This window comes from Indicator indicator, chromosome 23 (genome assembly GCF_027791375.1).
Source record: "Indicator indicator isolate 239-I01 chromosome 23, UM_Iind_1.1, whole genome shotgun sequence".
Classification (NCBI taxonomy): Eukaryota; Metazoa; Chordata; class Aves; order Piciformes; family Indicatoridae; genus Indicator; species Indicator indicator.
In genome coordinates this window covers 12,149,428-12,290,364 of record NC_072032.1, presented here as the reverse complement: position 1 = coordinate 12,290,364, position 140,937 = coordinate 12,149,428, and the positions used below count along the sequence as shown (strand labels likewise).

At 47.8% G+C, this 140,937-nt stretch overlaps 2 protein-coding genes across 2 annotated transcripts in view; both read left to right on the top strand.

The window, feature by feature from the left end:
• Positions 1-38,571: 38,571 nt before the first annotated feature.
• Positions 38,572-122,394, top strand: SLC4A11 (solute carrier family 4 member 11). Its single transcript, XM_054391680.1, has 21 exons — positions 38,572-38,838; positions 52,183-52,233; positions 63,324-63,476; positions 71,840-71,886; positions 76,334-76,565; positions 77,200-77,262; positions 77,807-77,888; positions 86,532-86,655; positions 89,890-90,096; positions 94,536-94,620; positions 101,645-101,770; positions 102,982-103,095; positions 103,916-104,048; positions 104,364-104,437; positions 105,836-106,085; positions 106,816-106,922; positions 108,022-108,190; positions 111,780-111,953; positions 116,871-117,066; positions 119,336-119,505; positions 122,121-122,394. The coding sequence occupies exons 1-21, from the start codon at positions 38,613-38,615 to the stop codon at positions 122,182-122,184; spliced, it is 2,847 nt and encodes a 948-aa protein (XP_054247655.1). The 5' UTR covers positions 38,572-38,612; the 3' UTR covers positions 122,185-122,394.
• Positions 122,395-139,383: 16,989 nt separating this feature from the next.
• LOC128974869 (5-hydroxytryptamine receptor 7-like) overlaps positions 139,384-140,937 on the top strand; it is a 5,861-nt gene continuing 4,307 nt past the window's right edge. Inside the window, exon 1 of the mRNA XM_054391616.1 lies at positions 139,384-139,892. Within this exon, the coding sequence (XP_054247591.1) occupies positions 139,384-139,892 (509 nt within the window). The remainder of the gene's footprint in view (positions 139,893-140,937) is intronic.

The window sequence follows — 140,937 nt, the reverse complement described above, 5'->3', positions numbered from 1 at the left end:
TTCTTTCTGCATTGCCCTGGGAGAAAATATGAAACTGAACTCCAACCCCCCCCCCCCGGTTTAATCCTCAAAGCATCAAGCTAATTTGCTCAACAGCTGTGAGATAGGACCTGACCCAAATGTTAAATTGTCTCCATGCCCTGCAGTGCAGAGGAGCTGCAGTTCAAAAGCCAAAGGCCTCTGTTATCTCCTGTGCTGGCTTCCCCTTCCCAGTGAATATCTCCTGTGATGACACGTGCTGTCCCAGTAGATCAAGCTGAGGGGGTGGCAGTCATGTGGGATTCCCAAGGGGGGCTTTGGGGAGCAGAGGAGACATTTCCCTTTCATAACTCAATTGGTCGTGACAGGGGAGCTCCCTTTGGGGATGTAATGGTTGGGAACCTCCTAATTAAGTGAGCCTAGCTGGGCTCCCCTTCCTGGAAAAGCCTTGTTTCAAAGAGTGGCTTGCAAATCTGAACATCACAGCTGCCTGGCATTTGGTTGTTTGGTGTTTGAGAGTAGTTTTAGAGAGAACTCTGGGTTCCTGCAAGATTTTTAAAATCAATTTTAACTATTAAGAGAGAAAAATAAAAAGGCCAGAATTAAACCCCAGCTCCTGAAGTCATCCTTGCCTTTTAACAGGCTGAGGTCTGTGTATCATCTGCTCTGTCTGCAGGTTCCACTCCCATTCTCCTTGTTGTCCTCTCACCTGCCCTTAAAAAACTAAGCCCCAGATCCTCCTTATTTAATCCACTGACCCATTTTAACTACACTTGATGGCAGTAGATTGTTTGAAGGCATTTGGGTTCCATGACATCCAGTGCCAACGTATTCCAATCACTCCTGTAGTTACTGTTCCTGCTAAAGTGGGAATCTTTAAAACCCAAGACCCATCAGCAAAGAGGGGAAAGTGGAGCTGGCCTCTGGATTGCAACCCCAGGGAAGGATTTTCCCTAGCAGAATCAAGGCTGGGTGCTGCAGACCACCTATGTACATTGCCATGCAACTGGGCTTTGGATCCTTCACCCTGGAGACCAACTTGCTTTAAGACAGTGCCTTGGGGGTTTTAGCAGCTACAGTCACCTGTCAAAAGCTTCTACTTCACACAGGTGCAAGCACAGACAACTTGGCTAAAGCCTTGCCTAGAGAGAGCTGGAGTGAACTGCCCCTTGCCAAGCCCTTCTTCAGCCCCATAATTTACTGGTGTTGATGTAGAAGTGACTGTTCAACTGTTGCTCAGGGTCAAGAGCATAATGTCATTGTCCCAGCTGCATGCTCATGGCAGGGATGGGGCTAAGGGACAGGCTGATATCCTCAGCCATGCAATAGATACACTAATAACGGGGGGATGAGGGGTGGGATGAACTCCTGCTCAGCTAAAAGCTTCTCCTGCTCTGGGCTGAGGACAGAATTGCATAATACAGAGGGCAGGAGGGGCTCCCATCAAGTGAAAACAGTGCCTGGGTCTACTCTTCTGTATTTCCTCATATCCGCCTGCTGCCTCCGGTGTTATCCCTTGGACTGGTGTCTGCTATCTTGACAGCAGCTTGGGGGAAGCTTGGACAGGATGTTTTGCCTTATGAGATAAGAGTGAGAAGCACTTAGTAGCCTGCAGTCTGGGATATTAGTGGCATGTCTGGGTGTGGAGGATGGTGTTCTCGTGACATGTCAGATAGGTGCTTCTTGGGAAAACCAAGCCCCATCCTACTGCTTATCCCTGAGGAGTGAGTTCAAAGATCTGTTGTCTTCTTTTTTTCCTCCTTTTTAATTTGTTTGGAAGTGGGGTGCTCTCCAGGAGGGAGCTATTCTTTCATTGAAGGGAGGTTGCTGTGGTGTAGGTTGTTGCAAGTGGCACCTGCTGGTTTCACCAATTTACTGAGCAGGGTTGGGAGCACTTGGCATGGTGGCTCAACAGCAACTGTGCTGTGTGGGCTGCTCCTCAGGGAGAGAGCCTCCAGCCACACACCTGGTGTGAAGGCAAGATGATGTGGTGCTGCTGGGAGCTGAATCTGCTGTGTAAACACTGTAGTAGAGCAGCTTGAAAGCTCTGCTGAGGCTTGGAGGCAGCCCTTCACACATCTTTCCCCTGCCGAGCCCTGGCTGAGTCATTCTGCTGTTTGGGGTTTTCTGATCTCTGTGTGGCTCTTTCTAAGAGTTCTGTGCAGTTGGAACTAATGGATGTATGTTCCCAGAACAACAAAAAAATGACATCAGCCGTTCCCATCCGTGGAGTGAAGGCCAAAGCCTCCAGATGTCACGCACTGGGGTTTCTGTAATCTCTGTTTGACTATAGGACCTCTTCCTTCACAATTCTCAGCTAATGAATAGAACAAAATGCAGAAATCTGCACTGGGTTAGAAAGAAATGAATGTGTTTTTAAAGACCTAATGCATGTTGACATGGGTGTGTCAGGGCTTGTGGCTGCATCCATCTAGGCAAGGGGGATATTAGTAACACATGGTGGCTACGAGTGGTGCCTGTAAGACCACTCTGGAATAGCCTGCAGGTACTCAGCCTTAAACATCCTCTCCCAGCATGTGCAGAACATCTTTGCTGATGGTAACTCCTCCTGGGGGTGGTACTTGTGTTGTCATCCTCTTGTTCCTGTGATGGCAATGTGATGTGTGTCTAAGCCTGGGAGCTGAGGGACTGGTCAGGACCCACTGCTCCTGCTGTGAGAGCATCTTGATTGCTGCTTTCCTCCTGCTAATCGAATCAAGCTCGTTGCTTTAATTGAAACAAAGAAGGATCTGATATGTGGCATCTGTCAGCAACCTCAGAAGGAGGTAGGGATGTGATTTGTGTGGTAGGCAAGAGCATTTGAAGTATTTCCTTGAATGTTGTATTTCATGGGAAGTGCCTTTAATTAGGTTTGAACATTTCCACCCTTCATCACCAGGCTGGGAGTGGGTCACTCATCTTGAATATCTCCTTTGTCAAGTTAATAAAGAAAGGGAAAAAAAAAATACCTGGCCAGACCTTCAATATTCCTAGTTGGCTCCATGGTATCTTCTTTAAAGCCCCATACTACATCTGTAACTGGTAACAAAAACCTCCCCAAAGCTTGTAATGCAGAGGCTTTTTGAGGAGGAGAGGATGAGGAGTTATTTTCCTACCCAGTGTCGCCTTCCTGGGTTTGTTGTGGGCCAGAAGAAGGACTGAGGCTTTAGCTTCCCTCAAAAGCCATAGCAAAGCTTCAGGGAAATGGGTAGCTCTGTCCCTGCAAGAGCAATGCTGCTCATGTGCTGAGGTAACCTCTTGTTGTGAAGTGGATGGATGGATGAGTGACTCTAGAGCTGAGCCACTTGCATCTCTTTGGCTTGGTCAATGTGTTACTGAGGGATCTGTCCCACTAGCCTGAGCCTGTGCCAGCTGTGATGTGCATCAACCTTCCAGAGCCACTCACATGAACTGAAACTGAACTTTCATGAACCTGCTTTGAACAGAGAAGTCTGTGCAGTCACACATGTGAATGCTTCACTGGATGTGGATTCTTCATAAAACTGTTCTGAGTGCTGCTTCCCTAACACTTCTGTGCTTGAAGGCTCCTGATGTGGGGCTGGGAGACACTGGTCCTCTGCTGAGGATGGTAGAGCAAATACTTGCAGCAAATACCCAGCTTGACTGTCCAGCACACAGCTGCAAGTTGCAGGGCTCTGCTGGCTGCAGGACCCCTAAATGATGCAGAGGTGTGAAGCTGCTGTGATCAGAGCTTGGGGGGTTGCAAAGGGCTGCAAATGGGCAGACTTGCAAGGGGCTGCCTTGCTGCTTCTTGGTTCACCTGCACCAGCAACTTCTCCTCTTTCTTTCATGCAATCCTTTTGAGCCAGCCTTCATGCCCTCCTGGCCAGAAATGCTCAGTGACATCTTGGGGGGCACTGAGAAGAGGGGCTAGCAGGCTGTGGGATGTTCTCTTCACTCTATGCTCTGCCCAAGTGAGGCCACACCTGGGGTATTGTCCCCATTCAAGAGAGATAAGGAACTACTGGAGAGAGCCCAGCAGAGGCTGCAAAGATGCTGAGGGGCCTGGAGCCTCTCTGTGAGGAGGAAAGGCTGAGAGCCTGGAGAAGGGCAGCCTGAGAGGGGATCTGAGCAATGCTCAGTAAGAGCTTACAGGGTAAGGGGCAAGAGGACAGGGCCAGACTCTTATCAATGATGCCCAGTGACAGGACATCTAAACAGGAGGAAGAACTTTGTTGTGAGGGTGCTGGAGCCTTGGAGCAGGCTGCCCAGAGAGGTTGTAGAGCCTCTCTCTCTGGAGAGATTCTAAACCCATCTGGACATAGTGATCCTGGGCAAGCTGCTGTGGATGCCCTGCTTCAGCAGTGGGGTTGGGCTGGGTGCTCTCCAGAGGTCCCTTTGCCGCTCTGTGAGTTTTGTAATATTTGCATACCACTCTAGTGCTGTGAAAATGGCACATGCTGATGGAAGTCATTGATGGGATAGTGAGAGATGACCACACTTTAGTGGCTCAGCAGTTAGAAGCCCTGACTGGGATGACTCCATTTGTCTTTTTTTTTTTTTTTTTTCTTAATTTTTTCTTAGGAGCATTTTGCAGCTCTAAAGCTTGGGCTGCCAAGTGTTTGAGGTCACTTGTGTGCTGCAACAATGCCTGAACTCATCTTTGTTTTAAGTGAAGTCCAGGCTGGGTTGTTGGGAGCTCCTGTCTCTCTCCTTAGCCATGTCAATGTTTTATGAAGTGAGTATAAAGTCAATAAACACTTCCTGTGTAATGTCTGCCTCACTGCCTTCTCAAAGATGCTTTATAAAAACCTCAGCTCTCTCACCTGGCACACAGCTTATCTCTGGCTCCCTGCTAAGCATGATATCAAAACTCATCTAGTAGGGGGAAAAAAAATATCCCAACTTCAAGAGAAAATAAACTTGCCTCTTCCTCTTAATGATGCTGCACAGATTATGCAGTAATGCGGGGTATTGAAATTGCTCTGAAATTGGATTCTGGAGCCAGCTGAGCTTCACATCATGATGGGAAGGCTGCTGGAAAAGCTGGTCTGCACTTGGTGTGGGGAGTGAGCACCCGGCTTGTTTCTTTCTTGCTGCTCTTCAGCGTGACAAATGGAATTTGAATAATTGCTGTGTAAACTGAGAGCAGTTGTTGAAACCAGGAGGGCTGAAGATGTGCTGCTCAGCTTTGTTTGCTCTGCTGCTGATGTTGGTTCAGGCTGATCGTGGCTGGAATCTCAAAGGCTTGCTGTATTCCATCCTATTCTGTTCTAAAATATAAGGTAGGCAGAGTCCTGCTCTGCATGACTCTGCAGTCAGGGCAAGACCTGCTTCTCCCATCCTCTCTCATTTACTGCTTGTTTTCTGACTGCTGCTCCTGTGGACAGCTGCATTGGACCTGCTTTCTCTCTTGCAGGGGTGCCCCTGGTCTTCAGTTACAGTGAAGACAGCTAGTTGAGTATCAGCCAGAAGTGTGCTCAGGTGGCCAAAAAAGCCAGGAGCATCTTGGTCTGTATCAGGAACAGTGTGACCAGCAGGATCAGGGAAGGGATTTTTCCCCTGTACTCAACACTGGTGAGGCTCCACCTTGAGTACAATGCTCAGTTTTGGGGCTTCCACTTTAAGAAGTCCATTGAGGTGCTGGAGCACATTCAGAGAAGGGCAACAAAGCTGGGGAAGGGTCTGGAAGACAGGTTCTTAGAGGAGTCACTGAGGGACCTGGAGTTATCTGGGGAAAAGGAGGCTGAAGGGAGACCTTCTGTCTCTCCACAACTCCCTGAAAGGAAGTTGGAGCAAGGTAGGGATCAGCCTCTCCTCCCAGGGAACAAGCAACAGGACATGAGGAAATAGCTTCAAGTTGCACCAGGAGAGGTTTAGAAGACATTTATTGACTGAAAAGGTTCTCAAACACTGGAACAGGCTCCCCAGGGAGGTTGTTGAATAGCCATCCCTGGAGGTGCTGAAAAAAGGCAAAGATGTGGTGCTGAGGGCCATGGTTTAGAACCAGCCTTGGTAGAGTTAGAGAATGGTTGGACTTGATCTCAAAGGGCTTTTCCAACTGCAACAATTCCATGACTGATCTGATGGGACCTTACAGGTAATGACCTCTGTCTTCCCCATGTAGGAGAGACTGAGTTGAGATGACTTTGACAAGCAGCCCCTGGCACAGACACTGCTGTATTGTGCTGGAGCTCTTTTATGCTGTTGTAGTTAAAACTGAAGGACAGAATTAAGATAATGCCTTCCAGTCTGCATGTGGCATCTTAGAGAGGTGTAGAAGCTGTGAGCAGACAGGGCAGCAAAGCTATTATTGCTGTGTACATGTGAGTGCTTACTAGCTCACATGCAGACCTGAACCTGGGCTCTCTCTGCTCCTGTGCTCCACAGCCTCTCACATCAGCTGGAGGTGGCTCCCCGGCTCTGAAGTGCCCATAAGGAAGGCTGGAGGTAGGAGGTGCTGACAGCATCACTTCCTTTGCCAGGGTAGTTATGTGCAGCCATGGCAAGCCTGAAAAGGTAGGATCTGATACCTGTGTGGCTGTGGTGAGGTCACATTGCCAACAGCCACACCACATTTCACAACTCCTCTCTGCAGCTCCTCTGGAGGATGTGGGATTTGTGATAGCTGGAGCCCAGAGAGCTCTTGCTTGCTTTTGAATGGCTCTCAGCTGATACAATCTGCTGTTGCTCTTTGAAATGGCTTGCGTGACAGTGGAGAAACATTTTGGTCTCCTTCCCACCTGGAGGAGGGACTGAGGCTTGTGTGCTTAGTGCTTCATCTGGCTGGGGAGCCTGTCTCTCCTGACGCCTGGAGATGATAAGATCTGGTAGGTAGGTTCCAGACACTCTACAGCAAGTCCTAGCTAGCTGTTCCTGCTGGCATCCAGTTTGCTAACTGCAGTGCTACAAAATAATGCCCAAGAGACTTAGCTGAGTGTGAGTCCAGGACAGAAAGCAAGCCACAGTCTAGCCTTGGTTAACACTTTTCTGTTTCATGTCTGCAGTCACACCAGCCTTCAATTGGGCTGCTGGTGGTGATCTTTGATCTGCAGCTGTGATGCTCCCAGCGTGACCATGCATGTCTTCAGAGGGCAGCTCTCCTCTTGGCTGAGAGGGCTGCTCAGCTGAAGCTCTCCTTTGGTTTTGGGGAGGGGAAAGGGGGGGTTACTGTTACCTTGTCAAAAGTCCCTCCCCAGCTTTTCTGCAGCCCCCTTCAGGGATTAGAAAGCGGAAATGTTCATCCTGATGAGTGGTGCTCATCTGTCCCTGAAGTTTCCCAGCCTTAGCAGACTAACCAGTGCTGCTTGTTGGAGACTTGGCTTGTACTGCATCCTGTAAAGAGAGAATTTACATCCGGGAATTAAATAAATAATAATAAAAAAGCAGCCCAACAAAGCAAACAAAACCCTCCAAAACTAACAAACCACCCCACAGCTTTGCTATCTTCTCTGCAAATGGGCTCTGTTCTTCCTCTTGCTCCTGTCTTGTCAGTCTCTGATTGCTATTTTCCTGACAGGCAAGTCAGAATTTTTCCTTTTGATTTGACTGTTTTAGAAACTGCATTTCTAGGTAGGCTTCTGATCTGCAGCTGTCAGAATTGCCTCTGTCTCTTCTGAGGCAGAGAAGCCAGTATGGGAAGGTGTGTATGCACTGCTCTGGCTGTCAGGCCTCCCAAGAAAGATTTGGAGGGACATGAGTAGGACAAAACAAAGTGTTTGGGAAGGCTTTGGTATAACCTCTCCAGGCTCCCTTTCAGCCATGCACATAACTGCTTTCTCTGTGGGACCAGCTATTGTTACCAGGCTGGAGGTGGGATGCTCATGCAGGCAGTAGGAGATGAAATGTGAAGGTTGTGAACAGCTTAGGGCAGCTCCTGCTGGTCCAGGCTGACAATCTAATGGTGGTGCTGTGCTATGAGTCTTTGTTCCCCCTTCCATGCATGCTGACACCTCCAGCAACATGTTACTGAGGTGGTGAGCTGACCAACAATGAGTCAGTAGAGGCCCTGGTGGGATCTAAACCCTTGGAATTGTGCTGTTCTTTGCATCTCCATAGCTGAGACTGTTCAGAGCACGTGCAAGCAACGTGGCGTTCTGTGGGACAGAAGAGCTGTTAAGAAGGCTGCCAGGAGGTTCTGTACACAAGCAGTCCTCTGTTCCAGCAATGCTTCACCTCATGAACCTTTCTGGTGCTGAGACTTGGCTGTGGTGCTTGAATGGTCTTAGAGGAGCAAGCATATGTGGTGCTTTCTTATTTCAGTCTCACTTTGAGCTACCCATCTCAGGTTGCTTTCCTGCAGGACCAGCACCAAGGGAGCAAGGATGTGAGATCTTTGCTTTGGCCATCTTGCAACTGAAAACCAGATTCCCAACAACAGCATCCCTGTAGACCTCTTCTGCATAAAATGTACCTGGAAGTCACTCCAGATAAACTTTCAGGCCTGTTTTTAAGTTTTCCTCGGGGACAGGAGCTGTTTGGTCTCACTCTGAGCCATGACTCACCAGTGCTTTCAGCAGCAACAATGGCACAGATGGGCAGCATTTCTTGCAACGTGATTTCTCTTCATTTGTGCAGGGTAGAGAGCTCTGAAGTGGAGTTGTACTTCTGCTGTGTGTGCTGAAGGGAAAGTGCTTTCAATATCTGGAGTGCAAAAGCTTGGCAGCCTCACATCAGTAAAAAAATTATACTGCAGAATAAATGAGGTTGGAAGGAAGGTCTGGGAGTCTCAAGTCCAACCTGTTTGGGGTAGTTTGCTCCAAGATCAGTGGCCTTTAAAGCTAGATCAGCTTTTGAAATCAAGCTGGGAGTATTTTCAGGGGTGGGAGACTCCCATTTCCCTGAGCTCCTGATCCAGTGCATAGTCATTAAAGAAAAAAATACCTCAGCCCCCCCAGTCCTGAATGGGCATTTCCATTCTCACAGTTAGCATTTGTCATTGAACCTCTGAAGCCTGTCTTCTCCACTGCCTTATGCTAGGTAACAATGAGATACCTCCATAGCTGTTTCTCCAAGCTGAGCAGATCCATTTCACCCACTCCTCTCACTCACCTGTATGCTCCAGCCCCTGGCTGTCCTGGTATTTCTCTGCTGGTTTCACTTCAATTTGCCTGTGGTGCTGGTGAGCCCAGGATCAGATGCAGCACTCTTGATGTCAACTCAGCGTTGAACAGGGGAGAAATTGTCATGGTTGAAGATGCAAGGGAGAAGTCCACTGCTTTCTGAGATCAGAATTCTCCTGTAGTAGGAACAGTGTGGCCAGCAGGACAAGGGTAGTGATGCTACTTTACCTTGGCCCAGAGACAAACACCATGGGCTCTTGGTTGAGTGCTTCCACTGCAACCTGGTTCACAAGTCTCCCTTAAAAGGAGAGGTCCCACTGAGAGACACTGTGTCCAGGCTGAGCTAACCCATAACTTCAGTTATTTCTCTGGATCTTGCTAGGCCAAGCAAGTGGCTGATAGCATCCTCCAAGACATTTCAAGGCTAACAATAAGCAGCCCCATCTCTGGTGTCAGCAGCTTTAAACAGTGGCATTTCCCCAAATAACTCTCTTCTTCCTCTGCTGCTCTAGGAGTGATGACGCACTTGTGCATCACGCTTGTGAAGGAGTGAAAATGATGCTCAGGCTCATTCTTGTCTTGCATGAAGGTGATAAACAAAAGGTTTAAGTCTACATCAAACATGCTGCAGCTTGGTATCAGCTCTTGGATTAGTCATAATTGAAAGGCGTAAAACTTTATGCACCAGCTGCTGCTTTAGCATGGGAACAATTGGCTTCTCCAGGCAATTAGCTGGGTGACTTCTGAACTGAAGGCTCTCACCTGCACAGACAGTGAGACCAGAGGACTCCCAAGGTGATTTCCTGAATTCTTTTTTTATGTGGCCAAGCTTGTTTTTGTGGCAACTCTGCCTTGGCCCTGCCTTGTTTCCTAATCTGGTGGTAACTTTGGCATGACAGACTCTTCTTTCAAGTATAAGTGTCTGCATCTGACATCTCATTAGGATTTCAACAGAGTTATGCAAATGTCTGTTATTGTCCTGGTGGTGTCTGAACCCATGGCTATTAAAGCTTGCCTCTGCTTCCTCCTTGTTAGGAAGTCAGGCTGGTATCATTCTTGCTGCAGGTCCAGCTCTGCTCTGGCAGCAGCCTCGGGCATTGATCTGCTCGCCTGTGTTCAGCGGTGGTTTGAAGTGGCTCTGTCTGGGGTGGCTGCTTTCTTGCATGCTGAGGAACATGCCCTGGATCACAACAGTTGGATGAGGCTGTGTGCCTGCTGCAGCTGTCCCCAGGACTGCTTTTAAAAAGCTAGATAGCAAAGTCACCTGCCAAATCAGCAGCCAAAGGCAAAAGGAGTGAGTGCTGGGGTTCTCTCTGCACACAGGGGTTTCTCTCAGTGTGCCAGGGGAGGTCTGGCCAGAGCAGAGCAGTTGACTTTTGCTGTGTTTCTCAAGGAAACTCTTGTTTATCCAGCACTAGTCTGCAATACTAGAGTGCTGTCCAATGTTGGTTTTGTAACCCACTTCTAACTCCTCCCTAGTTTCCTGATATAGAGGAGAGTTGGAGGTCGCTTTTGAAGTGTTCAGGGCACTACAGTCTCGTTGGGTAGTGCTTGTTGGAAGGAGCATGGTTGTGTTAAGTTCCACTCTGACAAACTCCTGACTTCTGTGTGGTTGATCCCTTTTCCATGGGCTGGCAGATTTCATGGTCTCAAGCACAGGTCTTGTGAGGAACAGCTGAAGGAACTGGGGGTTTTTAGCCTGGAGAAAAGGAGGCTGAGGGGAGACCTCCTGGCTCCCCACAACTGCCTGAAAGGAGGTAAGAGGTGGTCTCTTGCAAGTAACAAGTGAGAGAATAAGAGGAAATGGCCTCAAGTTGTGCCAGGCAGGTTTATGTGGGACGTTTGGAGAAAATGTCTTCTCACAAAGGATTGTCAAGACCTGGACCAGGCTGCCCAGGGCAGTGGTGGAGTCCCCATCCCTGGAGGGATTGAAAAGTTGTGTTAGATGTGGTGCTGAGGGGCAGGGCTTAGTGGTGAGCTGGCTGTGCTGGCTTAATGGTTGGACTGGATGATCTGAAAGGTCTCTCAACCAGAGCCATGCTATGTTGTCAAACAGAGGTTGTCTGAGATGACAAAGAGCAAATCTGAATTTGGCTCTGTGTTAACTTCATAGAATTGCCAGTGAGGACTCTGCTGAGGTTGGAGATCCAAAAAACCTCTTTTATGAAAGCAATCCTATTGTAAACAAGTGGATTAGTCTCAGGAAAGAGACATTAAGTGCTGCAAAATTGCAAATGGTGAAACTGAACTGCAAGGGGTAACATTTAGGGGTAGACCTCTGTTCTGGACAGGATTCATTACCTGTCTGCAAGGCATTTATTCAATAAAGCAGTGTAACAGATCCATTTCTGCCCCATTTTCAGATGCTATCATATGCTTTTATTGCACCCTGAATAAGGCACGATCAACTTTGTGGCTGGAAATATCGCAAGGGCTAGAAAAATCAAGATGGTATCCCATCAAATTGACCTTCTGAAGAGTGTGGACTGACTGAAGGGGAAGAAATTGCTCTTGGGGTCAGAGCTGAGGTTAAGCTCACATAATGTGCACCTCTACTTGCTTATGCTTCTACTATAAACCTCAAAACACTTGATAAAATTATTTCTCTTCAGCTCAAAAGTGAGAGTGAATAAACTGAGGAAAGGCTGGTGTGTTACTCTGGTCACAGGAAGGTTTTCTGCTTTAGAGATCTGCATGTGATGGATTAGAAGCAGCCAGACTTGGCTTTCACCAGCAGTGGGGACATTCTCACACACTGCAATTAAGCCTTTGCAGTCACATTAGCAGAGTTTCATGGTATGCATGAAGTGTCATAGGTGTTACTGGACTTCGTTTGAGGCTTCTTTGAAGGAAAAGATCAGAGTGGTGTGTGTGGTGACCACAAAAGTGATAGTAGATGGCTTGAAACTTGCACGTATGTCAGAGAAGTTGATGTAAGCTCAGGACTGGACAGCATCCTTCATCTGAATGTCCCAGACATCAGATGGCCATGCATTTGTAGTGGTATTTAAAAGCTTTGCACCCTGCATGCCTAGTGTACAGGTGATGGACATCATTTGGTGCTGTGGAGGCCCTGGAAATCTGGAGCAGTCTATATCTATGACGGCAGAACTGTCTATTGGTGACTCCATGCACTCATAAAGTGTTGTGGGTTGGATGGGAACTTTAAAGGTCCCTTTCTCCTGTCAACCTTTCTCCTGCAGTCAGCAGGTACACCTGCAGCTAGATCAGGTTGCTCAGAGTCTCTGTCTAACCTGGCCTGGAATGTTTCCAGAGAGGGAGCATCTACTATTTCTCTGGGCAACCTGGACCAGTGTTTTACCACCCTCAGTGTAAAAGTCTCCTTTTATCTATGTCCCCTCTCTTAGTTTAAAATCATCATCCATTGTCCTGTTGCAATTGGCTTTGCTAAAAGCTCTTTCCCCATCTTTCTTAACAGCCCCTTTTAAGTACTGAAAGGCCACAAGAAGGTCTCCCAAGGCCACAATAAGTTCTTGCTATGTCTTGATGCAGGAAGACACAACCATAGCTCATGCTTTTCCACCTCTGTTCAAAACCAAAGACAAATTGGATCATAATCAGATCTAAGGTTCTAAAATGTTGAATGAGGCTTAGCAGAGGCTTCTGTCTGGGCTCTGTTCCCCTGCAGCATAATGCCCAACACCCAGCCCCATGCCAAGCTGTTCAAAACACCGAGGCCACAAAGGCATGGCTGGGGAGCCCAGAGTAATGGAACGAATGCTGTATGCTTTATGGCTGAGCAGTTAGAGTGATTTATACTCTCTCACTCACAGAATGGGAAAAACTTGCAGAGGCTAAGTCCTGCCTGCTACTGAGAAAGTGTTTCTCAGGGTGCCTCTGGTGTCAGTGCTGTCCATTAGCAGGTTTGTGTTTCCAGAGCTGCTGGGAAGGTTGCTCCTTAGGATGATGACCTCCAGCAGCAAAGGACTTTGCCGCTTGAGTAGTGCCAGAGGCACAAAATACACTTCAGCTAACTGAGCTCTCCTGATAAGGAGAATTGGGTTGAAATGAGGATCTCTGCCATGATACAGAATCATGGCATGGTAGGGGTTGGAAGGGACCTCTGGAGATCATCCAGTCCAACTTCGCTGCTAAAGCAGGGCCACCCACAGCAGCTTGCCCAGGATCACAACATCCAGGGGAGTTTGGAATCTCTCCAAAGAAGGAGACTCCCCAACTTCTCTGGGCAGCCAGCTCCAGTACCCTCACAGGACAGAAGTTTCTTTTCATGTTCAGATGGAACCTCCTGGTTTCCAGTTTGTGCCTATTGCCACTTGTCCTGTCACTGGGCACCAGTGAAACAAGCCTGGCCACATCTTCTTGACCCTGCCCTTTAGCTCTTGCTGAGCATTGATCAGATCCCCTCTCAGGCTGCCCTTCTCCAGGATAAACAGCCCCAGGGCTTTCAGCCTCTCCTCATCAGAAAGATGCTCCAGGCCCCTCAGCATCTTTTTAATCTCTGCTGGATTCTCTCCAGCAGTTCCCTATGTCTACTGAACTGGGGAGCCTGGAACTGGACGCAGTACTCCAGATCTGGTCCCACAAGGGTAGAGTAGAGAAGAAGGAGAAACTACTTTGACCTGCTGGCCACACTCTTCTTCAAGCACCCCAGAATACCACTGGCCTTCTCAGCACATTGCTGGCTCATCCTGAACCTGCCCACTAGAGATGCATGTTCTGTTGTGGAGCCAGAAGAGGACTTTTTGCTGCATGTGTCTTGACGTTGTCCCTTGAAACAACAATTTTGGTCTTCCCAAACTGCTAGCCTGGCCTTTTGGCTCCAAGCCTGGGTTCTGAATGCCCTTCAGCCCCCAGTTCTCTTGGATATCTCCTGCTGCTTCACATTATCTCTTCTTTCTCACTGGCTGCTATTCCTCATTACCTTCTCCTTGCCTCATACCTGCTTCCAATTTTACTCAGCAAAGCCAAAACCCTCGAGTCTTAAATTGTGAAGTCTCAGGCTTGTTGAGCATATGTAATTTAGTTGCTACTTCTCCTCCCCTCCAAAGGCTTATAATTTGCCTAGATTTTTGGCGATGACAAAAATTAAATTTGACACAAAAAGCTATCCCCTGCTCGTTAAAGTCCCAGCTCTAAATCATGGGTCCAAAGCTTTTCAAAAAGCAGTCACCAGAAATTGAACAAAACAATGTGTTTATTCCCATGCTGCTTTCTGAGAAGCAGTTGAATTCACATGTTCCAAAACAACTCTGCCCCAGGCAGCCCCAGCTAGCATGCGAACTCCTATCTCGAACAGCCAGGACTTGGGTGAATTTCTAAGCAACTGAAAACAGGGCTGGGAAGGGTTAGGCAGCCTGAACGTTGCCTAAAGGTGTAGTCTTGGAAGGAAGATTATCTCTGTAAGAAGTCTCCTCTAACAATAATAAGAAAGGTCCAGTCCTGCTGGATTCCCATAAGAAGAGGAAGGGTTGAGTTCAGGGCTGACCACAGGCTCGCACAGCCCTCTGCAGACCCCACACCGCTCCTGCTCCAGCAGCTCCGTCCCCTCTTCCATCCACCACAATACCACAGAGGACAACAAATGGAAGTGATTGTGTGCTTGTCAGTCTCTCTGTCTTCAGTGGATGCGTTTCAGGGGTCAGGGGGCCATTTGGCCCTCCCTTAGATACACAATCAGACCCTGAAAGAACATTGTCTGCTGGAGAACTTCCTCTGCCCCACCACCCTGCTGAAGCAGCAGGACAACAGCCGTGTTTCATTTGTCAAAGGGCTGCATGCAGCCAACTTTGTAATGAGGACAATGAGGAGTAGTATCTCTGAAGCAGTGTCTTTTAATGGTTGATTTATTTTTTAAGAATGGGTGTGATTCAACAACTTTTTAACAACTTCATCTCCTGCTGTCCATCTCTTAAGGAATGAGCCTGGTGTTGATCTGGTTGAGCCTTTAAATGGAGGGCTGGAGTTGGCTGGCTTGGCTTTTTTGACTGTGTTTTTATCAATGTTATACCAGTGTCTGGGTTCTGGAGGCTTGCTCCTTGGCCTCTCTGTTACCAGCACTCTCCCAGTGTGCTCATCTTGACCTGTTTGAGCAAGAGCCTTGCGATGGAGATGTCTCCTGTGAGAGGTTAGTGCAGTTTGTCTGGCCTGACGTTGGCACTGGAGCTCTGCATAGATGTGTGGCTGTGTGCTAGCTCTGCTGCAAGGGGCTTGTGCTCCCCCAAATCTGGGGAACAAGGAGGGGAGATGCAGAGGGCTCTGGGGCTTTTGCCACCTGGGTAGGAGAGGGTTATGGTGTATTGCTTGGTGCTTCAGGGGGCTTTGAGAGAAAGCTTTTGAGGTATTTTGTCCCCTTGGCTTGGCCATCATTTGTGTAAGGGTTGTAGCCCTTTTCTGAAGCCCAAATTCCCCACAGGCACTAGGAGGATCCCTGCTGTACCTCAGCCTGGATGGGAAAAGGGGGAAAATGAAGAAGTGGTAGTTGTGATGCTCAGACAAGGGCTCCACTTCAGCCCTTGCTGCCTTTAATGACCCTTCCATAGTACTGGAACATCTGGGACCTCTGCCCAGATTCTCTTCAATGCTAGGGCTTTCTGCCCTCCCATTTCCTTACTAGGAGATGCTGACATGGGAGTCATCTTTCATGTGCAACATCTCTAAACTCCTGTTCTGAGGCCTGGACTGTGCTAGAATGAGACATCTGGCCTGGCTGATGCTAGAATTAGGGTATGGTGCTGCCAACCAGCCTGGGTTTTGGAACAGAGAAGATGAGCTGTGGAGGCTGATCCACAATGGTCTTGCTTTCTGTCAATTCAGCTGCTTCCATCCCCATTACAGGAACTGTCCCTCAGTGCTGCCTCATGCTTGGGTTGCTTGTGTTCTGTGGTCAGGCTGCCGGTGTCTACAGCTACTCTTTAAAACTGGATTTCTATACGTCCTCTCAAGTGTGTCAGTGCATCTTTTGTCTTCCTCAGTACTTTCCAAAGTTCTTGTGTTGTTTGAGCCTTAACAGCAGTTGAGTGCTTAATCTGAAACCTGAGCTGAACATGAATGCCAAGCTTTGAGATCAATCAAGCTGGCCACCAGCTTTCCCCCCTCCACCACACTACGCGGTCACTTCAAATGCAAGCTACGCCTGTCGATGGAAACTCAAAGTGCTCTTGGCATCTTGGGAGGGATGAGTATCTCCCTTTTATAAGTCCTTGAAGGGTCTTGCTCTTGCAATAATGTTCCTCAGCACTTGGCGTGGGTGAACAGCACTGAACTCTCAGCTGAGCTCCATGGTAACGAGCAGTGGGATTAACAAGAAAAATAGCCAGTCCTGCTCACTGCCTCTTATAAAATAGCCCTGCAGCTGGAGCAGCACATGCCTGCAGCAGATGTGACCTGGGTTCAAAGTGAAGGAGCCTCTACCACTGCTCTGTGGACTTGTGGCCCAAGTTTTATTCTCCTATTATGTCCTCAGGCATAAGTTCAGAAAGGAGTAAGTTCAGAAAAGGGACCAAGAAAGAGCAGGCTGTGAGCACAGTGATCGGCATCGATTTCATGTCCACTCCAGGGAGTGCTGACACCTTCAGCACCAGAAAAGATTGTCTTTTCTGATCTGGGTTTCATCATGCCAATAAAGATGAGAGACATGAAGCAGTCAAGTCTAGAGCAGAGAGGAGGGAGAGGATCTTATCAATGCTGATCAAGGGCAAGAGGATGGGGCCAGACTTATTTCAGTGGTGCTCAGTGACTGGACAAGGGGCTATAGGCACGAACTGGAACCTAGGAAGTTCCATCTGATCGTAAGGAAAACCTTTCCTCTGAGGATGCTGGAGCCCTGGAGCAGGCTGCCTAGAGAGGCTGTGGAGTCTCCTTCTGTGGAGAGATTCCAAATCCTCCTGGACACTGTGATTCTGGGCAACCTGCTGTGGATGCTCCGGCTTTAGCATGGAAGTTGGACTAGGTGATTTCCAGAGGTCCCTTTCAGCCCCCACCACTCTGATTGCATGGTTCCATGATCTTAAAGCGTTTACTACTAATCTGGAATGGGGAACAAGCAGGACAAAAGAGAAGGAAGCTGCATTTTCTCCAAGACAGTATTTCCATTTCTCATTAGAGGGTGGTGATAGCTGGCAAGTTAGTGAGTTGTTTGGTCTTTTAAATCTCCTCTGACTCTCACATGCTCGAAGAGTACATCTTGTACTCTGGAAGCTGGCTGCTTTCTCAGTGGTCCAAGCTTGTGTGTGTTAGCGCCACTGGGTTGCCCACCAAGAAATACTTCCATTTCTGTGCAGAAAGAGTTGAGAATTTCCCTTGTGTGTAGGCAGACCTCCACCTGAAGGTGAACGTCACCAAGTTGGAGGAGAGCAGTTCTTGCCTATTGAAAACAGACAAGGCCAAGGCTGCTCAGTGCCTAGAAAGTGGCCAGGACTACAGCTGGCCAGATGGTCCTGAAAGAGGCATCTCCTGCAGAGGTCCTGAGCAATGTTCTAGCTCAACTCTGACAGCATGTCCCAGACGTAGGTGCTTGGATGCTGGTGCCATGGGAAACTGGTGAGAGTCATCACCCCCTTGGTGGGCCTGAGCTGTCCAGTCTGGCTGGCCATGTCTCCATGTTTTATGGAAGTATGGGGATAAGGAGCTCAAGTGTAAGTGTGAGCAGGGAAAGGACCATTGAAGTGGGAGAATCATCTTGAATGATGGATTTTTACCAGCAGCAACAGAATTTAATTGCTTATTTATTTACTTGTTTTAATGTTCACTTGATTTTGTTCATGGAAAATAGAAAAACAGTTAACCTGGATGGTAGGAACTGCTGCTGAAGCATTAAATGCTCCTTTCTGACAAGTTAAGAGGTTGGGTGTGTTTTCTTGCTGTTCCCTGCAATGAAGATCATCTAGGCTGGCTGAAGAGCTATGAGAAGCCATAGTACTGGTGCCCCACTGCATTCTGTCATCTTGATGATTAGGGGATGAAAACTGTAGGTACCTCTGCTGGAAAGGCACTTGGAAGGCCTTGAAAGGCACTTTCTTCATGAGAAACTGAAATTATTTTTTTTCTTTTTTTTTTTTTTGGTGATGTTTTGTTGGTTTAGTTTTGAGTACTTCATGGTGGCACTTAAACAGCACTTGGTATCTCAAAAGTACTGAGTGTACTAAATTCTGCTGTAACTATTAGGAAATAAAGCTCCTGGCTATTGGCAGAAAATGAATGTGATGCTTCTGCATTTGAGCCATTTATTATGTAAAACAGTAAAAGATGAGGGTCTGGCAGACAGTTATGTAGCCCAAGTGTGACACATACCTAGTAAGGAGACCAATGCAGGAAGGTTAAAATGATGAGCACTAATTCTCTGAGGCAAGTTTCTATTAAGATGTGTATTTCTTGAGTAATTTTCAGCTGTAGCTCTTATCTTAGACTCAGTGTGGATATATTAACTGGTACATGGGGTACCAGAGACTGGCAAATGTACTAGAGGGGACATATCCATGCTGGTGATGTGGATTCTTCCCTCTACAGACAAGGGTTTGTAAACAAAACACAAAGGTGTTTTAAAAACAACCAGGAGACAAATATACAAAGATTTATTGCAAGGGTTTATGACCAAAACACAAAGAGATTTGAAAAATCCCAAGATACAAACATACAAAGATGTATCAAAAGGCTTTATAACCAAAGACATCCATGGGAGGCTGTAACCTGTTTTGCTGAAGTTGCTTTTAAATAAACAAATTCCCTTTTCTTAAGCAAACCCCCTTTGAGAGGGGAAGAGTAGATTATTTTTTTTTAATACCAAGTTTTTTTTAGCTGAACTGGCATCATCAGTTCCTCAGCACTGTGTGTTTGTGGGTGACAGCTCCTTTCTCCTCAGGATGGGAGGAATGGGTAGTGATTACACATCTTGTTCTTGTTTTTTTCCTCATCACCATGACTTTAGCCTCTTTGTCAGTTGATGCTGGTCTCCTGTTAGCTTACTTTATCTCTCTCCCCTTTTGAAAATAGTGTTTTCCACCTCTTCCAGCAGGCTGAAAACCATTCATCACTCATTCTTTTTGTATGTTTGTGTTGATACTCGCTCATCTCAAGAGTTTCTCATTCCTATTGCTGATCTCTGTGGAGGCACCAGAAACCCTTCTGCTTTTCCTTTGGCTGCTGTAAGCTGAAAGTAGAAATTCAGCTCTTGTCATGCTGGCAGTCAGTTGTCACATCCCTGCAGAACTCCAAATATGACTCTGTGTGAAGCTAACTATCAACATGAGTTCAGTGTACCTTAATCCCTCTGTGGCAGTCTTTGTCACTGTGCTCCCAACCTTCCTGTTCAACTCTTCCCACAGTTTGCCGTGTGATGTCTCATCTTAGAATGACAGAGTGCATCAGGTTGTAAGGGACCCTCAAAGATCATCTTGTCCAACCCTCCTGCAGTGAACAGGGACATCTTTAACTAGATCAGGGTGCTCAAGGCCCCATCAAGTCTGACCCACAGCAGCCTGCCTAGGGTTTCAGTGCCCAGGGAGGTTTGGAATCTCTCCAGTGAAGGAGACTCCACAACCTCTCTGGGCAGCCTGCTGCATGGCTCCAGCACCCTCAGAGTAAGGAATTTTTCCCTCCAGTTTGAGTGAGTCTTTGCACAGAGCATCAGGAAACAAATGTTTCCATCCTGCAGTGCCTAGACTGGCTGCTCTTGACTCTGTGCACTTGATATCACTGCTGTCTTGTAACTCAGGAGAAACCCTTTAGAGGATTAGGGTCTGTGCAACAGCTCTTTTTTTTCCCTGTGAGGCTGAGGAAGTGGTGTGCTTCAGCAAAATGTTTGCAAAACTTCTCCTGGAGATGCTAAGGCTTGGTTTGGAAGATGAGTGACTTCACCTCTGATCACATTCCAGCTGAGTCCTGCCTGCTGGTAAGCAGTGGGGGCTCTGCAGCACCCAATGTCGTTCTATGCAACAGGAGCAGTCAGGTGGGTCCTGATGTGCTGATGCTGGGACTGCCACCTTCTGTCAGAAGTGGTGGAAGGTGTGATGTAGGTACTGCCTGCAGCAGTGCAGACATCCCTGGAGCAGAGGCCTGTGCATGGGACTGACCCTGCCTCAGAGTTCTTGTGCAGATAAAAACTAGCTGGAGAGGACTCAACTGTCATGAGAGCACCAGGGCCACTTGGTCTCTCCAGCTCTGCAGATGCCAGAATGTGAGAATGATGTTTCTGGAGTTGTCTGAAAGGACAGACTGCCTTGGTGTTTAAATATGCATCTGGGGAGGTAGGGAGCTGTGTGTCTTGGAGAAGAATGAAGTTTATTTGCTTGCTTGGATGAGTGCTTGACCACCACTAGTAGTGTGAAATATGAATTTGGAGAGCAAGTGATAGAATGGCTCCAGGGAGTGCAGGCAGATGTGGGGTGGGGTATGCTGTCTCTGATGCCTACTTGAGGAGCTCTGCTTTAAAGGCTGCACATAGAAACTCTGCTCTGTCTGCACACCTCCTGTAACCCTTACAAGGCCTGTGACTGCTGCATGCTTAATTAATTACAACTTTTAGTTGCATTGAGAAGATCTGTGTGAAAGAACTGAGGGGAGCCACTTGGAGCTCTGTGTTTGGTGAATAATGCCCAGGATTTGCTGGTCACTCATCTCAGCAGTGTGCTCAGGTGACCAAGAAAGACAGCAGCCTCCTGGCTTGGATTTGCAGTACTGTGACAAGCAGTGATTGCTCCCTGTCTCCCCACTGATGAAGCCACATTTTCTGCTGGGTTAAGTTTTGGGTCCCTCAATCCAAGAAGGACATTGAGGTGCTGGAATGAGTCCAAAGAACAACAATAAAGCTGGTGAAGAGTCTAGAGCCCAAGTCTTGTGAGGAGCAACTGAGAGAACAGAGGCTGTTTAGCCTGGAGAAAAGGAGGCTTAGGGGAGACCACCTGGTGCTCTACAACTCCCTGAAAGGAGGCTGGGGTAAGGTGGGGGGCAGTTTCTTTTCCCAAGGAACAAAAGACAGGAAAAGACTGAACTGTCTCAAGTTGCTCCAGGGGAGGTTTAGGTTGGATATTAGGAAAAATATTTTCCTTGAAAGGGTTGTCAAGTCCTGGACCAGGCTGCCCAGGGTAATGGTAGAGTTTCCGTCCCTGGAAGGGTTTCAAAGCTGTGTAGATGTGATGCAGAGGGATGTGGTTTAGTGGTGAGCTGGCAGTGCTGGGTTAATGGTTGGACTCAATCTTAAAGGTTTATCCCAACTTAAATGACTCTCAGATCCTCTGGGAAAGCTGGGGTAGAAGGGATCAGCACTGTGGCTTGTGTACCATAGTAGCTGTAGCATTGCAGACCAGAGGTGCTCCCTGTTTTCCTCTCCTTCACCAGTGTTGCTGTGGCTTTGGGATGCTCAGATGTGGCTTTGGGATGCTCTGATCTGCCTGTGAGCACTCCTTACTTGCAGACTGAGGGAGGATGACTGTGGTAAGGAAGATTCTTCTGTAACAGGACATCCTCTTTGCAGAGTACAGAAATGATGAGCTGCCTGTGGCTGCACATCTCATCTGAGCCCACAGTTAGCTCATGTACCAGGAGGTGTTAGCCTAAAGCATTCCTTCCATTTTCTCTGGTGGTGGTGTTCCTTTCAATCCACATGAACTTGGAGATGAAATGCAGAACAACTCACAGACATTAAAGCTTCTTAAGCTCGAAGGACTGCAAAAGCCATGCTGGATTGCAAGGTCTGTGAACCCTCCTGAGTAATTCATGCCTATTAAAGGTCTAAAATTAACCCTTGGGATAAGACCCCATCTTACCACTGGAGAACAAGTAGATCTCTTTCTGAGGCACCAAGTGTTTAACCCTACAGACTCTCTCCCCTGAGAACTGCCAATCCCTTGGCAACTTATAGCAGATCTGACAATCTCTTGAACTTGGGCTCCATCGATTCTCTTGGCTAAATGTCCAATTTCTCTTTGAACTTGGAGTGTCTGAAAACAAATACAGAACTTAGCCATCCACAATCCAAAAGGGCAGGAGTTCAGGCCCACTTCAGAGGGCTCCTTGTCAAGCAGTTCTGCTTATGGGTTTGGTGGCCAAATGGTACTGCAAGCCTGTAGGCTAAGGTGGTGGCGCAGAGGCGGCATGAGAAGTGGTTGTAATAATGATGTGTGAGGTTGGCAAGGTTGCAAGGGCTAAACTGTGTGTGTAATCTCACAGGAGACTGCTATGAAACAACAGATGTCCTAGCAAGGCCAAGAGGAGTGCTAGCCAGAACTCAGCAGAGCAGACCATACCTACCTATTCTGGACTTCATTTGGCTGGCTCACAAAAGCATGGTCGCTGCATGCTGGTCAGGCTTCCTCCTCACGCTCTCCTTGGTTCCTCTGCAAACATGACATCCCCAGAGCAGCCTCTGACACTCAAAGGCACTCATGCTGGGGGATGTCAGCCCTCCAAAACATTCCTTTAGGGGGAAAAAAAGAAATCAGAACTCTGCAATTAAATTCAGTCCAGCTAAAGATGTGCAGAACAGGAATCCTACAGTGTGGGACAAAGCAGGACGTGCTGTGTGTTCTGCTGGGGCTTCCTCTCTTATTAAGTGACTCAACAGAAGGAAGCCATGACCTGCTCAGTGCTTCTTTTGTCTGGAAGAGGTAACTTTGCAGCACAAAACCAATCCAGTGTGGCAGGAGGACTGCATTGAGTGCAATGTACAAACCCATTTGTTAAGTGGTGGCTTTCTTAGTGGTCTTGCAGGGTACCTCTCTCTAAAGAGAAATTCATGCTACTGTAGGGGATCTTTTAGATGTAGCAAAGTCCATTTTGACAAATTGAAGATGTGTGTAGCATGTGGCCCTGCTACAGACTGCACTAAAGGGCAGCTTTCTGCTGAAATGGTCTAGGTCACCAGCTTGGCTTTGGCTGCCCCAGGAGCAGGGATGGAGTGGGCAGAAGAGAGCAGGATGTGAAACACTTACAAAGTGAGGGAGCAAAACAAAGTGCACATTGATTCCAGTTCCTGTAAAAAAACATTCTCACCTTGTCCAAGAGCATCCTGTCTTCTCTTAGAGACCTTACCCAAAGGAAAATAACCAAATAACCAGACAGCTTGTCTGGCTCCAGAGGGAGAAGTGAAGCCCTGGTGGATGTGGATGAGCACCCATCCAGAGGCAAGGATATAACCAGAAGTCAGGATAAGTGCTGGTAGTCCTGGTGTCTCTTGAGATGAGAAGTCCAAATGACTTCTCCATGGTCAGCTAGTGCTGTGATGCTGGGTTAAAAGCCACACATTTCCTGAACACCTCCAGGGATGGTGACTCCACCACCTCCCTGGGCAGCCTGTTCCAATGCCTGACCACTCTTGCAGGGAAGAATTTTTCTCCTAGCATCCAATCTAATCTTTGTGTACCTCTAACTTCTGGATAGCTGCAAATGTGGAAAGCAGTCTTTAGAGACCTGCTGCCTGCTCCACACCTGCTACTTCAATACTGAAGAATTCAATGTTGTGAGCAGAGTGCTTGTGCTGGGATCACTGTGACATCTTTAACTGGGATCTGCCTTAGACAGCTTGGGTGGCCAAGAAGGCCAACAGCATCTTGGCCTGCATCAGGAATAGTGTGATGGAGATGTCATAGAAAATGAGATGTGGAGTGATGAGTGCATCATTGGTCAGTGGTGGGGCATGCAGTTGGGGATGAGGTCTCTGTGCCCTGTAGAGCTGCAGGGTGCATAGGGGAGGAGGTGGAGGGTTTTGGGGATACCTTGAATGATAGCTTCAGCTACTTCTACAGCTTTCTTTGTGCTCCTAGTGCAGGTACATAGGCAGCAGCCCAAGTTGGCCATGACTGGGGTTCCCAGCCCTTGCCAAATCTCAGGAGTTTGAGTTGGCCAGGAATTGTTCATGAAAAGTGCTTGGAACCCACTCAAAAATTGCTGGTCTTAAACTTATGGAGAGCTTCCAGCTCAGAGGAGCTGGCTCTGAAGAATGCAGGTAGAAAATGGTTGCTTTCCATTTTCTCTGTGCCAGTGAACCATGTTCCAAGAGTATAATGGTGTTGAAAGGAGGTTTTGGCATCCTTGGAGTCCCTTGGATATTAAGGGTTATCTGGTCACTTGTAGATAGATGTGGTGTCCTCAGCTGCCTGCCAAGATTCCAGTGCCCATCTCGCATCAGCAGAACAGTTTGGCCATGAGAACACCACCCTAAGGGCTCAGACTGTAGGAAAGTTCCAGCTGTAAAGCACACAGGTTGGGGACTCTTTGCATGTCTCTGCTTGCTTTGAGGGGTTGGACTAGATGACCTCTTGAGGTCCTTTCTAACCCACTGCATTCTGTGATTCTTCTTTCCTGACCCGGATCAGCCTGGTGAATTGAAAGCATGTCTGTGTATCTCTCCCTCTCCTAGGAAAGACTTTACCTGCAGAAAGCCTGCTTCATAGCATCTCAGCTACTTCCCCCAGAGCTCCTCATTCTGTTCTTCTGTTCCAAAAAACCTCTTCAGCTGGCTGAAATGGCTGTGCAAATCACCTCACTGTGGAGCAGAAGTACTGTTGCTTAACCAGGCACCAGACCTTTGGAAATCTTTTTGTTAGCAGCAAGTCTTCTGTTGGGATAATAACAGGACAATTATTTAACTCCCAGCCTTGGTTCCATGGTGCTCTCTTGCACTGTTAATCAAATCTATCTTCATCAAACTGTGCTCCAGTGTCATTATTGGGGCATGATTTAGTGGGCAGTGGAACATAAACCTGTGTTGTTGAGCCAAATTTGCTTAACCTACCTAAAACAGTCTGTCAAAGTTGTATTCCTCCAGGCCATCACTAATTCTGTTTGTGCTGCTAAAGATCTGAATGACTCTGATCTGTTCTTCCCTTGATTTAGGGTCTCTTGGTTACTGGAACTGCAGTGAGAAGTTGTCTGGCTTCCCCAGACAATAATGGAGGCAGAGCACTGTAACCTCTGGTAGGCAAGGAGAGATGTCCTCATGTGTCTCCCTGGAGCCTTCTCTTCTCCAGGCTAAACAACCCCAACTCCCTCAGCCTGGCCTCACAGTACAGGGGTTCCAGCCACCAGGCTATATTTTGTGTTCCACCTCGGCAGCCACTCCAAGTCTAATAGGTATGTCTTGTCTTTGGTCCAGGCCTGGAGGAGGTTTCCCTGTGTGCTGGACTGACGCTGAAGCTCTCTTCTAGGCTTTTTTTTTTTTGGTAGTTATCTAGTCCAGGATACTGGTCTGGATGCAGGTTTTGTTGATCAGTGGAAGGTGATGTTCTTAAGCTCTCGAGATGCTCTTGCTTTCTACCATGCTTGTTGCCAGCAATTCCCATTATGCTCTGAGGCATTATCCTGATGGCAATGGTGCTCCAGGCCTTAGCTTTCTCTGCAGAAGCAAAACTTTAATGGGATATTTGTGTGGGAAGCATGTTCATAAACTCCTCCTGATGTCAGGCATCTTTGCACCCTGTTCTCCTCCCCACTTCTTACTCTGCTGTTCCTTGTGTTATTCACAGGACTTGCTCAGCTCTTTCCTCATAGTTTCTATTGCTTGTTGATGATCATAACCCTTCTGACAGGAAATGTACTAGGTGAACCTCTTTAGTCTTTCAGAAGGTCAGATAATAACCTTGACTCTGGCTAAGATGATGCTCTCAGCACTGCAGTATGCTTTGTGGGATCAGGACACTGCTATTGAGCGATTTCAGCTTCTGTAATGAGGGAGATTGAAAGCAGCCTGTCTGGTGGCTCAGCCCACACCACCAGATCTAAGCAACGATAACTTGGAAACAGACTGAAATCAGCTGCAAATTGTGCTGAACTCTTCTGAGCTGGAGCATGTACCTTGGGCAATAAGGGCTAAGGCTTTGAACTCCTCAAGAGCTGTTAGATCTCATTTGCCTTGCTGAGGGTAGAGTTTGAAAGCTGAATTGGTTTTGGTATTGAGACAGAAGAAGCATGTCTGGAGAGGACACGAATCCCTCCTCCAGTCTGCTGCTGAGGGACACAAACCAGGGACGTGATGTCTAGGCTAGCTGCCTGGGGAGAACTGCTTGTGGTGAAGATACACAAAGCTGGGTGGCAAGCTCAGGTCAAATCTTCAGTGAGGATTTCTTGTTAAGACTTACATGAGCACTTAATTTATCAGTGTGGACCACGATGGCATATCGTCATCCCAATCTGTTGGGCATTGAAAGCCTATATCCCAAGGAGATGAGAAAAGGCCTGGGGAGATTGTCTTGCTCAACAAACATGACCACAGCTGGCTCTCAGTCCTCAGCACTCCCTGTAGCATTGCTTCAGAGCACAATGAAATATTTTGACTGTGACCATTCAGGTAGCAATTATCAAAATAGCCTAAACTAGGGGGGAGTCCTGGAGCACTTTGACAGAAGATGGCTGCCAGCTAACTGCTTTGGTGTTCTCAGTGTATATAGTCAATAAAATACTTGTTAATGGCATGCAAGCCCTCTATTCACACACACAATGAGTATCTGCTTTGTATCTCCAGTCTGAGAACAGAATTGTGCTAGAGCAGCAGCCTGCCTGAGTTGTGTCTCTGAAACATTGCCTTAATTTGCTCCCCTTTGTTTTTGCCAGCTGACAGCAGTACAGCCCAGTAGGAGCTTAGGTTGACAGTGAGAGAAAGCTTTGAAGGAATAAAGGTAGTGTCAACTATGACTTGGGTGGGGGGAGATGGGAAACGATCTCAACCCTACTTCATGTCCTTGGCCACTCAGCTTTTGTGATGAAGCTTCAATGCCCAAATGGTTTTGTGCTGCGGTGGGGAAGAGGCACTGCTGGCTCCTTTGTTCCAAGCTGAGTGCTTGTGCATAAAGGCAGCAGATACAGCTGTGGGATTTTTGACAAGGTGTCTTTTGTGGAGCAGAATTCTGGGGACCTAGAAGAGAATGAAAGGTCAACCTCTTGCTGCTCTGCAGGAGGGATGCTCTGGGAAAGGCACAACTGGAGCTCTCCTCAGGACAGCCTGGAGTTACAGAGGACTTGATTGCTTAACGCCGTCCCCTGCTCAGCAGCACTCTGCATTCATTGGCTTAATAATGTCAACCTTGACCCCAATTTTAGTCACTTATCTGGTTCCCAGCATGTCTCAAGGTCAAGGTTTCAGAGACAAAATGATCCAAAGCTGGCACTGTCTTGGGGAAATAAAATGCTGTGAATAGGGAAGCTGTTTCCAGTCCTGAATTAAAACGTTCCCAGATTCAAGCTGTTGTCTGCCTTACCAAGGTGTGAAAATACTCTCTTGTGGGAATAACATTTGCAGGCCAGTTTGCTGAGCTGAATCTAGCTGTCTGTCTTTGTATCAGCCTGTTGGATTTTCTCAGACACCAGAGGTTTTGATTTTTCTCAGATTATCCTTTTTCCTCAGCAGGGGAGCAAGACTCTTGGTAGTCTAAGAGCATTTGGCACCATTCAGAAGCCAAAAAGTTGATCTGTAGTGGGTGTTAAAGCAGTGCAAAGGAATACTCCCTCTCAAAGGAAAACCCTGGTTTTGGTGGTTCTGGTGCTGTGATGTCAGAAATGACATCTAGGCTGTTTCACAATCTCATCTTTGTGGATACTTCCATCTAGTTGAACTCTTATGGAGACTAACCACCCCCAAAAATAAAAAGGAAGGGCAGTGTTGTGATGATGTGCTCTTAATGTGCTTTACTTAGACTTGCTTTCATCTCTGCTGCTTCCTGTGTGTTTCTGCTTGGTATGAAGCTGCAGCGCTGCCTGATGCCTTCCTCTGCTTGGTCATGAAGGTTTCATGTAAATACTGACACCTGTGGATGTCCTGTGATCTAACTGGATCAGGCAAGGGGCTGTTCAAGTGTGCACAGCTAAGATTTAAGGTGATTCCATAATTACATCTTGATGTTGCTGAGTGTTCCTGTTTTCTGTCTGCTGCCTCCAATTGTGTAATTCTTTATTGCTCTATTACATGACATCATCTGGATCTGCTGCTCCAGTCATATTCTTTTGAGCTTCATAACATGTTGGGCTGAGTCTTGAGTAAGAACCATCACTGATTTCTAAATCCATTTGAGCTCTGCACATCAGTAAACACCATGCTCAGCTCCTGATGGCTGGCACGCTGCCCCTCAGCCACACTGAAGACATCCACATGGCCTGAGTCCCTGCAGGCTGCAGGAGAGAGGCTGGGTGGTTGTCAGTGCCGGGACTGGTTACTGGGGGGTTCTCTTTAGATTGTGCTCTTGCACAAAGAAGGTTGTCAAGTGTGTTCTCTGCTGGAATTGACTATCTCCTGATGCTCTCAGGCTAAACAAGGCTGAAGTCAGCTATTCAGCTGCAGCTCTCTGCAAATCTGTTGTGTTTATCTCTACCTGAGCCCTGCTCATTAGCCTAGCAGGACTTGCTGCAAGGACCCTCGTTAAAATAAGGACATTGAGGTGCTGGAACATGTCCACAGAAGGGCCACAAAGCTGCTGAAGGGTCTAGAGCACAAATCTTGTGAGGAGTGGCTGAGGGAACTGGGGGTGTTCAGCCTGGAGAAAAGGAGGCTGAGGGGAAACCTTCTGGCTCTCTACCGCTCCCTGAGAGAAGGTTGGGGCCAGGTGAGGGGCTGTCTCTTCTCCCAAGGAATAAGCAATATGACAAGAGGAAATGCTCTCCACTTGTTCCAGGGAAGTTTTAGGTTGGACATTAGGAACACTTTTTTTCCCCCCTGAGGATTGTCAAGCCCTATCCCAGGCTGCCTAGGCCAGTGGTGGAGTCCCCATCCCTGGAGGGGTTTCAAGGCTGTGGAGATGTGCTGCAGAGGGGCATGGCTTGGTAGTGACCTAATGGTACAGGGTTAATGGTTTGAATCAATGATCCTAAAGGTCTTTTCCAACCAAAGTAATTCTGTGGCTCTTTGCATAGTTGTGACACTGTTTGAGAGTAGGCTTTCCTCAGAACCTTATCCATGCAGAAAACAGAGTTGAAAAACCATTTTTTGCTGAACATCACCACTTAGGTGACTTTAGTGGCATCACTGGGTCTCACCAGTCTGGTACTGGTGAGATGTGTTGGTTCTCAGGCATGTTGTTGGCAGGAGAGAGATGGAGCCAGGGCTCTCTGGTCTTCCATTGACTGCTCGTACGAGGTCCAGGGAGCAGTGATGCAGATGGAGACACTGTGTCCTGTTGTTAATGAGCCATGAAATGGAGAGGTGCTTTGACAAGCTCCATGGAGATGTCCCCTGCTTAATAGTAACAGAAAGGTAAACTGACACTCAGGTGTTTGAAGTGGCAGGATAGAGCTTAAGCTACTTCTTGGGAGGTGGATCTCAATACTACACTGCCTTAGAAGGGATATTTTTTTTCTTCTTTACACCACAATAACCATGACCAAATGTTCCTTCACACTCTGGTTCAAATCCTGCTTTTCAGTGGAACATGCTCAGGAGCCCAAAGGTAGACTACAGCTGTAAGAGCAATGAAGTCCATGTGCTCCTGCTCCTTTTGAGAGGCTCTCTACATCATCACCCTTAACTCTTTCACTCTCTTGCCTTATTCAGGTGTGATTCACCTCTCCTTCCCTACAAGAGGTGGAAAGACTTGAGACAGCATTTGGTGAGTTTCAGGACTCCAAGGTCTGGATTAGGTTTAGGCTAGGTTTTGTGTTGGCACTTCTCTTGGGATCTATTTCTCTCCTGTTTCCCACATGGATCTTGCAGAGCAATTTGAAGTGCATGTCCTGGAAAGGGATCCTTAGTACTGTGGTTGTGACCTGTAGGATTCAGCTCCAGGAGCCAGGCCAAAGAGCACTGCAGGTTTTTCCCACCCATTTGGTGGTGAGACAAACCCTTAAACCCCTTCCAAATGACAAGGCCACAGGAAGGGGCTGTTATCTGGTGGTTCCCCCCCCATCCTGGGAGGGAGGTTCCCAGCAGGACTCTGTGCTCCCTCTGCTGTGCTGCAGCATCTATTGCATTGTCCTGCAAGCACAGCTGGCCTCCTGCAGCAGAGGGCACGAAGCAGGCTGTGCAACAGAGGAGCTGGACTTGTGAAGCAAACTTGAGTTGCAGTTGGAGAAGCAGGAGGTGGATGGGATTTAGGGAGTTCAGGGCATGGTTAAAACAGAACAAAGCAGCTCTGGCTGCAGGTATGGTAGTAGTTAGATCCTTTCTTTTTTGATCCTGTGAGCAACTTCCTTGCTTTTAAGGGCTTAGCTGTGTCACAGGCATGGGAACCCCAGCAGTACCTCATGTATGAGTGTTGGAGAAGCATCTCACTACGTTGCTTGGGTCTACCTTGTGTTGCTTTCTGGGTTCCCCACTGTTGCAGTATCCAGTGCCAGCCCACCAGAAAAATCACAGCCTTGGCAAAAGCATCCTGCTAGGAAGGAAATAAGCCTGGTAGCTGTCCCTGGCTTGGAGGAAACCCAAGTGTCTTCTCAAACACATGGCTGATCCTGCTGGACCAGGCAGTCAGGTCCTGTGTGAGCTGGTGGTGAAGGCAAGGAAAAAATCCACTTCCTGCTGGTCTCCAGCCACAAAGCAGCCTACAAAGAGCTCCTTCATGCCAATCAGTCAGTCAATAAGCAACAACTTGCTGAGAGAGGATCATGAATATCTGCCTAGAAGGGAGGTTGGCTTTGTGCATAAAGTTAACTATTCAGATAAGGCTCCTCACAAGGTGAAGGGCTCAGGGTAGGGTGTAGCTCCTGCTCCTTGGATCCAGCTCCCTCTGGGTGACTGTGTTTAGCTGGGGCATTGGAGACAGCTTGCAGAGAGCAGGTCTGGAGACACTGGTAGCGCCAGACAGAAGGTGCCTGATACCTTCTCTGGGGCCTGGTATCACATCAGATAAATTATACCTTCCAGAAAACTCTGCAGGTTCTGGGGATAGTATTGCTATCCAGGGACACCTACTGCTATAGTAATGCTTCATCATAGGGAAATATAGTTTGGTATATAAAAGAAAATCAATATGGGACTCAGTTCTTCACTGTTAGCTGTGTGCCCAGAGGATGTAGGTCCTGAAGGAATCCTACAAACCCATGAAGGAGACTTGTGTGAAACAGCCCTATAAAGCTGTCCCTGTGTGATTTTGTATCTAGTTGTACACTCCTGCTGTTCCTCCTCTTCCAGGAGGAACTGGCAAAGACACCAGTTGGGAGGCTGGCCTCCCAGTCACCTGATGTAACCAGACACCATGGGTTCAGCTCTGCAAGGAGTTAAATGTTGCATTAATCTGTGCCGTTTAAACCTTTAAAACGACTGTTAACTTCTGCAACCTAAGCAGAACCTCACCAAAACCACAAATTGGTACTTTAAAATACATCCATCTTCCAAACCAACATAATGGGATTAGAATTACATCCTCACTTTTCTTTTGATGAGGATTTTTAGGTGGGAATGGTTTTTTTCTTGTGAGCTGAAAAAGAAGATGGTACTTTTAGCATTTGGAAATGAGTTGATTCCTTGATATTAACCTAGGTGCTAAAGAAGCATGAATGCTCTTTTCTCCAGTATTTGCTGGATCTACATAGCTGCTGAAGCCATCAGAACTTGGCAGGGGGTCCCACCTCTAGCTGAAATGCTGACAAATGTCTTTCTAGGTATTTTTTTTCTGGATGTGGTTTGGTGATCTAGAAGATGAGGAGGGTTCACCTATGGATGTGCTGCTTTGAGACCAAGCTCTCAGAGATCTGTAGCAATCAAAAGCTGTGATGTCTTTAAAAGAGGTTTAAAGAACTTTTATGCCTAATTTCCAGCTTTCCCCAGTTGCTTGTTGCAACTGGATTAGCTCAGAGCCTTCTGGAGGAAAGCAAGATTGGGAAATGGAGAAACAAACCATTCCAAATCCAGCCTTTGTGGATGTTGAGCTGTTAATATGATGTGGTGCACACACTGAAGGTGATGCAAACTTCCTCTTGCCAGTCTCTAATTTCTGCCTTGTTTTTATTTGAGCACAGGAGTGTTCACATTCATTGTCCTCTTGCCCAACTGCTCCATGGTCAGTGTTCTTGGTGTTGAGACCTACCTTCTTCTGGGGAGGGTGCTTAGAGCAGGCATGCAAAAACCCACTAAGGCTTGCTCAGGTTGTGAGCAAATAAGGGAGCAGCACCTGGGGAAAACTCACCTAAAGAGTGTTAGAACTTCAATGTGCCTGGTTTTCACTTGAAGCAGAGGCTGCACCTTGAGGAACATCACTCTGAGTCTGTTCTTTAGAAATGTGTGTTGTTGCTTCTTAGTTTTACAAAGAAACTCAAGGTACATCTCCCTGCTGTGTGCCAGGGGTTTATCTGGAATCCCAGTCGGTTGCTTAGGACTCAAAAGTACCTGTGCCAGGTTACTTGAGAGGAAGTTTCCAAAGGCAGAGAAGACCAAGTCTAGATGTTAGGACCCCATGGTGTGTACATCATGGAGCAGTTTGGGTTGGAAGTGACCTTGAAAGGTCATCTAATCCAGCCATCTGCAGTCAGCAGGGACATCTGAAAATAGAGCAGGCTGCTTAGGTCCCCAAACAATCTTGAATGTTTCCAGGGATGAGGCTTCTACCACCTTTCTGGACAGCCCAGGCCAGTGTCTCACCACGCTCACTAAAACATTTCTTCCCTCACTCTAGTTTAAATTTCTCTTTTTAAATCTCACCCCTTGTCCTGCCATAACAGGCCTGGCTAAAAAGTCTGTCCCCAGCTTTCTGATCAGCCTCTTTAAGTCCTGAAAGGCCACAAGGATGTATCCCCAGAGCCTTCTCCTCTCAATGCTGAGCAGCCCCAACTCTCTCAGCCTTCCGTCTGTCATGAGAGAGACAAGATTTGTTGGTTTGGGTTTTTTTTTCCCTGTCTCTGAAGTTATCAGCAACACCTCACCTGTATCTCAGCTTCTTGGGGTCCCTGGAAAAGTGAAAATGGGTTATTGTTAATTACTTATTTTTTTAATTTTAATATTTTATTCAGTTTTTTAATTTTAATTGTTTAGCACTGTTAAAATTTATATATATTTATATAATAATTTTTACTTTTTTTTTTTTAATTTTTATTGAAGCCAAGTTCAGAGCCTGAGTCTGGTGCGGGGCGCTGCAAGAACCGACTCTTAACTCTCCCCGCAGGTCTCAACAGGGGCAGCGCTGTGGGGCGGGCGCTAGGACCCGGCCCGGGTGGTGGCACGGCCCCGTCCCTCCCCGCCGCTCCGCCGCCGCCACTCTTGGTGCTGGTTTGGGCTGAACCGCTTGGGTTGTGGTTTTGTTTTGGGTTTGTTTTTTTTTCAGTGTTGGTGGGGAAATTAATCAATAAAACGGCCTCCCGCTCCTGTCCCGAGCCCCCAGAGCAGCTTGGAAGCGCGGAGATGCGGACGGGATGAGGAGAGCCCGCGGCAGGCATGGCAGCGAGACGCGTGTTCCACCTCCAGCCCTGCGGTGAGACCGGGCTGGCAGCCCCCCGGGGGGCACGAGTGGCAGCAGTTATGGCAGCAGCTTGTTCCTCCTACACACACACCCCTTTGACCCCAGCATTGTCTTTTGCAGCGGCGGTGGAACGGGCCTTGGAGCTGGGATGGGTTGGGGAGGGTGGGCTGGGGTATACTCTGCTGTTCCTGCTGGGAATGTTGCTCTGGCAGAGGGTAGGGGTCTGGAATATCTTCTGTTGGCATCGCTGCTCGAGGTGGCTTTTTTTTTTTTTTTTTTTTTTGCTGTCTGCGGGGAGGTGGTGCCACCAAACTCTGGGTTCCATGTGGAATGTCCCGGAGAGTCCCAGAGTCTTTGGTTGAAAAAGACAGTTAGGATCATCAGGTCCAACCCCATTAGATGTGGAACTCAAGGAGTGACCAAGGGATAAGGAGCGATAGAAAGCAGGTGGCTTGTTCTGGCGGTGTTCTTTCCCCCCTTTCTCGGTACTTGTTTATTCCTCTGAGGGAGGAGGCACGGTGTGGTGCTTGGTGTTGGGCTCCGGGGCTTCGCTCGCTGATGCGGTTGCCTCACTTCTTGTTGGTAATGGTGTTAAAACCACGATAAATAGGGGGGGGAAAGTGAAACTGCAGCTCGAGCTGAACTGCTGTGAAGGGTTTGGGCAGTTGTGTGCATTAGTAAAAACTCCAGGGATGTGTTTTGGAGAAGGCAGGGAGAGGGTAGTTGCTGAGGCAGTTTGAAACGCACTTTGCGGTTTATGCTCAACTTAAAGTAATTTTCTGAAGTGCCTCCCCCCTGCCTGCCCCCAGAGGAAACACTACAGCAGCATGGCTGCATGAGCACTGTGACACTAAATTAAGTGACAGGGACTTGGGTTCGCTGGAGGGGAAGTTTGTTCTGGAGTTGAAGCAACTGTAGGTGGCACAACAGCTTTGGCTCCTGCAAAGCAGTGAACCAGAGGCTGCTCCTCGAACTCCTCTGGAGGATCTCTTCTCAGGGAGGATTGTACCCTTGTGGGGTTTTTTCCCCTTTCATCTCAGTACAAGGAAAAATGTTTTCTTCAGGCCTGATACTCTTTCTCAAAGCTCTCTTCTGTGCTGCTGTTTTTCATGTCCAAGACTCATTCTTCCTCTTAGAATCACAGAATGGTTTGGGTGTGAAGGAACCTCTAAAGCTCATCTACCCTCACCCCACTGCAGTCAGCAGGGACATCTGTACCTAGAGCAGGTTGCTCAGAGCCCCAGACAGCCTGACCTGGAATGGTTCCAGGAAGGGGGCAACCACCACCTCTGAGAAACCTGGGGCAGGCTCTCACCACCCTCAGTATGAAACATCTCTTCCTTCTCTTCAGTCTAAATCTCCTCTTTAGCTTCAAACTATCACTCTTTGTCCTGTCACAACAGGCCCTGCTAAGAAGTCTGTCCCTGGCTTTCCTGTAGGCCCCCTTTAAGCACTGAAAGGCTACCCAGAAGATCTCCCTGGAGCCTTTTCTCCAGGCTAAACAACCCCAACTCTCAGCCTGGCTTCATAGCAGAGGGCTTCCAGCATTGCCTTGTTCCAACATGTCCCCCTCTGTGCTGTGCTGAGGACTCCAGAGCTGGCCCCAGCACTGCAGGTGGCATCTCAGCAGAGTGGAGCAGAGGGGCAAGAATCCCCTCCCTGTTGGTCACACCAATGTTCTTTCTCAAAGCTTTCTTCTGTGTTGCTGTTTTTCATGTTGGGGCTCTTGAGCCCTGATGGTGCAGACTGGCTGTCCATCAGCAGCATGCATCTGAACAACCCACTGGGAACGCAGAAATTTTTTCCCCGAGTCGTTGCAGTGTGCAGTGCTTGCAGGACTTCTCCCATGGGTTTCTTGACCTGTGACTGTAGCCTTGTCTCCTTTGCGGTGTTACTGCCCTTCAGACTCTGCAACTGGAATGTAGGATAAACTGCTTGACCCCCTGGGCTGGGTAAAGTCAGAGGTGTTTCACCCTTCTCACCTGGGTTGCTGCTGAAGCTGGTTTTTGTGGTTAGTTTTTGTGGAGGCTAGAAGGAAGCAGTGGTGCAACACTTCCAGCCCTGTCTATGCTGTGACCTCAGGCAGTGCTGCAACCCTGGCGAGTTGCGTGTCGCCTCTGCTCTGACAGAGGCACATTGGCTGATCCTGCTCAGCCACAGCCCTCTAGCTCTGACATCTCTATGGCTTTTACACAGCTGCTGCTCTGTGAGAAGGATGCACTGCACAGGGAACTCCTTGCAGCTCTCCTGTTGTTCCTTGGCAGTTGGAGTGCTTCAGCTTAAGGAAGGCAGCTAGAAACACGAGTTGGGCTTCTCGATGGAGCGCTGGCGTGACTCCCGCAGCGGTGTAAGAGAGCTGCGTGTGAACCTGAAGTGCTTTGACTTGAGCAATGCTCTAGTAAATCATTTAAGGCTGTAAGCAGTTGTTAAAGCAAGCTTTAGTTTTGTGTTGAGTCAATGTGAAAACAAAGATCTCTTGGTCTGAGAAGAAAAAGGATCTGAAATGAAAGCTTTCTGTGTTTGTAGAATCCTCAGATGGGTTGGAAGGGATTTTTGAAGTTAATCCAGTCCAACCCCCTGCAGTCAGCAGGGGCATCTGCAATGAGAGCAGGTTGCTCAGAACCCGTAACAACCTGACCTGGAATGGTTCCAGGAAGGGGGCATCTACCACCTCTCAGCCTGTGGCCTCGCAGCAGAGGGCTTCCAGCTCTCTGAGCATTGCTGTGGCCTCCTCTGTCCCTGCTCCAACAGGTCTCTGTCTGTGCTGTGGACTCTAGAGCTGCCAGAGGGGCAGAATCCCCTCCCTGCCCCTGCTGCCCATGCTGCTGGGGATCAGCCCAGGACAGGCTGGCTCTGGGCTGTGGGTGCACAGTGCTGTCTCACGTCCAAGTGTCAGTGAAAAGTTTGACATTTCTTGCAGAAAGGAGCTTGAGATTGGCTGCAAAGCTGGATTTTAGTCCAGATTTCCCTGATTTAGCTTGGTGCTGGTTTGCTTGCCTGTAAAAGTCTGACACCACAATCCTTGTCCTTGCAGAGCTGGGGTGATGCTCCACCCAAACACTTCAATCCTGCAGACAGGTGCTAAACGACCTGGGGGAAAAGCTGTTGGCTTTGAGTGTTTTTCAGTGGGTAGTTCCTTCTGATATTGTGCTGTGATACAGATTGCTGTCCTAAAGCTTTCTACTGTGGTGTTTTGGATGTCACTTGAGTTACCTCTTCTAATGTAAGAGCATTTCTAGAAGTGTCCTGTTTCCTTATGTAAAACTTCTCTGGGAGTAAACAACTCTCTGGGACACTTTAACGACTCATCATCATCATGAAACTGTCATCTGCCCTCTGAATATGCAAATCACCACCCAAAACACCAGCAGATATCCAGCATGTGTTGAATTCCAAGGTACCTTTGCTGCTAACAGCAGCTGAGGCATGGTGTGGCACAATTGCTGCTGAAGAGGATGAGGAGTCCACTGTGAAGGGTGCAATGCAGTAAGGTTAAAACCTGAGAATGCTGAAGCAATTTCTTGAAGTTCATCCTAATTTGGGTCTGAGCAAGGATTGTGAAGTTTGCAAAGCAGCTCCATTAGTTTGTGCTGGGACTGTGTGAAACTGAGACACTCTTGTGTTCGCTGTGGCTTTTTTGTTTGGCTTTGTTTTGGTGTTTGTTTGTTTTTAAGTGTAATATAACTTTCTAAATTTGATCTAGGATAAGCTCTTGATAAAGCCTTTTTGCAGAGCATGGTGACATGCTGGCCCAGAGCAGAGCACTGCAGGCTTCTGCATCTGTCAGTGCTGGCTTTGATATCAAAGCACTTGAGCTGTCACAACTCCACGTGTTTTTTTCTATTCCCCCTTTCTAAATCCATCTCTGGCTCTGACTTGCAATTAAAAAAAGAAGCTGTATGAAGGGCTTCAGTCTCACTCTGTTATTGAAGAAGGGTCTGCCAGCTCTGGAGCAGTGGGAGCTGTGACTTGGGTAGGACACAAAGGGAATGGAGTCCAATTTCATCCCTCATAAATACCCTGCTGAGAAACTGCAAGAAGATAGGGAGAAAAGCCTGAAAACCTCATCTGAGCCACTCAGTGGGTAACACTTACTCTATACTTGTGTTAGGATGAGCTTTCTTTTTCTCTCAGGTGCTTTTTAGTTCTCTGTTTGAAGGACCTGATGCAAATGGCAGTAGAAGGGCTTGTAGGGCTGTGGCTACCCCAGGGACATCCCTGCAGCCATAGCACGGTGGGATGGATGGAGACTAATGATAATGTGGGCTCTGACAGCAGGGAAGACACCTCAGATTTGAAGTTGGTGGAGAGAGCATCTCAGTGGATTGGTGCTTGGAGCTGGGCAACCTTTGTCTTGAGATGCTCTGGGTGGGTTTTGAAGAGTGAAGGTGATGAATTGCTGCTTAGGGACATGGTTTAGTTGTAGTGGCTTAGCAGTCGTAATTGGGAGCCCTAGGCAGGTGGTGGGCCTTGATTTCAAAGGTCTCTTCCAACCTCACCAGTTCCCTGGTTTTACTGCTGGGTGCTACCCACTCATGAGGGCAGGTGAGTGGAAAATGAGTAGGATAGGGCCATCTGGGGGCTGAGGATGAGGTGGTCTTCCCCTTTTGGCGCTGGGGCAGGTGTTGGCACCCTGCAATGGTGGGAGCTGCCACTGGGGCTTCACACCCTGGGGGGAAAAAGCAGCTTGTGGAGCAGGGTGTTGGGCATCAGGTTTATTTTCCTTTTCCTCTTGCCTGCTGCCACCTTCTTCTCCAGGAATTAAACATCTCTTCCTCTTGCTCTGAGCCTAATTACATCCCCAGGGCTTACCAGGCGTGTGTTTGTTTTATTCACCGTGCTGGCTGTTCCCACCGGAACAGGCTGATTTTTGTAGCAATTGGGCTGGGGGTGGGTGTTTTGTGGTGGTTGTTTTTTTTTTTTTTTTTTTTTTTTTTTTTTTTTTTTTTATTGTGCACAACAGGCTACCGCACAAGAGATTCGCTGAGGGGAGGAGGTTGTGGGGGGGAAGGAATTGTAGTAATGCCAATACTTCTTGAATATTATAAACCTGGCTTATCAGCCCGACGCAGAGCTGGAATTTGTCTCTTCCTGTGCTGCATCTCTGCTTTCTGAGAGGGGCGTTTAAATACAGGCTGGAGACGCAGCCCTGCCAGTGTGTGCTGGCTGGGCTGTGACAGCAGCAGCCGGGCTGCTCCAGCAGCTTTTTGTTGTTGTTGTTGTTTAGGTTTTGGTTTGTTTTTTTTTTTTTTTTGGCGTGTGGGTTTTGTTTTTAATACTAACTCCTTTGCAAAAAGGAACTTCACGGGGAAGGAGGCTCTAAGACTGCATGTCCCAAGAGTACCCGCTGAAGGAGGTGAAGGGAGACGTGGTTTGCTTCGTACCTGGCTCTCCTCTCTTCTCTGTCCTCATGGAGCCAGCTTCTTTTTGTTACCCCCGGCTCACCTTCCTCCGCTCGCCCTATGGCCAGTTTGGGGCGAGTGCTGGCTCTTCCCAGGATTTGGCCCCGTGGCCACAACGTTTGGTGACGCAGAGGTGGACCAGGCCAGTGGATGGTGGGTGACCAGGCAGGGATGGAAGGGTTGGGGACCTGAGAGGGGTGCGATGGGATAGCAAAGAAGCCCAGTGAGGTTTGAAGGAGTGTTGGAGATGGTGGGTGAGGAGGGAGGCAGCAAAGGTAGGACTTGTTAGATGCATTAGTGTGGTTGTGTTGATGCATTCTTCTCTCAGACCTCTTGTGGTGATGCTTGCTTGGCTGCTGTCATCTTTACTAAGGAGCACCTCTGGTCCTTGCTACATCCTTGCACCCAGGCAGAAGCTGGTCAGGGAGAGCTGATAAACAACCTCAGCATGGGAAAAAAAAATAAAAATAGAAACTGATATTAGCCAGCCTTTTGTTTCATAAGCTTCTTCACTTGCTGAAATGAATCCAGCAGTGTTTGGAACCTGAAATACCTGCTGGAGACTAGGTGGGCTCGCTCCTTCAGCTTAGGATGCTGGCAGCTCTGTCCTTTAAACTGTTAGTAAAGGTGTCAAGTATGGGTGTAGAGGAGGGTATTGAGATCCTCTATTGCAGATTTTTCTGACTCAAAATACCTTAGAAGTCCCAGCTTGGTTAAAATTTTACACATTGCTTTACAGCCAAAAAATCTCTGAGGGTAAATCCTCTGAGTGTAGGAGCTGAGTTCTGTGCTGATCTGGAGGGCCAGAGTCTTGACTGGCTGTGAAACTTTTTTGGGGTGAAGATATCAGGCTTGATGAGATTCTGAGAACCCTGATTAAGGTGGTCCTGCCTGGAACAAGGAGTGAGGCTGGAAACCTCTTCAAGGGTCTCCTCCACCCTTAGCTAACTGTAAAGCGTGGTGGACTTGCTTTGCGTCTCATCAACAGCCTGACTGTGGCGCGCCGGACCTGGAGGAGCTCGTCAGGTGGCATGCAGAAAAATAACCTAATGGAGGAGCCTGAGTGAGCAGTCTGGGCAGAGAAAAGGCGTAGGAGGTGTTTCAAAACATGCATTGCTTGTGGTTCCGTGCAGCGGAAGCTAGCCTGTAGCAGAGGCTGAGGACGGGGGTCTGAGGCTCTTGAGCGGAGCCCTCTGCCCGAGCTGCGCCCTGCCGCGCCTCGCTGTGTGCTGGGAAACGCTCGCTGCCTCCTGGGGATTTTGTACCGAAGTCATTGTCAGTTACTGGAGGGAGTCAGCCAGCCCGGCCAGCCTTTGGATAATTCACTCTCTAGCTTGGTTTGGTTTTAGGGTTCTACCTTTTCTAAGGCTGAATCAATGCTGGTTTGGGGAGTTAATGTTTGTTGTTTGGTTTTGGGGGTGTTTTTCTTCCTTTTTTGTTTTGGCCAGCATAGACCATTCCTCTGGGCTTTTAAATACCCAGCTGGGGAAGTCTTGGCTTATTGTTATGAAAATCGTGAGCTGTAAGGAAAGTGAGGCAGTAAAATAGGCTGGAAGGAGGAGGGGGGGAGGATGTGGCATTTTCCCTCCAAAGCCTTTTAGGCACTGCACGGTCAAGCGCTGGGAGGCAGGCTGGGATGTGAGGCTCTTCGGATGAGGTGAGGTCTGTTTTAGGGGTCTAATTTCTGCAGCTTGCTATCAGAGCACAGACTTCTTGCCCTGTTTCTCATTCCCTTCTGCAGGCTCCTCACTGAATGCATTAACCCTTGCGCTGCTGCTGCCCGTGCTGGGTAGCGTGGTACAAACATTCAAGCCCAGCCCTGCAGCCGTGCTCACAGAGTTACAGCAGCTATGTCTTTAAGCAATGTGATTTATCTTCTTCTCGGCAGCAGGTTTGTCTTTTGTTTCCCCTCCCTCTCTTCTTTCTGCACCTTCACATCCTCTTGTTTTCTCGGTACTTCTGTCTGTAAGGTACAGTACAGTATCTTCTCACTTCAGTTGAGCCTGGCTGCCACAAAGCTGCCTTTTTTTTAAGGAGGCACGGGGGCTTTCTCCGTTCGGAGCCGGCGGGGTTTGCTGGATGCTGAAGTGCAGGGTCGCTTTAATGATTCTATTTTTCTTCCTTGCTATTAAGTAGCTCCGGGAGGCTTTGGGATCTGGTGGCTGGAGGAGCCGAGCCCAAGGCCAGCGGCGGCCGGGGCTGCAGCGGCATGCGGAGCGGTGCTTCGCAGGCGTGAAGTTAGCGGGGCAGGCTGGCAGCGCCGGCTGGGAGAGCTGGGGTGGAGGTACCCATCTGGGAGCTAATGGGTCAGGCTCTCACTCCACCCATCCGCTGCTCGCCAATTGGAAGTGAGGGAGAAAGATGCTGTGGATGGATTAATATTGAAGCCATCGAAACAGCACGAGCCATTGCCAGCTCGGCCACCTGAGCGAGTGCTGTTTGGGAACAAGTGTGGTGGCTCGGGGGAAGCAGCCAGGAGGGCAGTGGAGGCTGTTGGAACAGCATCTCCGTTAAAGAAGTAGTGCAGGTAAGTTGTGCTCTTGGAAAAAAAAAAAAAAAAACCCAACCCTCAAACTGAAGTGCTACTGTTGCTGGGTGATGCATTTGGACAGGAAATCTAGAACATCAGCTCTGCCAGCTCTTTAATTATTTAATTCACTAAAGTAAGGCAGCAGTTGATGTATTTTCAATGGGCTTTGCTGCTTAGTGATGATATCTGTTGCCTGTGCCGGATGTCTCCATGCTGTTCTGTTTAAGGATGGAGAATACCTTTTGAATTCATTTACATTAACCAGAGTGCTCTCTTCCAGGGTTTGAATGTAGTTTTCAGGATATGCATGGGGAGATGAGCACAAGAGATATTACCTGTTCTGGTTTTCCTTTTAATTAATGCTAAAACATCCTAACAGCCTGTCTGTGAGGCTTTACATACTGATGTTTCAGAAGGGGAAAGTGCAGTGCTGAATAAAAACAGAATGCATGGCTGTAAGCTGTCTGAAATGCTGGTGCTGTAGCCATGGAAGCCATGTAGGTGAACCCTAAACAGTGTCCTAACGAATAACACTCTTGCAGAGACTGTCAGTCTGTAGTTATTTCACCACCAGAGCAGGGCATTTTGATTTTTGGGTGGATGATGGACAGCAAAATCAGATCTGGTGCTGCTGGGTCTTCTCTTGCCTGTGGTGGTGTGACTGCTGCTGTTTTGTGACTCCTAGACACAGAAATTCTGTGGGGTGCTTTCTGTTATCCTGCAAGCCTGTTGTGATTTGAAGCCTTAGCTTTTAGGGAGTGGTTGGGGCTGCAGAGGGCAGCTGGGCTGCCATTTAGGTGTCCTTTGGATTATTTTCACTTCTGATGACAAGAGGTTTCCTTTCTGTGTTGGTTGGAACCACAACTGGGGACATCTTTGCTCAGGTGGTTGGATTCACTGCTCTGCTTCAGTATCTTCCTGTGCTTCCAATATTGATCTGCCCAGGGAAGTGCTGGAATTGCTCCCTGGAGGGATTTAAAACCCCTGTGGATAGGGTACTGATAGACATGGCTTAGTGGTGACCTGGCAGTATTGGGTTAACAGTTGGACTTGGTGATCTTAAAGGTTTATTCCAACCAAAATAATTCTATGATCTTGCTTTTGACCTAACTTACAATTTTTGTGAAGAATGAAAGGCAGCCATTGGGATAATCTCCCTGGGGCAGTGGTGGAGTCCTCTATGCTGGACATTTTTAAGATGCAGCTGGCCAAGGGTGCTGGGCCATCTTTATCTAGACTGTGCATTTCTTAAGAAAGATTGGAGCAGGTGATGCTTGAGGTCCCTTCAACCTGCTATTCTATTGTTCTGGGTTTGTGTGAAGTAAACCTGATCTCATGTTCCATCCAGATGCCTTTTGGGGGAGGGCTGGGGAGGTGGTAAGGAATGCAGGAGTAACTTTGCATAAGCTTGGTCCAGCTGCTGTTGCCTCTTTAGTAGCTGTTCTTGATGCTGGTGGCAATAAGATGGGGATAAAAACTTCTTATAAACACACTTGGCTCCAAAACATCATCCTGGTACCCTGCAGGTGATGCTAGAATGTGAAACTGGTGGTGCTGGAGCATCCCTTCCACCTTAATCCCAAGGAGGTCTTGTAGCTGCTAGTTTATATTTTGCTGCTGCTTAATTTTTTACAGTACTTAACCCAGCTGAACCACTGCAGGGAGCAGTTCCCTTCCTGGGAAACAGCCCCAAGTGAAATGTTGATAGACTGTCTCCTAACCATTCTGGCATGTTTTACACAGCACCACTACAGATAAGTGGCAGGTGGTGGCCTCTGGAAGACCTTCAGTACAAGGAAAGCATTTCAGCTTTCAGAAAAATCTCAGGCACATCTTTAAATCCACATTCAACCCTGACCAAGATTTGGGGCCCTTGCAGTATCTTCTTTAATTAAGAGTGATGAGGTTTTTGATAGGCCCCTGCAAGAGAAAGAGCTGTCTGGAAAGCTGTCAGTAAGAGTTAATGCTTTCTAAATTATTTAAGTGTTTCTGGAGAAGTCTACTGTAAAGCCTCAACTGGTCTGTTCTTGGCTCTTTGCCAGCTTGTGGGATCTCTGGAGGTATTTGCTTTTGTTCTTCTCCATGTAGCACTTATGCAAGATATCTTTGCAAGTCTTAAATCATATTTTCAGAGGGCCCAACAAAATGAAACTTTCCCCTTCAACCTGGGGAGAATTAAACAAGAATGGGCAAAGAGCCCAAATCCTCCAGCCAGATCCCAAAGTGTCATCGCTTCCCTGCTTCTCAGCTTGTCCTGCTCACCTACAGAATGCAGGGCAAGACACCTGGAAGAGGAGGAGAAGACACCTTGTTACCAAAGCAGCTGGAAGAGAAGCAGAAGACACCCTGTTAGCAAAGCAGCTGGAAGAGGAGAAGACACCTTTTTAGCAAAGCAGCTGCACAGAGCTGGATTTCCAGGGTCTCTTCCTCTTGCAGCTCACCTCTGGGAGGCAGCTGTGGATGTTAATTGCTTGGGTTGGCTAAATTGTGATGAGTCAACCTGGACAGCCTGGTGCTGCTGGTAGAGCCAACTGTCACCAATCTCTAGTGTCCACGGGGACATCTGTGGTAGCTGGCACCACTGCAGCCAGTGATCTTTTATTAGATGGTTTTATGGTGATGGGGATTGTGGAGGCAGCTGGGGAGGGGCTTGTGAGGGGAGTTGCTCAGTGCAGGGAGGAAAAGACTTTGGAAGCAGACATGTCTGATCCCTGAGCTCGTGTGTGGGTGTGTGTTTGCCTGGGAGCGAGCAGGCAGGAGGATGCTTCCTGCTTTTTATCCTTTCAATATGATGCTTTCTATTTTCACAGCCAGCGAGTCTGAACATTTACTTCTGGGGTTTCATTTACCAGGGTGAGCATGGCATGATTTAAGACCTCCTCCACAATTTCCCTTCATCAGAAGAATGTCCAGCTCCTTGCATACCATCCCTGATTCGATGCTTTTAGTGCCTGCTGAACCATGGAGTTGTTTTTTTTCCTACCTGGATCAGGACTGGCATGCCAGGGTGGTCACAGTGATGGAAACACTGTTTAGAGAGATCCATACCCCTAGAGCAGATGGGAAGTGTCAGAGGGCTGGTGTCATGTCCCCCAAAACATCAGAGAAGGGGGGCATTTCCTAGCTGTGTTAGAGATGTTTAGTCTTGGTAATCCAGACCTTTTTGTCCTAAAAATAAGAATTTTGGTGAAATTAATTCCTTGTGGAAGCAAAAAGGTGGTGAAAATCCTTTAGGGACACTACCACTGGTAACGGTGCTTGTCTCCCCTATCCCTCTGGGTAGTTCTGTGGCAAGAAGAGTACATGAAACATCACTCCTTAAAGTGCTCTTGACTAACAGGAGAATCCTCTCTTGTAAGGACTGCTGGAGGGCTTGGCTGTGTCTGCACTTGAGGACAAAACTTTGTCCCTGCAGGTCTGAGTCTGGAGGCTGAAGCAGCAGTGTGCTCTTAGCTTGGGCTGTGTAAAAGCACCTCCCATCTCAGTATCTGCTCTGGCCATCACTCTTTTTCCAGAAGTTTACCAAGGTGAAGGATGTTGGAGTCCATTTAAATCTTGCTGGGTCCTGGCTGTTCTAGTCTGTTTTGAAGACCTCCAGAGTAGTTTTTGTGCAGGTGTTTGCACATGGACAATGGTTTAATAAACCCATTTGGGTAAATGCCTCCAGCAAAACTCCTGCTTTCTGGCCAAGTGATGCTAGTGCCTGCTGGTAGATGGTACTGCTGCCTGCTTTAAACCTCTGGGCATGCCATGTGGGGATTAGGGCCTCACCCATCCTGCAGTGTCTTCATGAGGAGGAAGAGAACCTGAGAAGTGAGTGGGCTACAGTGCAGAAGGGGAATGTAGATCTGCCCTTGCCTTTAGATGGGCTGGAGCATGCCCTTAAGCTCTCACTGGCATGACAAGGAGGTTGCCTACTCTGTACTCCTCAAGCAGTGCTGCAGAAAGTGTTAGGAACACCTTCAGATGTGTGATGGGCTTGTGGATGTAACCAGGGGGAGCAGGAATGCAGCTTGGCCCTTTGGGGAGCTGCTTGTGGGGCTGTGCTTCATCCTTCCCAGCAGCTATGCCACTGAGATGAGCAAAGGATAAGCTGAGGAGGGATGGGGCTCTGGTGTGCCTTGTGGAAGAAGGATTTATCCCTCTCAGCCTCTGCTGGGGATGACGTGGATGGATGGTGTCTGCACTGAGAAAGCACTTGTGGTGCTTGCAGGGGGAGCGAGGCTGTACAGCTGCACTGAGGGAGAGTCCTTTAGTTGATCTTGGTTCTTATCCTTCAGAATAAACCATGGAGTCATACAACAGTTTGGGTCATCTTTTTTTTAATCCCCCTGTTGTGGGTGGGGACACCTTCCACCAGATCAATAGCTTCCTGGAATGTAGCAATGCTGATACTTCCCATTTAATGACTTACAAAAGGTCTTTTTACCACTCTCAAGGGTTTTTTTATGTTTTCTTTTGCCTTTGTTGATACAAAGTGGTGCTTTCTGGGGAAAGGCCTACATCTGGGCTTGCCATGGGCAGCACAGTGCTCATTCCCTGTATTTATTGGGCATTTTCCTGCCCAAGCACTAACAAGTGTGCCTACTCATCTTACACCTCCTTGAATTTGTGATCTGTTTTGAAACCCTAACTCCTGTGGTTTGGTTTCCCCCCACCTTTTGTTTTTTTTTCTGTCACACCTCTGTAGGCACAGAGGAAAACAAATAAAATCTCAGCCCCTTCTTCTGGATGCCAGTTGTTATTGCCCAGAGCAGTGGCATAGGGGCATCCTTCTCGTGTCAGACTGTGCCAGTGCGAGCTGTGCTTTTGCCAGCATTTTCCAGCTGAAGTGTGCAGGTCTGGGGGAAGGGATCATCTGCTGCAGGTGCAGGTAGAAAGGAGCAGTGGTAAGTCAGGGCAGACTGGCTGTCTGCATGCTGCTGTCCATCTGCTCTCCCTGACTTGGACGGCTTCAAAAGAGTTTGCAGTAAATGTCTCCACCAGGAGACCTCACTGCTCGGCTTTTCCCTGAGAGCTGACACCATCTCATGCTTTAAGAGCCTGAGTGAGAGGGAATCCTGCAGCACTGATGCATTTGGACCTGATCAGCTTGTCAGTGTGATCAGATTTGCTGCCTGGAGATCTCTTTTCTGCAGTGGTACAGTTGTGTTGTGAAAGGAGTTTGAAGCTTCCTCACTCTCCTGATGTTGCATGTAGAGATTTTCCAACTCTTGATTACCAGCTTCTTTCAGTCAATGTTCCACATAATTAAAAGGAGAAAAAAACAAAACAAACAAAAACCTCTTATCCTGCAGGTTTCCCTTGGGACAGTATTTCTTGTGTGTTTTTTTTCCTCTTGAGTGTCTCTGGTTTTCTGCTGACTTGAAGTGGAGGAGGTGAGCAGCATCGTTGGGTTATTGGGTATGTGAAGCACATAAACTGTGGCTTTCCCTCTGCACCACGCTGCACAAACCTGGGTGCAGCTCCTTGGGCACTTGTGCAGCTGTGGACTCCTTTGTCCTGTGATGTTAATTCATTGTGGGGTGGAGAGATTAAAGCATAAGAGGTGAGCTTGGTTGGAGTTTAATATTGAACAGCAGCTCTGGTGGAGCCTTGGATAGGCATAGCTTTGTCACCTTACCTCAGATCTAAGCCTTGGATGAGACAATACATTTGTTCAAGCTGGACTTGGCCCTGGATCTGGTTGAGATAATGCAACTAACTGCAACATTCCCCATCATGCAGAGAAGGTGGTGTCCCACTCTTTAATGGTAGCGATGGACACTTTTAGTATTGACTGATAAAGTCCTGGAAGCTAGCTTGAAGCAGCCAAAACCTTGCTTCAGAGCTCCAACCCTGCATGTCTTCTGGCCAGTAGGTATTTTATGTGATGTTTCTTTTCACCCAGATAACTGCAGTTCAGTTTGTCACACAGAGTTGGTCATTCCTCCTGGGAGGAAATGGGGAAAGTCTAAATGCTTTTCAAACTGAACTTCTTGCTTCAGAGGCTTAAATGTTTTGCCCTACTGACTTTTATGATGACACATTGCATGTGCTGATGAGCCTCAGAAACGCTCTCAGAGCTTCAGCAAAACAATGTGGAAGAAGGTGGTGGGAACTGGGGTGTAGGACACACTGAGTAAAAGATGATGCAGGTACCTTGTGTTTTCTGAGGAGTACTTGTGCAGTAACTAAATGCAGGCTGCCGGTGTTCATGGACACCCCAAGAGCAGCTTGTAAATTAAAAAGTACCTGTCCAGTAACTCCTTCAAAATTACTGTCTGAGTAAACTGTATTAAATACCAAGACACTAGACCTCAGAGGGATTTATGGGAGGGAAGTTGTAAAAGCTGAAGCCTGTAGTACCACGTGTGGAAAGCTCATTAAGAGCTGTTTTGCTTCAGTCTAAGGCTTGTGCTGCAGAGGGCTGCTTGTTTGGAAGATGCCAGCAGCAGAACATTGTAATTGAGTTACCAAAGTATCCAGAGAATGTGTTTTTATTTGTAATCCACTAATATTGCAAGGCTCAAGTGAACTTTCCACTACCCTTACAACCAGAGAGCTCCGATGGGTTATGAGCTCCGAGAGACGGTTCCTACAGGAATTTAATAACGGAGGATGGCACTGCAGGGCTCGGCCTGGTGGGGTTGGTAAATGGAAATGGAAAAATGGGAAGAATGTAAGAAATCAGGAAGTATATGGCCTCTTGTCTGCTGCTTCCCACTGCTCATCACCTGATTCGTCCAAGCCCTCATACCAAGCACCTCAGACTACAGCAAACTCAACTGTCCTAGCAGTTAAGAAGGAAAATTCTTGTACCTCCTCCTTGGTGGCTCTTGGAGTCGCTGCAGTTGCTTCAAGTCAAAAGGCAATGACTTGCCCCTGAAATCTTAAGCTGTATGCCTCAGTCTAGAGAAATAGGCTTTTGCAGCACTTCAGTGCTTCAGCTCTTTTTTACCTTTTAATTCAGTGCTCATAAAGGGACAAGAAACTAGTCAGCAGCTTTCCTTTGAAAAAGCAACTTAGTGGTGGCACTTTTAATGCCAGTGCAATTTAGTCTCATCTAATAGATAGCCCTGTAGGGAATAAAGGTGGGGTGGCAGCAGAAACTTATTTGCTGGAGAAAATGAACTCTGAAAAATGAAGTGCATTGCTTAAATTGTCAAAAGAACTACACTGTGTGCTTTTTGGCAGGTAAGGGAAGGTGGCATCTTGTGCTGCCTTTGCATGGGGGGAGAGTAAGGGGAGGGTCTGGTTGCTCCTGTAGATGTTGGATGAGAAAGCTGAGTCTGGAGAATGTTGGCATGGACCTCCTGTGAGAGATGCTAGAGGCATAAGAGTATGAACTGCCCTGTTGAGTATCTTAGCTCCTTAGGGAGAGGCTTTCCAGCTTTGTCCCTAGAAGCCTGACCTTATGTCATGCTGAAATTGCTTGGATTTTTTTTTTTTCTGAATTGCTGAAGTGTCAGGAGTGCCTGGGGGAAAGGAACTGGAGACGTGGGTTTGGTGGATCCAAGGGAAGTGGCATGCTGGTGTGGAGAGGGGAAATTCCCACCTTATGGTGATGAAGTATTCCCCAGGCTTCTTCCAGCCTGCAAATGTTGCTGCAGGTGCTGATTTATTCTTCCTGGAAACACTTCTGCAATTTCAGGCAAAGCCTGGAGCACTGTCATGCTGATTTCTAATGTATTGAGGCTTGTTTTCCTGCCCAGGCTTCCCTGAGCTGAAGACTTGTGGTGATTACCACAGTGGTCTGTAACTGTTCCTTGGTTGAGCTCTTCTAATTTCAAGAGTGGAGGTGAGATGAGGAGAGGCAGTGCAGGCTGGTGTGTGTGTGTCAGGCTGTGGTACCTAGGGAGAAGAGGACTCTGCCCCGTTGTCAGTTCTGCACATCTCAGACCTATTGTTCCCGTTTCCAGCAAAACTTGAAAAGGAGCTGAGACCTTGGATGTTAAAGCCCCTGTGAAGGGAGAGGTATATGGAGCCTGCTGATACATTTGCCTTGCTCACTTCAGCACAGTCTGGCTGGCCTCATCCTTACCTAGCATCCCATCAAGCTAAACTGTGCTCACTGCTGAAACTGATGGGGGAAACACAAGGAGAAGGAGGCTGATGCCTAGAGAGGGAAGATATTAACTGTACTCTTCCCTGAATCTGTCTCCTTTGTTGTGCTCAGTGAAGAAGTGGGGTGGGTGCTGCTTTCTCCAGATGCTCAGAGATGCAGACGATGCAACCTTCAATTTACTCTTCCTACCTCCACTTCTGCTCACACTTTGACCTTTAAGCCAGTCCCATGGCTCTGTGTGGCCTGGGCTTGTGTAAACACCCCATGACCTCTCACCTCCTGGGCATGTTGCACACCATTCCTGGTGCTCGTGTGCGTAGCACCTTCCGTGAGGTTCTAACAACTTTTCCAAAGGCTCCAGCGAGACTGTTTTGAAGTCTGAGTACCCTTGGTGCCATGGGACAGCATTATGTGGGGAGAAGACAAATGACCAGGGCTGGACAGTAGCCAGGACATAGTAGGGTGAAGGCCTGGTGCTTTTCCTCCACCCCAAACGTGCCATTGCATCTTTAATTACAAGGTTAAGACCTCTGGTTTATGACTCATCTGAAAAAACAGCACCTCCAACATAGCTGCCTGAGCGTGTTGCCTAGGGGACTATCCCTCATTAGTGACTCAGAGGAATGAGTGCCCTAATGAAATGGTACTGCCTGCTGTAATACCCCAGCCTTGCCCTTTTCCAAGCAGCAACCAAACCAGGGTCTCCTGTAAACCCAGGCAATGCTGCAGCTGGAAGGTACAGTGAAGAAGCCACCCAACTCTGAACCCCTGTTCCTTGAGTGTTGTCAGCCCATAGAATCACAGAATGGTTTGGGTTGGAAGGGACCTTCAAGGTCACCAAATAGGGTTCAGGGAAAGACAAGGCAAACCCAGTGAGGGATGAACATGTTGCTTCAGGCTTCCTCAGAAGCCATAACAGAAATGATAAATTGATAGAATCATGGAATTGTTTTGATTGGAAAAGACCTTTAAGGTTGACTCCAACCATGCTCTAGCTCTACCTCTGGTGCTAAACCATGTCCCTCAGCACCATGTTTCTGCCTCTTTGAAACACCTCCAGGGGTGGGGATTCAGCTGCCTGCTTCCAGTGTTTGGTAGTGTATCAATGTGTTTGATATCCCCTCCTGGTGGCAATGCCAGGTCCGTGGGTAATCCATCACACTCTGTTTCCCTGAAACAACGTAAGTGCAATCATGGCACAATAAGTCTCCTTGAAAGACTCCTTTGATCGCTAGCATTCTAATCAGTCTGGATGGATCTTCTCCTTCCCTTCCAAGTGGAGGCAAACAATTGACTCCTGTAATGGGTGCCCCTTGGCCACAGTCTCTTTGTTCTTCCAACCCATTGTTCTGGGATGAACTTGGAACATTATGTTTCGCTCTTGGACCAGACACTTGAACTGCCCTCAGGCTTATGTGGCTAATTTTTTTAATGGTCAGCAGGGTGTCCCTCCAGGAACCTGTGCAACTAATTGCCTGCACTGGAAGGTCTGAGCCACAGTGGGCTGTGACAAGCACTAGAGCTGGAAGGTGCTGCCGTCAGTGGTGACTTGTATCCGTCTGGAGCACAAAGGCTCCTGGTGGGCCAGGATGAATTAATGGTGCTTGAAAACGTGGCATACTGTAAAAAGGGGGAGGGAAAGTAATAAAAGCACTTTACCCCATAACTGTTGGCTTACAGGTTGAGAAAGGGTCTTTGGGAAACTGTCTCATACCTCAGACGAAAAGCAGGAAGCCTAATCTGTAGAACAATAACGCAGGCAAAACCTCTTTCCTTGTTGGACCAAATTCATCCCAGGCTTGCGTAGGTAACCTGTGATTAGTCTGATGAAGTGGGGAGAGGCAGCAAGTCTATTCCTCTTCCTGATTGCATTTTGGCTGGGAAGAAGTAGTATAAAGAGGCAGCACCTAGCAGCAGCTTTCTGAGGGGCTGTTTGAAGAGCTCTGTTAGCATCCTGTGAGGTTGGGACATGCACCTGTGTGGAAAAGCTGATGTGGACAGCCCAGCCTGAACTGCAAAATACTGCTGGCATTAGAAACAGCCAGGCTGGGCCTGGGTGCCAGACTTGGAGCACACCTGACAGCAGATGCTCCTCTGCTGTTTGAACATCTCTTTGCATGTTAAATAAGCCGCCTGCCAGCCCTTAACCGCAGCACTGGCTTGCTAACAAATAAAGGATGTTCCATAGGGAATAGCGGGGACTCACTTTGGGGGCTGCTGTGTTTGTGGGGTCACTCTTGGTCAGTGTTGCTTCTCCCTGAGACTCTGTTGGTGCAGATAGTGTTTGCTGCAGGACCCCAGTTCAGGAAGCAGGCCAAGGAAGGCTACAGTGTTCTGGTGCTTATCTGCTTTAGGTGATCCTGGTCTGGCAGGAGGATTGGACTCAGTCTTTGGAGGTCCCTTCCAAGCCCTACCATTCTGTGGTTCAAGTGCTAAGCACTGTTTTGGGATATCCTAATGATTAGGAGCAGCAGAACAGGATGTGAAATCCTCTTCTCATCTAAAATCAGATGTTTTCTTCTGGAATAAACTAATAATTTTAATCTGAGCTGTATTAGGTACAACCTGAACTTCCTATGGTTTGTGTTTTGTTATTACTGCTTTTGGGTACACTTGTTCAGATTTGATAGGTCACTGAAATTTTCAGGCTGGTCCTGACTGTTAGTCTTGCTGTTCTGTGGTCCCAGCCCAAAATGTTTGAGATGTGCTTAACCTTTTTCAAGCTGTGACTGTTTCAGGTGTTCAGGTAAATGCTAGAGCAAACAAAAGGTGAAAATTGCTGTGTTCAGGAAAAATCTGATGCCTGCAGTGTTTTGGGGCTGGCTTTCTGCTGTCATCCAGGCTTACAATGAGTTGAGTAGCAAGGTGGAGATATTCAGCATCTTGATTCTTAAGTTTCCTTTTCTTTTTCTCCTTTCAGAGTCTCCACCAGCAGCGATGTCAAGAAATGGATACTTCTTTGAAGAGAGTGGCAAGTATTGTTTGACTTCTTTGTGCCTACTGCCTGCTCCTTGTGGAGCTGCAGAACAGGGCAAACTGAGAGCTGGGAGCAGGGGACAGAAAAGCCATTTAGCCTAAGCAGGAGGAGAAGACTGTCATGCTTGGGAGGGTTGTAAGAAGCAGACTCTGCCTTTTTTAAATCCTGTAGATTTTCTAGCTGTTCAAAGCAGTAAATAATCATCCCATTGTCACCAGTGACTGTTCTGGGTGGCTCCTTGTTTTTCAGGTTCTTTCATGATGTTTTCCTGTAATACAGGCTGGCAGGTGTATTTGCTTGTCATCTGGAGTGGAGATCATGTGTAGGTGTCAGATCCCTTTGGAGAGCATCAGGCAATTGTTGGCTGGCTCTGGGAAATGTATCTTGCAGTGCACAGTGCCTGGGGCTTCCCTCCCTTGACAAGGTGCTTTGAGTATCCAGGACTTCAGGTGAGAGCAGAAGGCTCTGGTTACTTAGGCTTGTAGATGCAGCTGTCATAAGGCTCATCTTTTCTGTTTTAGGGGACCAAGTCTTAGGTGAACATCTGGGAAGGGGAAGCTAAGTATCTGTCAGCTGCAGTAGATCCAGCACTGCTCTTGACAGCAGTTCCTTTGGCACTGGCTTGCTTCCCTTCTCTGAAAGTGTTAGATAGAGCTAACTTCTAGGAGTGGAAGGATGGAACTAGAAGCCAGTGCTAACATATCTAGTAAGATGTCTTCTCTAAGGTCTGGGTTGAGTTGCAGAAGGGCAGAAATTAATGCATGACCTTAGGGAGTTCTGAAGACATGTGAGGCATCAGGTCTTAGGTACCCTTGCTTCTATCTTCCCTGGCTTGCTTATGGCCCCTTGGGATGTGGTTGGTGCTTTCTTGAGGACTGGGTGTATCAGAAGGTGATGCAGGCTGGGACCTGGAGAGATATCTAGGCCTCTAAGCTCTGGCTATGAGGACCTGGGGAGAAATGCTGCTGTGTGACAAAGGCAGCTGTCTTCTGAAGCTACCTCCCAAGCCCACCTGCCATAGCACAGCTGTGTGTCCTAGGTCTTAGATGGAATGGTTTTTCATGTCCTCTTCTAGGGCTTGGTGTCTTAGTTTCCTTGAGCTGTCCAAAGAGCAGCAGCACCACCAGCAACAAAAAAACAGACAAAACCAAAACCCCAACAACCCAGAACCAAAACAAACACACAAACAAAAAAAGCCCAATGAACAAAAAAGCCCAAACCAATCTGGATGTTTCAGAGCACATGGTTGTGGTGTTTTGTGCAAAAGCTCTGCTGGGAGACATGCAGCTTGGTGCCATGGCAGTGAGCATTTATTTCTGCCCTGTTTGTGTTGTTACTCAGCTTCCTCCTTTGTCTTAAGGAGATAGCACCTTTAAGGACATCACAAAACTGCCTGGTTTGGGGGAAGGATGGAAGGTGGCTTGCAAGTTCTTCAGCCTGTATGCAGCCCTGAGTGCTGTATTAATGGTGGCTGAAAATACAGTGGATTTCTTGGTTAGTTCATGCTCAAATCTGTCATTCTGGTTCCTCATTACAAACTGACTTTTTCTTTTTTCCCAAGTTCAGTTGCTGCTGAGTCACCTTCTCCTGCCTGGTTTAACTGAAGGCTTGTTATCCATATGATATATGGACAGAGCACCTTGGGAGGTTGCCAGTGTGAATGTTGACATCCCTCTGTGAGGCAGTGCTTTGGTCTCTGCACAGAAGTTTCATGCACTTAGGTTCTTGAAGACTTACCCAAAACCTTAAACTGGGCTAGAGGAAACCACAGAGAAAGAAGTTAACTTTTCAGGTGGTTTTAAAACGGTTTGTTTGAAGTGGAGCTCTGTAATCATTAAGCTCTTTCTTGGCTCTGCTTGTTTAGGTCTCCCAGGTCATTAGGGAAGACCAAGAGATACTCTTGCCCTACCTTTAAGAGAAAGTTCAATCTCCTAAGATGTATTGAGGAGGGAAAATACAAAAAATATAACCTTTTCCTTTAGTTCCCTTAGCACTTTCTTCCTTTCCCAGTACTTTTCCTTGTTTCAGTGGGGCAACATTTTGTGGTGCTCTCTCTTTGCACATTCAAGCTTTCTTCCTTACCTCCTCCTGAGATCTTGCATATACAAATGGCTTTCTGGGATCTCAGCAATCAGGATAGTTTTGCTTCTGGCCCTGGCTGAGGCTCTGTTCAGAGGCCATCTCTCTCTCTGCCAGCTTTTCTTCTTGACTTCGGTGTTCTCAATAGCAGCTGCAGCAACCTCACGACTAAAGGCTGAGCCTTCAGTTGGAGTTTGAACTGTTGTAGTGAGGGAGATCTTGGCTGTAGCACCAAAGCAGTGCTCTGTGAGAATCTCCTGGATATTTACTGTTCCTGAAAACTTACTGATCTATCTAGGAATTTAATGCTCTCTTAATTACTGAGAAGCTGAGGGAAGCCCAGGAAAGATTTTTCTAGTGAAGGGATGTTAATATATGATCGCTCTGGAAGCTCTGGGGGTTATTGTGGTCCTGACTATGTACTATTTGTTAACTTCTAACTGGCTAAAAAGATGGAAAGGTCATCCAAGGAGCCCAAGTTCTATTGCAGGTTGCTTAGGTACTAGTATGAGAAGCTTTGGAGACAAACATACCTGAATAAGTTACGAACAGAAAGCCTCAGAGGAATTGGGGAAGACCTTGTAGTGTCCTCCCAATACTTAAAGTCCCTCCCCATCTTTACTGTAGGTCCTCTATCAGCCTAGTGATAGGACAAGGGCTGATGGCTTTCAGCTGGAAGAGGGGAAATTTTTAGATTAGATGTTGGGAAGGATCTCTTCATTGTGAGGGTGATGAGTCACTGGAACCCAGAAGCTGTGGATTCCCCTCCTCCCTGGAAGTGTTCAAGGCCAGGCTGGACGGGGTTTTGAGCATCCTGGTCTAGCAGAAGGTGTCTTTGCTTATGTCAGGGGGGTTGAACTAGATGTTGTTTAAGGTCTTTCCCATCTCAAACCATTCTGTGATGCTGTCTCTCTACCTGCAAGTTCCAGTTTCCAGCACACTCTGTTTTTTCCCTATTGCTGGAAGAACTTGACTGAAAGCTGCTCTTGTGACCTTTAGTGCACTGCAGAAGCTAAATGACTGGGAGGGGGGGTGGGAGAATCTGTTTAGTAGCTTCAGTAGAGACAACATTAAGAAAGAAAATAAGGAAATAAGTTTGTGCCTGCACAGGTGGAAGTTTCTGATGGAGAGTGTGGTGGCAGGAGGTGCAATGGCAGCTGTTGGCTGTGTTTTAATAGTTCTCCTCTGACATCTAGCAGATGAAGTCCATGTTTTCAGTCCTTTTGAGTCTGTGGAGCAAGCCTCTTGCATGTGCAAATGAACAAAATCTGGCAGGGCCCAGTACCATTTGGTGTCCCTCTACCCACCTTGTGTGTGTTCCAGTCACTTGAATCTTCAGTGAGGTTGCTTTGCCAAGTGAGTTTTCTTCCCTGTAACTATAAGTGACTAATGAGATGATTGTGTAGACCCAATCCAAAGCTGGAGATAATTGGAGTCCTGATGAAATGGAGCTCAGCAATCAATGTTTAGAGTAACAACTCATCAAGCCCTGTATTGTCTCTTGGCTCTCAGCCTTCTGCACCCTCCTTGGTGGTGGAGGGGAGTATCCAGTGTCTGCTGCAAGTGGATTAGCTCTGAAGGGATTGATATTAGCTGCAAGTGATTAAACTATGCCAGTATATGATGAGCTTTTTAATTGCTCCAAGAACTTGCCCTGATAAGACACAAGGCTTGGAGACACTCTTGTTCCTCTTGCAAAATCCCAAGGAAGGAGACCCAGTGCAGTGCTGGAATGGCTGTGTTGGTTTCAAGCTGGCTCAACAGATACTACAGCAGAAATTGCTTTTGTTTTTTGTCTTCCAGAGCAAATCCTGCACTGCTTGGAGTCCTCTGACTGATTAATTGGTTAGGCTGGCACAATAAATTGCAGTTGTATTGAAGGGCCCCAAGGCCCCAGTCTGGCTTGGGATGTTTGGATATATTTTATCTGCTTGTTTTTGTTTTCCAGTTTGCAGTTCAGTTTGGTATGTGTGCTGGTGGAGGGGGGAGGAGTGGGCTTTTAGGGCTTGCTTTGCTTGTTTGTTTTGTGGAGGTTTTTTTTTTTTTTTGTGGTTTTCCTCTTCTAAATTTGTCTTTATCTGTCTTGGAATTGCTTTTCCTAACTAGGGGATTAATCTAAATGTCTCTGTAAGAAATCCTTTCACGATGGGTTTCCCCTGATCAGATGCTCAGTTTACCAGCAGGAGATGCACCATTGGTACTGATGGAGAGCCCAAGGGGCTGGCTTGCAAGTCTTTGGCAGATTTTTGTTTCTCCAACCTGTCTACTAGGAGGCCCTATAATAAAATGAACAGCCCTGATTTCTGTGGGTCCTGCTCCAGAACTGCCATTCCACATGCTGCTGGGTGTTTTGTAAAAATAAAACAAAATAAAAACAAAGCTCCACTGAATTACTTGGATTATTCACAGCATTTCCTAGAAATCTGGCTGCAAAACACAATACTGGAATTAATTCAGCAGTGTCTGGGGGTGTGGGGTGGTGTTTTTTTTTTTTTTTCTAGCAGATAATTTTTTCTTTCAGTTCTGTTATGAATTGTTACTGAAGTGGCAGAGGAACTTTTGTTTCTGTCTGGCTCTTTGTGACAAAAGATTGACTCAAACAGGGCTGATGTTCTGGGCAGTAGTGGAGGGATCTGTTACTTAAAGGATGCAGCTCTCTGGTCTTGGTGGCTCACCTGCTAGACATGGTGGTTTAATCTGTGGTCTTGAAGCACTCTGAAATCTTAGGTGATTCACTGCAATCTCCATAGCAGGTGGCCATTACTCTGACAGGCTGCAAGCTCATATCTGAGGGGTTCCCACTGACTGCTCAAGAAGCAAAAAGCATCACTCAATGCTTTCCTGGCTCTTCTGCCCCTTAAAGGTACCTGTGAATGGGCTGGGATTGGAAGGCAATTCTCTAAATCCACTGTAGATGGTCTAGAGAAGTCATTAGCCTGCCTATGCCAACATATAATATTGGACTCAAAAAAGGAGGTCTTCTAACAAAAGCCTGGGAGGTAAGCTCCAGATTCTTTTTGCCAATCAACTGTCAGCAGCCAACTCAGAGCAGTCCAACAATGCAGTTTGTGGAAAACCTTCTTCTGGGCTGGTGTAAACCCTGTCCAGGTGGCTCCCTGCTGCAGGATGGGAAAATCATCTTAGGACAGAAATAGTCTGGCCAGGGAATCTCTTGACTGTGAACCAAAGGAAGAGTTTAAAATCCTAGCAAGCACCCAGCTGCATGCAGAACTGCTTCAGAACTGCTTTGGTTAATCAGCATGGCTTGAATCTTTAATTTTGTGGGAGACAGCTTCATAAGATGTGAGTTGATAGCAGCTTTTGGAGGGTGTTGCTCTGTGGCTGAAGTTCTTCTTGCCTGTGAAATGGAGGCATTTGTTAGGAAGCAAGACACTTTCCTCAACTGCTTTTCAGGACTCTTGTGATTCAAAAGAATAAGTAACCCCATCACTTTGAAGTTTAACCTCAGCAGAAACACTTCAATTTAGGCAAATATTTACCTAAAAGCTGCTGTTCTGTCTACACATTTGAAAAAGGAGAGTACTTTGCTTATGTTGAAATCTTCCCTCTGCCCTAGTGACATCACATCTGGGCCAGTTTGGGGCTTCCCCAGTTCAGGAGAGACAAGGAACTACTGGAGAATGTCCAGTAGAGGCTACAAAGATGCTGAGGGGCCTGGAGCATCTCTGTGAGGAGGAAAGGCTGAGAGCCTGGAGAAGGGCAGCCTGAGAGGGGATCTGAGCAATGCTCAGCAAGAGCTGAAGAGCAGAGACAAGAGGATAGGGCCTGACTCTTCAGTGGTGCCCAGTGACAGGACAAGGGGCAGTGGGCACAAACTGGAGCCCAGGAGGTTCCATCTGAACAGGAGAAAAATATTCTTTGCTGTGAGGGTGCTGGAGCACTGGAGCAGGCTGCCCAGAGAGGTTGTGGAGTCTCCTTCTCTGGAGACATTCCAAACCCACCTGGACATTGTGATCCTGGGGAACCTGCTGTGGGTGACCCTGCTTTATCAGGGGACTTGGACTGGGTGATGTCCAGGTGTCCCTTCCAACCCCTGTCATAGTGGGATTCTAACAAATCAGTGTTGGAGATGACCAGAAGCTTGCCTTCCATAGCAGTGAAAGTGGGCTGCTTGTTGAAGCCGTTTTTTATTTCCTTGTTTTTCAGTTTCCCTGGTTTAGGAATATGGGTTAGTGGTAATGTTTTAGTAGTAGCTGTGGAATTGTGAGCAGCTGGGTGTGATGATTTCAAAGGTCTCTTCCAACCTCAACAGTTTTATGAATCAGAATCGTAGGAGTTGGAAAGGACCTCTGAAGATCTAATCCAACCCTCCTGCCAGAGCAGGATCACCTGAAACAGGTCGCACAGGAATACATTCAAGGGGAGCTTGAGTTTCTTCAAAGAGGAGACTCCACCACCTCTCTGTGCAGCCTCTTCCAGTTCTATACCACCCTCAAAGTGAAGAAGTTCCTTCTTGTGTTTAAGTGGAACTTCTGTGTTCAAGTTTGTGCCTATTACCTCTTGTCCTGTCCCTGGGCACTGTGATTGTCTTCTGCCCTGCTAATCTAGCTCCACAGATGCACACCTTCACCTCATCCCTGCAACTCCTGCTAAAGCAGCAGTACATCTGCCTGAAAATGTCTAGCATGCACATGTTTAGAACTGAGCAACACCTGCTAATGCCCAGCAGGAAGTGTCCCATCTCCCCCCAAAACTCCTCCTTGGGTGCTTTGTCTGGCTTGCTGTGCTAAAGTGAGCCTGCAGTGATGAGTGGGTAGATGTGTTTGCACTCCTAAGCTCCTGCTTAGTCTGCTTGCATGCAGATGTTGATTTAAAATGCTACTATTGCTTTTGCCTCCCCAGAGGCATGCTGAGACGCTATGCTGGGGCATAAGCCTCCTAACCTGGGCCATGAGATGATGATGTTAGTCATGTAGCTGCTTTTCTCCCAGGAAATTTTGAGTTTGATTACAGTTTTGTCTTTCTTGGAGAAATATGCAGCCCCTGGCTGACAGTGCTGTTCTTATAGAGCAGTGAGGCTTTTCTAGGGCTGAAGCTGTTCCTCCTGCAAACTACTACTCTACTGCCTTTATTACCCCAGGTGCAGCTGCCAGGTGCCACCAAAGCAGTGGTGGGAGAGGTAATGCTGCCTCTCACTGCTGTGCAGTTCAGTTCATTGCTTTTCTCAACAGAGCCCTGGGTTCAAACCTCAGCTCAGAAGCAAAATAGCTGCAGGGCAGGTGCCTTGGCAGAGTTGAGAGGGTTGATAACAGCAGGACCAGGCAGATGAAGTGGATCTGAGATTGAGAGTAAGAAGAGAAGGCTGGGGTTGGGTATTGAGATACTGGAACAAAGCAGGCTTGGGCCAGGAAGGACTTGCAGGGGAAAGGCTGATGCTTCACAGGGGAATGGAGAGAAACTCCTTTGTTAGTTGGGGTTTGGGTTGTGGTGGGGTTTTGTTTCTGTTTTCCTAGCACCTGCATAAAATGAGGGGGGTGGCTTATTTTGAAGTTGCATGTGGTGGGCTGAAGTACAGAAACACTTGGAGTGAAAGAAAAATTCATTCCCTGAAAGGGTTGTCAAGCCCTGGAACAGGCTGCCCAGGGAAATGGTAGAATCACCATCCCTGGGGGGGATTAAAGAGCCATGTGGGTACAGTGCTGAGGGACATGATTGAGTGGTGGCCTCGGCAGTGCTGGGTTAACAGTTGGACTCAAAGGTCTTATCCAACATAAATGATTCTACAGCATCTGCTGCTTACAGCTGCAGGGGATGAGGAGTGGGTTTTGTTCCAGCAGCACTGGAGGATGGTGCCTGCTGTCCTTGGCCTTGAGCACTTTGCATGCTGTTCCATCTGTCTTTGCTAGGAGATGAGTCTTGCAGCGTGGACTGCGAGTGTCATCCTTACCTTACATGAGGTGTTCTTCAAGGTGCAGGAGAGCTGCCCTCATCTTCTCAGACAGCCTTAACAGCTCCTGACTCTAGCCTCCTACTCAGCACAATTTATGTTCTCTGGCACTTTTAGACCATATTTCAGGCTGAAGTGACACTTCCTGTGCTTGGAGGTCTGACTCACCCTGTCATGTAGCTCATGGCACTCCAGCAAATGCTGCCTGCGGATGAAGGTGGCAGTTTGCTGTGATGAGGTGGAGGGGACAGGACAGCTTTGGACCTGGTAAACTCTTCCCCATCCCATCTGAAGCAGTATACACAGGTGCCTACCTGTGCCCTGCCCCCACTGAAGCAACTGCTCCTGGCAGAGGTTGTAGGTGCTACTGAGACTCTGTCCACGTGGAAACCTGATCGGTGCTTATGCAACTTGTGCAGCAGCCACAGCAGATCCTGCTCTCAACTTCTGCAAAACAAAATCAAACTTCCAGTGGAGCTGAACAGCTTCTCCTGTCGCTTGTGGCATCTGCTGCCCTTCAAGCAGCGGGGATGGCACCCGGTGGTTGTCAGCCAGTGGGGGAAAAACAGCTGCCAGGGCTGGAGGCAGCTTCTGAGCTGTGCTCAGAGAAAAGAGAAGGTGCATCTGCCATGCACACAGCTCATCAGCTTGCCTCGAGATAACCCTGTATTGGACAGGTGTAAGTTGCTTGTGTTTTGAAATGGCTGGCAGACTAAGAGGCTGAAGGATTCAAAGCAGGAGGGGGTTCAGTGACAAAGCAGACACCTGCCTGGGAGTGCAGTTCCTGTATGGCCCAGGTTTGGGATTATTTGCAAGCTGAACGTTTTGTCCGTCCCTTGCCCAGGGGACGTGAGGCGAGGCTGCCTTTTGTTCTGCTCTTTCCTCCCCTGAAGAGGGAGGAACAGAGGATACTTCCCTTGCCAGAGTCCTCACTGACCTCTGCCCAGCCCTCTGATCTTACTCCACCCTTGCCCTTCTTCCAGCTCCTGTGCTGCTTCTCTCTTGTCTCCAGCCGTTGCTCTTATCCCGCTGGCTTCAGTAGGCTTCCAAGGTGAACAAGAAGTCTCCCTTGCTTGGCTCCTACTCATCTGTGTCTTTATGGCATTAGGACACTAGGGAAAACCTCAGTCGTGTTCTCAGAGCTCTGTGCTTAAATCATCTTCCCCCTGTGTGCTGCAGTCCTGGATATGACTGAGGTGGAAAGGTCAGGATTGTGGATTTGAGCCTACCCCAGGCTGATTTTTATTGTGCAAGGCTGCCCCAAGCTCTGCTGGCACCCAGAGGGCTCTCAGCACTGGTGGGTGCTCTGCTTTGCTGAGGAGAGGTTTTGGTGTCTGTCATGCATTTTGAAAGAAGCAAAGGCTAAGTCTGGCACTTTTTTTTGGGACTGAGATGCTTGCATAGGGCTTCACAGCACTTTGGATGCCAGCAGGCACCCCATCCAGCTGCTGTCTATCCCTCCAGGACACAGGCTGCTCCTCAGTCCTGACACATCTCCTAGCCTTTGTGCAGATGGTTCATACCTGGTGGTGTCCACACTGCCATGATATTTCAGGTGTTGTGTTCAAATCTGTCCTGTACTTTCCTTACTTCACTTCTTTCTGTCTGTCTTTTGACAAGTTTCTGTTGTGCAGGGATAGAAAAAGCTGCTAAGCTCCACCAGCAGCAGAGGACATCACTCTGTGCATTTTTGCTTCCTTTCTGGTAGTCTGGATGGGGACAGCAGCATGTTGGATCCTTTTTGATAGTTCTGATAGTGCTATCTCACATTTGTTCCTGTCAAGTAGGTAGATGGAGGCAGAGATCATGAGGCTGCATCATGTGAGTTGTTTTGCCGGGTGTCCTATTGCCTCAGAAGAGCAGTTTGGAAGTCACCTGGAGGCTTAAAGCCCCTGCAGACAACTGGCTGGCAGCCCCCTCCCCTCCTGGGGAGATGCTGAGCATTTGGGACAAGCACCCATTGCTCTGTCACTTGTGGCAGGAAGCACTGCAGCCCCTGTCCTGTGTCAACAAGTTCCTGTTTGTGGCCTCCCTGCCTGGGGCTTGTTTTCTGCCATGGTGAGCAGTCTGCTGGAGAGCCCTGTGAGCCCTCCTGTGCTGCTTCCAGCTGCTGCTGCCTCTACATTTCCTGGTACCAGGCTGTAAAAGAAGTCATCAATATTTCAGTTTTCGTTCAAGCCTTCTCCTTGCAGCTCACCCTTTTCATTTGGCTGTAGTGCCTAAAGCAAGTTAATGAAATGCATCCCTCCTGCTTCAAATTAGCCCTAAAAGACTGGTCAGAAGATGGGTAGAAGCTGCTGAATAATCCTGGTAATGTAAAAACTGACATTCTCTAATGTCTCTAATTCTCCTAATTAAACATGATCCACGAGTGCACCACCAGAGTTCTCCAGCTGCTCTGTAATGAAAGGTTGCAGTGCACCAGCTTGCTGCTCAACCACACTACCTTCAGCTCCATTAGAGCTGCAGAAGGCTCAGGAGTCTTCTGCTGTAATTAAGAAACTTGTCTCACTTGCTCAGTGCAGCCACCTCCTGTGACCTGCTCCTCTGCCCTGTGGGGAGCTGTGGGTCAGTCTGTCCCTATCAGGTGTCTCCTTGGAAACCTTTTTCTATTTCTCCTTTTTCCCCCCTCCCTCAGTTTCAAGTTGCTGGATGGCGAAGTGCTGCGGCTGAGCTGCTGGTGACTTGAGCTGTGCGGGGTGTTGGGTTTAGGGTAGGCTGGGGCTGTGCTGCAGCTCTTGCTTCTGGATCCTTGTTGGATGTTTTTATGGCTTCCAGTTAGAGTTTTTGTCCTGGTTTTATCACCTAAGGTCTTGGCTTGGTTTTGCTGCTCACGCCCCTGAGCAGGCTGCTGTGTGAAGCCCATGGTCCCGGCTCCAGAGCAGCCATTTGGACGCACCTGAGGCCAACCACGAGTGGCTTGGAGCTGATTGTTTCTGGCTTTGGGCCCTTGCCAGAGGAGGGTTTGAGAGAAGGCTCTGCCAGGCCCCGGGTGCTGCGATGCAGCCCTCGGCAGCCGTGGTCGGTGGGTATGCCCCAGCCCGGAGGCTGCCAGCCCCTTTCCCGGCCCCGCTGACCCTGTCCCGTCTCGTTGCAGGGTACCTGAAGTGCGACACAGACGATGGCTGCGAGGCCAAGGAGGAGCCGGGGGGCGAGGAGCTCTTTGACGCCGTCAACTCCTCCATCGTCTCGGGGGACAGCATCCGCTTCTTCGTCAACGTCAACCTGGAGGTGCCACCCAATGCCACCGGTGAGTGTCCCCCTGCCAAGCACAGGGCTCTGAGTTGTGCCTGTTCCTTGCTGAGCAATCGTGGAGCTGCTTCAGGAAAAGCCTGGGTCACCTGCCCTGGCTGACCCTGCTTTGGCACGGGGTTGGACTGGATGATCTCTGGAGGCTCCTTCCAACTCCACTGTTCTGGGATTCCAAGTCTGACTGCTGAGGAGGTTTCCAGCTGTGCACATGAAGCATCCTGACTCCCTTCCCCCTTTTTCCCTTGAAAAGGCCTCCAGTTCAGGCCTGGGACCTTGCTCTGGCTACTGCTGCCTCTGATCACTGAAAGAGAGCCATTTCTAGGGTGAAATCAGGATTCTTGGTGTGTGTCATCTCCATAGATAATTCAGATATGGCTCTGGGCCTTCCCAAGGACTTTTGATGTCATTTCTTTGTATTCTTTTAACTGAAGTGCATGAGGTGGGTCAGAGATGTGGATCCCTCAGGTCAGTCGCTGCTGTCTGCAGCAGCCAGTAAGGGAAGAAAGAGTGTAAAGGGACATTTAGGGCTAGGGGATGTCTTCTCTTGGGGTTTATTATCCTGGCTAGAGGCAGGCAATTGTTCTACCTGCTGTGTAGAGGCAGGTAGCAAAAATGAGGAGAAAAGCAGCTTGTTAGACACCTCTGATGAAGGTCAGGCCCCTGCAGCTCTCTGCAGTACAGGGAAGTGCTGCTGTGTGTCATGCTCTGTTTATCCATACAAAGTATTTGCTCGAAGTGAGAGCCCAAGGATCAGGTTCCCCCAAATACGCTTTAGCAGGGTATGCTAAATATGCTTTGAGGCAGCTTCATGCAGGGAAGGACTGTTTGCTGTACTCGAAGGGCTGTGTGGTGCTGGGAGGGTAAACCTACCAGCAAAATGCCCATGTCAGCTTTGAATGGTGGCTTGGCTTGCATCTGGCAGCTACTAAGGAGATGGTTGTGCAGTCATGTTGCAGATGGATGTGTTTGCCCCAGGCTGTGCTGGCTTACTACCTGCCAAGCCAGGATCCTTTAGAAACTTTGCCTAGCCTGGGGAGCAAGGTGGAGGGGACTTCCAAACAGCCTAGTTACTACAAATTGTGAAGCTATCCCAAAGGCTTGCTGCTGAGGAATAAAATCCTCAGGTTGCTCTAGATTGCTTTTGCCTCCAGCACACCATTTTTAACATCCTCTGTAAGGCATGTGCTAAAAGGTGAAGAAGGAGGGCTAGCAAAACCTGAGGTTTGTGCTGTGTGCTTAAGAAAATGCAGCTCTGGGACACAGCAGCAGCCTGGATTTCATCCTAACAGGTGGAAGCTTCCTGAAGCCTACCTGTGTGAGCACTGTTTTGGAGATTAAATGCCAAGGGCTGTGGATTATTCCTGGCTTCACACTGTAGGAGAGTATTGTAAGTTTACTCCAAGTTATCATTAGATTACAAGCAAATCCCAATTGATCTGCAGTGGGTAATTATTGGAGTATTGCAGAGCAGTCATGGCTCAGACCTCTGCTTAACCATCTAGGAGTCAACTTTTTGAGTTGGAGCAAGTGGCTTTAACTCAGGAACAAGATCCAGCAATCTTCAAGCATTTGCAATTTTACAAATGCCATCTTAATTGAGAGATTTAAGGGGAGCTGTACTCTGCTAGGACGAGTCTGGGCTTTGTGCCGTGGGGTGCATTGTTTGGGGATGAGGAATGTGAGTGCTGCAGATTCTTCTGCATCTGAAGAAGCTGATTTTCCTTATGTGTCCTCCTGGGCTGTTTTTAAGTGTTCCTCTTTCATTCCAAACAGGACAAAAAAGGCCTTCTTATTTCCCTCGAGCTCTGATGTTTGTGGTAGTGGTGTTAGTTGTGTCCCTTTTCTCCAGCTGAGATATTTAGGATTCTTAAGGGAAAAATGGATTTTTGATATGCTGGAATCCCCTTTTAAATGCAAGGATGCAGGTTTTAAAAATGGGCTTCAGGCAGAACCCTGAAAGGGTTGTGAAGCCTTGGACCATGCTGCCTGGGGAAGTGGAGTTCCCATGCTTGGAGAGATTTAAAAGCTGCATAGATGTGGTGCTGATGGACAGAGTTTAGTGGTGGCCTTGGCAGCACTTGGTTAGTGCTTGGACTCAATGATCTTAAAGGGCTTTTCCAACTGAAATGATGCTGTGATTCTAACTCATCTATCTTATTACTATCTGGAGGTGAACTTGACTCTCTCTCTGTATTTTGTGTGTGGGTTGTTCCATAAATCCTACTGGAGCCTGGGCTGCAGGTGCCCATATCCACATCCCTCCAGTCTGTTGCAGAAACCTTGAACTAGAAGATTCAATCACTTGTGCTTTATTTGCAGCATGCTTGGAGTTCCATCTCTGTGAGTGAATGCAGCAGCTCGGGTTGGGTGGAGCCTCAAAGTTGGTGGTCAGGCAATGCAAGCCTTGCTTGCTGCAGTGGGTCTGGCAAAGCCTTACCCTCACTGACTCTTCTCATCAGCTTGGCAGATCCCTTAGATCAGCTAGGCAAAAGTTTTCATTGTTTGGACCTCATCCTTGCAGCTTTGGGTTTTAAAACAAGCCTTAGAGCCTTGTTCTTGCAGCTTGGGGTTCTAAGACCATTGCCATCTGCCCTCCCTGGACTGCAGTGGGGGAAGGCTTTGTGCAGGGTTTTCTCCTGAACCTGGACACAATTTATTAGGGATTTGTGGAGCAGTAGCTGCAGTATGCATCTCTGCTTTACATATGATGCTTGAACTGGTGTTTTAGCTGCGGAGAGAGGTCCCTGGAGCAGTTTTTGGGGGGAGAAGTCAACCCCCTGATGGCAGCGGCTCAAAGCCAATCAGAAGGCAGGATGTGGCTTTGTTGGGGCGTGTGGGGGAAATAACAGAACACAGTCCATGCTGCATGAGAAATTCAAACCTGTTCCACCCTCAGGACAATTGATCATTCCTAGATACGGGGAATCAACAGTTTCCTGTCCTCCCCTCCAGGGGCACGCACGTGCGCAGCCACCGCTGCTCACGGCAGGGCAGGGAGCTCCAAGCCTCGGCCCAGCCCCTGCCCAGATGACTTTTATTTTTCTTGAAAGGGATGAGGAGAAATGCTGGATGCTGGCGCCAAGGATATTCCAGAGAGAGCAGCGTCCAGAGACAAGTGGTCTGGGCCTGAATGGGTATCATTCTGCACACAATAGTCACATTTCCTCACATTAATCCTGAGGTCCTTTTTATGTCTCGAGGCACAATGCTGACCCACGCGCTCCATCTGATAACTCCTGTTTTAGCAGTTTGATGTCAGCGTGGGATGTTGGGCTCCCAAAGCTTCCTATCCTCTAATGGAAAGTGGATACACTAATTGTGTGTGGGGGGCGGGGGTGGGGAGATGGCCTCCCTCCGAATTTCCTGGTGAGGGTGTTTTCAAAGTGGTGCTCTCAGCCAAGGGAGGTGAGGGGGGGTGGGAGGGTGTGGGTGGTTCCGCACGACGGCAGCGACTGCTCTTGTAGGAGCTTCACCTTGGGTTTGCTTTGGGGCAGCTTCTCCTGGCATTTTCAGCTCCCTGTCCCGTCAGCATGGCAAAACCCAGGCAAACAGTTTTTCCCTTGCCCCAAAGTTAGTGCCAAAACCTATTGCACTTCTTTAAAAACAAAAGACGATGTTGCTTTTGTAGTGCTGCATGTCTGAGGAGTTGAGGTGAGACAGGGCTCAGCACTCTAATCTACTCCCTGCCTCTGTACAAGAGTCCTGGTCAGTCTCTGTGCTGTCTGCCTCTTGCCAATTGCTCTGCAATGGGTAAAGTACTGTGTCCAGTTCTGGGCTCCCCAGTTCAAGAAAAGGAACTACTGGAGTGAGTCCAGTGGAGGCTACAAGGATGCTAAGGGTCCTGCAGCATCTCTGTGAGGAGGAAAGGCTGAGAGCCCTGGGGCTGTTTGGCCTGCAGAGGTGCAGCCTGAGAGGGGATCTTCTCCATGCTGATCACTATCTAAATGGTAGGGTGCAAGAGGATGGAGTCAGACTCTTGCCAGTGGTGCTCAGTGACAGGACAAGAGGCGGTGAACACGAACTGGAACCCAGGAGGTTCCACCTAAACACGAGAAAGAACTTCTTTGGTGTGAGGCTGCTGGAGCCCTGGAGTAGGCTGCCAAGAGAGGTTGTAGAGTCTCCTCTTGATAGGTTCCAAACCTGTGTTGATGTGATCCCATGTGACCTGTTGTGTGTGACTTTTCTTTAGGAGGGGTGGAGGGTCGGGCTAGAGGGTCCCCAGAGGTCCTGGGAGGGCATGCCCTAGTGTCTAGAGCCCCTGGCAGGGCTCTGAAGCAGGGGCCAGCAGCATCAGTGCTGGCGGTGCGGTGGGGCACGGAGTGCGTGCCTGCAGGAACGTCAGGCCCTGTGCTGCCTTGATGTGCCTGTCAGGGGATACTGGAGATGTGCTGCTGACTTCTCTGGGTTTCCCCTGGGCAGAACCTGGAGCTCAGCCTAACAGATAAGGCCGGCCACCTCTGGCAGCTCTCCGTTAACTCTGTGTGAGGACACAGACAATAACGCCGGTAACTCACTGGCTTACCTAAAATAGACTCCTGCAGCCTGCTTTGTCCAGCAGGGAGGACCACAAAAATAGCCATGAGCATTTGACATGGCCCTGACCTCCTCTTGCTGTTTAAGTACGCTTAATCCTGGCATTCATGTGTGAAATCTAGTTATTACTCCTGGTAGTGAGACATAACTGGTGATTGATGGATACTTCTCTCCTTGTCAGTAGAGGGTGAATCCATGGCTTTCTGTATCTACTTTGTTCCCATGAAGGGCTCATCCATGGAGGTGCAAGGGTCCAGGGTGCTGCATCCTTTCAGCTCCTCTGTAACTGGAGGGAAGCAGTGGTAGTGTCGTGAAGGAAAAGATGTGTGGCAGGTTGGTGGTGGCTGGTCATGGGCTTTAGCCAGGCTATCACAGAATGGCAGGGGTTGGAAGGGACCTCTGGAGGTTGAGTCCAACCCCCCTTCCAAGGCAGGGTTCCCTAGAGAGGGTCACACAGCAGCACATTCAGGCAGGTTTTGAATGTCTCCAGAGGTGGAGACTTCACCATCTCTCTGGACAGCCTCTTCCAGGGCTCCACCACCCTTAAAGAAGTTTCTCTTTCTTATGTCCAGTTTGTGCCCACTGGCCACTACTGAAAACACCACTGGCACTTACCTTGTATGTATTTATAAGCACTTATGAGACCCCCTCATTAGTTCTCTTTTCTAGGTTAAAAGGACCTAATTCTCTTCATCTCCCCTCATAAGAGAGGTGTTCCAGTCCCCTTTGTAGCCCCAGCAAAGGTCTCTGGATGGTCTCATGCAGGGTTTTGGCCAACAGTGCCTGGTGGATTCTCCTGCAGTAAGCAAATGGGTGGTTCACAAACCAAGCAGAAGAGCACTCGGCAAGTCTCTGTGTATTTCTTTCCCCTCTCATTTTCCATGTTCTAGTGAATTTGCACCTTCCCCTGAATAACATCAAAGCACTCCAGAGGACCTTTAACAACCCAGGTCTGGGATGGCCATATCCAGCTGTCTCCTTTCATTGAATCAAGGCTGAGTGTTGTGTTGCTTGGATGAAATGATGACTGAGGTATCACCCAGAACAGCTCTTCTGAGCAGTTTGTAAGTTCTTGGTCCAACAGCTGTCATTGGATGTTTTTATTTATGTTGATAAAGCAGCATTTGGTGCTCATCAGGGATGAGTGCCTGAGAGAGCTGTTAGAGAAGATTGATACATGCTTGAAACTGGTGAGGGGAACCAAGAGCTGCTGCATGAGAAAAGGCCAACGTGGGCTTCTGTGGTGTGCAGGCACCCACAGGGACACACAGCAGGCATACAGATAGCTGTTTAGCACATCCCTGCTATTGTTCAGGGTTGTGGGTATTTTTTTGTCCCTCTAGAACTACTTCTTGCAAGAGCAGAAAAACCAAAACATATTTTCTTCTCCATGAATATTTATGGCTGCCAAATCTTCCAGCATGCTTTTGCATGTGTAATTAGGCTGTAAATTGAGTAAGTGAGCATTGGAGGACTACAAATGCAAGAGCCTGGGGAAAAGGCTTGATGTTTCTGGTTTATTTGGGTGCTTGTTTTTTAATAATAAATAGCATTTGTTAGATGAAGCAGCCTGTGTTTTCCAAAAGATGTCAGAAGCAGCAATAATTGGGACTGTCACACCAGCAGACTTGTCTAGTTAAGTGATGCTTTTAATCATATCTGCAGCATTCAAGTGAACTTTGTGAGAAGTTGGCTGATGCAACCCAAAGCCTTTTAACCATCTTGTTTGGTGGGAGATGAAGGCAATCCTTGCCCTCTGCTGCAGTCAGCTCTGCTGCCAGTTGGAATTGCAGCTTTTAACCCCAGCATGGATATAACTAGAGATCCTGTTTGAGGAATGGTTTTGGTTGAAGCAGCTTCCCAGGTGCAAAAAACGATTGTGGGTTGTTTTTTTTTTTTCTGAGTTCTGGTGGTTTTGTCCTCACTTAGCTTTGCTTTTGGGAGAGTTGAAAGGTTGGGCTTGAAAGTGCCTCTGTGAGTGGTCAGCCTGTGAAATGTGTTTGCAGCAAATCTTATAGGGTAGGATTTGGAAGTCCGGATCTGGAAAGGGTGCAAAAGCCTCATCTGAGTAGCTGTAATTCTGTGTTAGATCTCTGTACTTTTCCGTAGCTTGGTCTCTGGAAAAGTTTTTGATCTTCAGTAGGTTTTTTCCATGCTGTCGTTAAGCTCATTTGAATGAAAACCATTCATGTGCTTCACAGAATTTTGGTAGCAGCTTGGTCTTATGGGCTTTTTGGAGAGTTGAAGATGAGGACTTCAGGAGGAGGAGGAGTAACGACTGGGCTTGATGATCCTAAAGGTCTTTTCCAACTACACAAATCTATGAAGCACAGATGGTACCTGTGGTACTAGTGGTGCTCCAGAGAAGCTGCCTTGGATGCAAGGATTGTGGAGGAGACTTGTGGCAAAACCAGCTGAGTTTTATTTGGTTGTTTTTTTTTTTTTTTTTTCCTAGCTTATATCTAAAAACATCACTTCATAGATGCCCAAAGAAAATGTCAATGTTGGTCCTTGAAAGTTTGAGTCCTGGTGGATAACAAGTTATCCATGGGTCAGCAATGTGCCCTTGTGGCCAAGGAGGCCAATGGGATCCTGGGGTGCATTAAGAGGAGTGTGTCCAGCAGATTAAGGGAGGTTCTCCTCCCCCTCTACTCTGCCCTGGTGAGGTCATACCTGGAATATTGCATTCAGTTCTGGGCTCCTCAGTTCAAGAGGGACAGAGATCTACTTGCGAGAATCCAACCAAGGGCTACAAGGATGTTTGAGGGACTGGAGCACTGCCCTATGAGAAGAGGCTGAGAGACCTGGGGCTGGTTAGTCTGGAGAAGAGAAGACTGAGAGGGGATTTAATAAATGTTTATAAATATCTGAGGGCTGGGGGTCAAGAGGGAGGGGACAGGCTCTGTTCAGTTGCACCCTGTGATAGGACAAGGGGCAATGGATATAAACTCCAGCACAGGAGGTTCCACCTCAACATGAGGAGGAACTTCTTCCCTGTGAGGGTCACAGAGCACTGAAACAGGCTGCTGAGAGGGGTTGTGGAGCCTCCTTCTCTGGAGACTTTCAAGACCCATCTGGATGCATTCCTGTGACACCTGTGCTGGCTTCTGTGGCCCTGCTCTGGCAGGGGAGTTGGATTGGAAGATCTCCAGAGGTGCTTTCCAACCCCTGACATCCTGTGAGCCGGGAACTTCCTGGGTCCCCCTTCATTGTCTCAGCTGTGTATTAAATGAGGTTTAATAGTCTCTAAGCAGCAGTTTTCTTGCCCAAGAAGTCTCAGCTTTACACTGAGATTTATGGAGGCAGCGTGGTGAGCTGACAGGAGGGTAATGTGCTCATCTGGGAGTCTCTGCATGTGATCCCTCCAGCCTGCTCCCGCGGAAGCGCCAGGCTGTTATTGTTGACTGTTAAAGCATGGCAGGAATGGCTTCCAAACGAGCGTGGCTCATGCAATCTTAGCCTCAATCTATCAACCAACCATGCAGTGAATTAAATTATTACCTAAAGGATTAGAGTTAGAATTCTTTTTTGGGGTGGGGGGGAGAAATGGGGTAGAGATGAAGAGTAAAAATACATAGGGAATCTGAAAACAAAACAAGCCCCAGCTGGTCGGATCATGCCAAAGGCTGCTTCTGTGCTTGGTTTACATTTCCAAAATGGGAAATGTTGTAAAAATTGAATCTCTGCTTCTCCCTAGAGATCTTCCTCTTGCCAAGGGACTGATAGGTCACCTTGTGCTGAGCCTTCTGCTTGGTTCCTCTTGCCTCTCTCTCAGGTACAATAGTAAAACTGATTTTGTTGTTGTGTTTTTTTTAATCCCCTTTGCAGCTGAAAATGAAAGCGCTGGCTGCGTGTTACTGCACACATCAAGGAAGGTAAGTTGGGATGCTCTGATAATTTTTTTTTTTTTTCATCGTTTAGAAAGCAGAGAAAAGGATCCGGAAACACTCTGTGGGCCTGGGGGAGGTGTTTGGGGTTTTTTTCCTGGCCTAAACAGAAGACATATTAATGCCTCCTCGTTTGAATTCATCTGTCTTTAAACCTAAAATACTACATGCTGCTTGTTCTCCAAACAATTTCTGTGAAATTCTGATTGTTCCACTTCTTTTTGTCCCAGGCAGTCTGTTGACATATTAATCCATCACTTTCTCTTCTGCAGCTGCCTGCAACGGGGTCCAAGTGTACACGACAGAGATTAAGGCTGCTGAGCTCCTCTGGAGTTGAAAGCAGAAACACCCAATAGACATTGCTGTGATTTGGTTTCCTGTTTATTCCAGCTAATCAGATATGCCTTCACGAGGTTCAGCAGGAGGGAATTCCCTGGAAACACATGGTCTAGGAGGATGATCAGGAAAGAACTCTCAGTTTACACTTGCTTTTGAGACAGTAACTCAATAGCGATAAGACGAAAACACAAAACCTCCTCCCTCCTGTGCTGTAGTTGTGCAAACTTCCAACTGTGGAGGTACACAGAAAGAATGCAGAGAGGAAATGGGCTGATAGTTCATACCAGTCTTGGTCTGTGAGGCTGTGAGACATAAATTGTCTTAATTCTTGCTTCACCTGCTGGTTAGAGGGGCTAGTTTGCTGCCTGAAGGCTTATAGCACCACTGATCTTAGTCAGTCACATACTGCAGGTCATAATTTGGGTTCTTAAACCTGTGTGTACCAAAGCCTTGGGGCTTCCTAGGCATTCTTAGAGAGTTCTTTAGCTCTGTTTTGCTTTAGGCCTCTAAGACAGCTCAAATCCTGAGAAGCTACTTCAGCAGGTTGAATTAGTAGGGAAGGAAAATGTGTAATAGCTTTAGAAGAAGAAATCTTCCCCCCATGTTGAGAAAAATAAACACAAAAACCCAAGAAATAAACTGGAAAAAAGCAAGTCACCAAAAAAAAAAAAAAGGCCAAAACCCTAAAGGAAACCCATCACCACCAAAAAAAAAAAGAAAAGAATCAAATGTCGGCTGATACAAAGTCATGGAAGGTACAATAAGCTATTTCTGTGCTCAGGGATGGAAATGTCTGTGTCAATTTGTCTTGTCCAGTACAAGTGACAAAGTTCTCCAAGTCATACACACTTGACTGAAAGTAACCTAAGTTAGAATTTAATCACTTCAGGTGCAAATTTGAAGCCCAGTGTAGGATCTGCCTCTGATAAATAGCTGGAAGCTGCAAACACAAGTGTCTCTTCTATTTTATTCTTCCTTTCCAGAGCTGTGGAGCTGCTGCTTTGTTGGCCCATAGTTTTGGTGTGCTGTTGTGCAACACATATCAGTGACCTAGCAGGGTTTGAGAAAAGTATTTGTGCCAGTTCTTGCCTCCAGGGAAGACAAGTGGAAATTTTGCACTTCAGATACAAAGGAAACTGGGACTTGAGTCAGAGAGTTGATGGCTCCAACTGTCTGGGAAGGGCATCCCTAGCAGAGAAGTGCTCAGGTCAGAAGGTGTTTGGGGTTTTTTTTTTTTTTTGTCTGGAGATGTTTCAGTGCTAGGTTGTCCCCATTTCTAGTGGTAGCCTGTGGTTCTTGTGTCCCTTCAGGAGTGTTTGAAGGGCAATCTGTGTCTCAGGCAAGTTGGCCTCTGGCATGGCACTGGTAGACATAAATGAGGAGAAGCTCCTTGACACATTTTGAGCTATTTAGTCATGATGTGTTTCTGAGGGAATTGTCCCAAGTGACGATAGCATAAGACAACATGCTTTTTAGATGGACCATCCCATCAGCTTCTTACAGTGTCTTTAAATGGAGGTGGTCTCCAGAGCAGCCACACAGCAGAGAACTTGCATTTTGGGCCGTCTTGATTAGTGTTGAGAGCAGATTTTTTTCCCAAATGGAGTGTGCAACTTTGGCCAAGACACCTGCCTGAAGTCGAGGGAGGCTGGTTCCAAACATTCCCCCTTCCTTGGCTCAGCAGCCTGTGTTCTTGCCATGGTGCAGTGTGCAGCTTTGCAATCAAGGACATTCAGGGTTAGTAAAATGGTGTTTGGGTAGCTGTCTCAGTTTTCCTACAGTCTCCAGCATCAGGTATCCTGATGTGGTCTGACTATCTGGCTAAAAGTACTTTGGGAAGGAGCAATCCATCTGTCCTGAAGTCACTGGGTGTCCTGACTGGAGCAGCTCTTTGAGCTATCTCAGAGGTGTCCCTGTACCAGTGCTTCTAATCACTTGATCCTAGTTTGTCCCTGGGAGTCATATGTTTATATCCTTTTATGGTAGCAGGCTGCCTCATGATGTTTAATGTGCATATCTTCCTCAGTGTTATGGGAGTGATGATAAGGATGAGCATCACCCCTATTTCCTATAATAGGACCAGGAGCTGTGGAATAAAACAGGATTGAGGCATGGAAAATTGTTTACCCAAGGCATTGCCTGAAGCCTGTGGCAGAGCTGGAGCTGAGTCCTTGCAGTAAGCTGCTGACAGTGCTGTCCTGCCATGAGAAAATGTTGCTGTCAAGCACAGCTCGCTGGAGGCTCAGTGGTGATTGAGATGATGTGGGCAGATAACAGCCTTCTTCTGAATGCCTTTGATTCATCTCTCCTGTCCCTCAGCTATCCTTCAACTTTCTTCCACTGTTCTGCTTCTGGTGGCTTCTTATGTGTGGGCGAAGTTGGTGACATGAAGCCGCTGATGCTTTTTTTTTTTTTTTTTTTTTTTTTTTTTTGGAAAGCTCCCCAGCCCTTCTGATGCTGTTAACCTTCCTCATTACCTTCATGGGTACCTCCTCTGCCATCCACCTTTTTAAATCCTGTCTAGGTCATTCGGCCTCTTTGCTGACTGAACCTACATCCTAGGTTGGACTCTGCACACCAGACAGCCTGACCTAAGTCAGCTTTGGGAGGTGGCTGCTGGTCACTGGTGTTGCAGATGGTGGTAGGTGTTTGAACCTGCTTTCATACAGTGATCATTTGACACTGACTTGTCAGCTTGCAGTTATGATCTCTTTTAGGTGGGGTTGTAACATAGCTGTGTCACTGTCTCCTAAGAGCCAGATGGTAACAAAGCCTTGAGGGTGGGGAGCTGAAATCCTTCAGAGAAAGCCTCCCTCTCATGGAAGCTGTGTAAGGAGTGATTGATGCAAAGTAAAACAGTGCTAATTGCAATGGATGTGTACTGACAACTTGATAGTTGCTGTGATAATTACAGTAATTAGTGAGATGTTAGCATTTTCCCTGTGTCTAGGCTATAAATGGAAAAGGTAGAGAGGGCATATGAGAGGAGAGGATCTGAGTCAGGTGCTGGGGTAGTCCTGCAGCTCAAGGGAGAATGTGCCAAGGTCTTGGTTGTGGAGGCAGCTGGAAGTCAGATTTGTAAAGACAATTCAGAGCTTGCCTCTTGCTGAGTTCAGGGGGAACTGAAGATTTAAATCTATTTTGACCAGTTCAGCCTGGCTGGTTTCCTGTCAAAAGAAGGTTCATGCAACAAAGTGCAGTTCCCATTTCCTCCCTCAGCCTTAAGCTCTTGAAGGAGAGGACAGGACTGTCCTCCTTGGCCTGTACTGTGAGCACTGACTCTGTGTGTGGATTTCCATGGAGACTGAAATGGGAACAACTCATTTGAAGTTTGATTGTCCAGTGGAAGAACTTCTCAGCTGATAAATACAAAGAGGAGTTGAGGCTCTGTAACAGAACATCTCAAGGCCAACAAGTCTGGGATGGCAGAGGGAACCATCAAACAGCTGAGACAGTATCAGCCTCTGTGACAGCATCTTCCCCCTGTCATACTTTGATTCTAAATGTTATGGACAAAGGAAGAAAACTTCCTTGGGAATGGGAACAATAGAATACTTAAGAAGAGTCAAAAAAGAGGTGATGAGCTGGCTGGCATTCCTTATCTCCCACTACAGACCCCCCCTAACTGGGAACCCTGGCCAGAGACGGTTCCAAGTTTGAGAACTAGGTTAGGTGACTCTGAGGTGCATGCTGGTAATTGTTCATGCTGCTCAGCTCAATCTATTTCTTCCAGATAACTTTTCCCACATTTTTGCAAAGGTCTTGAATTATTTAAACCTAGAGAGGCTGTTAAATGCTACCTTAAGCATTTTTGCTTTCAGGCAAATGTATGTGCTTTATCCTGAACAAAATCCCTAAATTTTTTTAGTTCCGTTTTCTGTCAGGGTATAAACTGTGCCTAGACATTCAGCTATGGGCAAATGGAAACCATCAGAGCATGAAATTCCTTTTCTGCCGTGGGATCTGAGTGGTCAAAGTGATTCTAGGATTGGTTGAGTGGAAGTAACCTCAGCAAACCTGCATGTGAATGTGACAGATCCCAAGCCTCTGCTGTTAGGTAGTGCATCCAGCTAACACTGACCTCTTCTTAATGCAGTACCTGAAGTTAAAGAATTTTGAGGAGGAAGTCAGAGCCCACCGAGACCTGGATGGGTTCCTGGCCAGAGCCAGCATCATCCTTGATGAAACGGCCACCTCCTTGGATGATGTTCTTCGGGAGATGCTGAAACACTTCGCTGAAGATCCTGAGAACACAGAGCCAAGCTGCAACTTTGAGAAAATCATGAGCACTTTATTCACAGATTCAGGGACCCCACGGGAGGGGAATGGTAACCAGCTCTTGATTTCCTTTTGCCTGAGGGTTCCTGTTGTTGTCCTTCCCATTGGTGGTGTGTTGAGCACTGCTGTGTGGTGCCCCGACCTGCATGTGCCATGTGGTACTGGGGTTTGTTTTTCCATGTCACTCAGACTGAAGGGTCTCACATCTCCAGGGGTTTTGTTTTGGTGGAGTCTTGCCCCTGTTTCATTAAAATGGCACATGGTGGTGCTCTCTGGGGTGAGAAGTCTGCAGCACTGGAGTCTTTTGTCTCTTTGGACCCATTAGGTGTGCTTGTCCACAGACAAGTCTCTGATGCTCTTCGCTGAAGAGACACTTGCCAATGTCCCCTCAAAAGTGGCTCTTCTGCCTTGTGGTTCTCCATCTGAATTCACACAGGCTGGGGAATTTTGCCTGCTTTGAATGAGCAATTAACTGGGGAGGGCTGAGCCTTTGTGCTGCTCCCAGCCCACTGGAATGGATCAGAGGCACTTTGTTTTCCTTCAGAAACTCCACTGGACAGCCCTAGCCAATGCTGTCTGCTCATTTGCCACCTTAAGTTATCAGCAAATGTTGTAGCATAGTCTAAACCACTACTTTTCAGCCCAAGATGTCAAGAAGCTTAACTAAGCATTGTTTCTCTGTAGGCACCCATGATGTTTCAGAGCCAACAGGAATGAATATACAAACATGCACCTCGCACCTCAAATGTAACTGTCACAGCCTGAGTGAATTTGTTTAACAGATATGTCAAGTCCTGAGCATGTAGTAAGCATGGTCATGCTTTGGTTACTTCTTGCTACCTGTCTTAGAGCTTTGCATTTATAATCTCTTTAATGTAGGCTTTCTGCCAAGAAAGACAAATGCAGCAGTGCCATAAAATACTGTGAGAACGTTTAATGAGGAAGAAGGGGAAGAGAGGGCAAGGGATTGGGAAGATGCTGCCTCTTCCAGTCCTCTGTGTGTGCTGAATAGTGCTGAGCTAATAACCTAATACTGCAGTAGGTTGATGTTGGGAGGAGGAAGTAGTTGCCTTTCCAAGCTGTGAATAGTTAAAGGACAGAATTCCAAAGCACCAGAAGAAATGTTTCCATCTTTCTCTGTTGTCATCTCCCCACCCTTGCATCACTTCACTGTGCAGATAAATAAGTATGTGTGCAGTTAGTACTCAGCTTCCATTTGAAAGGAAATGTCATTTGCAGTTGTAAACCAAACATGGACAGCCTCTAATGTTTCCCTCTTTTCTTTTCCTAGTTCACCTCTTATCAGATACAATTCAAGGGGTCACAGCAACAGTCACAGGGGTGCAGTATCAGCAGTCCTGGCTCTGTATCATGTAAGTACCTGGGGTTAGATTAGCAGAATCCAAAACTGCCAGAACTTGTAACTTCTCCTGCAGCTCTTCAGACTGTATGCTTGTAAGTCAAGATGGTGATGCTGTCTCCATCCATCCTGGTCTCAGCAGTGAGATGCTTCTCTTTGCAAAATGACAAGCAGTAGCCTGGGCCCAGATGACAGGACATGAAGCTCTTGGATGCTGTTGAAATCTGGTGCTAACAAGCTAAGAATGTTGAAAAAAGAATCTTAAAAGTCAGAAAATAATACCAATTACTGAGAAATGTTAATGAGAGGAGCTTCTGAAAGGGACAGACAAACTTGTTCTAGGACTGTTTTGCCTGCCAAAGTCTGGGAACTTGGAGCAAAGGATTTCTTAGGGCCTTTGATGAAAACATCTAAACTTTGTAACTGAAAACTGAAGTCAGAAATACCAACACTATTCAGACACTAATTAGTTTCTGACAATCAATTCAGAGGCTGACTAATTGTCAACATGGTTAAACATTGAGGCAGACCCTTAAGACAGTAAGGGCTCTACCATCTGAGATTTATGAGGCATGCTGATTTCACCCCAGCTTCCACTTGACCAAAACTGGGTTTTGAAATTACTGTCTCCATTCAAGCACGTAGGGTGAGCCAAACTGTCCCTTCACAGAAGGCCAGATCCTGAGTCACTGAGCTGGCCAAAGCAATGGGATTTGACTTCTGTCTCTTGCTTTATGCATATACAGTCTCTAAGTCTAGTTGTCAAGAAATAGGTTAATTCCCAAAGACATCACTAGGATATGCTGGATAGGTGCCTAAAGGCTTGGGGGTGCACCCACATTTTAGCCTTCACAGCCAGTTTGCTAGGACAACTGTCACAATAGCTTGCTTTCTACCAGCAGTTCTGCTCCTACCCTCTGATTATGGCTGGAAAATAGTCTAGAGTATTCTGCCTTGGAAATAGATGAGCTTTTAAAAACAAGACCCAAAGAAACACCAACAAATAACAAAAACCCCTCACCCTTGTTTCTGATCTCTCGTGAAAGAGAAAGATGGGGACTCTGTGCATGTCAGGGCTCTGCTCTGAAATAAGTGAGCTGGAGGATGCCTGTGCTACCTGTGCTGCTGCCAGCTCTGCTCTTGAGCCTGGCATGTACAGAGCAGCTTCCACCCAGACCATGAGTCCATGCAGTAAAATGATCTTTCTGCACTGATCAAGAGGGCTTTGGAGCAGTTTTCTCCCCTTTTCATGCCATAGGTAGCATGGCAGCCATAAAGATATGTACAGCCTCCTTGAGGAAGGGTTGAGGGTGGAAGCTTCTCCTGTGGCATGTGACATGGCTCCATGGAGGGCTGTGAAGAGTGTTGATGTAACAAAGCACTTGTGGAAGTCATGATACCAGTCCTGTGATTATGTGCATGAAACTGCAAAGGGCAGGTTGAGCCTCTCCGTAGAAAGTGTGCCAAAGCTTTAAATGCCTCCCTGTGAGTAATGCTAGCTTCCATGACAAGACATGAGTGGAAAAATAAGCTTACAGCCTGAAGGTGTCTTGTGCAAAACTTTCCTTGTTTCTTCCTATTGTTACTCTGAAGAGGGAGAAGAAAGTGGTGGGAAAGCAGTGATGAGTTATTAACTGTAATTATCTAATTATTGCCCTGTATTTCTGCTGTAGCTATTGTGCAACAGATTGTGAACCATATTTTTAGACCTCACATTTTTCTTGAAGCCAAATTGCAAAACAGCTTCCAAAATTCTGAAGTAAAAGGAATTTGTTGATGAAAAATTTTCCATATGAGTGGGAAGAACCTTTAAGGTATCTGCTGCTCTTTATCCTTCCATTTAGTCTATAGTCTTCGCTAAATTTGAAGTTAGCACTGCTGGGTTTGTGCACTTTCAGTTTTTTCAGTTCCTAATGGATGGGAGAAGCTGGAGTTTGATGACAGGGTTATATTAATGAGGAAGAGCAGCTCAGAGACATGGTTTTGGTAGTGTTGCTTCTGCATTGATTTTGAGGGGAAGTATTAAAGCTAAAGCCAGAATCTTAGAGCCAGGAAGAAAAAGCTTGTGTAGGATTTCCCTGAGTTGTGCAGAGCCTGGCTGCAGAAGAACATTCCTCTTGGTCACAAAAGTCTGGTTCCCTTTCTCCTCTTTCTCATCTGACTTATCTTCAGTGGGAAGAGCAGTGGGGAGAGCCTAGAGTGAAATAGCTCTTTTGCTTCTCCTGGAATTGGTATTGACAGCTCCAGGTCTACTGAACTGCCAGCAAGGTCAGATGGTACCATATGGAGCTGGGCTACAGCCATGTGACAGCACAAACCACTGAGGAATTGAATCTTTCAAGGTTTGAATGTTCCACTGAAGTCCAGGAAAACAACTGGTTTCTGATTCACACTAGGCTTTGGGGCTTTTTCTGTCAAAGATGACTAAAACCTGATCTTGCTGAATCCCTACCAGGGTGCAATAAGCTTCTGGAAACCTTGGAACTCCCTCATTAGGATTCTGTGTAGCTGAGAGTAGCACAGTACTGCATGCCCCACTAACCAGCAGCCTTCAGCTCTGGAAGGATGAGGGTTGCTAGGTGTTTGTGATGAATTTCTAACCAGAAGGCAAATCTTCAGAGTTACAGATCAGTTTCATCAGTCAAGAACACAATCTCATATGTTAGAAGCCACAGACATAACTCTTTCTTTCACCTATGCATAGCATTTTCCAAAACAGCAAGGCACAAACTGGCTTAGAGGTCTCCTGCTGCTTCACTGTGAAGCTAATGGCTGATTGTTTCATTGGAGAACAGGGAATGAGGGATAGCCAGACCTAGCCCAGAAAGGGGAGTGCTGAACTGTGCTCAGATTTGTTCAGTTATTTAGCATAAGGAAGCTATGCTGTTAATAGGAGCTTAGGGAGGTGCTTTGGTATCTGAGTGCAGCAGGTAGATGTACTGCCAGGATAGTGCCCAGTTCCACATGAACCACCTAGACCTACCATAATCCAGAGCCTGGAGGGATGAAACTGGATGCCTTGCATGCCTAGATCAGGAAGAGGGAGAAGAAGCCCTTGTGGGAGTAGTTTTGTTTGGTGTTGCACAGTTTTGTAGCTCAGAAAGCCCAAGGAAGCCCCTTGTGAGTGTCTTCATGATCCAAGCCCTATCACACCCAATTGCTTTTTTCAGTCTGACAAATGGAGATGCAAATGCTCTTTTATTTATTATTTTTCTGGTCCCTTGGAGTGCTAAGGATGTTGAAGTAACTGTTGACTGCTGGTGGATGTCTCTCCTTGATGTCCTCCTCAGAGAAATCCCAGCTGCGTGGATTCTTGAACAAATGCTCCCAGAGCATTCCGGAGAGAGGCAGATAATGCTTTCTTCCGCAGCTGAACCCTTAAACCACAAAAGCTGTGTCTTGGTCTGGACTGAGTAGTTGTAGAACCATTTCCTTTGGCTGCCTTGGTGAGGCACATGAGTTGAAAGACTTGCATTTAGTGCATTCAACTGATTTGCTAGAGCTGTTCCAATGGCAAAGAGGAGAGAAAAAGCTTCTCTGCAAGCAGAGGGTGGCTTAGTGGTCTGTGTGCTCAGTGTTGGTGTGGAATTGCTTACTCTGCTACAGTGCTGCTGCAGTGACTGAACTCTGAAAAGCCCAGGTGGCCTTTCAGAAGCAGGTGTTAGGAGGTTATTCTGGATATCAAGCAAGACTGCTCTTCAGACAGTGAAAGTTAAGAGTAGTGACTCCTGAGATGTGTAACTGCTGGGTGGGTGGTACATTGCTAATGGCTCTCGCAACAAAAACATTGCAAAGCGTCTTCCACTTGTTAGAATCCTCTTGAAGGAATATTACCCAGACTCAGAGGTTTGGGGGTCTATAGAAAAGCCACATTGCTTCTGATTTATCTGTTGAATAGATTTCAGTTAGGGATGCTCCAGTTCCTCAGAAGAGAGCCCTTTCCTTCAAAGAGCTATGGGAAATGGGAGTTCAACTGTTGAAAATAAGCATTCCTCTAAAGAATAATATTTGCAAGATTTGGAGCCTCATAAACAAGAACCACAACCATCATCTCTCAAGTGCTCTTTGTGTTCAAGGAACTGAAGTGCCTGTAGGCAGCCCTGTTGGTCTGTCCCTGGTTATGCTGGAGAGCTGAAGCTCTTGCAGGTGCTGTTATGAAGAGCAGTTCTCAAGTGCACACCTTTCACTGGGAGTTTGGGTTCCAAAGGGGAGATGTTGAAGAGCAGGATAACTCATTGCAGTGCCTGCAGCACAATTGCAAGAAGAGGATGTCTCCTTATGCATTGGCTTGTAGGAAATGCTTACCCCTAGAGAGATTAAGTGCCAGGGAGGATGAGTCTTCCTGGAGCCCAGCAAAGTGCATTTACCAGTCAAAATCATTTCCAGCTTGGAGTGCTTTTGTTGGGGGAGCAGCCTTGTGCCAAGCTGCGGGTGAGCTGGCCTTGCTGGTCACAGCTTCATTCCTTGCCTGCACATTCTGGTTTCTGAAAGCTTGTGCCTGGAGCTGCTCTGCAGAGGAAGATTTATTGGCCAGTGGATGAGAACAAGAAGTGTCATTGTTGTTCTGCATTGGGACAGGAAAAGGCTGGCTAGCTTATTACCTCTGCTGGGCACTTTTTCTTACTGTAGGGGATAATTTGTTTCTGAATTAACTTCCTGTCTTGCCCTGTTTAAAGAGGGTTCCTGTTTCTCTTGGGGCTCCATAGTTTGACCCTTTTTATGATTTGGTTGAGAAACGTGTTGTTGGTGGGATAAGATCTTGGGCGTGGGGCAGACCTGGAGCATGTGTGCCTCGGTGTGCCGGGGGAGCGCTGCCAGTTCTCACCGTCCCAGGGCCACGTTCACCGCCGCTGGATACACACAGCCCGCGGAGGGGAGGACGGCGGAGCAGGAATGTGTGCTAGGATTTATTTGCCCTTTTTATGAGCTCAATTATTGGAGGATCAAGATAAAATTGCTGAGAACACAACCTGGCATCTCATTAAATCATAGCCCAGCGTTTCCTTCTCTGACTAATACTGGGTGAAAACAGATTTTTCAGCTTTCTGGCCAAACCAAAGGAGAATGAAATTTAGCTCAAACCCAAACCAAAAGGGAACTTGGAGGCTCTGGCCAAACCAGGGTTGATTTAGAGTCAGCTGAAAATGTCTTGCTGGTTCTCAGGTTTTTTAGGAGCTTTGGCTATTTACCCTTCAATTATTTTTTTTTTTTCTTTTGGTAGGAACTTACTTGAGTGCTACTTGGAAAAAGTTGTTTCATTTCCAAAGTGACTCTCTCCTTGGCTTAAACTATGCTGAGCTTTACCTGCGGACTTGCATAACTTGGGCATCTTTTTGTGCATCCTTTACAATTATTTGCACAAGTCCAGGGACTGTGGTTTTGGGTTGTATTAGACTTCTTTCTGAGTTCTAGAATTGAAACAAAAGTGGGAGCTGTGAGTGCTACACCAGGGAATAGGATTTGAGTCAGCTAAGCAATGGCTGAAATGTAAAGAAAACCTCGAGGAGCTAGAAAGAGTTGCTTGGACTTGTGCTAAAAATACTGAAACACCATTTGTGTTGTTTTAATTTTTCCTGTAAGAAGGACACTGAGCTGCTACAGTATGTTAAAGAAGGGCAACAAAGCTGGTGAAGGGTCTAGAGCACAAGACTTGTGAAGAGCAGCTGAGGGAATTGGTGGTGTTCAGCCTGGAGAAAAGGAGGCTCGGGGGGAGACCTTTGGCTCCCTACAATTCCTTGAAAGGGGTTTGGAGCCAGGTGGGAGTTGGTTTCTTCTCTCAAGAAACAAGTGATAGGATGGGAGGAAACAGCCTCAAGTTGCCCCATGGGAGGTTTAGGTTGGGCATTAGGAACAATTTCTTCCCCAAAAGGGTTGTGAAGGCCTGGACCGGGCTGCCCCAAGCAGTGATGGAGTCCGAGTCCCAGTCCCTCAAGGGAAGGAAGCAACGTTCTCCTGACATAGAGAAACAGAAGGGTTTTGGCACGGCTGGCAGGAAAATTAGCTTGTGTGTTAACCATGATCCAATAACAAAGAGCAGCCTTTGAGAGCCAAGTGGTCCCCACCATACCCAAGAAGCTCCTGAGATGAAGCTGTAGCTGTGTGGACTGGCACTGTTGGCAGGACTGTCATCTCTGGAAAGCATGACCCTGGAGGTGAGCTGAATCATAACCCTGTCTCTTCAGGAAGAAAGATGGCTGCAGAAGATCCTGAAGTGTGTTGAACTATTGCATTAGAGAATAGACTGGTTCCAAGAGGCTGCTTCAAGGTGACATCAGATATGGAGCTAGGGAAGCAGGGCTCTTGTGTGTGGGCTTCCTTGCCTTGGGTAGGAGTAAGTTGAAATCTTGGTTGTTGGGGTTTTTTTTTGTTTGTTTTGGTGGGGTTTCATTTCTTGAATTAACTCAACTGGAATGGAAAAAGCCAAGCAGGTGCTGTTGAGAGATGGGTGGTGACTTGGACCTCCCCAACACATACAAACTGATGTTCATGTGTATACCTCAGTGTCCTGCCCCACTTCAGGCACGGTGGTGTGTGCTGGTGTGCCCAGTTCTTGCCCTGCAATAAGTCTTCTCTGACCATACTTGGTGCTTCAGGAGTTTCTTGCTAGGTTAGGTACTGTCTGGTAGACATGACAGGGAAGGGATGATGTCTGAGGAAGAGTTAGTAAGGCTCTGTGAGCAGTGTGTACCTGATACCTGCTTCTGGCCATCTCTGGAGTCAAAGTGATGTTCAGAATGCCCAGACAGCTTTCTTTTTAGAGCACTCTGACTGGTGAGGGCAGTATCTGAGGTATGAAAATGATGAAAGAAGGATCAGTTTTGTATTAACCATTCCCTGTTGGTTACTGGTTCAGGTGGATGAAGGTGTGAGGACTGAAGGTGGTGGATCACTTGAAGGTTATTCTGTTAGTCTGAAGCCCAGAGTTCGTGTATCTTCCCCACTGGCTTGTTGAGTGGTAACTCAAGGAGACTTGGATGTTGTCCATCCACAACAGGGTTGCCACTGAGGGCTTTGTCTTGCCTCTGGAAAGCAGTATTGTCTGTGACCCCTTGGAAGGGAAGGCCAAGGCTTGCTGCAGATCCAAAACTATGGGTTTAGCTGAGAAGATGGCTTGCATTCTACTTGCAATTACTTTAGAAGAGATTTATTCCTAACCTTAGAACCTGCCTTGATCTTCCTCTCTTCCCAAGCTGATTAAAGTAGAAAAATGCCAAGGGGCTGGGGTGGAGTGGAGTGGGAAATAAATGCAATACTGTCATCTTCCTCATGACCTATATCATTTTAATTAAGCTGTTTGATTGCTCTCAGACAAGTGCCTTTTGTCAGATTAATTTGTCTAAGTAGGCTGCTTCCAATCTGTGATCAAGGAAGTCAAACTCAGTGAGAAAATACTTGGTGGTGAGATTTTTTTGTATGAAAGCTATTAAGAACTAAATAGAAAAATCTCATGTGCTCTTGGCTAGTACATCTCCAGCCAGAGTTCCTCAGGAGCTGTTGCTGGAACAACTTTCAGGGTGTGAGAATGCACATGCAAAGGAAAAAAACGGGCTGGAAGGATGGACGAGAAGTTGAAGGTGGTGAAGCCTATCACTAGATGTACTAGATGAACTAGATGCCAGATGAATGAAAGGGAACAAGCAGTCAAAGTACTTTGAACCAGAGAAAAGAAAAAGAGGGAAAAAAAATCACTCTGAGGTAGGAAAAGACCTTTCCAGACCTCTTTCAGTGTCATTGGCAAACTCTGTGTAGATATTTCACCGGTGCTTTTCAGAAGAGCTGAGAAGTAGTAGGTGGCTTTAATGGGAACAAGAGAGCCTGTTAACCTCCTCCTGCCACTGCACCAAGCCAATTTGCTGCTTTTTTTAGTTTCCCAGCAAGAAAAGTGGTTACTTGAATGACAGTTCTGTTTAAGCATCCTGAGGTGGACACAGACCTGGTCTTTCATGGCTTCCAAAGATGATCCCTGTGTTTATTTCAAACAATTTGTTGGTAGTCTGTTGTGGGAGTCAAACAGCCATCACATGCCCAGCAGGGCAGGCTGGATTGCAGCCAAGGGTTTCCCTCAGAGCAGCAATCCTGCCTGCTACAGCCTTGGTAGATCTGGAGTGAGGAGGTCAGCTTGGTTTCTGTGCTAGAAAGGGGGAAAATAACAGCAGAGAGCAGATAGGGAAAACCATTCAGAGAAACCTGCCTGAGGCCAAAGAAGTGGAAATATGTTACTTTGGCATCTGGCCCTCGTGTTTCCAAAAGCACTTTGGGAGGTCAGGTGGAATGAAGTGGAGCATGAACTCCTCTCCAGTGATGGAGGTGGTATGTTTGTAATGAGAGTGAGTTTTGTAGGTATTTCTGTACTAGGTATGCTGCATTCTGTCTTTTGATTTCTTGGCTGTTAGAAAGCAGGTGAGGGAGCAGGAAGACTGCACCTTGAAATCCTGACCCTTAACTCCCATAAAGCTGGGAAGGGTCCACACTCTACAGGGAAGAGAGAGCACAAGTGGGCTAACAGTAACCCCAAGTCCCTGTTTCACGCTTCAGAAGTGACCCTTTTGCAACCAGCCAGCAAGAGTTTTGTGTTTCTCAGTTGCAATGTGTGTTTATGAAGCTTGTGCACCAGGAGAGGGGGTGCCCTGTGTAACGATGCCATCTTCCCTGACAGTTGCACTATAAAGTCCCTTCAGCGACGCCACGTTTGCATCAGCCGCCTGGAGAGGCCTCAGAACTGGGGTGAAAACTCCTGTGAAGTGAGATTTGTCATACTAGTCCTGGCTCCTCCTAAAATGGTGAGTGTTGCATCCTCGCTTGCTTCAGAGGGTTCTCCCAAGATTGTTTTTCCCTTGGTCTCCTTCAAGGGGGAATGACATCATTATTGTTTTTAACACGAGGAGAAGTGAGAAGGCTCTGGATCTTCTCAGCAGCTGTGAGGTCTGTGAGGGGTGGATTAGTCAGCTGTGTCCTCATCTCATACTGGAGAATGGCCTCCAGCCTGACTGGGATGCAAGCACAGCAGATCAAGCATCTCCACAGTCCTCATAGAGTTATTGCTAGAGCTGCAGCACTCCCTCCAGCTTTACCAGTTTAGCTGCTAGTCTTTGGGGTAAGAAATGCTGTTCCTGCTTAAAGCCATGCTCACGGAGGCTTCTTGCAAGTCTGCAGCTGATACTCCACTGCCAAGGTCTGTGTTGCTTCCCAGCCAACTCCCTTGGTGAGCCTGACAGTTATGCTGCAGATGTGGTTGCAACAGTTGTAGGTGGATTGATGTAACCAAGAGGAAGATGTAGTTTGAGCTCTGTTGCAGTATGGGTGAGACTCTGTGGGAGCTGGGGTGCACTTAAGGTCAGACAGTCCTGAGGCCCTCTGGGATGTTTTTGTAGCCTCTGGCACTCAAAGCTACTCAAAGGTTAAAGCTCACTCAAGTGTACTTACAGATTCTTTGGTTAGACAAGGCCAACAAATTGCATGGCAGTGCACATTAACTGCACTATCATGGGGGGCATCAAGGTCAATTGGGGATCCCCATCCTGTCTTCCTAGAAAGCACTGGCTGGATCAGCATGGCATGTTCTTCTAGCTAATGGCTGAGCAGTTCAAAGCTCAAGACCTTTTCACACTTAAACTGACTCTTTACACCTTGGGGCTACTAGGTCTGTGCTTCGGGGAGGTGCTGGAGAGGTTGGGGACCTTCTTTGGAACAGACTGTATCCTGATTCAGTTTCCTCCTCTTCAATGCTATCTGGGTGACCTTGGGACCTTGCAGTCTGTTCTGTCTCCACCACCACCACCACCCTTGTTTAAATGGAAATCCTGGTGTTTCCTTATTTCCCAGGATTCCTGGCAGATCTTTCCCAACTGAGCAGTTCAATGCTTCTGGCATAGGACTCAAACCCAGCAGGCTTGAAAACATATTGATGTTCCTTTAGAAAAGCAGCAGGCAAGCAGGGGAGGCTGTGCAGGGCTGCAGTGATCTCTTGCTCCTTGTGTGGCCATTGGCTTCTCTCTGGCCAGCGCTGGGTGAATGGCTCCGCATCTGCTGCTCTCCTCAGCCTCTGCACTTCCAGTGGACAGCAGCAAATTGAGGAAAGGGAGTGGAGGCCAAGCAGAGCTGTAGTTGCCAACATGCTTTTTATTTGAAATGGCTTTATCCACCCAGCTCCAAGTACGCATTTCTGGTACAGCAGTTAAAATAATTAACCTGCTGACAGTAACAGATTAAATGAGCTTTGCGGGGGGGCTGACGGAGGGAAGAAGCCCAGAAAATGGGCATCTGTTGTGCTGAGGAATCCAGATCTTTGGCTTTCTCTAATATGGAGGATGGGGAAAGCCTGGAATTCTCTTCTTCTAAAATGGTCATCTCTCTCCGGGAAAGCCAAGAGACAGAGAAGAAATGGGTAGCATCAAGTAACCCCTCGCAGTGTCCAGCCCAAGTGCCCATGCTGCTTTGAGGTGGACAGAGAAGCCTCCCCTGTGACAGTAAATCCAGGCTGGCTCAGTCTGAAAGGACCAAGCTTACAAACTGCAAATGCAGCTCCCACAGCAAATGATCTTCACTTTAATCTCGCACAGCATCACAGAATGCATCAGGTTGGAAGGGGCCATCGAAGGTTATCTTGTCCAACCCCCCTGAGCAGGGACATTTCTACCTTGATCAGGTTGCCCTATCCAGACTTTTCTCTAGAAGCTGAAATTGAACCTGCCCTAGCAAGTGTCTGAAAGGACATTCCCTGTGATGGAGGGGAGGTGGAGACAGGGCAGTGTGAGTTGCTGGTGCAAGTGTATAGACTTAGCGATGGCTCTGGGACTAGTGCAGTGCCACCCACATGCCCATGCCTCTGTGTCAAGCAACACTGAATTGTTTGGTTGTGTTCTTGAAGAAATTGTTCATCTGCTTTGTTATGAATCATGAAAATTAATTCAGATCAATCACATATGCTCGCTACTACTTTTCACAGTAACACAAGGAGCTTGGAGGCTCTCCAAAGGAGGGTGGTTGTTTGGGTGTCTCTAACAGTTGTCACATGAACATTGAGTATAGCTAAGGCAACTAGGTTAAAACTTTGCATCAAAAGGAGCTCTTGGTTCTACATAACTTTGCTTTGACAAGTATCTTACCTGCCCTGACTGAAGTGGTACCAGCAGTTGAGCAGATCAGGGTTCTCAGAGCTGCGGTGGGTTTGTGCAGGGATGGGCAGCCCAGTGTCCTTTACTGTTGCCTTTGTATCTCATTTCCAGGATGTATGGAGCAATAGGAAAGCAGACTTGGATACTGTTGAAGCTGGACTCTCAGAGATCAGGCTTGTGGCTCACAGAAACATTAGGGCCTGCAAATTAGCACTTGTTCCTTTTTGATGTTTGCATGTCCCTTGTCCCTTCCAAGCACTTAGTGAGGTTAGATTCCTGCTTGTGTGCATGTGTTCAGCAGCTTCTTCCTAAGCTTCCCTCTGTGCCAGTAGTTACTTAGCTGAGAGCTCTAAATCTCCCTTGGTGCTGCCAGAACTGCCCTGGAGGGGCCACCCACGTTGAGTTTTAATGCCTGGAAAACAGGAAGAGCCCATGAAGCAGATGTGCACAGTAATCTCAGTCTTCCAGAAGAGATGTCAGGACACTTCTACCTGCAGGAACCTTGACTACAGTCTCTTTCCACACCACTAGCAGTAATGCTGAGGTGCTGTAGGATAGCAGAGACTCTGTTTACTGTTGAATGGAGACCAAGGATAGAATGTGTGCTCAATGTGATTCAGCTTTGGATCTAGTCCTGGGAAGCTGATCAGGTTAGACTGATCAGTTTCTGGTCAGGACATGTGTAGAGATGGCTTCACAGGACCCTGCTATGGTTGCTGCTACTTATATGCAACAGCTTCCACCTGTGTCCTTCTCCACTGAGTGTCTCTGGGGTCCTGGAACCAGGCAGTATGTTCTTCAGATGATGCCTAATGGGGCAGATCAATGATTTTTGCCTTTCAGAAGTGAAAGAAAGTAGTTTTACAACAGTTGATGTTTCTTTGTTTGTTTTCCACTCAGAAAAGTACCAAAACTGCCACAGAAGTGGGCAGGACCTTTGCCACGATGTTTTCAGACATAACCTTTCGGCAGAAACTTCTGGAAACCAAAACTGAAGAGGAGTTCAAGGAAGCCTTGGTCCACCAACGCCACTTGTTGACGGTGGTGAATCAGAGACCCTCGGGGATGAGTGATGGGCACAAGTCGCACGGTCCGAAGCCACTCAAGGTAAGGCTGGGCAGTGTTAGCCATCACCCTGCTTTGGTGGGCTCCAAATGCAGAAATGCAAAAGCCTGGGGGTAGGGCTGACCCAAAATGGTAGGAATTGGAATGGAGCTCTGGAGACTGTGTAGTCCAGCCTCCCTGTGAAGGTGAGGTGAAGCACTCGTGCTACTGCCTTCCAGCAGGCTCTCAGTACTCGGGCTTCTACAAAGAGCTGCTCTGTGGATGTCCACCTTCCTCAGCTCCTGCTGTACCTCTGAAAAAACCCAAAAAACACACTTAAAAGGGGCAGGTGCTGAAGGGATGCAGAGCAGTAAGGGGTTGAAATGGTATTTGATTCCAGATGCTTAGTCAGTGGTGGGATTAATGGATCACTGTGCATTGTCAGTCTAAGGTACTTTATATCAGAAGTCTCTGAAAGAAGCTGCTGCTTGTCTTTCCTGCAGCCAAAAGGCTTCTTGGCCATTCCTGCATGGTAAAAAGCTGCCTGTCAGTATTTGGCCTGACTTCTTGCTGTTTGATCTGCAGCTCTGCAAAATGTAACTTGCTTTGTACTTTTAAGTGCTAGGGAAATGCTGTAACTCAGCTTTCTGTTCTGGAATTTCCTGTGTATTGGTCATCACTTTGCTCTTCCGTTCAGAAATTCGTTCTTCATCCAGACAGCATACCTGAAAAACAACCTCTGTCATCTCCAGCTCACTGCTCCTGCCCCTGCATTACAGATAACCTGAAAGCTCTGGGCTGCCTACAGTGCAGAAGCTGCTGAACTTAGCACTTTTTTCCTAGGTTATACTTCAGGGGGTTTGATCTGCACATCTGGAAATGAGCAAAGCTCATGTTTTTCCTGCAGAATCCCCTTGCTTATAGCTAGTGCTTTGAACTTTCCTAGACCCCATACCTGCTCTTAAGTTGTCAGAACAAGTCCTGAAGCCCTCTTCAAACCTGTTTAGAGTGGTGTGTTAGGAGCGGTTGTAGTCATGTAGCTTGGGTAAAGTAGATCATAGTCTGCATTGCTCAGTTCCTATGAAAGCCACCTCCAGCAGCATCTCCTCCCCCTCTGCCTGCCCTGTATAACAGCCTTGTAGAAGGGAAGTGTTTCATATGAGACCAGGGATGTAATTTCAACCTGTGAACCACCCCCAGTGAAATAAATACTCAAATCCAGAGCCACTATATTATTGTAAGGGAGCCTTCACAAGGGACCAGGAGGGTGAAGTCTCTTTGTGGCATAAAAATCTGCTTCCTTCTTCCCTTGGTGGTGCTGTGATGGGATAGAAATGAGCCTCAAGTTGTGGGGTTTTGCATGTGTTCTTTATCTGTGCTGAAATGCTGCAGGGGATGTGACACATGACAGTTGCACACCATGCTGTGCCTGCTGCAGTTTGCTTCAGCTCCTCTCCGAAGATTCCTTGGGCAAGGCTACAGAGACACTGAAGTCAGCCTGAAGTCCTCTTGCTTGTGGAGGAGCCCCTACCAGTTGTGAAGTTTGATGGCTGTGATTTTGTGTCACTTTGCTTAGGAGGATTTGTGGAAAGGGTTGGGCTTTGTCAGCTCAGCATCAGCGTAGAGGAGACTGTGTCCCAGCTCTGTAACATAGTCCTGAGGCCCCCAGTACTTCAGGGGAGGACTGAGCAAGGGTTGTGTTGCTGGAGCAGGTATTTTCTGTTTCCCTGTGTAACTCAGTGTCAGTGTAGCCTCTGACTCGGTGGTTCATGGCAAAGTACTTGGAGAGAACTGAAGCTTGAGGAGGGCAGGTTTGGACTGGAGATGAGAAAGAAACTCTTTCCTGTGAGAGTGGTGAGACACTGGGACAGGATGCCCAGGGAGGTGGTGGATGCCACCTCCCTGGAGGTGCTCAAAGCCAGACTGGATGAGGTCTGGAAATTGTCCATGCCCATAGCTTGGGGGTTGGAACTAGATGATCTTCAAGATCGTTTCTAAGCCAAACTGTTCTATGAATCCCTGTGGCCTGGACTTGCACCAACACAAGAAATAGAGATGAGTGAGTCAAGGGTCTAAACACAACCCACTGGCTTTCTCTTCTCTCCAATTTGCCTCAATGTGCCTTGTGGGACAAAAGAGTTAATCAGAGCTTTTCTCTTCTGCACACTCACCACTGCCTACGAGTAGGTATTGCATATGAGTGCCTCTTCCCTCCCTGCCCCAGCCAGCAGCAAGCCTGTAGCTCCTTCCCCGGAAGATGAGATACCCTGAGCATCACTTTCCCTGTATTCAGTGCAGCCAGAGGAGTAAACACATTAGTCATTAAGCTATTGTGATTCTCTGGCTGACTCCTGCCTTCAGGAATGTGTTTCTAGGGGGTGGGAAAATTAGATTGCTTTTCAAGTGCATATGGCTCTGGTGTGCAGAAATGCCTCCAAACATGGTTTAACTCGTAGCTTTTTCACAAATGCTTCAAAAGCAGATGTTGTGCTGGAGTCTGCTGTCTTCTCATCCTAATTGTTCAGGTTAGAGAGTTGAAAGTGTCCTAAAGCAGTGCAGGTGTGTTGGCAAAATTCAACAGAATTGCCTGAAGTAGCTGAAAGGGGCTTCAGGTTGCACCAGGGGAGGTTCAGGTGGGACATGAGGAAAGATTTCTCCACTGAATGGGGGGCTGTTGTCTGGACCATGCTGCCCAGGGCAGTGGTGGAGTTCCTGTCCCTGGAGTAGATTAAAACTGTGTAGATGTGGTGCTGAGGGCCATGGTTTAGTGGTGACCTGGCAGTGCTGGGTTAATGGTTGGACTGGATGATCTTGAAGATTTTCTCCAAGATAATGATTCTGTGATTCTATGAATATGAGGTGTCAGCTGTTGATGGAGTCAGTTCTCTGAGACACCTTTTTGCACCCCCAAGCCCTGGTGTTTGCCATAGCCACTGTATTTCCCTCTAAAGGAGAGGATTCTTTGTCATGTTTCACTTAGGGCTGTCATTTTCCACACACTGCAAAGCAGGTGAGTCCCATGGGAAGAGGCAGTTATTAGGTGCTGTCAGTTAAACCAGCACTGTAGTGTCAAGTCCTTTCTAAAGTGGTTGTTTTCATCTGTTTCCACATAAACCAGCCAGAGGAAGATGTCCATGCTGATTTGAGATGATTTCTTGGTATAAATTCTCAATCTCTGGTTTTGTTTCCCCTGCCACATTCCCCTGCAGAGGTTATAAGTCTTGTGTCTAGCTCTGCAGCAAACTTCTGAACTTTCAGCTGTGATGGCTGGGGTAATTAGCACTCTGCAAAGGTGCATTTGATTTTCAGAGTAGGAGGTGTGCTGTGAATTGAGTATAACAGGAAAAAAGTCTGACAGGTGCTTCATTTGCAAGTGTTGCCTATTCTGAGGCTTTCCATGTGCTTTGTGAAGGATGTATTTGTGAGAATTGAGAGGCTGTAAGTCAATAGCAGCTGTCACACTTTTTCTGAGAAGCTCCTCCTTGCCTGTGGTGAGCATCAGACCATAGAAACATTCATACTGCATCTTGCCCTAAGCCAGAAATAAGAGGGAAACATTTGGGTTTTGGAACCATTTCACAACAATCTTGCTGTCTTTTAATGGGCAGGAGTTAGGGCTTGGTGATCTGAAGTGATTCAGCTTGTTTCCTCTTAGTGCAGTTTGAGGTGTAGAGAGCCTTAGTTCCCTTAGCACATCAGAGCTTCACAGATTGCATCAGGTTGGAAGGGACCTTCAAAGGTCATCCTGTCCACCCCCCCCTGCAGTCAGCAGGGACACCTCCAACTAGATCAGGCTGCCTAGGGCCATGTCAAGTCTGATCCTGAATGTCTCCAGGAACAGGGCCTCGACCACATCCCTCTGCAGCCCCTTCCAGTAATTTCACCACTCTCACAGTAAAGAACTTTCTCCTGATGTCCAACCTAAATCTCCCCTGCTCCAGTTTCAAACCATTGAACCTATCACCAGAGGCCCTTCTGAGCAGTCCCTCCCCAGCCTTCCTGCAGGTCCCCCTCAAATATTGAAATGTAGCTCTAAGGTCTTTCCCAGTGTAATGCTGAGATAGGGAGCATGTGGTAGGGATCCTCTTTTGGAGGCTTTATGTGGATTTAGGGGAAGAGTTTCTCTGTGGTGGTACATAAAGGAAGATGTCTACAGGGATGGAACATCTCTGAGCTGGTGTTTAACTTCAGCATATCCAAGGTCTAATCCTGCTGCTGGCCAGGGTGCTTTCAGCAGGTCCCTCACCTGCAAAGCAGAGATGCACATCTGAATGGGGGGGAGGTAAGGGAAGGAGGAAAACAGGGCGGGCTGGGGGGTTTTGTTTTACAACACATCAGAGATAGAAATGGAAGTGCCAAGAGTTTGTTTTTATGATCATTACAAAACATGGTTTGAATACCCTATTCAAAGTTCTGCTCCTCTCAGGGTTGAATAAGGAGCTTAATCTCTTTAACAATACGTGAGCCTTTAAACTGACACAGCACTTCCTTCCTTTCTTCAGCTGCATGAGTTCCTCAATGTTGGCAAGGGGATTTCTGATGACATTGCACGAAGGTTTCCAGTGTATGCGTTGGACTTCACTGACGGTACGTTGGCCGATGTTTGTGACAGCCTTGGCCTGCCTTGGGGTTTCTGTGATGCCATCTCCTGTTTACAGCCTGTGCTGAATGTGTTCTTTGATACCTGCAATAGCTCCTGGAGCTTCTCTACAAGAATGTTGTGGCAGCAGTCCGTGAACAGGCAGTGTGGCACACTGCGGACCTGGGTCCTGCAGTTTTCCTTTAGTTAAAGAACAGTTTGGGTTAAGGAGTTGCTTTCTCCCTTTTCACTTTCAGATGTCTGCTTTCTGACATTCTTATAGGCTGGGGAAAGGCTTGAGGGCAAACCATGATTTCAGAGTCTCAACCCAGCATCAAAATGGGTTAAGGTTCTGGCTTGTTAAGCAGTTGGTGAATATATTCCAGTATCAAACCCAGAGAGTTTGCATAGAATAAAGATGTAAAGTGTAGGTATGGAGAATTTCAGAATCTTCTCAGAGATTTTCCTGCTGTTAAATCCTCCTTACCACAATCCACAGTGTCCCAGCCTTCCCCACTGCCCTTCTGCTGAGGGCCTTGGGGTTGTTGTACCACAATGAGACATTGCAGGGAAGTGTTCTCATGCAAAACCACCTTCCACAGCAGCTTCAGCTTGGGAGCAAGTGGGCAAAGGTGTGGATGTGTGTTCTCCCCTACATTTCAGTGAGGATGGTCACCCCAGCAGAGCAACACAGCAACTGAGTGTTGGCTGCTTGGCTGAAGGAGATGCCATGTGTCTGGGGGGGTTGCCAAGTAGCTGCTTCCCACACGGATGCAGCTGTGTTGACCAGGAATGCTTCCTCCAGCACCATGCATTCTGCAGTTAGCGATAGCCACTCTGCTGGAAAGAGTGGGATGGGATGGGATGCTGGCTTGGCACAGTCCTGGAGCGCTGGATGCTTCTCCAGGAGCTTTGTAACTGCTGGGATGAAAATGTTTGCAGGAGGCTTGAGGGGTTAGGAGGGCAGGCTCTGATGGGAGTGGAAGCAATGTTATATTTTCTGGGGATCTGAGGTGGAAGGAGGACAAGAAATTATTTTGAGTAGCAACAAGGAGTCTGATAAAACAGAAAAAATACTGAGCCAAGTGGAACTCAAGACCTGCTGCAACTTAAATGTGAAGTCCTTGCCTTAGGGAGCTGAGGTGCCCTTTCAAGTAGGATATAGGGATATATATACTCTATATATATATTTCCAGAAACCAGAAATTAAGATGAATACTTTAAGGGTCTGTGTGGAATGAAAACCAGATGGAGCATAAAGCATCTGTCATAAACCACCAAGATCAGGAATGTGAAATTCCTGGGCCATCTCAAATCAGCAGTCTGCCAGAACAGTGGGGATTTGAGCTGCTCAAGTATCTGTTCTGCAGACAAGCACATGTGCATCATCAAAGAGTTCTGAATTACTAAAAAGCCTTTTTTTTTTTTTTTCTTTTCCCCATGGTGTGAGTTTCTAAATCCTCAATCTGAGAAGCATCCAGGGGTTTTTTGTTTAGACAGATAATCCCACTAAGGGCAGGGTGATAAACAATAAGGCTTTCATAGGGCTAGCAAATGTTTTGTCAGTTGGACTTGTGTGATTGGTGGTCTTGTGCTGCACAAGGCTGCCTGTTAAATCATCTTTAACCATCATGATTTGGGAGAGGAAAGCAGAGGAGTCATCTTGATTTTTCTGTTTTCCTTCAGGTGGGAGATTGTCAGCTCTAGGTCTGCTTGGGATTCTCAAGTGTTGTGCGTTTTACTGAATCCACTAGGACTGAGGAAGAGTTTTCTGAAGGACTTTAGTGGTACTCATGGCTTGTGCTTGGTGCTTTGTGTCTTCCAGCAGCAGCATCTGAAGATGAGCAGTTGGGGTATGCTAAGAACAGCTGTAACTTCCCTTGTAAATTAGGATCAACAGGATTTGGCTTGGGGTCTCCTCTGCTACAGCTGTTGTGGATGGGATTCTGCTTTCTCAGAGTTTGTACAGAACTTCATCCTGATCTTAACATATAGGCTCAGAATGTATCACTGTTAAATTACAACAGTTAAAGCATTGCAGCTTCCTGACTTACTTTTTTTTTTTATATTGAGGGTGGTTTGAGTGAAGGAGGGAATAGGAAATTTTGCCTGGACTCAGCTGCAAGTTCCCTGAAACCCCTTAAAAGTTACTACCACCCTTATTTTTCAGTGTGTATTTTCTGGTATGATGATGAGGAATGAATGAGACTGGAGTGCCCAATAGGGAATTTGAGGTGCCTGAGGGTTTTATGATGAGATTTGATGCTGCGTTCTGCTGAATCCCTTCACCTTTTGGGGTTGGAGGCTGAAGAAAAGAAGGGAGAGCTGAGATTTATTGTTTCCCTTTGTTTTCTGGAGCTGTGTGCTCGGTACAAGGCCGTGGAGGGTGATGTGGATTCCTCCCTGTCCTTGGTCCTGCAGAAGCTCCTCACCAGCTTCTGAGAGTAATGTGAGCAACATCTGCTGGCAGCATCCTCGGGATTTGTTGGTGGTTTGCAGGAGGGAGATCTCTAAAGCTTCCTCTGATGCAGGCATGCTTGGAAGGCAGGCTTGAAGGCACTGGAGAAATGGGATTTGAAAGGGAAGTTTTCTCCTGCCGCTTGTCCAGGCGCAGAGCTTAACCCTGCTGCAATGCTGCCTGTGGCTTGGCTGCAGCATATGCCAAGGCCTCATCGACTCTCCCACCTCACTGCTTTGGCCACAGGATTGCATTCTTGAGGCAGGAGGGAAAATGAAGGGATTGCAGATAGGCTTTTCCCCTTCAGACCTTCTGCTGCCCGGGGTTAGATGATGGAGTAGCTCCTGCCCTTTCTTTCCTAACTACCACCTGAGTGCAAAAGCTCCCCAGCTGCCTGAAGGCTGCCTTGTTGGATATCTGAGGACATCATGAACTGGGCTGCTTCTGAAGTGTCCCTTTGTGTCAGGGGTGGATGGCAATGCATTCAAGCTGGCTAAAAGCGTCTTGTTTTGTCTGTGGATGTTTCCTTCCAGGAGATCAGCACTTTATGGGGAGTGGGCTGAAAGAAACAAGAGAATAAAGGATAGGCTCTGACCCTTTGTTTTATTTCTTCATACTTCTCCAATCTGAGCATATGCTTGGCTTCTCTGCTCCAAAATCAGTGAGAGTGGATTTCCCTTTCCCCTTAACTTCTTAGTCTCACTTGTACTGTGATTTACTCCTCACAGGACTTTAGAGAAGATCCATCTTCTGTTCATCTTCAGAGAATTGGGCAGAGTCCAGCAGCTACTAACAGAAGTGAAAGCCCAGCTTGAGGGCGTTAGCAGAAGTTTGTAATGCTCTGAGTTTTTATGGCTCAAAGCCTGTGAACAGATTTCCTTACTGTGTGTTCTCTGCCACTGAAAGGCAATTTTTATTTATTTATTTATTAATCAGGGCTTTAATATCAGTATTGCTTTGAATATTTCAGAGAATTGGGAAAGAACATTAATAGTCGGGCATTTCAGATGTCCATCTGTCTTGATTTTTGGTTCAGTAGATGTACAATTAGTAGACTTAAGGAGGTCCAGTGGCAGTCTCTGGCTCTCCTGGTCACAGCATAGCAAGCAAAGTGCTGTACTTCTCTCCGAAACTTGTTTCTAAAGCTAATGACAGGTCAGAAATTCAAGCAAGCAAAGCAAATCTGTCATATTGCTGAATGCTTCCCATTACACTACCTTAATGTCAAGGGATTGCTTCTCTAACAGGCAGCTACTCACATTTCACAGCTGGCCCCAGAGCTGTTTTGTTGCCACAAATGTCCCTTGTGCAGTTGCAGTGACACATCTTTCAATGGCTTTATGAGCCTGCGGCAGATGAAATGCCATCACAATGCAGGCCCCCCCTTCCTGTAAACGAAGTGATGTCAGTCCCTGGGTTGCAAATAGACCCTGAAATTGTTTAGCCAGGTGTTGACTTTAAAAAGGCAAAAGGTAAATGGTTGCTAATGCTGGGGTTTAGTGCTTGTCCCAGGTGAATCTGTACAGAGAGGTGATGGTAGCTGATGATTTGAACTGCAATTAGACTGATCAATGCTGGCTGGGAAAGGGAATGTTTCATCTGATGTAGCTGTTTTCTCTGTCATGAAGTGATGTTTGGCTGCTCACCACAAGAGGTTCTTTTGCTCCTTGGGTCTCCTCTGCCTGATTATGGACTAAACCTTTTACTACTTTCTGGAAGTTTTGGACTCAGCCATGATATGAAATAAGAACCTCCATGATCAGAAAGGACTCCTGGAGCTTGCCTTGCAAGAACTGAACCAGAAACTGAAGGTTTTTGTCATGCTCTTCAAGGCTTCTTCCTTCCTTCTACCCTGTCATACATGCTGTGGCTTACCCACCTGAAAGCTTTCTTGCAAGGCCCCTCATCACTTATGTCCCTCCCTCTTTATGCTCAGCTGCTGAGCTTTATGTTAGCTTTTGTTTTAATATGCTTCTCTGGTCCTGGTTGCTTGTCTTTAGCTTTCAGGCACTGTTACCCCTGATCTTTTGTCTTGGAAAGACTTCTTTGTCTAAAATGTGGTATCCTGCAGAGGTGTAGAGTCCTCTGAACAAGGATGTGACCCTCTCTACTTACAAACCTTCTGCTTACCCCAGTGTCTGCATGCCCTGCCAAGTCTTTCCTTTTTCTCTAAATATCTCACTCACTTGGGAGCGTGATGCAGGAGCCTGCAGCTGTTGGACTGGAGATCATATGAGAGAACTTCATCTCCAAGAAGTAAATTTCAGGCCCTTTGGTTGCCAGGAATGTGGTCTGTGGTTTCTGAATCTTCCCAATAAATGGAAAGGAATCTGCCCTGAAACAGCTGGTCTTATGACTTCTGCAAGGTCAGGCTCCTATTTGCATGCCCAAGATGTCTCTTGTCAAGTTTTATCCCCCACCCTTTGTTTGTGAGGATACTGAGCATCAGAGGTCCTGTTGTGTCTGTGAACAGGAACCATCACAAGGTGTCCTTCACTCCTATGGCTTTGATTTTTTGGGTTTGGGTCATTTCACATGGTCTTTGATTTCTGGGTTTTGCTTCCACCACCTGTCCTTATCTCTGCACTGCAAATGCTGCAGAAAAGAGATGGGAGATAAGAGCCCAAAGTCACTGAGTAATTTCTGGGCTTTTTTCATCCCAGTCTGTTGAGGCAATGTCCAGATTTTGTGTTGCACCAATATCGTCTGCTGCAAACCCTCCCTTCTCTGATCCAGCTCATTGGATCTTAGCTTCTTCAGCAAGGTGCTGGTGCTAGCAAAAGCTCAGACAGCTGTTTGGGAGCTTAGGGGCAGCTGCCTGTCTGGGAGCTCAACGCTCAGGAGGCTTCCAGAAAGGTAAACTGAGCAACCCTGAGCTTGTGCAAGTGACTTACCACAGGAGCACTATCAAGAATGGTGATGTTGGCAGGTTGAAGGCTGTTTGAAGGTTTTCTTTGACAAATCCTCTGGTGTAGCCTCTCTGAAAAGCTGCTCTGTGGAACAGGTTATAGTCTCCTCAAACAATATCAGCTGTTGTCATCTCTCATCCTTTCTCCTCTGATGTGAGCTCACAGGGGATGGACATCAGCCTGAAAACAGGAAAGGGAAGGGAAGCTACTTCAGAGGCCCTTAAATTCACATTATGACAATTTAATTCTCTTTCTGGCTGCTGTTGTTTTGGCTTGGTGTGTTTTTTCCGATGGAGATGAGAGGGGGTGAGTGGATGGAAAAGAAAGGAGCCATTCTCCCAAAAGGGCTTTTTTGTTTGGTTGGGTTTTAAAGCAAAACTCTTAATGCAGGCATTCCTGACCTCTTGTGCTAGTTGTTTTTGTAAGGCTGTGTCAAGGGTCAAGGCTGGGATAGCCACTAAAAGAGTGCCAGAGGCTCTCTGTGGAACACCTCTCCCTTCCCAAAGGGAACAGAAAGGAAGTAAGGGAGACAGACTGATCGGGTGGGAAACTTAAAACTCCTTTAATAAAAACATAAAATCTATGCTAATATGTGTAAAACTAACATTGAACCCCAAACTCCTGATGGCAATTAGTCACCATCATCACTGATACTGTGGGACACAAGGGAAGTCCCAGGCTGGACTTGGTGGTAGATAGGAACTGGATTCAGGAGCTGGATTGTGGTACTGGATTCAGGAATGCATGGATTGGGATCAAAGGCAGAAGAAGCAGAGTCCTCCTGGGACATCAGCCATTGAAGAAGAGAGGTGATCCTTCAGCTTTCTCCTGAAGATGACACCCATGGGCTGCAATCCCTTGTTGGTCAGTTGTCCTGTCTATTCTTCCCTGCAGGTGCCACCCCTGACTTCCTGCACCCCAAGGTGGCACACAAGGTATGGCAGCACCCTTGCTGTGCCCAGGAGCAAGTCTCAGCCAGAGCCTTTCTGCAGCCCAGCCCTTGGCAGGAGCTCTCCCCAGCAGCTTCTCCCTGCTAGGAGCAGCCCCTGGCTGTGCAACCCTGCCCTGAACTGCAGAAAGTGTCTCAGTGAGCAGAGCCTGAGCAGAATTGCTTCTGTCCCAGCTCAGACCAGGACAATCTGCTAGCACTAAAGGGCTTAACACAGTGTGTTACTGCATCAAGTCTTCTGCTCAGGGAGAAATGAAGTGCTTCGCTTTTTCCTGCCCAAGGTACCATGAGTTACAAAGATGAATAATCATTGTGAAGCTCATTAGGAGCATAGTCCAGAATCCCTATAAAATTGGTATTAGAAAGGCAGGTGGTGAGGTAGGGTTGATAAACCCTCAACATATGGCTTCTGCTTTGATCCTCTTCCAAGCTTTTGACAAAACTGAACAAAAGGTTTCCAGTATTCCTTGTTTTGATGAGGCCAGAAATGTCTGTTGAAGCAATCTGGTGGCATGTTGGTGCTTCTGGTTCTGGTCCCAGAAGAACCAAAGAGCATGGCTGTGCACCAGAAAAATGTTTAAAGGATGGACTGAGTTTGTACTTCTGCCTTTCAGCATTAAAACAATTAATGGTAGATATGGCTGGTGGCTGGAGGGTTGCAGTGCTCTCCCGGAGGGCAGTGCTAATGTGACTGTTTTTGTTCTGGCTTACTCCAGGTGTTATTGGGAACAACAAAGCTATAGGGAAATACATCACAACTATGATCTTTCTGTATTTTGCCTGCCTCCTTCCATCCATTGCCTTTGGGTCACTCAACGATGAGAACACCCGAGGAGCTATTGGTAAGTGATCAGTTTGGTGTGTCTGTGATGGACTCCCATGCGTTCAAACTGGGCACCTCTGCTCCCAGGAAAACTGGATGGTCTTTATTTGATGAGTAGAACACTGCTGAAGGCTCTGCTAGTTGTGATCATGATTTCTTTCTGCAGGCTTTGTGGTCTGCCATGGTCTGATACAGAGAGATTCTACTATCTTTTTAGATGCTGCTCACTTGATAGCTATGCAGTTATCTACACACTTTTTCTAGTACAAACTTCTGTGCTTTCAGTCCCAATTTCATTGCCAGTAATACTCAAACCACTGAATGATGCTTTTCTCCATCCTGGTTGTGGCCCTGAAACAGTTCATACTGGTGTTACGGTTCATGGGAGTTGTAGCTTGAAGTCTTGCTCTGTTTTCTGGTTATGTTCTGTGTTAAAGCAAACCCCAAAATACAACAACAGGAAAAACCCAAACCAAACAACAAAGCTGTCCCCCAGCTACTACAGCTCAGTATCTGGAAACCTGATGGTATGGGTTTGCTGGTGAAGGGCCACTTCTTGCTACCATAGAATCATAGAGGTAAAGGTTAGAAGAGACTTCTGGAGATTGAATCCAACCCCCTAGGGCAGGTCACACAGGAACACATCCAGATGGGTCTTGAGAGCCTCCAGAGAAGGAAACTCCACAGCTTCTCCGTGCAGCCTGCTCCAGGGCTTCAGTACCCTTGTAGGAAAGAAGCTTCTCCTTATGTTCATGTTGAGCCTCCTGGGTTCTAGGTTGTCTCTTGTCTCCTGTCCTATCACAGGACCTTCTTGACACCTACCCTTCAGATATTTGCAAATGTTAATAAAATCCCCTCAGTCCTCTCCAGACTAAACAGCCCCAGGTCTTGTCAGGCAGATGTTCCAGTCTCTTAGTCATCCTCATAGTCTCTGGGCTCTAGTATAGCCCTGTCCCTCTTGAACTGGGGAGCCCAGAAGTGGACAGAGTACTCCAGCTGTGATCTCACTAGGGCAGAGTAGAGGGGAAGGACAACTTCCCTTGACCTGCTTGTCATTTTCTTCTGAATGCACCCCAGATGCACCCCACTTTCATCAAGTTTCACCTCCAGACCTTCTAAGAATTGCTCTTACTTGGTAGTGCTTGGCTTCTGTGCCCTCTGAAGGCTCCTTGGTCAGGGAGGTGTAGGTTACAACCCCTGTTTGTTTCTACCCTTCTTGATTCCCTGCAGATGTGCAGAAGACAATCGTTGGCCAGTGCATTGGAGGGCTGCTTTATGCACTCTTCTCAGGGCAGCCCCTGGTTGTTCTCCTGACTACAGCCCCTCTGGCACTGTACATTAATGGTAAGTGGTGAGTGTGTGTGTTGGGACTGATGGGACTGGGATGGATACAAGAACCTTTAGCTTAGTGTTAGCTACATTTGTTTAATAAATATTGAAGAACTGCTTCTGGCATGGAGGGAGAGGGATTTGATTCAGGCTTAGTTGGTTTCTAAAAGAATCATCTTAGACATAAGCATTTTGTCTGCTTTGAGGAGGAAACCTTCTTCAGCTGATGGTTTTCTCTTGTGGCTGCATGGAACCAATCTGAGGACAAGAGCCTGACACAAAGGGATTTGAGGGTTTTGTTGTTGGAGGGGTTTTTATTGGTCTGTTAAGGTCTGATCAATAACTTTCCAGTTACAGCTGATATTTCTGAGCTGCAGTGTAAAGGAGGAAACTCAGTCTCTACAGGATCAGTCAGATGAGCTGTGACTAGCTTGAAAGGTTTAAGACATGAAGCTTTGCCCACACTGCAGTAACTGAGTAAATATGGTGCAAAACATGAGTGAGATCCTGTGCTCAACAGCATCCCAAAATGTCAGGCAGAACAAATGCCAGGGGCTGACTTTTGTGGCCTTGAAACCTAGAAAGATGCTTCGAGCAGTGTGGGAAAATATTCTTCTACATGCTTCTCCCCATTTCTACTGGAGAGGGAGGACGGGGAAGGTGAGAACAGTTCAGGCTGATCCAGGAGCATAAGAACAGGGGTTTAGTGATGTCTGCCATAAGTGCATTGTGGTGAAGCCTTGAAATTGGTTGTTTTTGTCATCAAGCAGATGGGAATCACAGGGTGGTAATGACAGAAGCTTAATCTGCCATGTGAATGCTTTTGGTTTTGCAGTCATCCGAGGAATCTGTGATGACTACAACTTGGATTTCAGTGCTTTCTATGCCTGGATTGGACTGTGGAACAGTTTTTTCCTTGTGATGTACTCCCTCTTTAATTTCAGTCTTCTGATGAAGCTCTTTAAAAGGTAGCTATTTTTCAACAAGTCGTATTTTGATCCAATTATTCAGCAAATGGAAAAATTATACATTCCACAAGCTCCTTAATTACCAACTTGCCACGAAATGGATTTTGTGAGATGAGGCTAGTATCAGATCAGCTTATTGTTCCAGCCAGAAAGAAACCTTTAAAAATTCACTGGGTTTTGTTTCTGAAGTTTGAGTCTAACTAAAACTAGAATATTTTTGTGTGAATGCATGAATATGTTGATTTTTTTTCCTTGCAATAGAATTGAATGCAGACTCTGATAATGGCTGTATTAATTCCTGGGATTTTTCCACAGGTCAACAGAAGAAATAATTGCACTTTTTATATCCATCACATTTGTGCTTGATGCCTTCAAAGGCATCATTAAAGGTAAGTCTTGCAACAGTGGTTTTCTCGGTTCAGGGTCTCTAGTTTGATTAGTTGTCAGAGGAGGATACAAAGCTGCAAATACGCATGATGTTTGCTTGCTCCAGGTTCATTCAGGGCCTTGAGAGGTGGGGGAAAAAAGTGTGACTGAAGCATCCCTGTGTCAGCAGTTTACCTGAGTGTGCAGAGGTTCAGTTAACTGAGATACAGATGGTGTCCTCACAAATGGAGGAACCATATTAATGTTACTGTGAAAGTCCCTTTGGTCCATCCTGGCCTAAAGAAAAGTCCAGTTTCAAAGCAGTTGCATCTGGACCTCTTTCCTTACCACACTACTAAAAGTGCCTGGTGGGGAGTTGAAAGGTGGGTTGAGTTTGCCCATTCTTCTGTGAGCTCTGAGGCCTCTCTTTGATGGCAACAAGGACTGCAGTGCGTTCCAGCATGCTCCTAAAGCTGCTATTCTCTGTCCAGCCACTTGGTTCCTGTTTCTAGGGGAAGTTCTAAGTGAATATCCAGCTTTGGGCTTCCTTAGTGCCAGGGGACACACTGGTCTTGCTCAGCTGTGTTTTCCTCATCTGTTCATAGCCTTGACTTTTTGCAAGCTACTCGTGCAGGAAAGGAGGGAGGGATGTGATGCTGCACAGTCAAGCCATGTGCACTCAGGCTGTCCTGGTGACACTTTGTTTTTGCCATGTGGCCCAGCCACCAAAGCTGTGTTTGTTTGATCTTGACATCTGCACTCTGCAGGAAATGGCAGTGAACCTGCTGGAGCAAACAAAGCAAGTTTGTGTTGTTGGAGGGAATTTGAGTGTGCATTTGGCTTGAAGGGCTCTGTTTCAGTGAGGCCACCACCTGCTTTGCTCTCTCTGAATGTGGGCAATGAGATTCACTTAGCTCTGCTAGACAAACAAACTAGAAATCTGCAGGATCAAGTATTTCAGAGCAAGTCTGTGGTGCAGGCTGAAGGCCTCCACCTGCCACTTTGGCATGTTCTTCTTGCTTCAACTAACATGCAAAAGTCAAAGTTTCTTCCCCTATAGGCACTAGGAAGAAGCTCTTTACTGTGAGGGTGGTGAGGCACTGGAATGGCTTGCCCAGAGAAGTTGTGAAGAGCAGCGATTTCAGTGCTGGAAACAAAACACAGAAATAAGCCCTGGGAGTCCTTACAGTTCAAATGTGTTGCTTTAGATGAGTTTAATTTTTAAATTGAAGAAGTAAATCCTGGGTTTGTGAAGAGAAGCAGCTCTCCCTGTTTCTTTTCCCTGGTTTGAGGGGCAGAGCTATAAACCTGGTGAAGCATAACGTTACTACTGCATGATCAAGCAAGAAAGAAGCTTTTGATTTGCCTTGCTTTGGTTGTCACAGACCTGCCCTAATGCTTTGCCTGTTGGTCATTTGCAGTTTTTAAGAAATATTACTACCATGGGCGTGCAGGAGACAGCTACCTGGAGAAAGCACGAGCCGATGCCATTCCAAGCCTCGGCATCAATACCACCTTCTTGATGAACTCCTCTGTCAGCAGATCCATGTCCCTGGAGAATCAAACAGGCACACATGATGTGCATTATGGGCGTGAAACTGCTGTCCTCAGCCTCATGCTGATGCTGGGTACCCTCTGGCTTGGCCACACGCTCTATCAGTTTAAGAAAAGGTGAGTTGCTTGGAGCTCAGACTGCTGCTTATTCCCTGTTACCTGTCAGGAATCACTCATGGGTTTAGACCTTGATACTTTTGTAACCCAATAAAAACAGGTGGAACTCTTCCACTGGGTGGTGGTGGAAGCCAAAGGCAGAGAGAGATTTGGCTGCCCCCCTGGAAAATGTTAGCAGCAGAACAAAATGTCCAGTCACTGGACGATGACCTTCTGGGTTTGGGTTGGCATCACAAGTGAGCCTTCAGAAAGCTTTGGTGAACCACATAGCTCATATTGGAACTTCAGTGGTTCTCCTCATTCAACCGTTTGGTGGGCAGAAATCCCTGGAGGTGCTGGAAGGTCTGTTGGGAACATGCCTTCAGTGTGCTTTTGGGAGTCAGACACCCATCTCTGATTTGGGTTTCACTCTCATAAAGTTGAAATGCTTAAGTAAGTAATCAAAGTGAAGTGGAGATGAGAGACAATTTGGTGCTTGGAGGACTTTCTTTTATCTCACAGCTTCTTGTTTCTTTGTGGGCTCTGCTTATGCATTCATCAACCCTCAAAGGCTGTAGATCCCGGCAGATTTAAGGCTGAGTTAAAGACTCATTCTTCACTCCAAGTATCTCTTTAGGATTGCAAGACTGGACTGAATTTTCACTCATTAAAGCATTGATAGTACCTGAACTGAGGGGCTGTCCCCACACAGTGTGGTGTTGATGGAAATATTTTTGTCTTTGCCTTGCAGCCCATACTTGCACGCCAGAGTGCGTGAAATCCTGTCCGACTGTGCCTTACCCATCTCAGTTCTGACTTTCTCTCTTGTGGGTTCCTATATCTTCAAGGAAATAGAAAGTAAGTTCTGGGTTTTGTTCTCTGGAATGCTGGGGAATTATGAAAAGGACAAATCCTAGGCAAATATTGTGTGCCCCCTCCCTAGCCCAAAAGCTCAGATTTCCTCAGCATGAGGTTGGATTCACTCAACCCCCTGATCAAACGAGGCTGCCTGCAGTCTGTTCTCTAGACAAACCGTTCCGGTGTGGCTTTTCCATCTCAGTGCAACTTAATGTATCTCTTACAATAAAGACCATCAACAATTTCTGGCAAAGAACAAAGGGCAGAACAATTAGCAGGCAGGAAGGGTTGTTGCCAGTCATACAGCCGTAGAGTTGATGAGCCCAGCCTGTCCTCTTTGTCTCCAGTTGACGTTTTCCTAATTTAGGTGAAATGGTGCAGAGCATCTGGGCAGTTCTAAGTTACACAAGGAAATCTAAAAATGAGACCCCATTCATTGGCCAGATAGATCAGCTTTTCCATATCAGGAAGTGATAATGGGGACAGGAATTGCATTGTCCTGTGGTGACGTGAGTGGGTGATGTGAGGAAATGTATGGAAACAAATAAGAAATGGCTTGTTGGGGTATTTTATTGTGATGGCCATTCCATCCAGTTGGATTGCAAAATGATGTGTGGCCATGGGTGTTTTATCCCTAGTCATGGACTTCTTCCAATGGCAGGAAAGTAGGAGCATTTTATACTAAAATGCCTTGCACAGCTTGTTGGATATGAGGAAGTTTTGTACTGCCTCTGTCAGCTGCTGAGCTGAGCAGGAGGGGCGACTGCTGGTTAGGAGTTGAGTTTTCCAATCTAACAGCACCTTGTGTCTGTCGAAAACAAGTTTCCCTCTTCTGTTTTGCTCAAATGATATGTAATGCCTTACTAGGACTAGCAGTAATCTGTCACATCAGGATGGCAGCCAAGTTCTAAGGAAAAAAAAAACCTAAAGCAAACCAGGCAGATGAGCCTGCCTTCTGTGGCCTTCTTGCATGCCAGAGCATCGTGCCTGGTTTGCTGCGTTGGCTCCCAATAGTTTGTGTGAGTAAAACATTGCTTGAGTCTGTGATGATGGCTGAACAAGAAGGTGCCTTCTAACATCATTCCTCTCCTCTTTCCAGTGTCCAAATTTAACTATAACCCATCTGAGAGCTTGTTCGTGCTGGCCCCAGTCCAGTCCCTCTCCATTGGGTCAGTGATGAGTGCCATGGGGCTGGGCTTCCTCCTGTCAATGCTCTTCTTCATAGAGCAGAACATCGTCGCATCGCTCACGAACGCCCCAGAGAACAGGTAATGCTTCTGCTCCTACTCTTCCTCCTTAGACGTACATCCTCAAGCCTCTTTCAGCATTACTTGTCCAAAGCTTGTCTGAACATCAGGAGAGATGTTCAGGACATGTTCTTCAGAACTTCCGTTGTCACAGATGAAGGGAAACTATTGCTTAACTCCTCACCATCCCCAAAACCCAATTTTTGGTGAGGTGAGTCAAAAATGCAAAGCATCAATGAGCTCATCACCTCAGCCTGGTTTGTTTTTCTTTGCCCATGTGTGAATGGTGTTAGAAGGGGTGTGATTGGTAGGTTGAGAGAGGTTCTCCTCCCCCTCTACTCTGCCCTAGTGAGGCCACATCTGGAATATTGTATCCAGTTCTGGGCCCTTCAGTTTAAGAAGGACCTCAGGGAACTGCTTTAAAGAGCTCAGTGCAGAGCCACAAAGATGATTAAGGGAGTGGAACATCTCCCTGTGATGACAGGCTGAGGGAGCTGGAACGCTTGAGCTTGGAGAGGAAGAGCCTGAGGGGTGCCCTCATTCTTGGTGATAAAGATGTGTGGAGGAGGAGCCAGGCTCTGCTCAGGGATGTCCAGTGACAGGATAAGGGGCAATGAGGGCAAGCTGAAGCAGAGAGGAGGTGCCATGGGAACAGAAGGGAAGACTTTGTCACTGTGAGGGTGCTGGAGCCCTGGAACAGGCTGCCCAGAGAAGTTGTGAACCTTCTTCTCTGGAGACATTCAAAACCTGCCTGGATACATCCCTGGGTGACCTGCCTTGGGTGACCTGCCCTGGGTGACCTGCTCAGGCAGGGGTGTTGGACCGGATGATCTTTGCAGGTCCCTTCCAACCCCTAAAATTCTATGATCTTGCGAATGTTATGTAGGCATCTTACATGGCTTGAGGTCTGTGGCTGTATCTCCAGGTATTCAGGGAGTATCTGACATGTGTGGGCACTTGCACAGCCCTTGCAGTACTGAGGTCTGCTGAAGCTAAGTCAGTGACCTGTGTAAATGTCACCTCACGATACGCTGCAGCCGAGCATCCGCAGCGAGGTGTCTGGAGCTGTTAGTCTGCAACTGGGAAGGTGGAAGTCAAGCCAAACTGTGTCTGATAGGTCTGATTTATGTGCAAACTCGAGGCAAGATGTTGTACTGTTAAAATATCCCCTCTTTTTGTGCCAGCTGCAGTCAGATGAGCCATACACATCCACTCTTGCTATCTTTATTATTTCATTTTATTTTCAGGGAAACTACCATGTCTCGGAGGATTTGTTGCTAATGTCAGGCGTGGGAGGGTTCTCTCCTTGCATAACACACATTAGCATTTTCCACCTTCTAGCTGGAGTGACATTGAATTAGGGGAAAGAAGACAAGCTGAAATTCAGTTATGCTCATTTAGCTTTCTTTGACCACAGGATTTTTTTTTCCTTTTATCTTTATTATACCCCTTAAAGTAGAGCATTGCATAAATCTGCAATGCAAGTGGGGCCTCTCTTTCCTTAGAGGAGCTTCTGGTAAACTTTGGGTTGTCACTAGAGTGTCTGAGGAATGTAAAACAGCCTTTAGAGTTCTCACAATGTTTATCATGGTGCCTCATTACAGGGCTGAGGTGGTGCTGCTCAGGTACCAGGGCATGAGTGTTTAGAGATGCAGAAACTAGGACTTGACATCTTCTGGTTGTGGTACCATCAGAGAATAAAAATACCATTGGCTATAACAAGCAACTGGGGAATCTGCTGTTTGGTGTCTTACCAAAGGTAGTGATCCCTTTCTCTATGTGCTTTCAAGAATAAAGCAAACTTAGAATCACAGACTGGTTTGGGTTGGAAGGGACCTTTAAAGCTCATCCAGTCCAACCCTGCTGCAGTCAGCAGGGACCATCTGCAACTAGAGCAGGTTGCTCAGAGACCCATCAAACCCTGACCTTCAACGTTTCCTATCCCCTCCCTTGGCAGCCTGTTACAGTGTTCTGCCACTGTCCTCATAGTGAAGAGGGTGGTGGAATTAGGAAGTCTTCTTGATGTCCAAGCTTATGTGAGGGCTCAAGGAGCTGGGCTGGTGGGACAGTGTGACTATACCTAGATGCCTTATCCTAAGTTCTTTGTGTTGAGCCAGCAGAGCCAATGCATTGATCCAAGCAGGTGTTCATTGGCCTTTGTACACAGAAAAACCCTCTGAGAAGGGCAGGCAGGACAATCAAGCCATAACCCTGGGGATGCTGGAGATGCCTTTGCTCTAAGAAGGCAGCACGTGAGCAGGGGCTGTGCTTCCCAAGGCTGAGCCAACACAGGAAATGCATTTACAATCCCACCCTTCCTGCCAGCACCTTCCAGCTTCAGAGCCATTGCATCATGGGCATCTACCTGACTTAGTCACCCTCTGGCCTTCTCAGTCAGTGGAGGTGAACCCTTCATGAAATAAGGCTTTTTGTTTCAAAAATCAACTCCACCCAAGACTCCTGCTGCCCAGACAAAGGCATCTGCTGCTCTTGGAGATAGATGTTAGCTATACAGGTCTTCACATGCTGGGTCATGCCTACTAGTTCCACACACCTTACATCCTACAGCACCTTGGATGGCTCTGCTTAGGTATTGATCAGGGCTTCCTTGGGTGGCATTGAGACACCTAAAGGGTGCTCTCTTTGCAGTTCATAGGGCCTGGAGTGTAATTCAGTTGCTCCCTTATGTTGTGTGAACTTGCCTACTGCTGTCTGCACCAATGGCTGGGCAGAGATGCAGCTGTAGACCTTTAAGCTAGGTATCTAAGTCCAAGAGCTGAACCCTTCTCCAGCCTTTTTTTCTCAGCCTTACTCAGAGTATCTGAGCAGTTAGTACCAGATGGGTATGTTCAGGAAAGGGGTAGACCTTGTGGAAAAAAAAAAAATCACAGAATCACAAAATCAACCAGGTTGGGAGAAGCCTCCAAGCTCATCAAGTCCAAATGGCAAGGTTAAACTAGATGCAAGGTCAGTGTGAGCAGCTGCTCCTTGAGTTGTCCTTGCAAAGTGAAGGTGGTCACTTTCCTTGGTGAAGGCTGCCAGCTTCTCCTTCCCCTGACAAACCAAATGCAGAGGCTGCCCAGCACTCACCAAAGTGAAGAGCTTATCTCCTGAGCTGACTACCAAGAAAGTTTAATGAATTCGTGGCCTATTTTCTTATCATGCAGTAGCAAATTACATAATTAGGGGATTACTGCAGCACACTGAGCACATGTTCTGCCCGGGGGGAAAGAGGGAGATCAGGGGTAGAAACAAGATGAGTGGGAAACTTCAGTGTCAGTAGTTTGCCAGCCTGTGCCCAGGTTTGTAACCACTCCTCCCTTGGACTCTGCTGGCAGATAGATGTGGTTGAAGTGAACTCTGCAATGAATAGAGTGGCTAAACACTGCTGAAATGTTCCTGGGCTGTTATTTCAGTAGGCTGCTTTTCTGCTCAGCCCTGTTTTCCAGGAGACAACTGCCTTGGGAGCAAACTATCAAATGTCCTTACCTTTTGTGCTGGAGCGAAATGGCTCTGTGTGTGAAGGTGCACTTAGTGCTTAGCATTTGAGCTCAGGTTCAGCAGGGGCAGCCTGCAGCGGGTGTAACTCATGTGGAAAATCTCTTCCCAGGCTGGTGAAGGGCACAGCTTATCACTGGGACCTCCTGCTCGTTGCCCTGATTAACACAGGGCTGTCTGTCTTCGGCCTCCCCTGGATCCATGCTGCCTTCCCTCACTCCCCGATGCACGTCCGTGCCCTGGCCTATGTGGAAGAGAGGGTGGAAAATGGACACATCTATGAGACGTGAGTAGGAACCTTGCAGCTGTCTTGCAGGTCTTTGGGTTGATTTGTGGTTTCCTAAGACTTTGGGTATTGTGGGTTGCATAGCTGGGGAGTTAGCTGTCGTCTTGAAGCATAGAATTGTTTAGGCTGGAAAAGACCTTTAAGATCCAGTCCAACCACTGACTCTGCTCTCCCAAGTCCACCGCTAAGCTGTGTCTCCAAGCACCATATCCACACAGCTTTTAAATCCCTCCAGGGAGGGGGACTCAACCACCTCCCTGGGCAGCCTGTTCCAGTGCCTGACAACCCTTTCAGTGAAAACTGTTTTTCTAGTGTGCAGCCTAAACCTCCCCTGGTGCAGGTTGAGGCCATTCCCTCTTTTCTATCACTAGTTGCTTGGGAAAAGAGACCAACACTCACTTCACAACAGCCTCCCTTCAGGTAGCTGTAAACGGCAATAAGGTGTCCCCTCAAGAGACCCATCAGATATGAAGGTGAGGGCAGATGCTCCAGATGAAGCCACCTCAACCAGCTTGGTCTGACACCCTACTTCTTGCTCCTTCACCAAAGTGAACAAATTGATGCTCTTGCAGGCAGCAGAGCCTGCACCATTCCAGAGCAAACTGTTCCCTGGAACAGCCAAACAAGGTCTTGTTCAGTTTTGTCTTGTGGAAAGCTGAAGAGATGCTTTGGCCAGGTCTTTCCAGATGTCTTCACCAGAAAAACTCCACTCTGATTCATTGCCTGAAAGCAATGGTGGTTATTACAAAAGGCAGGAAAAATGCAGCATTATTTCAGAGCTCCCATAGCATCACACAGCACGTGTCAGGAAGGCAAGCTGCTTGCTGAGTTCTCTTGGCTTCAGCAGAACCCACTGTGAAGCTCTGCCCAGGTCACCTCATTCTGTTTAAAAGCAGAGTTTTGCTGTTCTGTGTTGTCCAACACACTCTTCTCACAGAATTATTTAAAATAATAATAATAGTAATTTAAAAGCTAATTTCTCATGAAGCCTGCTCCAGAACAGAGATTATCTGGTCTGTTTGATCTCAGTGTGTTACAGCTGAGTGCTTTTACCTCAAGTGGTAATTTCCACTCACATGCCATTAGTTTTAATTATCCTGTCTTGGTTTCCATTTTCAGAGTTGCCACTTACCAAAAGTGAGGCTAAGTGGTCATTTACTTTGAGGGATGGAGTAGGTCTGTGTTTTCATTTCAGTCTCACTTTTGTGCAGTTCTTGGTGCCAGCTGGCCCAGCCCAACCTGACACAGCAGTTTGTTGAGTCAGTGATGGACAGATTTCAGCTTCCACACCTGGAAATTGCTGAGTCCTGCTGCTCCCTGCAATCCTTTTACCTTTCCTAGGAGACCAGTCCCTTGGGCTCATATTCTTGTTAGTATGTGTGGGGATGAGCTGCTCCCACAACTAGATACAGATATTTATCTTGGTTAAATGTTAAACCTATTTCAAAACAACTTTGTAGTTTGAGGTCTGCAGGGTTTTCATCCATGCCATGATCATGGTGCCCAACAGGTTGACCTGCTTGAAAGCAGCTCTATGGAGAATGACCTGGGAGTGCTGGTGGACAAGTTAACTGTGAGCCAGCCAATGGACTCCTGAGGTGCATTAAGAAAAGTGTGGCCAGCAGGTTGAGGGAGGTTCTTCTCCCCCTCTGTTTTACCCTAAGGAGGCCACATCTGGAGTACTGTGTACAGTTCTGGGCTCCCCAGTTGGAGAGAAAGGGAACTACTGGAGAGAGTCCAGTGGAGGTTACAAAGCTGCTGAGGGGCATGGAGCATCTCAGTGAGGAGGAAAGGCTGAGAGCCTGGAGAAGAACAGCCCCAGAGGGGATCTGATCAATGCTCAGCAAGAGCTAAAGGGCACAGAGGATGGGGCCAGACTCTTGTCAGTGGTGCCCAGTGACAGGCCAAGGGGCAGTGGGCACAAACTGGAACCCAAAAGGCTCCATCTGACCACAAGGAGAAAATTTTTTGGTGTGAGGGTCCTGGAGCCCTGGAGCAGGCTGCCCAGAGAGTTTGTGGAGTCTTCTCCTTTGGAGAGACTTAAACTTGCCTGGATGCAGTCTTGGGCAAGCTGCTCTTGGTGCCCCTGCCCTAGCAGGGGGATTGGACTAGATGATCTCCAGAGGTCCCTTCCAACTCTGCCCCTCTGTGATCTGTTCTGGGATACTTGTGCTCTGTTTCTTTGAGATGCAGAATTTAGACTTTGAAACCCATGTACCTCATGTCTCCTGTCATCAGTTTAATACTTGGTGGCCATTTTTTCTGTCTTGATTCTGCAGAGGGCTGAGGGACATGCTGGCCTCACTAAGCATGTGTCCTCCCAGCACAGCTCTTCCTTTGCTGCAGGCTGGGGTCTGTAACTGAGTGCTGTGAACTGGAGGTTGGAAGTGAGAAAGGGAGTGAGGATTTCCTCCTTATTTCAGCTCCCTTTGAGACTGAAGCTTTTTGTTCTCTGCAAAGCACTGAGCTATAAACAGGAGGCTCTGAGCAATGTTGTCATCTTATTTTATTTTTTTTTTTCTCTCATAGCCAGGTCTGCTGAAAAAGAAACCTCCTGATTAGAAAATCAGGAGCTCTTTCAGCACTGGCTCCCTTGGCAGGTTCCGTTTTGTGCTCAAATCAAAGCTCTCAGTGAGGATGATGATATAAACAAGAGTAAAGATCTGTCACAATGAAAGCACAATTTTCTTCTCCCCTGTAGAGTAACCATTTGAGTTTCATAGAGCAGCCTGCAAGCAGGCTCTCACTGCTCACACAGAGGAGGCCAGGAATGGCTAATCACATATGTAAAGGACTGTGGGAAATGAGTCTGGATTATGCTTTGATCTCCATGACTTCATTTCCATTGCAGCACAGACTTTCTGGAGCCATTTCCTCAAGGGCCAAACCAGATTTTGGGCACATGCAAATGGCATAGCTTGTTCTGTTAGCTTAATGTGACTGTGATGTCCTTACACTGGAAATAAGGTGCTAGAATCAGCAGAAGAGCCATTTGAGGCTGAAAACTTCAGCTGTAGAGATTTCATGCTTGGTCTATTATGGGCAATTCTCTCTGTGCAATTTCTAATAAGAGATTCCAAACTACTTTAACAACCTGAAGGAGGGCAGATGTGGATTTGATATAAGAAATGTGGTCTTTACTATGAGAGTGCTGAGGCTGCCCACCTGGAGTGTTCAAGGCCAGGTTGGATGGAGCTTAGAGCAACCTGATCTAGTGGAAGGTATCCCTGTCCATAGCAGGAGCATGGGAATGAGATGATCTTTGAGGTCCCTTCCAAACCATTCTAAGTGGCAGCAGTAGCTGCAGTACCTCTTGTATGTGATTAAATACTCTTCAGTGCTGTGATTGCTGCATCAAGAGATTACAGCAGAAAAGTTCTTGAACTGCAAAAATCTCTTACCCAGGGGGTGTTACTCTGAGCTGTTCTCTGCTTGCAGGCTTGCACCTGATTGAAGTGTGGAGGCTTCATGTTGAACTTCGATCTGAAGCTCTTTGGTTTGCTTAACTTCACTTGCAAGGAACCTGCAGACTTGTGCTTGCTCAGGCTGATGCTTGTAGACCATGAACATCCCCAGCAGTGGCTTTAGATCTTTGCCTGAAATAGCAGAAGTGCTTCCTCTGTAGCTTCCACAGTGATGAATCCAGGGGAGCTTACTTGTAAGGAAGGCTCTCAAAAGGTTAATATTGAGGGAATTCACTGGGAAACAATCTTCTGTAGGACAGAGGATTATAAAGTGCCAGCAGTGCATGTAGGAGAGAGGGAAATGTGTTTTGATAGATACTGGGTTGGGAAGAGATGATCTTTAAGGTCCCTCCAACCCAAACCATTCTATGATCTTGTAGCTGGCTCTTGTGTTAGTCCTGAGTGTTTTGTGTGCAGGATTAACTCAGAACATGAGGTCTCATACCCAGGGAGTGAGGCCACAGGGTGACACCTGAAGAGTCTGGGAAGAAGAATTGCTCCTGATGATGGGATTTCCTCACTAGCTTCTCTATCACTAGCTGGATTTATCTTCTCAATAACATTAGGAATCTTCTTTTTCTCTATGTATAAGTGGTCTGGAAAATGAAAGGTTTCTTTCCTCCTGTTGTTTCTGCTAAGTTTTTTCATCCTAGGAGACACTCACAGGTTTAAGTTGAAGTGAGAAGAAAACAAAGAAGCTTCCTTTCAGCCCCCAGGTAGGCCCTGAATGGTGCTGCCTGCTTTCATGTCAATCTTTCTTCCCTCCCATCAAAAAACAAACAGTCTGTGGTCTGTCAGCTCTGGGAAATTTGCATTAATTATATGTTTTGCATGGTAATAAGCAGTTTGCAGCACAACTGCTGTTCTCTACAGCAGAATTCCATTTCTAGCTCTCTGTGTAGTGCTCTCAGCATTCTCTTGCACACAAACAAGATGATCTCTATGTACATCAGCACTGCTGACTTGCAGGCAGGAGAGTGCAGGCTGCTTTTCCCTGTGAGTTCATTAGTTCCTGTAGAAGTCAGGGAGTCTTCTCCTGGATGGAAGCCAATTGCATATGCACTGGGTAAAGCAAGAAAGGTACTGCCCAGGAAGGGGAGTCTTGCCTCGGTTTTGGAGGTGTTTTTTTCCTCTGCAATGTGCTAAACAGAATTAGTGTAAGGGGCAGCTGAGTTCAGGAGCTCTGTGGAGCTCTTGCAGAAGGGGAATTTGGCATTTTTCCAGTCACTCTGTTTGAGCTGTTGGATTAAGTGCTTGGCCTGGAGCCAGCAGAGCTCTGCCTTCTCAGTGTCAGCACGGGGCCAGAAGTGCTGATCTCAGTGCTGTGGAGATGAGTTTCCCTTTCTGAGTGGCACGTGTCCTGCACCTAGAGAGAGCGGTGAGCCCCAGCAGTAAACTGTATGGATCCTGGGATTTTATCCTACTCCCTTAATCCCTGTTTTCTTCCTTTCAGGATTGTGAGCGTGAAGGAGACCCGGCTGACAAGTCTGGTGGCAAACTTCTTGGTTGGGCTTTCGCTCCTGCTCCTTCCTTTCCCTCTCCAGTGGATCCCAAAGCCAGTCCTCTACGGCCTCTTCCTCTACATCGCCTTGACCTCCATCGATGGGAACCAGCTCTTTGAAAGGGTGGCTCTCCTGCTCAAAGAACAGGTACACAGACTGGGATGCCTGCCTGCTGGGACAGGGAAGGAAACTGTATTTACAGCCTCAGCAGCAAACTTCTTGAGCAGAAATTCTTTGCTGCAAAGCTGGTGAGACTGGCACAGGTTGTCCAGAGAAGTCGTGGATGCCCCATCCCTGAAAGTGTTCAAGGCCAGGTTTGACGAGGCTGAAGGACCTGGACTAGTGAAAGGTGTCCCTGCCCTGTCCCTGGCAGGAGGGTTGGAATTGGATGATCTTTAAGCTCCCTTCCAACCTAAACTATTTTATGACTCTCCGAAATGGTGCCAGGAGCTACAGTGGAGAGCTGCTGGTGTTGAGAATGTGGTCTCCCCAAAACTCCTGTTCTCAGGAGGCTGAGTTTTCAGCTCCAACCTGCACTTTGCATATCCCTTTAACCATTCTCTGTGAAGCTGAGTGTGACACTTGGTGTCTAGCCTAGCTTGGCTGCCACTGAGACCTGAGCAAGAGAGATCTTTTCCATTAAAGCTGGTGAATGAGTGGGAGAACAATGCAGTGTCAAACAACAGAAGTGGGGTGATGGTGGTGCAGTTGAAAATGGTGGACCCAGGATTGTTCTTAGTGATGCATCTCATCTGTCTGTCAAATTCTCCATAAATTGCTTTGTACCTTCCCTTGCCACAAAGGCATCTGAGCTTTCTTGTATATGAGCAAGGTCTTGGGTATGATCCTTCTCTTTTCAGTCTAAGAATTGTTCTGGAGGCCTCACCTCCAGAAGTAAAAAAAATGAGCATGTGAGTGGAGCCAGGATAGCTGCTGCTGGTGAAGACACCCCTGAAACTGTGGAGTGCAAACCAAATGTACCTTCAGACACTGCAAAAGCTGTTGCTCCCTGCATGTAGGGTCCTCATGAGCTTTAGACCCCGCTGTGGTGTCACACATTTAGGAGCTGCTGATCCAACACACTCCCAGGCACACACTTAGTGCCACTGCTAATCTCTCACTTCCCCAGCAAAGCCTCACAACAGGTAAATGTTCTGCTGCATTTTTACTTTCATTCTGAGCTGTGTGGATAAACCATGTGGAAGGGTTTTAAAGTCAACATGCAAGAGTTTGCATTAATGAAATCCTTCTGATGTGGGATGGAAACAAACCTGGAGGATGATCTCTATTACAAGTGCTGGGAAGGGGTCAGTTTGTAGTGTGGGCAGCACCCTGGAGCCAGAGCGAGCCTCCAGCTCACCTTCTCTTATGTAAAAAGGGTCAAGGGCTTAATGAGCCCAACAGTGGCTCTGCATCTCTGCTGATCTACTTTGATCTCTGCTATTACATCCCTGAGATTGCATGTGTCATGTCAGTTTCTGAATGAGGCTTGAGTCGTTCCTGATGGATGTGGAATATTACTACTGGGTTTAGTGCAAATCTGGTGTGGAATTTTCCAAGCCTCGGTATGGAAAATGAAAAAGCATCCTCAAACATGGAGATCTCCCTTTTCTGGAAAGCTTTTAATGAGTCATGGCACAATCTGAAATCCATTGAGGCTGTACTGGTGCCAGGAGACAGTCGCTCATACTCTTCATTGATGTATAGACAGTGAGTCAAAGCCTGTGCTCAGACATGAGCAGGGAACTGTCAAAAGCAGCCATGAGTGGCATTTAACTTATTAATGTCACTTCTGCTCCCCCACACATGCTTGCTCAGAAGTGAATAGCTTGAATGAGTTGAAGATCACTGCAGTCTCAGTACAGCCTCTTCCCACACCTCCCTAATCTCATCTCCTGGTTTTACGCTGCTGGGGTTCAGCCAAGAACTGGAACCCTGAGGGGTGAGCATGGAATCTGATCAGCAAAGGACAGAGGGCTGTAAAATAATGAGGAGAAACCATCCAGCAGTGGCAACACCTGAGCACCCCTGCTTGCCAGCACCCCTCTGCACATCCCCACAGGCACTTCGTGTGGTGCTGCACAGCTCTGATAATCCTGCTTGGGAATCTCGTTGCGCTACTTACCAAGATGTTTTATTGCACTCCAGATGCTCCCAGAAACCATCTTAGCTGTGTGGTGTGTCTTGTCTTCTCCAGCTTTCTAGGGCTGTCAACCCCTGCCTGCTGCTGCCAGTGCTGTAGTTTAAGGCACATCCTTTAACCTTACAAATCCCACGTCCAGCTGTTCAACCTGTCCAGGGCTCTGTGTGTGTAAATTGATTTTCTTAAGCCCCTAATGTTCAGAAGCCTCTGCCACACTCTGCAGTCACAAGTCCAAGGTGCTGCATCTCTGACACGGAATCCTTCTCTCCCCAGACTGCTTATCCTCCGACACATTACATCCGCAGAGTGCCGCAGAGGAAGATCCACTACTTCACAGGCTTGCAGGTGCTGCAGCTTCTCATCCTCTGTGGTTTTGGCATGTCACCCTTGCCCTACATGAAGATGATCTTCCCACTCATCATGATAGGGATGATCCCAATCAGGTATGAAGTTTGGCTCTCTTTTTCTTCTGTCTCCCATGCCTTTTCTTTTCAGGCTTGGAATGTGGGAACTGAGTGTTCTAGAAGGGCAACCAGTACTCTTCTAAGTAGCCAGGTGCTGGAAGTGGGTAATGCTGATCCCTTCTTCACTGGCTACTCAGGCTTGAGGAGGAATAGTGCAGAGTCTGATTTCACTGAGGCTGGGTCTTCAGTAAAAGGGTCTGGGCTGGCAGGTGTTCTTCCAGCTACAGAGAGGCAGCTGGGTCTCCTTTTGCAGTTTGTGAGATGCCTAATCTTCTTGAGCAGCTAGAGTCTAAGCCTTCCCTCTAGGTTGAATTTTATAATATTCTCTATTGGTTTGTGTAAAGGGTTAGGAGTGGGATGGCCAAAGGAGGGTCAGATGTTTTCCATGACCCCTGTGCCTTCTCACAGGGAATAGAAAGGAAATAGGGGAGAGAGACTGATGGGGTGGGAAAAAAATTAAACAGCTGGGATGGGAATGAGAACAATCCAAGGAGAGACGAAGAGATACAAACCAATATCCAACCCAACTCCTGATGGCAATGATGGCACCATTGTCACCACTGCTGCTGGGGCAGACACTGGGGAAGTCCCAGACTGGACTCAGCAGGGAACCAGATTCAGGAGCTGAATGCTGGAACTGGATTCAGGAACACACAGGCTGGGACTGAAGGCGGAAGGGACAGAGTATCCTGGTGATGTCCATGATGTCCATGGGCTATAATCCCTTGTTGGTCAGTATAGGGCAACTTGTCCTGTTCAATCCCCTCCCTGCAGGTGCCAACTTTGGCTTCCTGCACCCCAAGGTGCCACACAAGCTGTGGCAGTGCCCTTGGTGTGCCCAGGAGCAAGTCTCAGCCAGAGCCTTTCTGCAGCCCAGCCCTTGGCAGGAGCTCTCCCCATCAGCTTCTCCCTGCTAGGAGCAGCCCCTGGCTGTGCAACCCTACCCTGAACTGCAGAAAGTGCCTCAGAAAGAGCAGAGCCTGAGCTGAGAAGTCAAATCCCTGAGCAGAATTGGTTCTGCTCCAGCTCAGACCAGGATACTTTGCAATTTGATTTCCTAAGGCTTCTGCTCAGAGCAGAGCTTGAAACTAAGAAGATTTCTAAGCCAGTGCTGTGGTGACATTATAGACATCCTGCACTGCTGAGTGCCATTGCCAATGAGCAGTTAGGTCAGGTTGACCCCATTTAGTCTTAAAATCTGTCTTTAAAACTGGGAGGACCCTGCAGTGTCTTACAGTCTTCAGAGAAAATCACTGAGAAATTTTAACTAATTTCTTCCTTGTTCATTACCAGTGACTGCCCATCGCTCTCCAGTTAAATCATTCATGCTCTCCATCCTTTGGATGTAATGAGAAGCCATAATAAGATCTTGGAAAGAACAGATCTGTTTCCAGTCCATTTGAATATTTTTAGGCCAGATTGATATCCAGTGGTATCTGCTTTGTCTTTGAGCTGGCAGTCTTGGAGATTGTCTGTCTGATCTCAAAGTTCAGGGCTACTAATGTCATAATCTGCCAAGGATCCTGTTGTGGCGCTTTCCTTGTGTGATAAAGATGGGTCCAGCTCTTTCTAAATCAAAAGCAAATGTCAGAGCTGCCATGGCTTCCCACAGGATTGGGTTAGAGCTCTTTGGCCTGGACTTTCAAAAGTAAACACCACCTTGGAAAGCACTCAGCTTATTGTTCCTGTGTAAGGGCCTCTCACCTGCTCTTCACACAGGTGTTGCTCTGGGTGCCTGGTGAGGTGCTTGGTAAATACTTCACCTGTGTGCAGTGCTGGGTGATTGACACCTATGGGAACTGTGTCTTTGCACAGAAGAGAAAATGTGGGACCCTGCTGAACACCTGAGAATGGGATTTGGTGTGATCAGCTAAGCTAGTGTGGGGAGTGCTGTCCAGTACACAGTAGCAGCTAGGTAATTTAGTGGTGCAAGTATCTTCTTTTGAGTAAAAAAAGGTACTATCATCTTAGACCAGCTCTGTGGCTAACTCATTTCTCTTTCCAGAGCAGCTTTTTCTAGTAGCTGGATACTCATTCCTGCTGCCAAGAGGAAGATGATGGTGCTACCTGGCACAACACCAAAGCTTGCCCTTGGCTTTCCTTTCTCTGGTTCCTTTTGGCTTCCTATAGCTTCTGTAGCCTCCAGCTGAGTGGGCAGCACTGTGATGCATGAGCTCTGCAGTTAACACTGACTTCTTCATGAAGATTTGGCACTAAAATAGATAAGACAGGGTAGAGAAGGAATGAAAGAACTCTTTTCCTCACTTTTTTTGTTAAGAAGTGAAGAGGAGGAGGTGGGGCAGTGGCCAGGGGTCTCCTGTGAGGATGAGGGATGTCCCTTTTCCTCTGAGGAGGCTTCTTCCAGGAGAAGCTCCACATGGTTATTCCCAAAAGGCTGTATTCACTTGTAGGATTGGTTGGGTTTACTTTCCCCTCCTTATAACAATTTATTATTCTGTGATTCCTCTCCCCTTCAGCTGGCTGAATCTGCAGTGTGCATAGCCATGGAGAAACTCAACTGAGAGTCTTGGGACAGCCAAAGCACTCCATGACTGTAAACAAGCACTGATGCTGTCTCTCTGGTTCCACCTTAGGTATAACCTGCTCCCCAGGATCATCGAAGCCAAGTACTTGGATGCTATGGATGCAGAGCACTGAGGAGTGCTCCGTGGGCAGAGCAGCAAGGACAGCTCCCTGGGAGCCAGAAGGCGGCGCTGAGGCGTGGAACAATCTCCGCAGTTCTTTCTCTCACCACTTTCTTTCTGCTCTAATATGGCATTGGTAATGCACACAGAGACCAAATGAGCCTTGAAGGGTCAGACCAAAACAGCCTTGGACTTTTGGGAGGTCGATGTTCTTTGGAGCTGAGGCAAGCAAGCTTCATGGAACATGCTACGTTCTACACCCTGAAACTGGAAGCCCTAAAGATCAGCAGGTCCATGCTGGTTGGGGCATGCCCTCTCAGAGCTGTGTTCCTTTTTTTGAGGGTGGGGGGAACATCTATTTTTGGTTCTTTTTTCAATGCACCATGTTCCCTTTCTTCCTAAAACTCTCTAAGGGCAGCGACTAACCCTTCTTTTACAGAGTGACAATCCTGTGCTGGCCTTTGATTTCAATTTCCTGGGCATCCAGTATTTCCAGATTGGTATTCTGGGTGGGATGGCCTCACACTGATCCACTGATGTCAGAAGAGGTGTCTGGACATCCCTTCAGCTTAGCAGGGTTGGAAACAGTTCTGATTTGTCCTAATACAATCCCATGGCTTTGGATGAATATTTGATTCCTATATTTCCTGAGCTGGAAATGTTCAGAGATTGGGCTTACATGGTGATGCTGCTGAAATGGCATCTGGGTCTAAGCTATTTGGGAATGATTTTGGATCTCTCTACCATGACTTCCCCTGTGGGTTTGCACAGCTGCAGCGTCCTTGCTTGCACCCAGAGTCTGAAACGTGTCAAAGGGCAGTTGTTGATGGTTGCATATACAGATGTACAGTAGTGCCTATGTGTACATATATACATATGGATTTGTGTATATATTTTGCATAGATATACAAATAGGCCTGATTCTCTCAAAATATCAGAGGTGTTTTGTGCAGTCAGTGTTACCTGTGCTGCCTTGACCATATTCTTCTTCTCTGCTTCAGTGCTGCTTTTTCTCATTTGAGACATGGTTGTGTACTTTTTTTTCTCCCTCTTTGGAAGCTGCTCAGTTACTGTTTTTGTTCTATGTGTTGCTTTATTCAAGGTGTTCTTTTGCTGTCTTCTTCCCATTCCTTGAGACCTTCATCACTCTGTCTTGATGCTCCGTGTGAATTTTGCATTTGATTTTACTGTACAGCATGAAGTGAAAGTTTTCCTCTTTCACCCAATCAATATTTGTTGGTCATTGTTTCCTGTTCTGTAGCTGATCTCTGGATTTTCCCTACTCCCAGATGTTATATTTCTGGATGAATCTATCTTCTGCTGCCTTTTAGATTTCAGTTTATTTAATTTTTGCTTGTACTATGGTCAGTTTTCTTACCTGGAGTACTGTGAAACAAGCTGCCCTTTAGCTCAGTGCTTGCCCTTTGCTGCACACTACAGATTACAGCTAAAGTGTTAAGATGAAAGTACACCTCTGAAGATAATGAACTTTGAAAACAGTAGAAATGAGGGAAGGGGAGTAATATGGCATGGAATGCAAATGTGTTATTAGCACAGAGAAGTGTTTCTTACCCATTGCTTGCTCAGTAAATGGTGCAGTCTTTATCAGCACACACCCTTCTGGTTGGGTGCTCCTCTGCATGAGGAGGAAGAGCAACTCTGTAGTGAGAGAGGAAGGCATTGGATGAAAAACTCCTGATGCTGAAACTAAGCCACACTCAAGCTAATGAAGATTTGGTGTATTTGCACTAAATTTCAGAGAGTATTTTGTCTTAGTGTTTCATCTTCATGCATCTGCCTGTTGGCTGTAAGACATGGATGGAAACCTAGAGTCTTTTCTGTTCTTATGAAACGCTGCATCTTTGTGTTGGTACTAGATGGAGGAGAGCAGTAAGAGTGTTCCCCAAGAACGTGGCCGTGGTTTAGATCTCCCCAGGCAGTTGCAGGGGAAAGCTCTCAGCTTGGCAAGCAGAGCAGCACCGTTGTGAGCTTGAAAGCATGACCTTTCATAATGCACCAAGCAACTCTTGTGGGACTGCTGAGAAGTCTTAGGGTCAGGATGACACCCCCCAACTCCCCCAGTACATCAAAGCAGGTAATGCCACACGTTTGGCTTTCAGTAGGTGTTGGAGGCAGCTGGGCTAACTCGTGCTGTGTGGCGTGACAGAAGGTATGAGTCTGTGTGGCTCTGACCACCTTGGGCAGTGTTTTCTGGCCTTTGAGTCAGTTCTGTGGTGAGGTCACTGCTAGCTGTTACTGTGGTCTGTGTGTAGAAACAGAGGGGCAGACAGTCAGCCAGCAGAATCTGGGGGCAGTGCAAAGGGAGAGGTGGTGAAAGTATGTCTGATCTGCAGTCAAGAGGAAAAGAGCAGGTGACAGCAAACGGTTCAGTACCTGTGGTAAGGCAGGGAGTGCAGAGGCCTGATGATGCTTGAATAACCTTTTCCCATGGATGTCAAAAGATTTAACCAAAACTAGCATCAAAAGTGTCATCCCCTGGTTGAGTAAGCTCTTAAACACACGTGTCCTGGGGTTGTTCTGGTGTCTCAGCCCTTGGCAGGAAGAAGTCAACCTGTGAGATTGTTTAAATCACATTGGGGATGCTGTGGCTGGAGGAAGGAGAGGATGTGCCTGAGGGGATGTAGCTCTTATCCTCTTTGAGGAAGAGCAGAGGCCCTGGGTAACACATCCCCCAGCACAGAGCACAGTGGGGTGAACTGGCATGCAGAGAACTACTTTGGAGATGTGTGCCCTCCATTCCCCCCACTTAGAAGAAGCAAAAACTGTCCCCATGTAAACCTCTTTGAAAACACCGATTTCAGATAGCATCAGATGTTGCTAACAGTCATTTAAAATCCAGACAGCTTGGGGGGGATTGAATATCCATCACAACTCATGTTTCCACCTTCCATGGCTGCTGCTCAGTCAGTAGGAGTTCAGAGTTTGCATTTTCTGTTCGGTGGGGTTTTCCTTTGATGGGAATCAAGGGCCAGAGACTCAGCTGATGGGGAGTGAGCACAACTCGGGGAGGGGAAGAAAGTTGTGCTGGCTTAGACTGGTTGGCCATTTGGACACATGTCTCAATGCCTGGGTAGGAGGGAGATGTGAGACCTCTTGTCTCCTAAGGTGGTGTAATGATCCTGCAGAGGATGGTTTGGGTTTGGTGGTTGTTTTGTTTTGTTTTCATACAAGTACCTTTTCTCTTGTTTGCTTCTGGTTTGGCTGACTTGCAAGTGCAGGCGTTTCCAGGAAGTAGGCTAGCTAGGGAAGGAGAGTTTGTTCAGAGTTGATTGAGCACTTTAATACTTCTGTGAAGGTTCAGACAGTTAGAATGTAAAAGAAGTTTTATTATAAGCTCTTTATATACGCACAATGCTATGTGTAACTGTTGCCAAAGAACGGGGGCTGGAAAGGTGGTGATGGCTGTTCAGAGAGTCCACAACCTGAACCTGGAACTGCGAGGTGTAGTGACAAGCTTCTGAAACGAGTGGATTTGGGGGAAGTTACCTTTTGACAGCTGCCAAAAATGACCAGAAACCGGGGACAGAATAAACTTCTACTCTCAAACTTGTGGGTTTTGATCCTTGCGTTGAATGTAGGAGCTAGAAGTTAGCCTGACAATTAAAATTGGATTTGTACCTGAATGGCTTTGTTGGTCTGAGACTTATTTTTGTTGCCTTCAAAAATGCTGTTGACACTCTCACTGGGCATGGAAATGGAGGTTTCTTCTTTGGGAATTAAGGAAAAACCAGTGAAAAGGTGGACTGCTGAACAGGCAGCAGAGCAGTTCCTGGAGTGCTTTGGAGGTGAATCTGATGACTTCACTAGCAGCAATCCCCAGGTTCTCTGGTGTCAACACTGGAAGCTGTTAACAAATGTCAAGCTCTACTTGCTGCAGAAGGACAGGGGTGGCTGAAGGAGTTCAGCTGCTTTGCTTCAGAGCTGCCAGCTGCTGAAAGGCTGCAAGATGAGCCCAATGACTGGGGGACACAGTGTGCTTGCTGGTGAGCCCTGCAAGAACTGGGGTGCTCTGGAAAGAAGTAAGGTAGATGGGCACTCTTCCGTACCCTACAGTTTTCCCACGTGCCCAGCTGTACCTAAAGACTGGAACTGGTTGTTTGCAAAACTCTTGCATATTGGCTGCTTTAGAAACTGCTGCTGAGCTTTTTTCCTGTGGACACTTTGAAGAAACATCAGACTGGCCACAGCTGGATAGAGCTGGAGTGAGCTTGGAGGTGGTTGGGTTTTTATGTGGAGTATTCAGCAACAACAAAGGGGCCTGGGCCATGCCATGTTGTTGAAAACACCTTCCCCTTCCCAGGCTGTGTCCCACTAAAGATGTGTCTGCACTCTCTGTTGTCAACATGGTCGTGTTACTCCATGATCAAACTTCCGTAGTTGTTACTTTGTGTTCTCTATCTGCCCTTTGTAGTGTTTCTTCCTGCCTGGAAGGTTAAGTGGCCCAACCAGGGTTGGCTCAGGCTCATCTCTTGTCTCTGCCCCCTTCCAAAACCTGAGTGTAAACCGTTTTTCTGTCATCTCTTGAGCCAGCTCTCATCTTCTGCAGCCCTTCTCTGGAAGTCAGCTCTGGCATCCCACTGTAGAAATGCTGCCACAGGGCTGAGTGGGATTTTTACTCTGGAGGATTCAGGGCTGGCAGTGGCTGCTCCCTTGGGGCTCACTCTGCCATACCAGGCAGCTATGAAGGATTCATAATTGTCCTGCAGTTGCACTAACTTCTGCATCTCTTTAGATCATTACTTTTTGGTGCAGTGTTCCAGGTGGGCTGTCCTCCTTTCATCCAGACAGCTTCCAAAACAACTTAAATAGACAAAATGGGATGGGTTTGCCCCATTTTCTGTCTGTGCTGAGGCTGGTGAGCATTAGCATGGAATAGTCTTCTCTAATTGCTTTCATATCTAATTAAGGCATTTAAGTACCAAACCCTGACCATTACACCACTGACTGCAGACTTGGTTGCAAAGAGCAAGCCATCAGAGTTGTGTGGAGAGCAGACAGAGCAGGGCACTGCTGGAGCACACACTTTACAAATCCCAATTGGCAGTTTCCTCTTCAGCTTTCATGTGCCCTCCTTTCAAAGGCAGGCAATCCTTGGCTGTGCCTCTTTCCCTTGTAGAAATCTGCATGAGCTCAGGTCACTTGGCACTGGTTTGATGTTGCATTAAATATTAAGAGCCTGTCCTAGGGGAGATGCTGCCTTCTGGTTCCTGCTGGCACCTCTGCTGCAAAGAGTTCCTTCCTTGGAGAGCTGAAGGCTGCTCTTGGAGCAGAAGAGGGGGATGCATGTGATGCATGTGGCATCTCACTTGGCCATCTGCATGACACATTCTTGCTGCTGCAAATACTCAATATCCCTTGCATAGCTGCTGGTGGAGTCCCAAAGGTCAACAAAATGGTTGGAAAAGAAAACTGTTGCAGTTAAAGTTCTCTCCCTCCTGCCCTGAGCTGTGCTGGCCTTTTGCTCTTGCCATGATGAAAACTTGGAAAGAGAGCTCCCTCCTGTTTTTGTTTGCTACATGCCCAGGCCTTTGCAGAAAAGGAGCAGATCAACTTCAGCAGCTGGAGTACCAGTTCTGATGCTTGGGAAGGTGGCTTAAGGGCTGAGGCCAGCTCTGGCTCTGCCTGCCAGCAAGAGCTGGTGGCTCAGCAGGCATCGCCCAGGCATCAAACTGAGACCCATTTCACTTGAATGGATGACTTCAATGGTCTCTGCAAGTGTCCACCTGGCAGATGTCAAGGTAGCATGGCTGTGCTGGTTTCTGCCAGAGGTGTCTGGAGCAGAAAAGGTGCAGCCCTTGGTGCCATGAGCAATGGCATCTGAAGTTTTGCAGGTGATCTCCTTTCAGGAGGTGGTTGACTGACATCTGAGTGACATGACCCAGCTCCTGCAGTCTACCTTCCTCTCTGTGGACAGCTCACCTGGGGAGCTGTGTTGGCCACCTTGCTGTCCTTTAAAGCAACATGTATTTTTGAAACCTGGGACCAGCACCACTGATTTCAGGCTGCATGCTCAGCAGAGTCCCAACCTACATAAACAGGCTTTGAAGCGATTCCCCTCTTCATTGTGGATCTTCCTTTGCCTGCCCAGGTGTGAGCAGCTACCTCCCATCTTCAATACTTCTGAAGCCACAGTGTAATTAGGAGCCTGGGTTTAAGTGCCCATGTCTGGAAGGTGTGACTGCTGGGATGTGCGCTGGCTGTGTCCACCCCCAGCAGGCACTGGGCTGTGGTCAAAGTGCCCAGCAGCTCTGAGTACATCTCTTCCCATGGGAGAAAGCATGATTGAGCTGCAAAGCACAGAGAGAAACTTGTTGTGCTCTTGGTTGGCCCTTGGAGGATTTAGCCTCCTGTGTGGGGGGTGGAGCTGCTCTGATTCCATAAGGAAGGTGGCTTAGTGCTCTGTTATTTTCAGAGGTGTTCAGCCCCTCTGTCCTCCCTGTGCTCTGCACCCTATTCCCATGCAGATGCTGCTACCACAGAAAACAGGAATTGTCCTACTACAGACAAAAAACCCTTCTCTGAAGTCCATGTTCCTGAAGGTCAATGCAAACCAACCCCCTTCCCCTGGGTCCCACCTGAGAGAGGGGCTCTCTTGTAAATACTCCCTCATTGCTCCTCTGCTTTCCTTGGGGGGAGTGTAGATAAAAGATGGGATCCAAGGAGGTGATTTAAGAGGAGAAACCACCCTGCCCCTTTCCAATCCTGCATTCTCTTTCCATGCAGGAGAGTTCTAGTGGGGCTGCCTGTAGCTCCACCAGGTAGCACACCAGAAGACTTCCTGGTCAGTTCCTCTTCCAACACAGCATGGAACTGGTTAAATCTTTTTGTCTTTGGCCAGGAGGTTTCTGTCAGAGCTTGCCAGGGAAGTATTTGAAGCAAGAAAAATGGCAGCAATGTTGTTGTTTAGGGAGCTATGGCCTATGGATACTGCTCTTGCTGAGCCTGCTCCTCAAGCACATGCCTCTAGCTAGTGTTGGTTTTCCAGTGAATGATTGCTTTGATAAGAGTTGCTTGGGGCAGGGAGGGAATTCCTTTGTTGTATAAGGAAGCTCTGTATTTAAAACAATAAAAAGAAATATACTGTTTATATATTTCTACTTTGTTGCCTCATCAGTGTCCTTTCTTTAACCTCAAGCTCCCAGCACAGCTTGGGCTTCCCTCCTAGTGCTGATGGATGAATTTCTCTGGTGATTGGTGGGGATCTCTGTGGCTGAGACACTTCTGCAGTTTCCAGCAGTTGTAGAATTGGAGCATCTCAGCTGTGAACGTAAGGAGACATCTTGACTTCTTCATGGGAGTCCAAACTTAACTTCCTTTCCTCTTTGAGGAAAAAATTTACAGTGAGGGTGGTGAGACCCTGGCCCAGGTTGCCCAAAGAGATGGAAGGTATGTCCCATCCCTGGAACCGTTCTGGGTCAGGCTGTCTGGGGCTGTGAGCAGCCTGCTCTAGATGCAGATGTCTCTGCTGACTGCAGAGGGGTTGAACTGGATGAGCTTTAAAGGTCTCTTCCAACTCAAACTGTTCTGTGAGTCCACCATTTGATGTAATGGAGGAGTGTCCAAAAAGACTGCAGCCTTCATCTGCTGGGGTGCACTTGAGAGCATCTGGACCTGGTTCACATGACCCCTGTGGCCCTGACTTCCTTGGCATCATCCAAACCAGAGCCAGTGCATTCTGTGTTGTGTGGGAGCCTTTAGAATGATCCACTTTTCCAAGACATAAATTCATCACTTACCTGCTCTGGGACTCAGGCCTGGGTAGTTGTCCTGCAGCTCCCTTTTGCTCATCACGATCCTTAAGCAACTTGCTTTGCAGAAAAGAACTTTTTGTGTGTGATCATAAGCTGAGGCCAAGGTGAGGGTAAGACTGAAAACAGCTCTGTGGGCCCAGTAGCATCATCTGAGAAGACCCGGAGTCTGCAGTCTTGCTTCTCTCCTTCAGCCACTGCATCTCTCCAAACCTTGGGAGATTCCAGGATTCTTCCTCCCTGCAGACCAGTTCTGTCCCTCATTCAACATGAGCTGCCCTAGAAGCGATGTCAGTGACCCTCTCCCTTACAAACTAATCACAGATACAGAGGTACAGGAGGAAGCACTCCTTGTGGTGTTAACTTTGGAGAGATGCTGAGCATGTGGGCAGCCTCCAGTTTTGGGGTCCTGAGCTGCTCTGGGCACTTTGAGGTGTGCCAGTTCCTGGAGCAGTGAAGGATTGCTCAGGCTGTTTGCTGCACCAGCCAGGGACCCTCTTCTGCAGAAGGTGAAGGGAGCAGCAGGGTCTGGGGCGGGTCCTGAGCTGCTCTGGCACGCCACTGCTTGCAGCAGATGTGTTAACGATTGGGGTTTTCTGTTTGTTTTCTGGCCAGCAGTTTGCATCCCGGAGCTCTGGCAGGCAGCGGACCCTGCCGGCTGTCACCGGGGCTCTATCTGCTGGGAGCAGCTGCCACCTAGGGGACTGACCGAGAGGTTCATCCCCAAACCTGCCTCACCTGCCTCGAAACATCTGCAGCCTCCCTCTGCCCACCTCCGCTTCCAGTCGCTTCAGCACCGAGCACAAAGTACCCCAGGCTCAAAAGGGGGTGCTGGTGGGTGCGTGGCTTCATGCAAGCTTAGGTGGTCCCCAGTCCCCAGCAGAAAGCATCAACCTTCCTACAGCTCTTGGACCCAAAGCCAAGGACCAGAGAAACCTGCACCAAGGTTTCTCTGCAGTGGTTTCCTCTAAGCCTCACAGCAATGTTCAGGGGGCTGGAAGCCCTCTGCTGTGAGGCCGGGCTGAGAGAGTGGGGGGTGTTCAGCCTGGAGAAGAGAAGGTTCCAGGGTGACCTTCTGGTGGCCTTTCAGGATTTAAAGGGATCCGTCAGAAAGCTGGTGACAGACTTCTTAGCAGGGTCTGTTGTGACAGGACAAGGGGTGGTGGTTTGAAACTAAAAGAGGGAGACTGAGACTGGAGAGAAGGAAGAAATGTTTGACACTGAAGGTGGTGAGACCCCAGCCCAGGTCACCCAGAGAGGTGGTAGAAGCCCCATCCCTGGAACCACTCCAGGTCAGGTTGTTGGGGCTGGTTGCAGATGTCCCTGCTGACTGCAGGGTGGTTGGGCTGGGTGAGCTTTACAGGTGCTTTCCACCCCACACCATTCTCTGATTACATAGGTGTATGGAGAAACCACAAGCCAGGATGCTGCGAGCTCACCCTCCTGTAGGCACAGCTCACATTTCTAACTCTGGACTTACCATGATGTCCTGAAGCAACCTTTCCTCTTCCTGCTGTTCTCCATATCCTGATGGAATTTAAAGAAGCTGTGGCCAGGAATGCTTGCTCTACACCATCCACTTCTGTCCCTTTGGAGCCTGGGTGGTCTGGAGGTACAACAGCAGGGCCATGCAATGAGTGCTTTGGTGATGTGTGACTCTCTCTGAGCCTGATGGAGGCATGTACTTAAAATCAGGCTCTCCCCTAACCCCTGGAGATGATGGACAGGAAAGCAGTAGGTGGAAATGCTGCAGGTCCATCACTTTGAATAAATAATGAACACTAATGTTATCAATTGGCTAATGAAAAGTCTGGCCAAGGGGTGGCAACAGCTGTGAGCCAGAGCAGAATGCTGGAGCTGGAAACTTCAGTGAAATCACTCAACTTTCCACCTTTTCCTCTCATTTCAGGCTTCTGTGGTTTTCTCTGCTAGCTTCATCAGCTCTCCTGGAAATCTCTCTAGCAACCACCACAGGCAACTTCAGGGTAGACAGCAGAGGTCTGCAGGCTGGAAGTTTGCTCTTGTGGGTTTCTCTTTCTCCACCTCCCCCCCCATCCTGCTGCAAATCACAGAATGGTTTGGGTTGGAAGGGACCTTTAAAGGTAATCCAGACCAACAACCCCCCGCCCCCCCGCCATGCAGTCAGCAGGGACCTCTGCAGCTGGAGCAGGCTGCTCAGAGCCCCAACCAACCTGACCTGGAATGGTTCCAGGGATGAGGCATTTCCCTCTTTTAGCTTCAAACCATCACTCCTTGTCCTGTCACAACAGACCCTGCTAAAAAGTCTGTTCCCAGCTTTCTTATGGGCCCCTGTAAGGCCACCAGAAGTTCCCCTTGGAGCCTTCTCTTTTCCATGCTGAACAACCCCAGCTCTCACAGCTTTTCTTCCCAGGACAAGTGTTTCAAACTTCAAGCTTCAGCTCATTCCCATCCTCTGCTGGGGTGGTCCCACCCTTGAGGCACATCAGGATAAGGCATTGGTACTGCCAGCATGTGGCCTGCCCTGGCTTTAGCTGTGAGGGAGCAGGGAGACAATTTTTGGACAGCCCTCCAAGCTACCCCAAAGTTGCAGATTCCAACTCGAAGCTGCCTGTGCTGTGTGCAGCCTCCAGCAGAGGGAGCGTGGCGGTGCTGAGCGCTGCCCAGGCTGGTGCTCAGCGAGCACCTGTTAGAGATGTGTAGCACAGCCACTGGATGGGTTAGAAGGGAGCTGTACAGCTCACCCAGCCCAACCCCTGCAGTCAGCAGGGACATCTGCAACGAGAGCAGGCTGCTCACAGCCCCGAACAACCTCTCCCACCTCTCTGGGCACCCTGGGCCAAGGTGTCAATACCCTCAGTACACAAAATTTCCTCCTTCCAGCTGGTTTGAGCCTCACCTGATCGCAGTTCCTGAAGAAGCACCACAGGCTCTCCTTTGGTGGCATTTTCCCTGCAAGGCTCCCAGTTGCTCCCCATCTGTGGGGCGTTTTCTCTCATGGAAGAGACCTTAAAGATCAGCCAGTTCCAAGCCTCTGCCATGGGTGGGAAAACTTCCTACTAGACCAGGTTGCCCAAGGCACCATGCAGCCTGCTCTGGAACACCTCCAGGCATGAGGCATCCACAACCTCTGCTGGGGCAACCTGCTCCAGTGCCCCACCACCCCCATGGAGAAGAACATGAACATTTTTGGAGGAGAAACAAGCAAAAACAAACCCAAGACCCAACTCTGAGATCTTTAAGCTGCAGATTAGTCACTAACAAGTCAGGTCATTAACTTCTTTATGCTGTGTTGACTTTTTCCTTCAGGGGAAGTGTTCTGAAGTGCAGGTCGCTCTCACACTGTCAAAGAGCCAAAGAGCAGGAGCACTGGAAACTTTGCTCTGGAAGATGCTAAAGCCTTTGTGTGAGGATCTTCAACCACCTTGTAGCACAGCTTTGCTCTGCTTTGCTCTCCTCCTGGACTCCATGGTGCTGGGAGAATTCTCTTTCACTTGCTACTGAACAAGTGGTTGGAAATTCCTTTTAGTTCATCCACAATGCAATGTGTGTTTAATTATATTGTTCAATTTCTCTTTTCCAGTTCCACTGGCTTGAGTTTGGACTGGAAGCCCTCTAGAAATGGTCTGAGAGCTGCTGGATTCCAATTCAGGCTGTCATCTCTATGGGCTCCTCAGAAGTAAGTAAAAAGAAATGGCTGAGCTTTTTCTGGCTCATCCCCTTGGATGGATCCCTTGCTGAACTCTCTTGGCTACTGATGTCACCACTATGGGTCAGTCCCCTGGGTGGATCCCCTGCTGAAATCTCTTGGCCACTGATGTCATTGCTGTGGCACCTGTCTCCTGGTCCCCACAGGCTGCTCCAAGCAGTGTCACAGCATCATAAGACAGTGTCCCCTCACCATTCTCCTCACCCTGCAGGAGGATGGCAGCCTGCAGAAGGCAAATCTCTGAGAGATCACAGTCTCACAGTATATCAGAGCTGGAAGGGACCTCCAGAGATCATCAGGTCCAACCCCCCTGCCAAAGCAGGATCTCCTAGGATAGTCTGCACAGGAATGCATCCAGGTGGGTTTTGAAAGTCTCCAGAGAAGGAGACTGCACAACCTCCCTGGGAAGCCTGTTCCAGTGCTCCATCACCCTCACTGTAAAGAAGTTTCTCCTCATGTTGAGGTGAAATCTTCTATGTTCTAGTTTGAACCTGTTGTTCCTTTTCCTATCACTGTGAACCACCAAAAAGAGCCTGGCCCCCTCCTCCTGACACCCACCCCTCAGCTATCTATAGACATTGATCAGATCCTCTCCAAGTCTTCTATTCTCAAGATTAAATAGCCTCAGGGATGTCAACCTCTCTTCACAGGGAGAGGGGAGGATGCAGGGGTGCTCAGCAGGGCTGAAGGTTCCATGCCACAGAAGAGGGATGGAGGAGATCTTATCCTAGTCCGGCCAAAACCATTCCACTACAACATTGTCACAGCTTGTTTAGGGACTTTTCTGCAAACCTCTTTTGTGCTTTTTAAGTTTGTAGGTTGTTTTTTTTTTTTTTTTTTTTGAAGGGCACATGTGGTTTGAGAGTTTAAGCACAGAGCTTCACTGTGTTTCTGGACCTCACAAATGTCTCAGTGCCCCCTCAGCTCTGATCCGTTTGCTGCAGATCTCTCCTCAGCCCCTGTGCTGAGGGCTGAGACTGGGCACCTTGGTCTGAAGCCCAAGTCAGGGTTTCTGTGTCTGGAAGGTGCAACCATCTCTTGGGCACCATTTTCCACCACACTGAGGTGGTGTATGCTGGTTGACCACCTCTGAGGAGCTGGGTGTCAGGGCTCATCAGGAGGAGATGTGGCTGTCTTTGGGGTGGGGGGAGCCTCAGAGGGAAAGCAGGACACATGCCCATGGACAGCAGGTGATGCTTTGGGTGATTTGGGTCATTGAAGAACCTCAGTCATCATTATTGCTGATCACAACCACTGGAAAAGCAGCATGGAATCTGTACATGGTTGGGCTATCAGCCACCCTGCTGTGAAAGCGGGTTAATCCCCTCTGTTTTCAAATCAGAGAGGCTTTAGATGCTCCAGAGCAGCTCATTGTGAACTTCTCTGGAGGCAAGAGCAGTCCTTAGTGATGATGCTTATAAGCTGATAGTGCTGAATGATTGATTTCAGCCAGCTGGGCATGCTGGAGAAATGTCCACACCTGCCATAGAGGGAGGATTCTTTTGGGATGTTCACCCTGAAAACACCAAGAGGCTGAGGACCTTGGAGATAATGAGATCTCTCAGAATTTGCATATTAATAACTCTGCCTATCACCTGGCCATGTGAGTTCATAGGGTATAATATTAACAATCAGTGGTTAATAAGATTAGCCACTTTAATGGTCACTTGTAGAGGAAGGTGGGAGAATATATCTGGGTGCAGCCTTCATGGAGCAGTGGGAGGATTCTGTTCAGCTCTTGTCTGCTGCAGGTGGAGAGGGGAAAGCTTTGGCTGTTTCATGTCTTTAGCTTCTCAGCTTTAGTTTTCTTTGGAGTTCATCCATTTCACTCCAGCAACATCCCTGCTCCTCTAGGTCTGTGCTCCCAGCCAAAGGCAGAAAGCTGTGCTTAGCAGCTAAGCTAAGGCACACTGGCCATTTCCTCTCCTAATTACCATTAAATGCAATTAGCACTTCCCAGTGTGCCCCAGAAGCAAGGGTCTTGGCAAGGGCATCGTGGCCTGCAGCTGGAGAAATGCTGCACTGAGAGGTTTAGGAAGAAGAATAATTATTATTATTTTTAATCCTTCCTTTACACAAAAACTATTCTCTTCTCTCCTGCCCTCCCAAAAATCAGTCCATGCAGAGAAGGTGCCCTCCAGCCACTCAATGTATGTCCCATGAGCTGGCTGGTGGCTTTCTGCTGTTGGTTTTCCAGGGATTTTTTTTCTCCATAAATTATCAGAGTATCCTCTTCTTCTGGAAATGGGGGGGAGGGGGTGGGGAGAGAAGGAGGGTGTGGTGGACAACCCCTCCTCTGGAGTCCCCAGACCTGAAGAAGTTTTGGAAGGGCAAAGTTATAGGTTGTATCCTACAAAAATGGGGCTGGGATGGGAGGTGGGGGGGATATGTGTCAATTGTGCTCACTGAAGCTATTGCAGGATTTGGAGGCTCTACCCATAAGTAGAGTAAATGCTTGGCCAAAGCAAAGGGCCCGTGAAGTTCATCATCTTTCAATGCACTTTCCCTCCTTCCTTCCCTTGCCAGGACATGGACTTCACCACCACACAGAAGCTGGCTGCTTCCCAGGAGTGCAGCAAGAGGCAAAACTCCCTCCTCATCTCTCCTTGCTAAAGCACAGGAGCTGCTTGATGTGTTCCTCACCAAAGGCATCATCCAGAGAAGCTGGAAAATTCCCTCCTGCCAAACCCTGATCCTAGGGGTGGAAAGCAGGGTAGGATTCTCCTGAAACTCTCCAAGCATCTGTTGAAAGACACTTCAGCATGTAAGAGCTGGTCCTTGGGGGATGGCTTTCTTCTTGGGAGGATTTATCTGGGGCTTGAGACTGCAGCATCCTTTGTTCCTGCAGCAGGGAGTTCTGCAGATCCCCCTTTCTCCTTGGAAATACTAGCTGGGTTTTTCTGCCAAGTGTTAGTGAGTTCAGACTGGCCACTGAAGCTGCCCCTGCTCCCCAGGTGCCTCATAGAATCACAGAATTGTTTTGGTTGGAAAAGACCTTTAAGATCATCCTGTCCAGCCATTCTCTGCTAAGGCTGGTGCTAAACTGTGGCCCTTAGCACCACATCGCTGCCTCTTTGAAACATTTCCAGAGATGGAGATCCAACCACCTCCCTAGGCAGCCTGTTTCAGGGCTTGAGAACCCTTTCAGTCCAGAAGGTTCTCCTCCTGTCCAACCTAAACCTCTCCTGGTGCAACTTGAGGCCGTTTCCTCTCATCCTATTGCCTGTTCCTTGGGAGAAGAGTCCAACCTTCACCTGGCTCCAGCCTCCTTTCAGGACTTGTAGAGAGCCAGAATGTCTCCCTCAGCCTCCTTTTCTCCAGGCTGAACAACCCCAGTTCCCTCAGCTGCTCCTCACGGAGTCCCCTCACAGGAACTGGGCTTTGCAGGTGTCATTGGTGTGTCAGCCCCATCCCATTTTGGCATGTGGGGGTGCTGAAAAAAACCCCACCCCTACCACAGAGTGTGAATAAACCCAGCCCAGAGCTCCAGCACACACTGCCCTGGCAGGGGAGCTATTTTAGCCAGCCTCCCACGCACGCTGCGGTGCTCCAGCAGCAAAGGAGGAACCTTGGCTTGAGCACAGCCCCACCAGCCCTGCCTCAGCTCAGCAGTGCATCCTTGCAGATGTGCCTTTGCAGGGAGCAGCTGCCCCTGAAGCCTCTTGGGGTTGGTGCCAGCTGTGACCCGAGGTAACACAGGCCTCTGCAGCTCAGAGATTTAAAGGTGTTCTGCCTACAGTCACAGAACACACTGGGTTGGAAGGGACCCTCAAAGGTCATCTTGTCCAACATCCCTGCAGTGAGCAGGGACATCTGCAACTAGAGCAGCTTGATCTGGGCCCCATCAGGTTTGACCTTGGATGTCTCCAGGGGTGGGGCCTCTATGGAGGGCTGGAGGGTGCCAGAGTGTTTGCACAGCACCAGGATGGGTGACTGAGCTGGCTCTCTACAGCTCCCTGAAAGGAGGTTGGAGCTAGGTGGGGGTTGGGCTCTTCTGCAAATGAGCAAGTGACAGGACAAAAGGAAACGGCCTCAAGTTACACCAAAGAATGATTAGGTTGGACATCAGGAAAAATTTCTTTATAGAAAGAGTTGTCAAGCCCTGGCCCAGGCTGCCCAGGGCAGTTGTGCAGTCCTCATCCCTGGAGGGGTTTCAAAGCCTTGTAGATGTGGTGCTGAGGAACATGGTTTAGTAGTGACCTGGCAGTGATGGGTTAATGGCTGGACTCTGACCTGAAAGATCTTTTCCAACCAAAATGATTCTATGAAGGCAAAGGCTTATCTTTAGGGGTCTGCATGTCCCTGGGTGTTTGCTGCTCTTCAGTGCAGAGCTGCATGCATACAGGACCTCCCAACAAGCAGAGGTGGAAAAATGCAGGGGATAGGGACAGATACAAAACCAATCAAAACAAAAAATCACGGTGAGGAGTGCTCTGGAAAAGGTTTTTATCCTCTGTATCCTGCTTCTGGATTTCAGGCTGCTGCTCCTGTGCCGTACGACTGCCTTCAAAGGCATCTTCTCAACTTCCAGCCTTTCTCTCGAGGTCACTGCAAGCTTCACAAATCGCTGCAGGACCTGGACCTCGACTCCCTATCCCCGGTCTTTGTTCCTCCCTGGGGCTCAGAGGGAGCCAGCAGGGACCATCTGGGTCCCTGCCCGGGGAGAGGCGAGGGGAGGGCGGTAGGAGGGACCGGGAGGCGGGGAGGGGAGAAGGATGCTCCAGGGCTGGCTCTTCGCTTTCTCTCCTGCCCGGAGCTCGCAGGGGCTTGCCTGGAGGATGTCTCACCCCCTCGGCACAGGTAAGTGCAGGACGCCCAGCACCTCAACCCTAGGTGGGGGCTGCCACAAGAGGAGGGGATTGCAATCCTGCTTTGATTTAAACAAAACTCCCTGAAAGGGAAAAGGGGCTGTGTAACAAAAAAGAAGGGGCTGCAGGTTGTGCCTGCTGCTTGGAGCCCTGCAGAGGGATGAACCCTGCCCTAAAGTTTCCCTGCTGATGGCTGGGAAATACTTAGAGGGGTGAGCAGCCGGGGGTGGGAGCGTGGGAGCTGCTCTCGGTGCGGCTCTGCTCGGTGCGCGGTGGTGATGCTCACAGCTCCGGGATGCCCTGGCTGTGAGCAGTACCCTGGGGGTGCCGCATGTGCTGGAGATGTTCCCGCTGCCATTCCCAGCTCCGCATCCTGCTCCCGGCGGGATGTTGCTATTATGTGCCACGGGCATGGGTTTTCAGTCCCAGCTTGGAAGCTGATGTGCCAAAGCAGGCAGGAGATGTGTGTGCAGGCGTTGGCGGCTGTCATGTGTTGTCACATACTCTGCTGTAGCCACATGTGGGGAATATGGATGTAGTTGCATGGAATTGCAATGTATGGATGCACGGGAAAGATGCCAGAACAGCAGCACAGCTCAGCAGCAAGGCGTGCAAACAGGGGCAGTTAGGATGGACTGCTGCTGCTTGTCCTTCTGGAGAAGCACAGAGACCAGCAGGCAGCTCCTTGCAGGTGGACTGGGCAGCCATACTCCCAAAGAGTGGAGAGAAGCTCTCCCCAAGCACTCGCCAGCAACCTGCCTGCCTGTAAGCAGACTTGGGTAGGAGCTTCTTGCTGAGCACGTGAAGGCAAGAGCTGGGGGGGGGGGGGGGAGGGGGAGATATTGTGTTTTCTTATGCTGCTTGTGACAAAATGTTCTGGTTTGTCACCGGAGGTGTCATTGCTGGGGGAGAGCTCGTGTGGCTGCCCACCACGGTGAGCTCAGAGCATGCTACTAAGGGTCAGCCCCAGGCGGTTTCTGGAGCACCATCTTCTCTTTGTGGAGAAGGCAGAGGAGCAGCACCCGGCTCAGAAACCCCTCCTGCCTCCATTCATGACTGAGGAAGCCTCCGTGGCAGCCGAGCCAGACCTGCCGTCCTCCAACCTCACCAACGCGACCGACTGCGGCGAGGAGATCCTGCTCTATGGGGACACGGAGAAGGTCGTCATCGGCGTGGTGCTCTCCATCATCATCCTCATGACCGTTGCTGGCAACCTGCTGGTCATCATCTCCGTGTGCATCGTCAAGAAGCTCCGGCAGCCCTCCAACTACCTGGTGGTGTCCCTCGCAGCTGCCGACCTGTCGGTGGCCTTTGCTGTCATGCCCTTCGTGACCATCACAGACCTGGTCGGGGGAGAGTGGCTCTTTGGGAAGGTTTTCTGCAATGTGTTTATTGCCATGGATGTTATGTGCTGCACGGCCTCCATCATGACCTTGTGCATCATCAGCGTGGACAGGTAAGGGAGGACAAGGCACCTGCCATGCATTCAGGTGGGCTCCAACAGAAGGGTGTTTCTGGAGTTTGAGGGCCACTAGAGTCCTGTTCCTGGTTGGACGAAAGCTTCTGCAGGTGTTTTCCAGGTACACAGGGCAGCTGAGGGCTTTCTGTAGGAATTAGATGGGTCAGCCTTTGGAAGAGCTGGGCTTAAGCTGCTTCCTCAAGTAATTTGTCTAAGTTTCTTGCTTAGTCTTCCTGTTCTAGGCAGCTGCTCCACATTGTTCCTTCTTTGAGGAACAGAGTGTAGAGGAGAGACCAGTGACCTGACCTTCTCCATGGAAGGAGGCTGGATCTTATGGTTGTTATTCACAAAAATACCTCTACATGAACTTTGCAAATGCAGGTTATGTGGCTTCTGGAGCCCAATCCTATGGGATAATTTGCTGTCCCCTGGAATTTTGTGTTGGTTATGCATATCAGCAACTCCTCCAATCCCTTCCCTAGTCCCCAGAACCCCTAGTTTAGCCCAGTAAATGCCTTTCTGAGGTGTTGACTTCAAGCCCCAGCTCCCAGAGCTGGCAAACAGGCAGGGCTCAGGCAAGTCAGCACCTCCATGGCTCTAATTATAGCAGCCTGCGTCACTGGGGACACGGCACTGAGGAGCTGGTGGGCCAGGGCCAGGGCTGACGCACGTGCTGGCTTTCTCCAGGGGCTGCTTTGGGGTTGCATTGGCACTGCTGAGCCAGGCTGCTTTGTGAAAAGCAGCTGAGAAAAGGCAGAGAACCAATGAGCTGTGTGCCTTCAGCTCCACCAGCTCCCTCCCTGTCACCCTCCCCAGGTGTGAAATAGGGTGACAAAGCAGAAAGCACTGAGAGCATCCTGTCGGTGGGGATTAACTTTACCTCCTGGCAAGCAAACAGCAGCCCTGCCTGCCACCACTGCTCCCCTGTGAGCTGCCTTTTGCTCCACAGCACTGGCTGGAAAGCCAAGCTCCTCCAGAGCAAGGGCCAGCTCCCTGCACAGCTCACCTTGTCCCCCTGGAAAGCCTGCCCACAAGAGAAGCG

What these genes read in the sequence shown, in the direction of transcription:
- SLC4A11 (XM_054391680.1), top strand. Translation starts at nt 38,613, where the DNA reads ATGTCCCAAGAGTACCCGCTGAAGGAGGTGAAGGGAGACGTGGTTTGC. An exon ending in ACGGTCCGAAGCCACTCAAG is followed by an intron (nt 90,097 to 94,535) that starts GTAAGGCTGGGC and finishes TCCTTTCTTCAG; the next exon opens with CTGCATGAGTTCCTCAATGT. An exon ending in TGCGTTGGACTTCACTGACG is followed by an intron (nt 94,621 to 101,644) that starts GTACGTTGGCCG and finishes GGCTTACTCCAG; the next exon opens with GTGTTATTGGGAACAACAAA.